The 142,192-nt window shown below is 41.8% G+C and overlaps 3 protein-coding genes and 1 long non-coding RNA gene across 10 annotated transcripts; all 4 read left to right on the top strand.

Moving 5' to 3' along the window:
- Window positions 1-1,981: 1,981 nt before the first annotated feature.
- On the top strand, window positions 1,982-13,240 carry LOC141418518 (uncharacterized). Of its 3 annotated transcripts, none has more exons than XR_012443147.1 (4): window positions 1,982-2,631; window positions 10,717-10,794; window positions 11,405-11,479; window positions 12,837-13,240. It is a non-coding gene; the product is annotated as an uncharacterized lncRNA (long non-coding RNA). The 3 variants fall into 3 exon arrangements; XR_012443149.1 differs by lacking the exon at window positions 12,837-13,240 and adding an exon at window positions 12,597-12,811; XR_012443148.1 differs by lacking the exon at window positions 1,982-2,631 and adding an exon at window positions 2,775-3,045.
- An 8,709-nt stretch (window positions 13,241-21,949) lies between these two features.
- Window positions 21,950-108,225, top strand: Smg1 (SMG1 nonsense mediated mRNA decay associated PI3K related kinase). 3 transcript variants are annotated; one of them, XM_074059970.1, is made up of 64 exons: window positions 22,222-22,359; window positions 39,935-39,992; window positions 43,070-43,233; window positions 43,721-43,876; window positions 45,612-45,748; window positions 47,064-47,122; window positions 48,056-48,269; window positions 50,522-50,647; window positions 51,065-51,137; window positions 52,231-52,328; window positions 53,991-54,164; window positions 56,179-56,403; window positions 57,636-57,737; window positions 58,383-58,652; window positions 60,502-60,632; window positions 60,742-60,903; window positions 61,193-61,311; window positions 61,741-61,828; window positions 61,916-62,017; window positions 62,597-62,737; window positions 63,263-63,462; window positions 64,165-64,361; window positions 64,531-64,692; window positions 66,033-66,187; window positions 68,034-68,176; window positions 68,332-68,533; window positions 69,956-70,065; window positions 70,791-70,938; window positions 71,237-71,396; window positions 72,039-72,159; window positions 74,909-75,157; window positions 75,478-75,762; window positions 76,821-76,965; window positions 77,080-77,218; window positions 78,331-78,561; window positions 78,654-78,831; window positions 79,326-79,487; window positions 80,028-80,245; window positions 80,546-80,700; window positions 81,770-81,992; window positions 84,659-84,905; window positions 85,249-85,478; window positions 86,516-86,764; window positions 87,233-87,371; window positions 87,459-87,568; window positions 87,696-87,914; window positions 88,634-88,824; window positions 89,468-89,640; window positions 89,783-90,062; window positions 90,564-90,836; window positions 91,024-91,258; window positions 91,653-91,879; window positions 93,806-93,956; window positions 94,054-94,243; window positions 94,444-94,913; window positions 95,125-95,262; window positions 97,987-98,139; window positions 99,401-99,580; window positions 100,198-100,425; window positions 100,944-101,155; window positions 101,309-101,415; window positions 102,280-102,459; window positions 102,538-102,644; window positions 103,727-108,225. In XM_074059970.1, exons 2-64 carry the CDS (start codon window positions 39,979-39,981, stop codon window positions 103,802-103,804), a joined length of 10,905 nt encoding a protein of 3,634 aa, XP_073916071.1. In that variant the 5' UTR covers window positions 22,222-22,359; window positions 39,935-39,978; the 3' UTR covers window positions 103,805-108,225. The 3 variants fall into 3 exon arrangements, with proteins under 3 accessions (XP_020016031.2, XP_020016032.2, XP_073916071.1); XM_020160442.2 differs by lacking the exon at window positions 39,935-39,992 and having other exon boundaries at window positions 21,950-22,359; XM_020160443.2 differs by lacking the exon at window positions 39,935-39,992 and having other exon boundaries at window positions 22,132-22,359; window positions 102,283-102,459.
- A 1,973-nt stretch (window positions 108,226-110,198) lies between these two features.
- Window positions 110,199-118,710, top strand: Arl6ip1 (ARL6 interacting reticulophagy regulator 1). Of its 2 annotated transcripts, none has more exons than XM_020160446.2 (6): window positions 110,199-110,355; window positions 112,337-112,470; window positions 112,907-113,026; window positions 115,761-115,878; window positions 116,563-116,647; window positions 117,059-118,710. In XM_020160446.2, exons 1-6 carry the CDS (start codon window positions 110,320-110,322, stop codon window positions 117,175-117,177), a joined length of 612 nt encoding a protein of 203 aa, XP_020016035.1. In that variant the 5' UTR covers window positions 110,199-110,319; the 3' UTR covers window positions 117,178-118,710. The 2 variants fall into 2 exon arrangements, with proteins under 2 accessions (XP_020016035.1, XP_020016034.1); XM_020160445.2 differs by having other exon boundaries at window positions 115,743-115,878.
- Window positions 118,711-122,726: 4,016 nt separating this feature from the next.
- Rps15a (ribosomal protein S15a) lies at window positions 122,727-128,441 on the top strand. Of its 2 annotated transcripts, none has more exons than XM_074059971.1 (5): window positions 122,727-122,852; window positions 123,789-123,926; window positions 124,636-124,715; window positions 127,133-127,218; window positions 127,473-127,671. In XM_074059971.1, exons 2-5 carry the CDS (start codon window positions 123,794-123,796, stop codon window positions 127,522-127,524), a joined length of 351 nt encoding a protein of 116 aa, XP_073916072.1. In that variant the 5' UTR covers window positions 122,727-122,852; window positions 123,789-123,793; the 3' UTR covers window positions 127,525-127,671. The 2 variants fall into 2 exon arrangements, with proteins under 2 accessions (XP_073916072.1, XP_020016036.1); XM_020160447.2 differs by lacking the exon at window positions 127,473-127,671 and adding an exon at window positions 128,313-128,441 and having other exon boundaries at window positions 122,729-122,852.
- Window positions 128,442-142,192: the final 13,751 nt, after the last annotated feature.

Genomic DNA, 142,192 nt, shown 5'->3' with positions numbered 1-142,192 from the left:
GTTTTTATCCTTAGCTGGAAAGTGATAACGTGGTTCACCCTGTGGAGTCTTTAAGCGCACACTTGCTCCTCTCTGTATGTACCATGACAACGATGGATTTTTTTGGATGCCTGGGTGTCCTGGGCAGTGGGGTGTGGAAAGAGGCTAGGGTTGGGGATGAGGACACCTGGGTCCCTCAGATCAAGTTCCTTTGAGTTGGTAGGTCTGTTTTCTCACTTCTAAAAGACGGGAGTACTGGGACTGGGATGGGACTCAAGTGGAGAGCGCTTGCCCAGCCTGTGCAAAGCCTGGGTTCAATCCCCAGTGCTGGAAATAAAGAAACAAATATAGGGGAGTATGACAGATGGAGGGTGCAAATTCAAATGCCAGCAGGTGCTGTGTGGAAACTCTATGGGCTGAGGGTAGCCCCTGCTCCACCCTATCCCATTGTGAACTTGTGGGGATGCAGATCCAGCCTTGCCAGTTCAAGGGAATCAAGAAAGAGGGAGGGACAAGGGAGGGAGGGAGGAGAGAAAAGAAAGAGCTGGCTCTGGCTTTTCACGTGCAGTTTCCCAACTTATGAATGCTGGAAACTAATACCACTCTTTTTATTTTTTATTTTTCTGCAGAATTTGGAAGCCACACCAGCGTCTCCTGAGGTCATAATCGTCTAAGGTCATCGGGTAACAACTGTTGGATTAACTGATATCCCAGGTCTTTTGAGAACCAGTTTGTGCATCTGCTATGTGTTTTGGGCAAGCGTATCTATGGCTCCAGTTTATTCCTTCACTAAGTATTTGAATATTCATTCTGAGCTGGAAACTCTAGTTGGCAGAAAAAGGAATGAGATGGTGAGCAAATGTGAGAGCCAGGTCACATGGCACAAGAAATAAGAAGGCTAGTGGAATAATTAGGCTTTCAGAATGGCAGGTTTGGCTTTTAGCAAGCTAAGCTATCCTTCTGACCTTTGCTGTGCTCTTCTGTAAAATGGACATAATAGTGTGGCTCCATCAAACCCATGGGAAGATGAGAACCGACCTGGCATGGCAGCGTAAACCTGTAATCCCAGCTACTTAGGAGGCAGAGGCAGGATGATCTAGAGTTCAAGGTTTGCCAGAACAAAGTTAGTGAGACTCTGTCTCAAAAGCAAAATACAAACAAAGGGGCTGGCGTGGTATAGCACTTACCTAGTATGCACTAGGACCTGGGTTCAAGCCTTAGCACAGCAAGAAAACAAAAGATAAAAAGATGAGAACCATACTTACCGATACACAAGTAGATGACTGCCTTAGTCTTTGTGGAATGCTGTGACACGTCATCATACGCTGGGTGTCTTTGAAACCACAAAGATTTATTTCTCACAGTTCTGGAGGCTGGAAGTCCAAGCTCAAGTCACCAGCAGGTTTGGTGTCAGAGGGAACCCACTTTGTAATTCCCAGCACAAGTTCCTACTGCAACCTCACATAGTAGAAGGGACAGGGTATCTCCTGGGGCCTCTTACAAGGCCACGAATCCACCTAGGCGTGCTCTGACCCCATGGCCTAATAATCACCTCCCAAAGGCCCACCTAAAACCGTCACCTTGGGGGTTAGGATTTCAACAAATGAGTCATGGGTGGTGGGCACATCCAGACCACAGCAATGTTCAATTCCTGTGGTCCAGCGTCACTACTGCTTTTGTTATTACCTCTGACTCCTTGGACGTAGGGGTTGGGTTTGCCTGGAATCACACAGTGGCAATTCTTAACTTGTAAGTTTGTTCTGAACATGTAGACTTCAGAGCGGGTTTCCTCATGGAGGCTGCATCAACCGGCTGTGTCCCCAAGGCAAATCTGGAAATGCCTATTTCAGTTACAGAGTGGCCTCAATCTTGCACAATCGCCAGTTAAAAACAGCTTGGTGTGATGCAAATACAGCAGAGGCCTGCAGCTCTCTTAACTCTCTTACAAACGGTGACAAAGGCTTTCTGCCTTCATGAATGGCCCTTGAGACTGGAAGGCAGGATTAGTTAGAAGATCAAGAGCAAGAGGTCACCCTCAAAGATTCTGCAGGGACTCTACAAATGAGGAAGGGCCTTGAAGATGGGTGACTTCCTTCCTTTCCTCCCTCCCTCCCTCCGCTCCTTCCTTCCTCTCTTTTTCTCCCCCTCTCTTCCTCCCTCTTTTCTTTTTTATTTGTGGGCCTGTGTTTTGAACTCAGGGCTTCGTGTTCACAGAGCAGGCGCTCTACCACTTGAGTCACATCTCTGCTCTATTTTGCTCTGGTTATTTTGGAGATGGGGGCTCACAAACTATTTGCCTGGGCTGGCCTCTTACTATGATCCTTCAGATCTTGGCCTCCCAAGTAGCTAGGATTACAGGTGTGAGCCACCCATCCAGGGGAGATCTTTTGAAAACTTAAGTGATGTCTCTTCCTTGCTTCAAACACTCAGGAGGTTTTCCCTTGCAAGTGGAATAAAACCCAGACTGTTTCTGTGCCCTGCAGGGCTCTGTGTGACCTTGCCTCTGCCTAATTTTCCTCTGTCAGACAGCAGTTCTGTCTAACATGTTGTCTTGCTGTGCTCCAGGCTCTTGCATGAGTTGATCTTCTACCAGGAGGATCATCTTGTGACCTCTGCCTCCTCATCAGTCATGGCTCAACTGGTTAAATCAATGTAAGTGAAAATTTAATGTGGCAAGTTCCAAGAAACATTCTATTTTTTGACCCTGGGGTTTGAACTCAGAGTTTCACGCTTGCTAGGCAGGCGCTCAACTGCTGGAGCCACGCCTCCAGTCCTTTTTTCTGAGATGAGTTTTTTTAGAGATAGGGTCTCAGGAACTGTTTGCTGGGGCTGGCTTTGAACTGTGATCCTCCTGATCTTTATCTCCTGAATACCTGGGATTATAGGTGTAACAGTGCCTAGCCTCAGGAAACATTCTTTTTTTTTGGAAACATTCTGAAAAGACCATTGGCACATACTTTTGTCTTCTTTATTTTCTTTTTCTTTTTTTTTTTAAACCTTTTTTCATTCTGCTGACTGGAATGTGACATGATGGCTGGAGCTGGAGGAGCCATCTCAGACCATGAGGTAACCTTGGAAATAGAAACTATGCACAGCAGAGCAACAAAATAGAAAGAGCTAGATTGGTGCTTTTGGCAGAGAGAAAGAGAGAGATTTTAATCTTCTTTACACTTCTCTTATTCTGTGTGTTTTGAAACAGTCTTAGTCTCACTATGTATCCCAGGCCGGCCTCCAACTCACGATCCTCAACCTCGTGAGTGCTGAGAATGTAGACGTGTGCTACCATACCCGGCTGCCACTGTTATTTTAGATTCAGTTAACAACTTAATTCCAGTGAGAGACTGCTCTGGGTGAGGCAGTCCCCTTTCATATCTGTTTGTATGTGTCTTTTTTATTCTTTTGGTGGTACTGGGGTTTGAATTCAGGGTCTTGCACTTACTAGGCAGGCGGTCTATCATTTGAGCCACTCCTCCCTTATTTGTCTTTTCTTCGTGCCTGAAATTACCTATATACTTTATATATCTATATATCTCTATATATAATTATATAATATTATACATATACATAAAATAAATATATCATCTATATATTTTTTTGGTGGGACTGGGGTTTGAATTCAGGATTTCACACTTGCAAAGCAGGCACGCTATCACTTGAGCCACACCTCCAGTCCATTTTGCTCTGGTTATTTTGGGGTCTTGAGGACTATTTGCCCAGGCTGGCCTCTAGCTTTGATCCTCCCAATCTCAGCCTCCCAAATAGCTAGGATGACAGGGGTAAGCCTCTGGCTCCCGGCTGTTATTGATATTTTTATGCATGCTTTTATGAGTCTTCTGCACTCTGGAAAGTGAACACCTGGAGGCCAGGAATTATCTGTTCTGCTCAGTCACTGTTGCGTCTACCCCTAGAGAGTGCCTGGTGCACAATAGGTGCTGAGCAAATATTTGTGACGATTTTTTTTTTTTTTTTGGCATTACTGGGGTTTGACCTTAGGGCCACACACTTGCCAGGCAGGCGCTTTACCACTTGAGCAACTTGACCAGCCCAGTGCTGAGAAAATATTCCTGGCATGAATTGATGAGTACACACCTCTGTGCCAGGGAGGGAGATACACAGATGATTTATACATACTTCCTGAGTGCCTTCCCTGGAAAACTAGCTGTCTAGTGAGAACCGACTATTCAGTTTAAAGTGACAATCATCCTCAATGTATTAATCCAGAACAGTGGCTCTCAACAGGGAGATAGTTTTGCCAATGTCTGGACATACTTTTGATTGTTACAAGTGGGAGGATGCCAAAGACACCAGGAGAGCACAGCCAAGGAGGCTTCTTTTCAACATCCTTCCATGCTGCCGGGTGTGGTGGCTCACGTCTATAATCCCAGTTACTTGGGAGGGAGCAATCAGGAGGATTGGTGTTCAAGGCCAGCCTGGGCAAAAAGTTAACTAGACTCCACCTCAACAACAACAAAAAGCTGAGCATGGTGGCTGGTACCTGTCATCCCAGCTGTATGGGTAACACAAGTAGGAAGATTGGGGTCCAGCCTGGGTCAAAAGTACAAGACGCTGTCCCCAAAAATAACTAAAGCAAAAAGGACTAGAGGCATGGCTCAACTGGTAGAGTGCCTGCCTGTCAAGTGCAAGGGCCCACGTTCAAACTCCAGTACCATCAAAACAAAACAAAATCCCCAAACCCCAACATCCTACAATGCACGTAACAGCCCACCACAGCAGAGAATTAGCTGGCCTTAAAAGTCAGACCAATGCTCAGAAACACTAACCTAGCCAATGAGACTTTCTAGGGAGAAACTTTTCTGAGCTGAACAAGAGTAGAAGCCATGGAGTGTGGGGACGTGTGGATGTGGTCTCCATAGCTTATGAGTGACAGTGTGAGACCAAGCCCCCAGGAGAGGTCAACTGCATTGTCACATCTTCTAAGTTCTCCACCAAGAGGCCAACCCCGGCCATCAACCTTACTTGTCACAAGGCACACACTTTGAGGACAAGTGAACCTAGAATGGGTCAAATCACATGCAGAACTCCAGAATCCAGGCCCAGGAAGCTCCTTGAATGTGTCATCCATACTAGAAAGATCTCTAGTGCTAATTTTCACTTGCCCGAGATTTTCCTCTGGCAGGTAGAGTGTCTGTAGAGCTCAGTGCCGTAGTAAACCTCCTCTCTAGTCCTGGTTTTGTGAAGGATGTATTATCTACACTCACGACCCTCCTGGAGAAAGCTATTTTCTCCTGCAGGTACAGGAATGATGGATGTCGGAGTCCAAATGACAGGACATAAGGAAGGTGGCAGTTTCTGGGCTACTTTGTGTTCCGTCATCTTCCACATTTATTAGACACCGAGGTGCTCAGTGACTTTGGGCAAGACACTTTCTGTCTCTGAACTTGAGTTTCCTCATCAGCAAACTCAAGAGCTTGGACCAGGCCATGGGTTAGCCGTGTCTTAGCTCTAAATAGCCATACTGATCCATCTAGCAGCTGCCGCCCTCAGATGACTCCCAATGGCAGGCGCCTGAGGTTGAAGACAGAAACTGGAAAATAAAAGAAAGTCTGCCTGATTCTTAATATTAGTGTTTCCACCCTCTGAATTCAAAAAGAAAATACCAGCATTAATCTTTGCAAAAGCATTTCCCAAAATGGGTTTCTTAGAAGACTTGGAAACGGGACTGCAGGCCAAAGAAGCCAGGAAGCCTGTTAGAACCCCTTCTCAGAGAGTAATTTTAATACTTTATAAACCCAATGCTTTAAGCCGGGCATGGTGGCACACACCTGTAATCCCAGCACCTCAGGAGGCTGAGGATTATGAATTTAAAGCTAGTCTGAGAGGTAGAGTAAGCCCTGGTCTCAAAAAAACAAAAATAAATTCAGGCACTATAATCCTAGCTACTTGGGAAGCTGAGATTGGGAGGATAGGGGTTCAAAGTCAACCCAGGCAAAAAAGTTTATGAGACCCCATCTCAACGGAAAAAAGCTGGGTATGGTGGTGTGCAGCTGTCATACTAACAATGGTAGGGATGCCAGGCCAACTGGGGCAAAAAGCAAGACCCTATCTCCAAAATAACCAGAGTGAAAAGGGCTAATGCAAGTCCTGAGTTCAAACCCCAGTTCCACCAAAAAAACAACAAAATAAGTCCAATGCTTTTCATTTATTTGATCTCGCTTTTGGAGGTTCTGCCTCAGCATGTAATGACATCACCCTTTGCTCTCTACCTACGTGGAGAGAAAATGATGGGAAGTGCTTAAAAAAACCCCAAAGCACATCTACAGAAACATAGGAATTCCCATCCACCTGATGTGAAGGAACCATCATACTTGGCACACTGTTCATAAAAATCCACTTGTCAGCCTCGTTTTATAGTTATATAGCCCATGATAAAAAAAGAGAAAAATGTAAACCTGGGCGTCTTTGCTGGATTTAGTTAATTCACTAGGAGCCTTGTTGTAGGGAAGGGCAAATAGGTTTTTCTCTCATGGAAACTTTGATCATTGGGTAGTGGCTGCTAGCTGTACTGTGTTGGAAAAGAGTCTAACTGACCCGAACATTGTACGCACGTATGAATAAAAGAAAAAAAAGAAGTAAAAGGAAACAGGCGATATTAAAATAATGTGTATAACCAAATAGATGCAAAATATTGTCACTTCATGTAATCAATATAAAAATATCTGTGAGCTCTTTTCAGTTTGCTTGTTTTGTAAGGCAGGGTTTCACTACATAGCCCAGGTTGGTTCAAAATGACTGATCCTCCTGCTTCTACCTCCCAAGTGCTGGGATTACAGGCATGCGTCACCACTATGCCCAGCTTCCCTCCTTCCTTTTTAAAGCTGAGGAATATTCCGGTGCATATGTCTCCACATTTCTGTTCATCTGGGTTGCCTCTACTTTTTGGCTGTCGTGAATAAGGCTGCCATGATCATAGTGTATAAATATCTGAGTCCCTCCTTTCCACTCTGAGATATATCTAGAAGTAGAACTGCTGGATCATTTGGGAATCCTGCTTTTGTGTTGGGGAACTACACCATTTTACATTCCAGCCAGCGATGCGCAGGGTTTCAGTTTGTCCACACTCTAGCTGATACTTGTCAGATTCTGCTTTTGTTTCTCATAGTCAAACTATATGATATGAAGTGGTATCACTCAGTATGTTGTTTGTTTTGGTTTGTAGCACTGGGATGGAGCCTAGGGCCCTGCGTATGTTAGGGAAATGCTCTACCACTGAGCTACATTCCAGCCCCTTCGTCATTTTGATTTGCATTTCCCTAATGACTAGTGACAAGCATGTTTTCATGTGCTTAGTAGCTATTCATATATCGTCTTTGTAGAAAAGTCTATTCAAGGCCTTTGGCCTATTTTAAAATTGATCATGCTAGTTTTGTTGAGTTGTAGGTATTCTTTCTATAGTCTGCATATTAACCCTTTAGGAAACATCTGACCTGGAAATATTTTCTATCATTGCATGGTGTGTCTTTTTCATTCTATTTAAAATATCTTTTAATGCTCAAAAGTTTAAAACTGTTGTAATCCCATGTATCTATTTTTTCTTTTATGACCTGTACTTTTTTTAACTCAGGGCCTCACACTTGCTAGGCAGGTGCTCTACTGCTTGAGCCACTCTGCCAGACCTTTTTTTGTGATGGGTATTTTTGAGATAGTGCCTCATGAACTATTTTCCCAGGCTGACTTTGAACCGAAATCCTCCTGAGTACCTAGGATTACAGGCGAGAGCCACGGCGCCACACACTTTCAATAGGCTAAAAGTGGCTAGTCTCTAGGTGGAGAGCGACCTTAAATTGAGTTCTTTTGATCAGTTCCTAAGGTTGGAGGTGTGCCTGAAGTGGCAGAGCACTGCCTAGCTAATGTGAAGCCCTGAGTTCAAATCCCAGTACAGCCAAAAAAAAAAAAAGAAAGAAAGACATCAATTCCTTCATAGTGAAAGAACTTGTCATACTGTAACCGCCGCTGGGGCTTCCAACATGTCAGGTCCAGCCACTCACCCAATATGGCAGTTAAGGAGATGAATAGTGGTGAAGGCCAGAGAAAGGTGTTTGGTTCAAGGCACTGACATGAGCTTTAGGCTGACACTGACATAGAGGAGGAACTGGGGAAGGGGAGAAGAGAATGCATAATTAAGCAGTCCCAGGTTGAGTGTGGCCCAGTGGCCCAGAGAAGTTATGTCATTGTTACCACTTGAGGGGAGCAATCTGGTCCCAATGAGATAATTCCTCCTGCTCCCGGGTGTAGCTGCACCATCACAGGTAACTGTCCTCATTGAGAGGTAGGAGTTCCTGTCCTGGGAGGCTCTGCTGTTCCCTTTCCTTGGGGGTGATTTCTGTCCCTTGTCATAAAGATGTCATCAATCAGCCCTATCCTTCCTATCCCATGGTGACTGCAAGAGAGACTCAAAGCAAAGGAGACAGAGGCAAAATGGAGGCAGGGAGGCCAAGCTTTTCTTCTGCTTTTAGTTCCCTGTGGGCTCAAGTAAGGAGGCAGAGCTTTTCAGCAAAAGCAGTTTCTAAGCACCTGTTATGACAGAGTCTAAAAGTTAAACCAACTGAGGGGTCCTTATTTCAAGCCACAGACCACTTTTATAGAATCTTAAGTATTTTATTCTGGGAAGCCCTGTGAGCTCTTTCTCTCTGCTTTTTTTTTTCTTTTCCCCAGTGCTGGGGAAGGAAGTGCTTCACTGAGCTGTGCTACCTGGCCCCTTTGTAGGCATGTTATCAACACTCCTTTCTTTTTTTTTTTTTTTCATTTTTCTTTTATTATTCATATGTGCACACAAGGCTTGGTTCATTTCTCCCCCCTGCCCCCACCCCCTCCCTTACCACCCACTCTGCCCCCTCCCGCTCCCCCCCCTCAATACCCAGCAGAAACTATTTTGCCCTTATCTCTAATTTTGTTGTAGAGAGAGTATAAGCAATAATAGGAAGGGACAAGGGGTTTTGCTGGTTGAGATAAGGATAGCTATATAGGGCATTGACTCACATTGATTTCCTGTGCGTGGGTGTTACCTTCTAGGTTAATTCTTTTTGATCTAACCTTTTCTCTAGTACCTGTTCCCCTTTTCCTATTGGCCTCAGTTGCTTTAAGGTATCTGCTTTAGTTTCTCTGCGTTAAGGGCAACAAATGCTAGCTAGTTTTTTTAGGTGTCTTACCTATCCTCACCCCTCCCTTGTGTGCTTTCGCTTTTATCATGTGCTCATAGTCCAATCCCCTTGTTGTGTTTGCCCTTGATCTAATGTCCACATATGAGGGAGAACATACGATTTTTGGTTTTTTGAGCCAGGCTAACCTCACTCAGAATGATGTTCTCCAATTCCATCCATTTACCAGCGAATGATAACATTTCGTTCTTCTTCATGGCTGCATAAAATTCCATTGTGTATAGATACCACATTTTCTTAATCCATTCGTCAGTGCTGGGGCATCTTGGCTGTTTCCATAACTTGGCTATTGTGAATAGTGCCGCAATAAACATGGATGTGCAGGTGCCTCTGGAGTAACAGTCTTTTGGGTATATCCCCAAGAGTCAACACTCCTTTCAAACATGGTTTCTGAAGTTTGCTAAGTTATTAGGACAATCCTCCCTTCCTGGGCTGGCCTGTTCACCTCAGAGTCATTCCTCCTGTCTCCCTGCTGTGCACAGATGTCCCTTGAAAGAGCCTATGTGAGCTGGCTCCTGGCTGGGTTGGGCAATGAAAGGCTTCCTCCCTGAGGCCACTTGAGGTTGATTTCATCTTCTACTGAAGGTCACAGTTCTGTCTCTTGCAGCTACCTAGCTAAGTTCCAGCCAGCACTTCTTGTCCCACTGGTCCTTGGGCCAGCCATTCATTGACATTGCCTATGGCTGCCTTAGCACTGCATGGCAGAGAAGTTGCCAGAGAGACTGTCGCCTTCAGAACTAAATGCATGTTCTCTCTGGCCTTGGACAGAGAATGTTGGCTGGCACCCGTGCTACACCCAATATGCCAGGTGTATAATTAGTGGGTCTCGGTACAAAATGGACAGGTGGACTTGCTCTAATGCAGTGAGCATTTCAGCAGCTGAACCAACCTTAAGGGCCTTGGAAAGGGACAAATGTGAACGCACAGGGCACCTATTCTTGATAATCCCTGGTGTCGGAAGTCTGCGAGACTGCACAGTGCACGAGCATGGATTCTGCATGGACAATCCAGGTAGCAGTCCAGTTCCTTGGTCTGCTTTTGTGAGTCTTCAAGCCAGTGACTGCTGGTCTACACTATGGATCTATTTCACTATGTATCTGTGATATGAGGGAAGTAGAGACCATTTCTTGCAACAGTAAATCTTCCTTTTTTTTTTTTTTGTGGTGCTGAGGATCAAACCCAGGGCTTCGTGCATCTCTCCTACTGAGCGACACGCCCAGCCCTCTTCCGTTTTTTCAAACATCCTTCTCTTGCCTATCTGCCTTACTGCAGGTGTGCAATAACTTCTTGACTTCTCTTAGAGTTCACGTATTTTCTTTTTAATACCCTCAAGCAGGTTTGACAAATAGTTCGAACACTCCCTTTTTTTTTTAGAGGTCAGAAAAGTTTTATTTGCAGAAAAGAGAAAGGAAAGGCCACATGGAGGATGTGCAACGGGACCAGGAAACTGGTAGTCCTTTTTTGTTTTTGTTTTTGTTTTTGGTACTGAGTTTGAACTCAGGGCCTCATGCTTGCTACTACTTAAGCCATGATCCTAGCCCTCTCTTTCATTACTTTACAGGTTTGAGACCTCATCTTCGCATCACCTTGACAAACGAAAGGGAAATGCTCAGCATTCCAAAATTGTGACTCTCCAGAGGTAAGCACAGGGGTTTTCACTGTAGGATGTTCTGTGAGTCCCCAACAAAACTCACATTCTTTAAAATCACATGTGCTCACAGGGTTGATGAAGGAAATATCAAAGCCCACCTGTTACTTCCTGTGCTCTGAGACCAGAGGGCTAATAAAAGTGCTACATCAAGTCTGGAGTAGTGGCTCAAGTGGTGGGGTACCTGCCTAGCAAGTGCAAGACTATGAGTTCAACCCCCAGTATTGCCAAAAAAAAAAGAGAGAGAGAGAGAGAGAGAGAGAGAGAGAGAGAGATAATTCAGGACTAGGTGTGTAGTTCAGTGCTTAGCATGTGCAAGGTCCTGTGGTCAGTCCCTAGCACCAAATAAGTAAAAGAATACTAATTCACACCCAGGGAGAACAATAGCCCAGGCAGGTTGTCATGTTTGTGGCTAGAGATTGTCTTCTAGGATGCTAAAAATACACAAAAACATGGTTGGGTCATGGCTGAAGTGGTAGATCACCTGCCTAGCAAGCATGAGTCCCTGAGTTCAAATCCCAGTACTGTAAAAGAAAGAAAGAAGGAAGGAAGGGAGAGAGAGAAAGCGAGAAAGACAAAAATGTGTAAACTCTGGTTTCAGGGCCTGAGACTTCATAGATGAAGTGGAACTTAACATCAACATCCACCTGCCAGAAACATGGTCCCGGGGACACTGGTATACACTCTTCTCCTTCCCTCCTCCCTTCCTTCCACAGTGCTGGAGATGGAGCCCAGAAGATGCTAAGCAAGCTCTCTACCACTGAGATATATCTCCAGTCTACCATGGATTTTTGCCTGTTTTTTTGAGACAGGAGGATCTTGCTATGCAGTGTTGGCTAGCTTAGAACTTGCCACGTAACCCAGGCTAGCCTCAAACTCACAGTCCTCCTGCCTCTGCCTCCCAAGGGCTGGAAAAGTGTATGTGTGTGTTTTCCACTGGTACAGTGTGTGCTTACCATATGCCCCAGTGCTCATCCTCCTCCTCCAAAGAAAAAGAATGTTCCTTCTAATAGGCCCCTCAGAAGGTTTTTTAGGTAGAAGGTGTCTTTGGTATCAGATAACCCAAGGTTCAAATCCAACTTCTGCCAGTTGCCGGCTATGTGAACTGGGCTAAAAGACTTGCTAAACTTTCTGGATACAATTTCTTCCTATGTAAAAATGGGGAGTTGATAGCATTTACCTCCCAGAATCTGAGAAGTGTTGCTGGTAAGAAGTAAATATAGTAGGCGGAGCGCTGGTGGCCCATGACTGTAATCCTAGCTACTTGAGAGACTGAGATTGGGAGGACTGCAGTTCGAGGCCAGTCCCAGCAAACAGTTCATGAGATCCCATCTCCAAAATAACCAGAGCAAAATGGACTAGAGGTGTGGCTCAAGTGGTAGACCACCTGTTTTTCAATAGCAAAGTTCTGAGTTTAAACCCCAGTTCTGCAAAAATACTTAAATAAATAATAATTCTTAGTAGGTGGCCATTGCTTTTTTTTTTTTTTTTTTGGCAGTACTGGGGTTTGAACTCAGGTCCTGATATTTGCTAGATAGGCACCCTACCACTTGAGCCACTCCACCAGCCTTTTTTTGTGTTGAGTATTTTCAATAGTTCGGGTCTCCCAAACAAAGCCTTGCTGGCTTTGAAGCTTGATCCTCCTGATCTCTGCCTCCTGAGTAGCTAGAATTAGAGGTATGAGCCAGTGGCAGCCAGCACCGTTGCTATTTTAACAAAATGGGGAGACACGTGGTGTCTGCTTTTAACCTGGGCAGCAAAAGCCAGGCTCTCATTAGTCTCCCTTCATTCAGGTCTTTGCCAGCCTGGCTCCTTGGCGCCTACCTGTAATCTCAGGTACTCAAGAGGTGGAGGCAGAAGGATCTCAAGTTTGAGCAAGCACTCCCCAAATGTCTGTTGGAGAATAAAGGATTCTTTTCCCTATTGTATTTCCTATTCCTGTCTCCCTTCCCAGAGTGACATAAGCTCAGCCATCTGTTTCTCCCTTTCTAAAAGCCACTGCAAGCCATGCTTTTTCTGAAAACCTCTTCCAGGGCCCTATGGGGAGATTCTCCTGAAGTGACATGCCTGGGGACCATCCAAACACCATGCCCAGCAATGTGACCTTCGAATCATTTGTGCACAAATGACCTCATGGAGCAAGCCCTGTCCTTGGCATGGAAGCAGGGATCATTTTATTGTTGACACATATAAAATCTATTAAAGAGATTAATGGGCCAGGTGCCAGTTGCTCACTCTTATAATCCTAGTTACTCAGGAGGCAGAGATCAGGAGGATCGAGGTTCAAAGCCAGCCTGGGCAAATAGTTGGTGAGACCCTCTCTCCAAAAACCCATCACAAAAAAGAGCTGGTGGAATGGCTGAAGGTGTATGCCTGAGTTCAAACCCCAGCATGGCAAAGAGAGAGACAGACAGAGAGAGAGAGAGAGAGAGAGAGAGAGAGAGATTGATTAATGGTCTAATTTCACCAAGAAGCTCTGAGGAAATCCTTATCCCTTCCTTTCTTGGTGGGCTCTTTAATTCTGTCAGTAAAGAGTTAAGCTGTGACATCTGATTTCTTTTAAGAAGACAGGCTACTCACATAATAGGCTAATTGTTGGTTAAAATAAATGATAGGGGACATAACAGGGACAAGCAACTGTATGTGTGCTGTCTCAGCCCACCTGTCACCTTCGGCGAGTCATGTCCTCTGTAACCGTCTGTTTTGTCAGCCATAAAATGGGACTAAAAAGAGCAACCGACTTTATGTGGTTATCTTGAGGCGTCAACAGGTGACGAGTTAGTTATGTAAAAGCATGAGTGCCTTGCCTGGCAAGTCTTAAGAGCTGGATAAACGTTAGCTATTGTTATTATGCACTGTATTATTACATCATCATTGTCATCGGATTTGGGTGACTTCCAAGCAGGACAGTAAATGCTGACAGTTGTGCTCTCCTTTACTTCCTGACCTTCCCAACACCACCATCACAATCCTGTGGGCCTGGTTCTTAGGTGAGCTACTTTAGAAGGCTGGGAAGAACTAGGGGAAAGACATCACTGGGAGCCACAAAGCACTGGGTGTGGTGACAAGGGCCTGTGCTCCCAGCAATTGGGAAGGATGAGGCAGGAGGATCGCTTGAGCCCAGGACTTCCACACTAGCCTGGGCAACATAAGGAGCCACTACCCGCCCACACGCCCCCCCCCCCCATCTCCTAATTAGAAGAGAAAAAAAAAAAAGCTGTGGTTGAAACACGAGGATAAAACCAACCGAACTCGAACGCTATGATGCTAGGAGCTCCTACTCAAAGGAAGATGTAATATTTCTGGCCAGACAGTACTAGTCAGTTAACATTTGAAGGAAAAGACTCCTTCCACAGAATCTAAGCCTTCAGAAATTCACCTACTGGGTACAGGAAGGAGATAGACACAGTATACCTGTTAAAATGTTAAATGACAACTATATAAACAATAGATGGCAGTGACTTGCTGCTGGAGAGTTCAGTTGCATAATTTGCATCTTATTTACATATATCCCTAGGACTGGTTTAAGCAAAAGAACAGGAGACAGCCGTGCCAACCCGGCTCTGTGGTGTTTGCCTGTAATCCCGGTTACTCAGGAGGTAGAGGCAGGAGGAGCTCAAGTTTGAGGCCAGCCTGGGCAGCTTAACCAGTCTGTCTAAATAAACAGAAGAGAAAGGAAAGAAAGGAAGGAGGGAGGGAGAGAGGGAAGAAGAAAAGGAAGGAGGAAAAGAAGGAAGGAAGGTTAAAAGAAAGAAAAGAACACTGTGCCAATTCTTAGGCAGCTCAGGCCAGCCAGGGGGACTGTCACCGTCCTATATTCTCTACTTTGTAAGTTACAGGTATCTTCCCATGAGTATCCCCTTGTGTTATTTATTGTCTGGGGTGCACACAGGCTGCTGGGCAGCACGTCTTGTGCCCTGATTCATTGAAGCCTTGGCCCCTGGGCACGCTGAGGCAGCTGAGTAGGGGTTTCAAATGTGGCCTGAGGTTTCCCTGCCAAATCCCTTCAGTACTAACTATAAAAATAGCCCTTACTGAGGGACTGACCTGTGACAAAGGTTTCCTAGCTGGGAGAAAGATCAAGAAGGCTGCCGGCTATTTTCTTCTTTTAAAAATCTGTTCTCATGTCTCTGTGATGTGGATTTCTTCTTAAGACTGTGTTTTTAAAATCACCCTTGGACTTGAGTCTCCTGTTGGAGAGTGAAATCCCTCAATCCTTCATGTCTAATTGGGGTTAATCCTGGGCCAGATATAGGATTTAAAGAAAACAAAAGAGAGACCTGTATCTTTTTGTTGACTGGGGAAACAAATTTGAGTGTCTCACTTGGGAATTTGGAGGATCTTTAGGAAAATCCTGGTGGTCAAGGGCTTTGGGGTTGGTTTGTACCCAGATCCTGACTCCAGAGTTTTTCAGGAGTTAAGAAAGGGTCACTCACAGGTGACTCATCATTTTTGAGGTCTTAAAACACATTTTTTTATTGTTTTATTATTCATATGTGCATACAACGCTTGGGTCATTTCTCCCCCTTGCTCCCACCCCCTCTCTTACCACCCACTCCGCCCCCTCTCTCTTCCCCCCACCCCCTCAATACCCGGCAGAAACTATTTTGCCCTTATCTCTAATTTTGTTGAAGAGAGTATAAGCAATAATAGGAAGGAACAAGGGTTTTTGCTAGTTGAGATAAGGATAGCTGTACAGGGAGTTGACTCACATTAATTTCCTGTGCGTGTAAAACACATTTGTTGACTGAAAAAATAAATAAGTAAATAAGGGCACCAGTGGCTCACGCCTGTAATCCTAGATACTCAGGAGGCAGAGATCAGGAGGATCACAGTTCGAAGCCAGCTCAGGCAAATAGTTTGTGAGACCCTATCTCAAAAAAAACCCATCACCAAAAAGGGCTGGTGGAGTGCCCCAAGGTTTAGGCCCTGAGTTCAAACCTCAGTACTGCAAAAATAAATAAATAAATACTAAAGGTAAAAATATAAGGGGTTGGGGATTAGAGTGTGTGCATAGCATACTTAGGCCCTGGGTTCGATTCCAGAACCCTAAATAAACAAAAATTTAAGAAACCCAAACAGTGTGTGTGTGTGTGTGTGTGTGTGTGTGTGTGTGTGTGGTGTGGGGATCAAACCCAGGGCCTCGTACATGTGAGGCAAGTGCTCTACCACTGAGCTCAGCCCCAGCTTCTGTGTTATGTCTTAAGTTTCTGCTTTATAATTGAATGCTTTTAACATAAAGGGTAAATTATAATGCAATTTAATTACCTATTCACTGGGCAATAATCTAGTTGATTATGCAGTATTAATGTAGCCCCTCCAGGTGCGTGGGCAGGCAATGAGATACATTTTAACATCCACACTTCCTTCCTTAGTGTGCCTCCAGGGCTCTGTGCATAACCTCCTTATGCAATTACATCAGTGCTGTAAATCTGAGGCCTTTGACGAATGTGGGGTTGGGGCCACATGTCTCTTCTGACCTTGCCTGGACCCGCCTCTTGGCACCAGAGTTCCCTTATGTAAAGTGCCTGTGTTGGTGCCTACCTCCTAGTGTGGTTTTGGAGGATTCCATGAAAGGCTGATCACTCGGCTCAGGTGGGCCATTGGTAAATAGTCAAAACATACTAGCTAAAGTCAGTCACTATTACTAGACAAGGTTTACTCACTGGGCCCGTGTGGATCACTGCCCCGCCTGGACAGCACTTAACTTGTACTTGCTGAAGGATTACTTTTAGGTTTTTTGAATTTTATTTTACAATCACTACTTCTTTATTCTAATTAGGTCACTAGCAAGAAGCACAATGGAAAAAAAATCACACATAATCAGCTTATCACAGCCCTTCAATATTAGGTAAGTGTAGCAAATTTTCTTCAGCACCCCCCCCCCCAAGTTTTTAACCAAGTTAAGGTTACAGCATTTGCTCACTTTTTTGGCTTTATTTGCTGCAACTAGTATTTGAATTCAGGGCCTTATACTTGTTAGGCAGGTGCGCTACCACTTGAACTGTGCTCCTAGACCCTTATGCTTTTTTTCAGATAGGGTCTCATGCTTTTGCCCAAGTGGTCCCAGACTGTGACCCTTCTACTGTCACCTCCTGAGTAGCTGAGATTACAGATGTAAACCATCACATCCAGTTTGTACTGTGAGATACAGTCTCCATAACTGAACTGGCATTAAACACAGATCCTCCTGCCTCAGCCTCCCAAGTGCTGGGATTATACTTGTGTACTGGCATGCCTATGTAGCTGTTTTGAAGAAGTTCATACTTTTTGTTTTTCTTTTTTCTCATTTCATTAACAATGCTTCATAAATAAAAATTAAAAATACATATGAGTACATATGTTTTGTGAGACAGGGTCTTGCTATGTTAGTTGGGCTGATCTCCAACTCCTGGGTTAACTGATCCTCCCACCTCAGCCTCCTGAATATCTAGGACTATAGGCCAGCACCACCACACCCCATTTACAAACATAATTTTTAATGGTTCCAGAAAAAAATTAATTCTATTCTTGGGCAGTGGGATAATTTCCTTTTTTTTTTTTCTTTTTTGCTATTAAGTCAAGCTGAGCCAGGCACTGGTGGCTGTAATCCTAGCTACTTGGGAGGCTGAGATCAGGAGGATCACAATTTGAGGCTAGCTAGGGCAAACAGTTTGAGAGACCCCCCATCTCCAAAATAAACAGAGCAAAATGGGCTGGTGGTGTGGCTCAAGCAGTAGAGTACCTGCTTTGCAAGTGTGAAGCCCTGAGTTCAAACTCCAGTCCCACCAAAAAAAATGAAGGCTGAGGACTGGAGATATGGTTCAAGTGGTAGAGTGACTGTCCAGCAAGCTTGAGGCTCTGAGTTCAATCCCTGGTACCACCACCAGAAAGAAAGGAAGGAAGGAAGTCAGAGCTTAGGGGTAAACCTCACTCTTAGCCTGCCCAAGGTCTAGTTCAATTCCTAGCATCACTTTAAAAAAAAAAAGGAAAAACAAGAAGAACTCAAACAGATACATACTTTAGTATCCATTATGCTGCATATTTTAGGTCATTTCCACTTCTTCCCTCTAACTTCTCCAGTCACTGTGGCTCAGATGCTGTGCTGTGTGCTGGGGACAGGTGTGACCTTGGCTCTCACAAAGCTAGGATGCCGAGGAGCAAGCAGAAGGTAAATGTATGGAGAAGGGCCTGCGGATGGTGACCATCTTACCAAGGAAAGAAAGGGAACGTGGCAGAGAGTCCCTGGAAGGCGCTCTGCTCGGCTTTTTGGGGTGGAGGTCAGAACAAACCTGTCTGAAAAGACCTGAGTCTTGGAAAACAGGACAGGGGCCAGGGTGAGGCCAAAGTACTAAGAGCCTAGGTTCAAGGACTGATCCACTCCCAGACCGGTGCAAGTGCAAGGCTTTGAAAGTGGATGTCTCCTTAAATTTTGTACCCTATGCCTCACAGTCACTTAACTGCCAGTCCCAACCATGGCAGGAACAAATGTGGGAAGGACATTCCAGGCAGAAGGAACACCAAGTTCGAAGGCCCAGAGATGGGACAAGCTTGTATTCCAGGAACGGAGTGCAGAAATGCTCTTGGAACCAGAGAGGCAGAACCACCAAGAAAAACGAGGAAAAACTTTCAAAGTCTTGAGCGTGTTTATATTCGACATAGATAGTTTAAAATAGCCAAGTAGTGGGGGAACTAGGCTCCCAATTTTGCCTTGCCTTTATTTATTTTTTATAATTGTATTTTTTTCTTGGCAGTACTGGGGTTTGAACTGAGGGCTTTGCACTTGTTAGGCAGGTGCTCTACTGCTTGAGCCACTTCCAGCCTCCCTCCCCACTTTTTAAGAAAAGTTGAAATCCTCCTGCCTCAGCTGGGATTACAGGTGTGTACCACCATACCATTTAGCATTGCTTTATAATCCACACTATTGACAGCTGGAGTTGAGGGGGTCCTGAGAACTGTTTCCGTGCTCAGGTGCTTTCAGATGGCAGTTTTCAATTTTCGCTTTCCATTAGAATGTCCCGGGGAGATCTAATAATTACTGATGCCTGGGCCTATACCAAGGGATTCTGACTTAGTGGGTCTGGAATGAGGGTTAGTTATAGGGATTCTGTCACCAAGAAAAAATTGAAAACCACTGTTAGGATCCTTCTCTGGGATATTTTCAATGTAGGAAAAATCTGATTTTTATCATGAAGTTTATTTACGTATTTTTGCAATGCTGGGGATCAAACTCAGGGCCTTACACGTGCTAGACTGGCACTCTACCACTAAGCCAAACCCCCACATCCAGAAGCCAGACTTCACAGGCTCTTTTAGGTTGTTTTTCTTTTGGCTTTCTAGGTTGGTTTTTTTCCTTTTTTTTTTTTTCCGGGGGGGGGGTGTTCTGGGTTTTGAACTCAGGGCTTCACACTTGCTCAGTAGGTTTTTTACCACTTGAGCCATGCCCCTGGCCCCTTGTTTTGGCCTTTTTTTGATTGTTTCTTTTAGAGACAGGGTCTTGCTGTGCAACCCAGGCTGACCTGAAACTCTTGCTTTTGTTCTGGGATTACAGAATATACAACCATGCTTAGCTCTTGTAGTTTTCTTGTAATGATAAATCTAGGTTTTATTACAATAGGAAACCACTGATTGGCTTTAAGTAGAATGGTGGCATGATTCAATTTTTATTTTAAGAAAATCACTTTGTGCATGTTTGTAATCCCAGCACTCTGGAGGCTAACATGGGAGGTCTGAGGCTTCCAGGCCAGCCTGGACTACATAGCAAGACCCTGTCTCTATGTGAAAACAAAAGGGCTGGGGGCATGCCTCAAGTGGTAGAGAGCTCCTGCCTAATAAGAGAAAGGCCCCCAGTTCAAACCCCAGGACCACACAAAAGAAAAAGGAAAAAAGAAAAAAAAAGAAAACCAAAACAAAAAAAGGGCTGGGGGTGTGGCTCAAGTGGTGGAATCTTTGCCTAGCATGCATGAGGCTGAGTTAAATCCCCAGTACCTCAATAAATAAATAAATATAAAAAGAAGGAGAAAAAAAGAAAATGTCTTCTAGTATGTGGCAGGTTTCCTTAGGACAGATTCCCAGAAGTGGGGTTACTGGGGAAAAGGGTGTTGGTGACTTTGGATGCACATCATTCACCTGCTTTGCTAGGTGACACTCTCCCACCTTGTCTGTTCTCATGCCACCCCTCTGTCAGCACTTTTTTGATGGTTATTTCTATGGGAAAAGTACAAAAAGAAAAAAACCCACCCAAAACAGATAAATAAAAAATCGAGCAACTGGACACAGCCTCTGCCAGCAATCTTTGTTTTTCTCTTTCGTTGGTCAAAATATCCACATAATCAAACACTTCAGAAAAATTGAAGATCTGATTTTTAGCACTTAGGGAGTCCTTAGTGTGTAATATACACTATGAAATCTTTCTGTTAGCTCTCTCAACATCCCTAAGAAGTTAGCGCAATTATACCTCCACTGTACTAAGAGAGTCAAGAGCTTGCCAACACTCTTCTCTTATAGATGGGAGTGTCAAAATTGGAACTTGGAACCTTTGAGTTACTTTGAATTACTCTGTTGTCCTTTTGTAATTTGAAAAGGTTAAAAAAGGACTTGGGAAGATTTCCCAAGAATGTAAGGTTCTAGTTGTTATGCTGCTAATCACTGGAGAATACTTTTTTTTTTGGAAAGTACTGGTAGTGACTTTTGAACTCAGGGCAGGGAGGTGCTCTACTGCTTAAGCCACACCTCCAGAACCTTCACTTTGAAATCTGAAAAACTGATCGAATTTGTTCATTGCAGTATTATTTTGATCAACGATTTAAGGAGGTAAAAATGACTAACATCAGCCACTTTCAGGAGGAAAAAGTATTAGTTCACCAGGAGCAGAAAAAGTAAAGAATTTGTGGAAACATCCAAAGATGGTCAGAATTTAGAACTAAGAAAAGGCTTTGAGGCCAAGCATGGTGGAGCAGGTCTGTAATCCCAGCACTCAGGAGGCAGAGGAAGATTGAGAGTTCAAGGTCAGCCTGGGTTACTAGTGAGATCCTGTCTCAAAAAAAAGCTTTGGGTATCTCTGGTTAGATTGAGAGACAGGTTTGTTGGTGGTATGGGGAAAGGGGAGACAGCAAATGTGCGTATTTCAGTCCCAGGCTGGCCTTAAATTGAAATCTTCCTGCCTCAGCTGGGATTACACCATACCGTTTAGCATTGCTTTATAATCCACACTATTGACAGCTGGGGTTGAGGGGGCGCTGAGAACCGTTTCAGTGCTTTTTTTTTTTTTTTAATGTATACAGGTTAAGGCACTTGTTTGATGTGCATCTGGCCCACCATTTCTTTCTTGCGGTGCTGGGGATTGAACCCAGGGCCTTGCTCATGCTAGGCAAGCACTGTATCACTTGAGTCCCCGGCCCCTTGGTCACCTTAAGAAAAAGCTATCGATATCCACATGATGTATCATGCTTTAGTGAATTCTGTGGGGGTGGGGATCAGGGTTCAGGCTTGCCTCCCCCAGGCAGATTGTCTTCTGGGGAAGGTGAGCAAGTGTTAGGACGAGGGGACTCCAAAGCACATTTTACGTGGTGCTTGTGGTTTTTACATTGCGAAGAGATAGGCAAGGTGTCAGGACTCCGTGAGCACACTTCGAGTGGGGGCTGGAAAGGCAGTTCTCCACTCCCTCTCGATCTTACCATTTTCACTTTCTGCGGCAGACGGCGAGCAGCTGGGCGCACGTGAACTCCATCGACCCGCCCGTGCGCGGCGCGCACGCCAGGGCACCAGCGCCCCTCACCGCACGTTCCTGATTGGACGCCTGCTTACACCGCCAGTCCGGCCCCCGGGGGTCAGGTGGTGCTTTCCAGGGAGTGTTGGGAAGCGTGTGTGTAGAGGCGGTGACGGAGATTCCCTCTCCCGTGATGCCCCGCGCTAGAGCCCGGACCTGGGCGCGGTACCCTGGACGTGGAACGAATCCCAGAGCTCCCAGGCCTGTTGGCTCGCGGCTACGCCCACTCGGAAGGCTCCGCCCCTTTGACTTGGGCACGCCCCCTTCCACCAGGTCCCCGCCCCTCTCCCCAAGCCCGGCGGGCGCCGGCGCCGCCCCTCGCTCCCAGCATGCCGTGCGGCAGCGGCGGCGCGGCGGGCGGAGCCGGGAGGCGGGGAAGCCGTGGCCATGTGAGCGTGAGGAGCCGCCGCCACCGCCTCCTCGCCGTCCTCGTCCTCCTGGGCCCCGGCGTCGCGGGCCGCGCACGGCTCTGGAAGAGACGTCGCCTCCCCTTCCTCCTCCTCCTCCTTCCTCTCACCGCGGCGCTCCCGCCTCCTCGTCCTGCGCTGCGGGCTCAGGCGGAACCCGGAACGGCCGTCCGCCTCCCCCGCCCTCCGCCGCCTCCTCTTCGGCTTCCTCCTCAGCCCCGGGCCGGAGCGGAGTGTCGGCGGCGGCCGGTTCGGGCGGCGACTCGCGCTTCTTCGGGCGGCGGCGCTTGGCCATGTCGTGTCGAGGAAGGTAATGAGCCGCAGAGCCCCGGGGTCTCGGCTGAGCAGCGGCGGCGGCGGCGGCACCAAGTACCCGCGGAGCTGGAATGACTGGCAACCCAGGTGGGTGAGCGCGGCCCGCCCGCCGCCCCGACCTCCCGGCCCCGCCCGGGGCTGGCCGAGGCCTAAAGGGCCGCGGGGCGGGGAGGCGCGGCCTAGGCCCTCCACCCCCGGGAACCGGGCGCGGCTTCCTGGGTCTCCTCCGGGTCGGCCGGGGAGGAAGGCCGCGGGGCGGCGAGGCCTCGGTGCTTCCCCCTCCCTGCATTTGAGCTCCGGGCTGCAGCCGGGTCCCCGGGCGCCTGCGGAGGTGCGGGTTCGGGCTTGGGTCCTGGAGGCTGGCTGGAGGAGGAGGAGGAGGCCCCACGGTGGTCGCGGTGGCGGTGGGGGACAAGTTCCAGTCCCACCTCCCTTCCCCAAGTTGGGGGTATCCTGAGCGTCCCGCATCTTCCCGGTTACACTTTCATTTCCTCGGTCCCGCGCCCTTCCAGCCCCCCACGTGAAGGACCTTAACTGTGACCCTTTCTGTGCTCCCACGTGTTCGTATGCATATTTTTAAAACCCCAGGACTACGACTAAGGCCTTTCTCTGGACCTGAGGCAGGAGCATGAGTTGGGCGTGAGATGAAGTTGTGTGGCTGGTAATGGGCTCGACCCGCTGTGGCCCTGGGAAATAGTGTCACCCCCCTCGCCCGCAGTGCAGGGCGGTTAGTTATCTGGCGAAGAGCAGTTCACCTGGACACTTGGCTGAACTCCTTGGGCACTCCCAGGAGCAGAGGGTTTGATCCAGGCGGCTGCGGGACCGAGGTGGATTTGAATGCGCTGAGTTCTTTTAAAATAGAGTGTTCTTTCTGATTAATCATGCAGCAATTGTGCTTACTGCAGGATTGATGTGTTTTTTCTTACTGAGTAAAGGCTTGTATGGTTCACACGATATTTGGGATTTAACTAAGCGCTTAAGAAGCCCCTCCCCCTAGTGTATACACATTTATTTTAGGGTTAGTTGATTCATGATAAACCGGGCATACTTTGGAGCATACTTACATTATAGTTGTCCAGAAACTAGCCAAAGAAATTCAAAACACACATGTTGTTGGGATGCCTTTAGCAGTGCTTGGAAGTGAAGTTTTGATTGTGAGATCTTAGATGTGACATTTTAAGAATTGGGGGAAAAATCGGAATAATCTTTGAGTAATATGTGGTGCACCTCTTCTGTTTAGCATGCCTTCCTAAATGCTGGGTCTATTAAGAACTGATGTTTGTAACTAGGTGATTTTAAAAGTGAGTGCCTGAGTCTAGAATTGATGTTAAGTAACTTTAAAAAATTGTTTGAAAAACATACCTTTGACCTGCCCTGTACAGGGTTTGTGAGTGCTTTAAGTAGATCACTTGACTTTTTTTTTTTTTTTTTGGCGGTACTGGGGTTTGAACTCAGGTCAGGGCCTCATGCTTGCTGGGCTGGCAGGCGCTCTACCACTTGAGGCATTCTGCCTGCCCTCTTTTTGTTTTTTTGGTGGGACTGAGGATTGAATTCAGGGCTTTGTGGTTTGTGTTGGTTTTTTTTTTTGGCAGTATGGGTTTGAACTCAGGGCCTCATGCTTGCTGGGCAGGTGCTCTTAACCGCTTGAGCTACTCCGACAGCTCCTTTTTGTGACAACCCCGCTCCCCCATGGGGTCTCTCAAACTGTTTGCCCCTGGGCTGGCTTTGAACCCTGATCCTCCTGATCTCTGCCTTCTGAGTAGCTAGGATTACAAGGATGAGCCTCTGGCTCACAGCTTCTCTGGTATTTTTGAGATAGGTGCTCAAGATTTATTTGTTCTGTGCTTGCTTCAAACTGCGATTCTCCAGATCTGTGCCTTCTGAGTAGCTAGAATTACAGGTGTGAGCCATAGGCGCTGGGCCAGTTGACTAATATTATCTGTAATTGACATACTTACTTGTTTTCACTTTTATTGGAAAAAGTGAGGTTGATTTTAGGCAGCTACTGTGTTAAATCATAAATGAACTTAAGTTTGACCTTTGATAGCTCTTCTATAACTATGGACTTGGTTTTCAGTATTGTGATCAGTATATTTAAGAAAATTTAGTAATCCTTTAGTGGGCTAAAATGTCCTTCCTAAATAGTTCTAGAGCTTTTGGGAAATAAAGTGTAGCTTATAGTTCTAAATAAAAGGAGTAGTAAGAGTTGCAGCCACATGTTGGGGGCACCTGACTTCATTGATGACAGATAGGAAGCAAAATGGCTTATATAGTGAAGACTATGTGCATAGATTATTTATAAATATCCTTGTTTCTTTCAAGTGCTTTATTTCTTGGCTGTGAGAGAGTACGTGGAAAAGAGGGTAGGAGAGGTACATGTAAGCTTTCTTTGGAGTTGTGCTTTCTAACAAAGTCTCAGGAGTTAATGCCCAGGTAGGTGGTACTCTGAGGTGCACTTGGTTACATGGAGTAACAGTTTAGGAAGTTGGAAATACTTGATTTTCTCCTGTTGAAAAGGGAACTGAGAAGTATGGACATACCCCATAATGTAACTTAATTTATTAGCAAGGTCACCAGAGTTGACTTGTTAAATAACCAATGCAAAATCTCAAATGCTTGCTAAGTCATAATTTTTATAAGTCCCTTTTATTCCAAAAGGTGAGAACTCCGGTTAACTGACAGAATGGAGATTGATTTTCCCACTTGTTTAAATGGGGGCTTACTTTATGTTTCATCTGAATCATTTTGACTTTTTAAACAAATCTTTGTCTTTTCTGTATCATTAGTTCTCTGATTTTTTTTTGGAGGGGGTGTTCTGTTTTCCTTGATTTGGGATTTTGAAAAAGTGGGATTTTAAAAAGCAATTTTTAGGCTGTTGGAGTGGTTAAAGTGGCAGAGCACCTGTCTAGCAAGTGTCAGACCCTGAATTCAAACCCCAGTAATAAACCCTATAGAAAGCAATCCTTGTCAGTTTCCTTTAGTATTAGTTTGCCAGTTAGTTAGGAAACTGACAGTTGAGTCAATCGTGGCCATATAGATACTTCATGGTATTTCAGGAAGTATTTTAGGTGGCTGAATAGACTGGTGTCAGAAGACATTGGAACAAGCCCCCTTCATTAGAAACAGGCCTATAAGAATAAGTATTCCCATAGAACTGGCTTGCAGTGTTTCTTTTTAACGTACTGTATTCTCAGTATTCAAGGATGGTTTGGCAAGGGAGGGGTGTTAGGTTAGTCAGCTTCCACTGGAATTCTGGAGGTCCTTCAGACATAGAATCGACAAGGCCTTGGGATCTTGTGTATGCCATGATTTTTCATGTGGAGAAACAGGAGTGATGGCTTTTTATCACTTAGTCCTGAACGTAGCTTGCCCTCTTTCCTCCTCTGAAAAGAAGCCTCTCGTTGCCATACCCAAAGTCTATTATTTTTCTGACTTTATTTTGGAAAATCCTGTGTACCAATCAGGATAAAGATCTGAATGATTTGTTTTAAAGTTAAGTGTATACATGATAATATACTAAGATGATTATTTGACACAGGAGTCAGTTCATCAAGAAAACGTATTCATTCAGGTCAGAGAAAACAAGATTTCACTTATACATGTAGAAGCCTTAGGATTTTGTTTAAAAGATTTATGTTGCATGCTTTGTGTGCAAGTTTATTTTTCTAGACTTTTTGGTGGGTCTGGGATTTGAACTTGGGACTTCATGCTTGCAAAGCAGTTAACTTTACTGCTTGAATCATACTTCAGTCCATTTTGCTCTGGTTAGTTTGGAGGTAGGGTCTTACTCCCCCACAAGCCTGGAAGCTGATCCTCCCGATCTCAGCTGCTCAAGTAGCTAGGTGCTTGTCCTAGACTCCCCCGCCCCCAGGCAGGATCTTGCTTTGTTGTCCACATTGGTCTCAGACTTGAGATTCTCCTGCCTCAGCCTTCTGAGTAGTCAGAATTATAGGTGTGCGCCACAGTGCCCAGCTATTTCTAGATTTCTAAATGGATGAAATTGCATATTAGAAATAGCTTCCATTTTTAGTAGAATGTAGACAGGTCAAAGTTCTGAGAAAATACAACTACTCCACAGGACAAACCAAAAGATGGAAGTGTTCTGAAATTAGAACTCAGATACTACTAGTATGTCTGATATGAGAAGCAGAATTATTTTATTTATTTTTTGTGACAGGTTATCACTATTTAGCTCAGGCTGGCCTTGAACTTAAGATCCTAGTCCCACAACCTCTGGAGTGCTGAGAGTACAGATGTGCACCACCACGTAGAACCCCAAGCTAGAGTTTTGAAACCAGAGTTGTCTATTTAGACTTCTATGAGTTTGTACAAGTCTGACAGGTACATAACATAGTGAAATACATAAAGGATAAAATTAAACTGGGTTACAAATTTTATTGCTATAAATTTAATTTTAGAATTTAATGATTACTTTGTTCATTCGTTTTTCTGAGCTGGCCCAGACAGGCCTCTTAACTTCTGGACTCAGGTGATCCTCATGCCTCAGCCTCCCAAATGCCTAAGACTGTGGGCATATGCAGCCATACCAACTGATTGTCAATTCTACCAATTCTGTACCACAGATTTCTAAGTATAATAAGGAGGTTTTTTAGTCAGTTGTGTCTGTGTTTAAGTTTTTGGAGGAAAGTTGGTATTTTCATTGTCAAACAAAACATTCTTTATGAAACACTTGGCAGTTATATCTTTAATTTGAATCCTGGTTTAGTTTCTTTTATAACGCATGCCTGTAATCCCAGCTACCTGGGAGGCAGAGATCAAGATCAGGAGGTTCCTGATTCCATGATGGCCTAGGCAAAAAGTCAGTGAGATCCCATCTCAACAAAACAAGCTGGGCCAAGTGTTGTGTGGGGAGGTCATAGGTAAGACGATGCAATCTGAGGCCAGCCTTAGTAAAGGTGAAAACCTAAAGCAAAGAGGGCTGGGGGTGTGGCTCAAGCGGTATAGTGCCGGCCTAGCAAGCCTGAGGCCCTGAGTTCAAAGCCCAGTACTTCCAAAATAAATAAACTGGGAATATAACTGAAAGTTTTCTTTTTTAAATAACAAGACATTATAAAATACTCTAATTCTGTGAAACTGTTCTGATCAGTATATATTGATCCTTTAGTGGTATTTATGACATTAAAAAAACCCATCATCCTTATGGAGGTTATAGGATAGTATGGGAAACCAGAAAGGACTTTAAAATGGCAAATCATATGGCTAGTTGGGACATTCTAGACAAGAGGATGCTAAGGACCTGGGCATTGTGTTCTTTATAGTTCACAACTGAAATCTAGACAAAAGGATTCAGCCCAATATGTGGAAATTTCCGTAGGCAAAAGACCTTCATTTGTTACCTGGTGTTGATGGAGGGTGAGCTCTTAAGTGAAACTTTTTATTTGCTCACTCTTCAAATTCCCCTTAAGAAACTTAAATGGAATGTCACAACATAAAAGGGAGTGTGATCCATGGTGTCTTTTAGGAATATTGAATTTTCATAACTCTTTATGATTTCCTGCTTTCACTGCCTGGCATATAATAGGTACTTTCTTTATCCTAATTACCTAAAATAAACCCCTGAGGTTCCTTTAATTGGACTTCTTTATGGATCCAACTATGCTGTTTGTTTCATGTCTTTTCATATTGTCATTACTTTGGTTATGTCTTTGGCTACTTTAGTTTTCTCAGAGCCCATTTTATTTTTGGAACTACAAAATAAAATGTACCTCCTCGTGTAGAGAGGCCTAATGTCAAAGATTGCAGAAATATTGTGGTTTAATTCCTCCATAAAGTAGTATGGCTTATATTTGTATATAAAATTGTTTTTTGCTTTTAAAGACAGAGTGCTCACATAGAGGTGTTTAATTTTATATTAGCTCTCCATTTTGTATTGACTATACCTATGGCCCTTTCTCTTAAACTCCCTTGTGATACTTGGTGAGACAGAAGTTACATATGTGGAGCTCTTAATTAGCTCAGTGAATTTTGACCAGTTTATACACCTTTGTAACCATGACTCCAGTCAAGAGACAGACTTTTCAGTTGGACCTCCCATCTGGCCTTGAAATCTCTTGTAGAATGGAGATCTTTGCATATTGTCTTAGGATTTATTACCAGTTTATAGCTAGTGAGGATTAATAATCATAATTTTTTTTTATTCTTCTTTTGCTATAAACGTTGCTAAATTACTTGGAGTATCTGAAGATGGTATAGACCTGCTGTGTTACCATTCATGCTTTTGAGTTCTGGAACTCCTACCTAGCTAGGTTTATTTCTGTGAGTTACAGGTTTGTTGACCTCTCTCCCACCTCTTGGTGTAGGTATCCACTGTGGCTTTTGTGCTCTCTGCATCTAAGTTTGTGCTTCTTTTGACCCCAACCCAGCCACCTCAGCCTTTTGTGATCTGTCTCTTCAGTTTTTGCTGTGGATCTACAATGAAAGAAAGCATTTGCTTTTCACTTTAGTTATATATTTTATTCCTTTATTTTGTCTCTGAGAGCTGAGGCTGAGTCATTTTTTTCCTCCTGCTTTTGTGTCTTACTTACAGCCCAAGTTCATTCCTGCCATTGGGCCTTTGCTTGTGCTGTTCTTGCTATATAATGGTGGCTGCAGCTACTGCAAAGATTGCCCTTTTCAGAATACCTGACCTGGTTTCTTTATGTTGTCTTGGGCTAAATGTCACCACCTCTGGGAGAAGCAGCCTTCTTTTAACACCTCATCCTGGATTGTTTTTCATAGTACCACTATCCCAAATTTTCATATTGTTTTCTCCAACAAAGCATAACTTTCATATTTGTGTGCATATTACATAATTCATGTTTTACTTCTATATCCCTTTTACCCTATTAGTACATCAGTAAATAATATACAGTCTATATTTTAGCGTTTGTCCTAAAGTAAATATAGTTGTCCCTTTTTATCTGCAGAGAGCTTGGTTCCAGACTTCTCTCAGATACCCAAATCCTTGGATGCTCAAGTCTCTTATATAACGTGGTGTAGTGCATGTAACCTACCCACATTCTCCTGTATATGTTAAATCATCTCTAGATTACTTAGATATCTAATGCATTGTAAATGTGAAAATAGTTTTCCTACCGTATTGTTTAGGGAATAATAACGAAACTGTACATACTCAGTTCATACACAATTTTTTTCACATATTTTTGGTCAGAGGTTGGTAGAATCAGGATAGTATATGCAAGTTCCTTTCTGTATTTACATTTAGCTCCAGAGGTTATGACACTGTTACAGTAGGAGGCATTTTGAGAAGAAATGTTCCTTTTGTAGCACGCCTGTTAAGACTGAGACAGGAACATAGACACAACTGATCAAGCACTTTCAAAGGGACGTTCTAACAGATTGAGGTGGACAGAGCTTTTGTAGAAGAAAAAATATGGTAATGTAAGATGCATAGGTTTTACCTATCTTGAAAAATACTCTGCTCACATATTTATAAGTTGTTTACACATATCTGTCTACCTACCTACCAATCAACCAACCAACCATTTAAACAGTCATCACTAAAAAGTTAAGTACTGAATTGAGGCCCCTGGTAGTCAGTTAGAATGCTTGGGGGAAACAAATTTGACAGATTTCAAGTATAGGTATTTTTCAAAGGGTATTAACTCTTTATACCCTTTGAAAAAAGAAAATGAATTCCTGTTACAAATTATCCCTTTGGAGGTTAGGGTTGCTGTTCATATTATTCATAGTATGTCTAAGACCTTGTTTTTTTCTAATTAGATGAGTAAAAATAGCCAAAGGTAGTTATTGGCATAATATAAAACTAATCCATATTCAGTTGAAAACATCCTGGAATTTCTCTCCTAAAAATACCCATTGCATTTCTTGCCTGTCCTTATTCTTCCTTGGTTAAATTAATGAGGTTTAAAGTTTAAAGGAATCTCACCCCCCTCCCCACTTCCTTCTTTGTTTTGTACTGGGGAATGAACCCAGGAGCGCTAGATAGAGCACTCTGCCACTAAACTACATCCCCAGTCCAGGAATTTATCTTTTAAAGGAATCACAGTTTGCATTGTTTTTGAAGGGCTTGAATTAGGGTTCTGATTATTAAAAAGGACTGGAAGCATTACTCAAGTGGTAGAGCATCTGCCTAACAAGCATGAGGACCTGGGTTCGGGTTCAAGTACCAGAACTGCAAAGAGAAAAAGGATTCTATTAAAAATGATTTTGCCATTGTTTAAAATAGCAATAGCATTTTAATGTGTATATATTACTCCTTTTTTGAAATTAGTGAAATTATAAATGAACTTATGGTTAGCACGCATATGTGTGTTTGTGTATGTGTAGTAATCAGTTCACTGACTTTAAAACAAAAATTTCAAAAGAAGCCTTTTCTTTAAAGTGGCCTATCTTTTGTACTTGCCATAATTGCTAGTATTCCTTTTGATTTTATTGTAATCTTTTTTTGTTTGTTTTTGTTGGTACTGGGGTTTGAACTGAGGGCCTCATGCTTGCTAGGCAGGCACTCTTACTGCTTGAACCAGTCTGCCAGCCCTTTTTTGTGATGGGATTTTTCCAGATAGGGTCTCTGGAACTATTTGCTCAGGGCTGACTTCGAATCTTGATCCTTCTGATCTCTGCTTCCTAAGTAGCTAGGATTACGGGTGCTTATTGTAATTTTGTTGAAGACACAAAAAGTACATCATTATTGCTCTTCCCCTCTTCTTTAAAGTTAATATTATTTTTAATTGACATAATTGTGCACATTTATGGGGTACAAAATGTAATGTTTGATGTATGTATATAATATGGAATATCAAATCAAGCTACTTAACATACCCATTACCTCTTTTAATTTGTGTGAGATATTTGAAGTGTACTCTTAGTTGTTTTGAAATACACAATACATTATATTGACAGTCATCCCACTGAGCAATGGATGTAGAAATTGATTTCCTCTGTGTGAAACTTCATACTCTTTGGCCAAAAACTTTCCACCCTCCCCAGCTTTAGTCCTCGTGAAAGTCTGCTTGCTGACTTAGCGTTGGTGAAGTTAGAAATTGAACCAAGCTGTTTTAATTCCTCTCTCAGGTGTATATTTTAAGGAATATATGCATGTTTTTGTATTGATCCTTCACAAATATTTGTCTTAGGAGAAGTTGGTGTCATGAAAGTAACAGTGAACTAGGAATGAGAAGGCAGGTCTTGTGCATTGCACCACCAGTACTTATGACTGGTCCGAGATGAAGAGTTAATGAGATTTATATTGGGCAAATTATTTTCAGAACTCTAATGGTACACATACGGTTTTTGAGTTTTTGCGTCTGAATCAGGACTTTTTTTTTTAAATTATTTTTTAAAATGCTAGAGAAACGTGTTTACCCAATAAATAGTACTGGAGTTTTAAGTGAAAATGAAATAATGCTCACTCCGTTCTTTCCTTGTTCCCTGATCCTTTCACCAGGTGATCAAGACTACCTGAAGGATTTTTAAATTTACTTAACACATTTTTGTGGTGCTGGGAGGTGGAACCCAGTGACCTGTGCATGATAGGCAGGCGCTCAACCACTAAGCTACATCTTTAGCCCCAAATTTGAATTTTTTAATTTTTTCTTAAAAACTTTTAGAAGTTCTCTCTCTAGATCAAATTTCATTCTTCTCAGTATGAGAATTTGTGTAAAATAACCGTAAAAATATCATAGAATTTGTGTCTTTTAGAGGATGTATGGAATGGAAACTCATATAATTGTTAAATTTCTAGTAAATAAGGTGTATGATAGTGCTTATGTTTTTTTTTTTTTTTATGGTAGGTATAGAACTGATTGTTCTGTGGCATATGGTGTTTTTCTTTCTGCATTTCCTAGTGAACTTCCATTGAGCTGGAAACCTAATTTCAAGTTGGTTAATGAGGAATTTTAGTATAGATCTGCATCATTTTGTTTTTCTTTCCCGTGTCTTATTAGTCACTATTTTAGAACTTGCTACCGGTTGAAATTATTAGCTAGCAAAAACAGTCTTTGGAAGTACTTGGATACTTTGGAAGGGCAGGTACAAATGGAATTAAATGAAGAAAGGGTAGGTTAAAAGGCAGTATATACCTTGCTTGATTTCAATTACGAAGTTAGAATTTAAGACCTAATTCTTTTAGAAACATCAGTTGAATGTTGAATTCTCCCCAATCATGTGTATGTGTCTATACGTATTTTAATTTTATTTTATTAAAGGAGTAGGGAGGATGCCAGAATCATGGAAAGGTGGTAATAATTTTAAGTACTTTGAGGGAAGAGGGGAAGATTTAATTGAGAATTCATATCACTATAAGAATGTGTGTATATACTAAGCAGTAAGATTTTGGTACTATTTTAAATTTGCTTGGTGAGTAAATGATTGCTGTCTCCTAAGAAACTTCGTATCTAGAAGCATTGGTTTTCCTCTTGTTATAAAAGGGAATTATAAAAGTTACTTACTTAAAACTTCTTAAATACTGTTAAAATGTGTTTAGTATAAAATGTAACAAAAAGATGGAGTTTGTATAGACTTTGTAGATTTAAACTGATTCAGTGAAGATTTCTGAACTTCCTTATCTTAAGGCCAATTTTAATGTCTAAGTGAATTCTGGCTGCTGCCCAGCGCAATCACTGTTCCCTGCTCATGTGCTATGATCATTTCCTCACAGTTTCTTGCTGTCCTTTTGTAGTCATTTCCTAGCCCTTGGTCGCCACTCATCTTCCCCTCTCCCATACTTTGGTACTTTCGAGAACATCAAAAATGAGGTTTTTGTATGTGTGGCAGAAGGTACAAAATTTACCGTTTCACAATTCATTGGTATCCAATACATTCCTGGTGTTGTGCAGCCATCACTACCATTCAGTTTGAGAACTTTTCCTTTTGCCTCAGAAGATCCTGTATCCATTAAGGAAGCACCCACTTCCCATTCTTTCTTATTTCCCCAGTCCTGGGCAACCACAGTTCTACTTTCTCATGTATTTGCCTGTTCATGTAAATGAAATCATCTAAATGTGGACTTTTGTGTCTGGCTTGTCATGTAGTGTGATGTTTCCAGGTTCATCCATGCCATAGCATGTGTTGGCATTTCATTCTTCACATAGCTAAGTAATACTCCGTTTGTTCATTAAATGTTCCTTTAATGAACATTTGAGTATTTGCCTTTGTCTAATGTGATGAGTGTCATGATGATTATGTACGAGTTTGCTTATTTATTTAATTTTTTTTTTCTCTACTATACTAAGAGAGGAGCAAGTGTGTTTGAACACCTGTTTTCAATTCGCTTGGTTGTATATCTAGAAGTAGATTTGTTGGGTTACATGGTAATTCCTTGTTAGACTTTTTGAAGGATGATCAAACTTACCTTCCTTCCTCCCACTGTTCTTTCCTTGTTTCCTACCTCTCTCCCTTCCTCCCTTTTTGCTGTGCTGGAGTGTGAACTCAGGGCCTCATGCTTGCTAGGCCAGCACTCCACCACTTGAGCCACACCCAAACTCCTAAACTGATTTTTGAAGTGGCTGTGCCATTTTACATACCCAGCAGCAGTGTATAAATGCTCTTAATTCTTGCACATTGTCACAAAAGCCTGTTAACTTTCTGATCTTTTCAATTGTGTTTTAAATTATGACTTACTGATTATGAAGTGGTTTCTTTTGGTGATTTTGATTTGCATTTTCCTAATCACTAATGAAAAATATTTTTTCATATGCTTGTTGGCCGTTTCCCTCTCACTCCCTCTTCCTCTTTTCCACCCTCCCTTTCTCTCTCTTTGGATAGTTTTACTGTGTAGCCCAGGCTGGCCTTGAATTCTCCGTTCCTCAGCAAAGTTGGGATTCTAGGTGTGCAGCACTACACCTGGCTTCAGAAAAGTAACTTTTATGATTATGTGGGACAGACTGAATTTTAGTTAGGGCATGGAAGCTTTAACTTCCATACCTAAACTAAATTAAACAATCCTAGTGGATTTTGAGTCACCATCTTTTGGTTCTCTCCCTTCCTCTCCATGCAGCAACCGCTATGTTGTTTTCTTTTCCTGAAAGGTGTGTAGTGTAAGATCCTCCTGCCTTCAATAATAACATCTCAAGCAAGGGAGCAAGTTGAAACTAGTATGTAACTACTTTAAAGTGTGGCCTAGTGTGGTACACACTTGGATGCTACAGAAGTTTGAAGAAGGAACTTATGATGGGATTTCTTCTGAAATTGTAGAACATTTGATAGCCCTTATTGAAACAAACTAACTTACAGTATTCCTAGATTTTAAGTACTTAGGGAATTGGAATTTAGTTTGTCCTTTGTCCTTTGGAGTCTTCAACTCTTAGCTAATGCTTCTGTAGTAAATGGTCAAGAAAATGATTTGTCTTGTTTTATTTTTTTAATTTTTGCAGTGCTGGGAATCAAACCCAGTGCCTCTTCCATCCTAAGCTAAGTGTTCTACCACTGAGTTATACCCCCAGTCTCCAAATTTTTTGGGGGGAGGGCAGTATTGGGGTTTGAACTCAGGGCTTCACACTCGTTAGGCAGGCGCTCTATTGTTGGAGCTGCTCTATCATCCTATTGTTGATTTTTAATAAGTTTTGGAGAGGAAGTATAGATTGCATGTTGAATCTTGTAGAAAACTTAGTGACTGGTTAGTTCAGGGGACTGAATTGTAGAGGCGAGAGAAAAGGCCTCAGTGATGGTAGGCAATCATTTAGTCAACAGGTAATTTTATGTGCCACCTAGGCAGTAGGGTATATTACTAACCAAAGCTAACAGGCCCTTGTCCTTCTGGTATTTACAGTCTCTTGGCAGAACACAGGTAAATAAGCATTCCACATGATGTAAGAACAAGGGCAACTTTGTAGGCTTTCTGGAATTGCATATGTAGAAAGAACTCCTAGCCAGCCTTGGGAATCTGAAACTCTGCAAAGTTGAAATTGGGGGATAAAGAGAAAGCTAAGTTTGGTAAGGGGTTAGGACAAGGCTGTTTGAGTTAGGCAGGAACCAAGCAAGTAATTCTTTCAAGGCATTGAAAAGTTAGTATGCGAGGGGCATAAAGTAGAAGAGGGGTGAGTGGTAGCAATTCAGCTGAAAGGGGAAGCAAAGAATGTAGGATGATAAGGGCAGTGGGAGTGGCGCATTACTTTTTTTTTTTTTTTTTTTGGCAGTACTGGGGTTTGGCAGTACTAGGGCCTTGTGCTTGCTAGGCAGGTGCTCTACCACTTGAGCCACTCTGCCAATCCTAGATTTATTTCTTATGAGAATTTTTCTGCAGTGTGGAGGAGAGGGGAGATAGAGATGAGGATTGGAGGTAGGAGACATATATAGTCTGACTAATTAGTGCCATGTAGTAGAAATACTTGATGCCAGTACCATTTGTTAAAATGAAGATACACGTTGCAAAGCAGCCAGTGTGTTTGAAGCACTAAAACATTGAGATCATTTTTCTTTTTTGTTTGAGTTCGGGTCTCTATTCTCAGACTGTCCCCCATCTCGTGAGCTTCAGAGATTGTCCTGCTTCAGTCTTCTGAGTGATTAGAACTGCAGGTGTGTGCCACCATGCTCGCTTGAGATCATTTTTTAAACAGGTGGGCCATGGGCCCTTAAGTCTAGACCTTAGACTGGGCATCTATGGATGGAGGCCCACCTGTAGAAATCACTGCCATACCTGTGGTAAACAGTGCTGCCAGAATGGATTGGGGAGGGAGGGCATAAGACTAGGCTCTGAGGAATAGCAGGGTTTGGCGGGTTGATAGAGCAGCCTATGACAAGGGCCTGAAAAAATAGGGGCAAGAAGGGAAGAATCGAATTCTTTCATGTTCTCAGGATCTGAGCATGAGGGTTTTTGCAAGAATTTTTAAGAGGGTTTTTCACTCAATTCACCTATTCCTCTGCAGTTCACTTTTTGCAGGGCAGAACTGCTCACCCTCACTCCGCAGCCCTTTTAAAGTTGCAGAGAAGATAAGCAGATCGAGGCCTGAAATACACCTTGGATTTAGCAACCTTGAGGTCATGGAGGAACAGGTGCCAGAGTGGTGGAGTGGAAGGTGAATCAGTGTGGGTTGAGGAGCTGAAAGAGATAAGGGAACGGGAGTGGGTAGTATAGGCAAGTTTTCTTAGTTTGGCCACAAAGAATAAAGACAGATTGTTTGGTGGAGGGGCATGTTGGCTTGTGGAGTTTTTCTGCTTGCTTTTTATATATTTTTGTATTTTTTAATGGGAGACATTAGAAGAGTGTTCAAGGGGAGGACTTAGCTCCATGGGAGAGATAGACTTTGCAGGAGCAAAGTAGCTTGCAGCCTAATCAAGGCTTCGAATTGTGTGGGGAAGATGGATGTGTGAGGGTGGTATTTTGGGATCTGAAGAGTGTTGTGCTTATCATTGGTTAGGTGATCATTGTGCTTATCCAAGAATGGGGCTTTGCCACATTGGTGTGAGGAATTTCTAAACCAGATCAAAGCAATTGACAAGAGTGTTAGTGAAATGATAGACTGTAAAATCTAAGCTGGTTAAAGGAGGAAGTGAAGAAGGAAAGGAATATGTGAATTGAGCAAAAGTACAGAGAATCATTGGGATTAAAGTTACTGGAAAAAAAAAAATCAGCAACTCCATCCAGATCCCTATTGAGAAAGTGTGAGTGAGGTGAACTGGGAAAAACTCCTGGGGTTTTAAGGACAAGAAGGCCAGAGACGCAGCCTCTCCCTTGACAGAAACAGCTGGGGTGGAGTTTTGAGGGTCGGACCCAGATTGCAGTGATTGAAAGTTCAGCGAAGGTCAGGAAAATAGATTGTTTAAGAGACTTGGTGCTGAAGAGTCTGGACAGTTAGATTTATAGAAGAAAAAAAGGAGTTAAGATTTGAGAGCACTCATTTTGATGTGATGTGCACCAGTAAAGTGGGAGATTTTGCAGCTTACAGAAGAGGTGGAGGTTTACCTTTGGAAAAGGGCGGGATATTTGGATCCAGATGATTTCTGTGCATAGGAGACTGTTCCATTCTGGAAGGATAATAGGAAGAAGGGCAGTATGTGTAGATACTGGTGAATCTGTGGATTTATTGGAAGGAAGTGCAGTCAGTGGTGAAGTTGGCAACCTTAGGTGAGTTACGGAATTTCATTTACCTTGCCTGTAAAATGGAAACTGATATGACTGTGTTAAAGGTGGAATAAGTGTCAGCAGTTGGTAGGAGCTTAAATGTTTAGCTTTTATTGAGAGTGCTGTTGAATGGCTTCCATTTTGTTGGAAGCAGGAAGGTGTAATTTGTAAGGTCACACATTAGGAGTGGTAGAAGGAGGAGGGTACAGAAAGTTTGACAGGTGCTTTGGAAAGGAAAGAACCCTGGCTGGCTAGGGAAATATGAGCAGCATCTAAGGCTCATTGGAGGGCAGAGAAAAAGAGTATGAGCAAGAGGGAGACACTTGTACATGTGAAGCAAAGGTTGAAATGTTCTAATTGCTTTGTTTGATTAGAGGCCCATTACAGGGAGTATTTGAGGCTACTTGAAAGGGAAGTAAGCTGTACTGAAGTCACAACTGTACTATCTATGTGTGCTGAAGATGTTATTAAAAACAATTTATAGTTCCTAAATTTTGGGTTAGAGTACATTCAGTGAATTTAAATAGAGGTGGAGAATTAGAGGGAGTATAGGGGTGGTCCATAAGACACCTTGCTCCTGACATTAGTTGCAAGTTTAGGGGTTCTCAAAGTCAGTCTTAGGTTGTATAATTCACAGCATCACTAAAAGAATTCATTGAAAACTGTCATCTTCCTGGTGAATAGTTTATTGCCACTAAGAGATTCAGATTAACGTCAGCCAAGGGTAAAAAGCACACAGGGGGGAGAGTCCAGGAAAGTTCCAGGTATGGAGCTTGAAATTGTGCTTTCCCTGTAGAATCATAAACAGCACTACTTTCCTGTTAGCCCTGATGGGTGACAGTACCCATGGGTATTGCTAACTGGAATGCTGACTCAAACCTTTGTGTCAGAGTTTTTATTGAGGCTCCATGGCCGACTGCCTACAGTGCTGCCCACAGACCTTAGTGTGCAGCCCTCCAGAGTTTGAGTTGATCCATGTAACTCAAAGTACTGACCATAGTCAAATTTTTAGGCTTTCTGGTGTGGCCCAAAGCCCCCTTATGAACAAGGACAACCTTGCTAGGCATGACATTCTAAGAGTTTGAGATAACTGTTGAAGCCTCAGGTAAAAATCCGTAACTCTTTCAATAATAGAAATTCTTTATAGTTTTACAATAGTTAAATATATTTTCCTTTTTCATCAGTCTACAATGTTTAATTCAGAGTTTGATTTATAATTAAAAGTTGGTAACAAAGAACCAATAAATGGATACTTGAGATTTAGTATTAGAATCACTTAATATGTAGATAGCTAAGGAAATTTCACCAAGAAATTATATTAGCTTATTATTTTAATACTGCAGAAGTGATGCAGACTCATTTATAACTTTGATGAAATGACTCAATTCTGTTTTATTAAATTTGAACTTAAATTTTTCAGTGAGAAGAATTTTATGTAATAAGATCTCTGAGCTTTCCAAATGAATGTTTCACCCTAGACTCATACTTAGGGCAGTTTCTAATGTAAAAGTGATGCATGCAGTACTCATGTATAGTTTCCCTTCTCTCTGTCCTCATGAGAGCATGTCTGAATCCAGGTGAGTAAGAGAAATTATAGGGATAACAGTGGGCTTATTTTTAAAAGGTAAATCATTTTTAATCATTTTTTCAAGCAGTATAAACTGTTAATACAAAAACTTCCCAGTTTAACCTACAGCTGCTCTGTGACAGTGACACTGCCTTTGAGTACTATTGCTTTAGAAAGTAAACATTCCTCCCTCTCTGGCTTTCGTGAAAATCCCATTTCCTGATTTATATAATTTACAAATTAGATCTCAGCACCAGAGTGCAATCCCTTAGTGAGCCTAGCCAGAAATAATTCAGAGCACTGTGATGCTCATTGGAGTGGCACTACTAGGTGTGGTGTTTGCATCAAGTCATTTTGGGTTGCTTTATGGGAGACACTTCCGTTGTTTTTTTGTTTTGTGTTTTTGAGGCAGGGTCTCAGTATATAGCTCAGGCTGGTCTTGAACTCACTATGTACCCTAGCCTGCCCTCAAGCCCATGGTCCTCCTACCTCAGCTTCCTGAGTGTTGGGATTACAGGCATGCATCACTATGCCTGGCTGGAATTGCTTTCTAATAGAGAATTCCGTGACTTCACGCTTCCCAGAGGTGGCTTTATTTATTTATTTTGGGGGTGGGTGGTGGGGGAAGGTTGCTCTTCCCAATGCTTATAAGAAAGAACTGGGCCATAAGACTGTTTAAGCAGGAGATAATATCCCTAACACATGGTGGATTGTTGATGGTGAGGTCTTAAGGTTGTGGGTCTTTCAAAATGGATGACTGCCTAGGTTTATTACATTTTCTGTATCTTGACTATAGGTAACTAAAATGAATGGTACTGTATTTGCATGCAATTTGTATGTTACGGTTATGTGCCTCACATTTTTTGGTTGCTACTTTAAGCTTCTTTGTCTTCTAAGATAGTGTCTTTTCATCTTAATTTTGCTTCAACATGGGAACCCAAGGGTACCATAGTTCAACTAAAAGCACCTAACCCATGAATGATATTTGCTTCGTGTTTGAACAACAAATGTTTTAACCCACTGTCTTCACTAATATTGTAACTACTGTCTTACAGATTGACTTGATGCAAAACATCACAAAGGCTCCATATTATACAGTATGCGATTTTTGAGGTATGAGCTTTAGAAACTTACCTCTCATGTGGCATGTACATCAGGCTTTGACTTCAGTTTGATCACTTTGGGGAAATTTGTGCATTTCTTTTTTTTTTTTTCCCTCTTCATAATATTTTTAGAGTATTAAAGGGCTGTGGAGGTATTTTTAGATCCTTGGATTCTTAGCTTTCTTCAGATACATTTTCTTTTCCCACTAAATTAAAACTATTTCTGGCAGATGATACCTTTTTCAGCCCTTAAAACTTACTAGTTTAACATCGATGCCTGCCTCTAGGAGTTCATATCTGCATTTTCTATTTGGTGCCTTTGATTGCCTCATGTTAAGTGCTCATTTCCGTTCTTTAAGTTTTCTGTTTATTGGACTGGTGTGGTGATGTTAGTGCTAACAGCCTGACATTAATAGTTTTTGAGACCTAAGTAATCTAGATATTATAGACAGGGAGATTTCATATAAATGCTGAGCCATTTTGTGCTTTTGGGTTTGGAACGTAACCCGAATTCTTGGTGGAAGTGCTGTGACCAATTTGTATTAATAGAACTTGACAACTACAGTGCTTTTAGGCAGCTCTGAGATAGTAATTCCTCCTAATGAATTTGTTATATTTTTGAAAACCCAAATTTTTGGGGGGAAAAATATCTGTGTTCATAACTCTTTGGTATTTAAAAACCTATATTTCTAACAAATTGGAAAGTCACTCTGGGTTTTGTAAGTTTAGTTGGAAATCAAATGCATCCTAGGTAGAAATTTGTTGGTAGCAGTAAATTACTTCATTTCTTTAATGAAGAATTTAAAACAAACTGCTATATATTGAGTGTAAAAATTTGACTGTGTTTATATGTTCATGAACTGCTTGTATATTGTCTATTAAATTGGAAACCTTGAGTTTATTTTGTATTATGGTTATATTGACTCATAATGTATCCTGCAAGCTAAGAAGTTCTTAAGAATTATCGTATTTAAGCCTCACAGCAGCCTTGAGGTATGAAATAGATAGGAAAACCCTCCCCTCACTTTACACGAGAGAAACCCGAGGCCTGCAGATGAAGTAATTTATCCAAAGGCACACGTACCTTTTCAGGGCTGGAGCTGGGATTTGAGCCCAGATCTTTTTTTAATCTGTATTCTCTGTTGCCTTATGTTACTACTTTGTCACCAGAAAAATGATACAAGTATTTAACTCTTTAATAGTAAAGATAGTATAGGTGATGCATAAGCACTATGAAAACAGGAAATGAAGGCATGTTTAAATATTGGTAGACATCATCTGTCTTTGTGTATCATAATTAGCCCTGTGTTTATTTGTTCGTTTCTAGTAGCTCACTTTTCTAGGTTGTTTTAGGTGCCATTATGTAGACAACTTCAAAACCTGCCAGAAAAGCTCATGATCTTTATTCTTCAGTCTACTTTCAGAAGGTCATGATGTGTCATGTTTTATCATAGATGCACATTTAATATGCTATTTTTAGAAACATTGGTAATAACTTTCCATTACTTAAAAAAAAAGTTCTTGTGCTCCATTGAATGTTAATGCCTGCTTACGTAGTATACTTGGAAGGTATCCTACTACATAGTTTTTGAAATTGCATAGATTTTATTTTTTCATGTTAGAAATACCTAGCTTTATCTATGAATAAGTAAACTCTGAAGAAGATGCTCCATTGTGGACCCTTAGCTATTTTACTGTAGTAGTTATGGAATTTTAATAAGTTTCAGATTACAGCCTTTATAAGTAATTTAACTTGTGCCACTTAGGTATCCAAGTTTAATGGGAATTGTTGTCATTGTGTATTAATAGTGATTGCAAGTAGGTACAGACCAAGGTGTCTGAACCTTTTGAGCCTATGGAATGGATTGAGCCTATGGAATGGTTTGTGTTGAGTACTTTTGTGAGTGGGGAAAGGACAGGGTGATAAATTCTAAATGAAATATGTATACAAACTCTACTGCCAGTTTTACAAATGGGAGGGGCATGAGGGTTGAGGAGTAGGTTACTTTCTGCCCTTGCTAGTGTCCTAAACTTTCTAAAATGATTATGGGTTCAGAAGATGTTTTCAGTAAGTATAGACGTGATTACTTTTTTTTTTTTTTAAAGGTGTTTCTCTCAGGAGAGCAACTACTTATTTGTATTTTTCATATGCTGTAATAGAATATTTTCTTTCTTGACAATTTATGATTGGTGGTTGGAAGAATAAGATTCATGGGAAATCTTGCAGTTCAGTTCTGTTTTACTGATGAGGAAATGGAGGCATAGAGCAGATAAGAGCTGATACTTGGTAAGAATGCTTATTTTACTCTGGGCTCTATCACTTGTTTCTTAATGTCCAAGTATTGGGTATTCTAAAGAGTACTTAAATACAGATTGTGAGCCTCAGCCTTCAGATTCAGCTTTATTGTATGCCTTATGCCTTCTATTTTCTTTAGGCTTTGTTTCCTCACTTTTTAAGTGGTTTTAATTGATCTTTTTTACAGTTAAAGCATCTTCATTGAGCTCCTTTTGTATTGCAGTGCATAAACAGACTCTTGCTTTGCAGCTCAAGTGTTCTTTCTGTACATTCTGTTGGGCTTACTTTCAAATATCATTCTATATTTTCCCACAAATAATTAAGTCAGTTCAGAGTTTAGGACACACTGCCTCTTGACATGCTTTTTTTTTTTTTTTTTAATGACTAGGAAGTCTGAAAATTTTTGATTAACCTTCTCCTGTGGGGAGAGTTTAGGAAGAATTACTTTTTAAAATTACATCATGGGGACCAGAGTGACAAATAGTCCAGTTTTGCCTGGGACAGGGGACTGTAAAGTCCTGAACAAACTAGAATGAGTCACCCTCATCCTGGAGGTTATTCCTATTTCTGAATGGTCTTTAGTACGAGAAACAAAATAGCTGGCGAATGATCCATTGACAATTCTTCCAAGTTGAAGGGTTTGTTATTAGACAATGGAGTGCCTATACGTAATAGTAGCGACTGGGTATGAAAGTTAGAAGAGGAAAGGCTGTATAAAAGAAAGACTTAAGATGTTGACCATTAAAATGTTTGCTTAAAGTTCTAATCTGACATTTTTTCTGTCTTTACAGAACTGATAGTGCATCAGCCGACCCAGATAATTTAAAATATTCCTCATCAAGAGATAGGGGTGGTTCTTCCTCTTATGGACTGCAACCTTCAAATTCAGCTGTGGTGTCTCGGCAAAGGCATGATGATACCAGAGTCCATGCTGACATACAGAATGACGAAAAGGGTATGTTTATTTTCTTACAGCATGCTGGAGGCATGGTTTGTGTTTGTCTTTTTAACCTACCTACCTGTCATTTCCTCCCTCCCACCGTCTTCCTCCCAGCTCTCTTGTCCAGTAGGTAACAGATAAGCAGCATTATTTCTGAAAACTTTATAAGTTTACCCAGACTTTAAAATTTTAAATGCTTTTTAATTCACATAAATGCATTGTATATTTGCCAAAGGTACACAATATTGCAATATTGTCTGATGTTCCTCCTGAGTGTCCTCTGTACTTGTAAAAAGTGTGCAAACTGTAAAATTTGACTTAATTTAGTGTTAATTTCTCTGCTTATCTTCTGATGACATCAAAGTGATTTCAAGGCAGGCAGCCCAGGGAAGAGGTTGGAGAAGCAAAGGCTGGGCAAGTTGTGCATGGCAATAATCTTGAACTACCGGGAATTGATTGGGTGAAACGAAAGATACTGTTGAAGTAAATTTTCTGTTTCTAGGTGGCTACAGTGTCAATGGAGGATCTGGGGAAAATACTTATGGTCGGAAGTCGTTGGGGCAAGAGCTGAGGGTTAACAATGTGACCAGCCCTGAGTTCACCAGTGTTCAGCATGGCAGTCGTGCGTTAGCCACCAAAGACATGAGGAAATCACAGGGTAAGGCCGGAAAGCCGGTATCCACTGCATACTTCTCAACCAGAACTTGTGCCTCCTCTTAGCCCCCGATACCTCCTTTCTTACTAATGCCTGGTACAGGTGGGAGCTGAGTGGTTTGCTGTGGCTTACAAGACATATGCATTCTTTTCCTGGGAACTGTTAACTTCTCACGAGAAAGGCTTAGACAACTGGTAAGGTCTTAACATGAGTGCTAAATAGGTAGTGAAAACAGCAAGTCTTGTATACACGGGAACGTGACCTTTTTAAATACATCCCTGCCTCTGTCTGCCTTATAATTTGAGCTTTACTATATAGGTAAAGCACCTTTAAAATTCAGAGAATTAGAGATAATGTGCATTTTTTTTTCCTTAAAGGGGAATTTGTTTCATTGGTAAAGCTGAGTATGGCATTGAGATTTCTGATTTTATATGCTTTGTTGGATGTTTTACTTGGTGGCCACGTAGTATACGAGGACTCCTCCCATCCCCATCCGTGTATGTGTGCCTGTGAATGTGTGCATTGTATCTTGGTGAGCATTTATGTGCACTTCTTTTTTTTTGTCTGTTTTATGGTATATAACTTGTACAAAGCCAGTTTTGTTTTTTGATGGGAGTTCAGTATAGAATGAGTAAGTTGAAGGCTATGCTATTTCTTAATATAGTGTTTGAAGTAGTACACTACAGCAGCCAGATAGTGACTCTGAAGTTATCGTAGTCCAGCTCCTCTTCTTGACAGCAGCTGTACAGTTTGCTAGTGGCAGAATTGTAAATGGCATAAATCCCTCAGCTGGTAACCTAATGATATTGTCATATCCATCCTTATTGATTGGGGTTGATAGAAATCCTGTATCTTCCCTCAGATGTTGTGGTTTCTCTTACTAGTTTTCTTTTCATGCTTTAGAAGTGAAACTGTCATACCCTTTGCTGTGGTTTGTTGTTGATGTTCGTATTGGCAGTCATGCATTTTTATTAACAGGGTTCACTGAGCATTTGTGTATGTTTTTGCAATGAGAAAATGGAAGAAAGGTTTGGATTTGCTACTTTTCTCTTGGTGGCATACTTTGCTCACGGTGGTAACTAGACATTTTCAAACTGACTGTATGGTTGCAGTTTGCCAGAACTTTGTCATAGAGAAGTGATGCTAAACAGGAAGCTCCTCTCCAGAGCGAGGTATACCTAGACAAGACATAGAAGCATGTATCCTTTTTCTAAGTGTGAAACTTCATCCCTCACCTATACAAGTCATTTACTTAAGCCCTTTCTTTTTGTTGTTGTTGTTTTGTTTTGTCTTTGCCTTTGTTTTTGAGATGGTCTTGCAGTTTTACCTAGGCTGGTCTCGAATGCAAGGACTCAGGATTCCCTCCCAAGTCTCCCGAGAAGCTGGTTATGCAGGCATGCACACAGCTCCTGGCTACCCATTCTTTTTACCTGGATATTGAAAACAGCTTGGAATGGACCTGAAGAAAATTATTTCTAAATCTTTTTTTCTCTCATTGCTGGTCTTCTGGAATGAGTTCTTCCCTTTGTAATTTTTCATTCATTCTTTCTTTTCAGTGTGTGTGGGGGTGGGGAGGGGGTGTTGTCTGTGGACACTGCTGTGCTGAGTCTTTTTATAGAGAGATGAGCAAGAGTATTAGGGCCTGTGTTCCATGTCCAGTGAACTTCAGAACATTTATGTGGTAAGCTTCCTATGCTTATTTATAGTCAACTACAACACACTGTTTATGTATTTATAGAGCGATCCATGTCTTATTCTGATGAGTCTCGACTGTCGAACCTTCTTCGGAGGATCACCCGGGAGGACGACAGAGACCGAAGACTGGCTACTGTAAAGCAGCTGAAAGAATTTATTCAGCAACCAGAGAATAAGCTGGTGAGGATAGTAGGTTTTGAATATAGTCAGTTGTTTCTGTGTTTCCATACTATCCAAGATAATGCTATCTTGAGTGTTTTAAGAAGGGAAAAAGAATTTGGGAGGCAGAGCTAGGAGGGTTTTGGTTTCAAGTCCAACATAGGCAAAAGTGCCTGCAAGACTCTATCTGAAAAATGAACTACAGCAAAAAAGCTGGGGGTGTAGATCAAGTGCTGGAGCACTTGCCAAGCAAGCGTGGGGCCCTGAGTGCAAACCCTGATATAAAAAAAATAACTGTGTGCGTGTGTTTCTTATTTTCTACTTTGTTGGACTATGCTATGATGATCTAGGACCCATGTGCTACTTACACACCCCGGTCCTTCCCATTGCATCCACATTGGCATCTACTGCAATGAAGTGCTTTTAATTTTTAACACATTTTAGCCAGAAGATAATTCTCTGTCTGCAGAAGTTTTCTCCTAGTGTTCCAGGACAGAGTACTTTTTCTTATGTGAAATAGAGGTATGGGGCACCTGTTTTGTTCATGTAAAGTTTGTTCTGGAGACCAGAGCTAAGGAAGTAGAAAAGCCCTATAATAAACCAAGTTCAGAAGCATTTAAAAATTTTCCTCCACTCCAAGAAATTTTCCTAATGTTTAATTAAGAGCTTGACATGAGGCAGGAAAATTACTAGGAACGGTAGAGTGAGGTAAATAACATTTGGTTTGAAGCAAAGCTCCTCCCCCTCAAATTTTATTATGAAAAATTGTATGTTTTTATTTTGTGGTGGTACTGGGGTTTGAACTCAGTACCTCATGCTTGCTAGGCAGGTACTCAATCACTTGAGCCATGCCTGTGCCCCAGCCCTATGCAAAGTTTTAAATATTCAGTAAGTTGATAGAATTGTACAGTGAATCTCGTGCCTTCATGCCTACCATTTAAATTTTGTCATAGCCATTTTACCATATTGCTTTAGTCTCTGTCCCTCCATCTTCTCCATTTTTAAATGCTTTCAGAGCATTTCAAGTAAAATATATATGTACTACTTTTCTTTTTGGTGGCACTTGGTTTGAACTCAGGGCCTCACGCTTGCTAGGCAGGCACTCTACCACTTGAGCCACTCTGCCAGCCTGTAAAATGTTTTTTGAGTCTGTCTTATTGATGTTGATGACTGTTGCCTGTGGATAAATATCTTTCATAGTCTGATAAGAAACATGACATTTCTGATATATTTGTGCCCTAGATGCTAAGGGGCATCTAATTAAGGAAGACAGTTACACAGTATCATTCTTAAAAGTGTAGGAATTTGAGGTTTTGACAGATGTGTTTTTTTTAAGGTACTAGTTAAACAATTGGATAATATCTTGGCTGCTGTACATGATGTGCTTAATGAAAGGTAAGTAACTAATAGCCAACCTTTAATAACTGTACAAGTAGTTTTAGAATTATAAAATAATTTCTCATTAGCCTTGTTTATGAACATCATTTTTTACTGAGTCATGTCATTTTTATCTGTTATTTATACATTAATTACTATTGAATACAAATAGAATCTACTTGAAAGGGAATTTTTTTTTTTTTTGCTAGAGACTGAATAAATAAGCATTGACTGGTAGAATGACCTAGACTCTTGATGCTGGCAGCAGTGAATGTGATTAGTTCTTCTAGAAACTAGGAGATGTTGAAAACGCTCAGTGAGTGGGGATAGCAGGGAACTTCCTTCCTTGAGCAAGAGTGGTGCTAAACCTTTGCTGGAGTCTCCAGGGTATGCAGTGATGCACAAAGGGAGGCAGTGTTGGAAAGCACCCCAAACTCAGCAGGCCACAGGCCTTACTGTTGTCTGGTGCTTGTATTTTACATGGTTACTTGTTAATATTATGCTTATGTTCTTACTGCTATCCCTTTAAGTTTGTTTATATACATAACTACTTTACACTACTGATACATTGAATATTATTTAGAATGTACGTGTAGTGTGTTTTATCTAATCATTTCTTGCTGCCTTTTTCTGTGAATCATTTAGTTTGAAATGGAATTTGAAGCCTGAATTTTATTTCCAAGACTTTACTTACCATTTGCTAATAACTGATTTTGTAACAGCAAATCTAATTAATGTCTGACAAAGATACTTTTGAACACTGCAAAATAGAAGATAGTATTTAGAGTGGGTAAAATTTTAATCTTTTATGTAATTTGAACTTTACAAAAATCATTTGAAAACCTGAAAAACATCTGAGACATTTTCTTTTGTGAGATGTGTCATTCTTGCCATCTTTGAAAGCTTATGCCTTTTGTATGTGTTTTGTTCCATTTGCATTAAAATACACAGTAGCAAATTGCTTCAGGAGTTGAGGCAAGAGGGAGCTTGCTGTCTTGGCCTTCTTTGTGCTTCTCTGAGCTATGAGGCTGAGAAGATCTTCAAGTGGATTTTTAGCAAATTTGGCTCATCTGCAAAAGATGAAGTTAAACTTCTCTACTTGTGTGCCACCTACAAAGCGCTGGAGACTGTGGGAGAGAAGAAAGCATTTTCATCCATAATGCAGGTGAGTGGTTAGTATTTTTAATTTCGGAGTTGAAAATAGGACCTCCACCAGGAGTTCTGTTGCCACAGGAAGGCTTCACATTCTTTGAGGAAGACAGATACCACAACTCAATTCTAAGCCTTTGCTTGATGGCGTGTCAAAAATTTTTCATCCAAGTGATGTAAAGTAATTATTTATAAATGAACACCAGCTTTACTTAGTTTTATTTCACTTTTGTTTGTCTGACCGTAATAAAAAAGCTCAATCCCAATTTTTGAGTAAGATCTTAAATAATAAAGTTTTTATTGCGACAGTGTTTTTAAAAATTAGGTATTTGTGTTTGGTGTATCTGATGCTTTTTTGGTTTAGTTTTTACAATTCATGTTATGTTTTCATTTTGGATATTTTAAAAACATGTTAAGAACTAATTACGCATTTCTGAAAAATGCATTTCCCCCCTGATTATAGAGGTTCTTAGAAAAACATTTGGAAAGTTTCAGTATAAACAGTATAATATCAGATTGGGCTTATTTTGCATACTTTTTTTTCCCCTTCAGTACTAGGGTTTGAACGTGAGGCCTTGTACTTGAGCCATGCCCATTTTGGTACTGCTTTTTGCCTGGGCCAGCCTGAGAACTGGGATCCTTCCACCTAACTAGGATTGCATGTGTGTTACCACCATGCTTGGCTCGTTGGTTAAAATGGGGTCAGACTGACTTTTACCTGGACTAGCCTTAAGCTATGGCCCTAATGATCTTTACCTGCAGAGTATCTGGGAGTACAGGCGTGAGCTACTGTGGCTGGCCTAGATACAGTTTCCATATCATGAGCATTTCCTAACTATTTTGAAAACACTCAGGCATAGGAAAACATGCAGCCCAGTATAATAAATACTCATATATTTTTCACCTAGATTTATTTTGGGGAAGGGTGCTGAAGATTGAGCCTAAGACCTTGGGTACACTTCACCCCTGGGCCCCTACTCATTAGCATTTTGCTAAGGTTATTTTATTTCCACATACAGGCTTTCTTTTAACCATTTGAAGATAAATCACACACATCATGATAATTTACCCCATTAGAATTGTCTCCTAAGAGTAAGCCTGTTTTCCTATATAACAACAGTATTCCCATCACACATGAGAAAATCAAGTTTATTAGAAACACAGTCCATACTCAAATTTCTGCATTTGCCCTTAAGATGCTTTTTTTAGTGATATCTCCCCCAAAGCAGGATCCCCTCAAGGCTGAAGCATTGTCTTAGGGACTGTGCCTTTCTAATCTCTCTTCGTTTAGAACAGTTCTCCACATCTTTTTGTGAAGAACTTTTGTAGTCTGCTTTGCTTTCTGGCTTTGCTTTATCATACCTCCCTAATCAGAATCAGCTTAAACATTTTGAGAATGAGTAACTCATGGATTCATTCTTACGGTTGCATCACAGGCCAGCATATAGATAGGCTGTTCCTTTGTCAGCCAGAGTTTGATCACCTGGTGAGTATGACCACCAGATCTTCCATTAGGAAGGCTTATTTTTCTCTCTCAGAGTAAGTAGTCTGGATGTGGTGCCCTGAGATCGTTGGTATATCTTGCGTTTTAGACTATTTCACTTAACAGTATTCTGTGTGCCTATTTTAAAATGGTGCTTTTCTTATTCTAGCGGTTCTTAAATATTTGACATTCTTTTGTAAAGAAGAGCTTTCTTCTTTGGAGGAAAATTGTTTTTAACAGCTGCAAAAATACTCAGTGTTATGCTCTATATTTATTTTAATAATACATATTATATATGTTAACAGGAGCCTGCATGTCTTTTATGTGTGGTGCCATGCTTTTCCTCTCTAAGTTATTTTGATTTGAAGCAAATTGTCTAAACTTTGCTCTAAAGCATTAATTACATAACATTTGCTGTACATTTTAAGTTGGAAAGTAATTGGTGCTTTGAAGGAAAGAATTTCCCAAGTACATCTTTTTGTATTTGAAATTTAGTTGAAAGGTATTAAAGTGAGCGCTGTGCATAACAAACAAAGATCTTACTTAGGACTGAAGTTAGTCAACATTAAAGGAACAATGTTAGTAGATGTTAAAGCAGAGAGCAGTATTTGTTTTAGTGGAGGGAATGAAATGTTTTCAGTTTTGTTTTTCTTTTTAACTCAATAGAATTTATATTCTTTGGTATCATAATTAACTTTTAGATAGAGTTACTAATAAACAGCCTAATTTTCTTGTTTTCTCCCTATTTTGTTAAATGTTAATGGTTTGTAACTTTTATTTTTAAGCTTGTAATGACCAGTCTACAGTCCATCCTTGAAAATGTGGATACACCAGAACTACTTTGCAAGTGCGTTAAGTGCATTCTTTTGGTGGCTCGATGTTACCCTCATATTTTCAGCACCAACTTTAGGGTGAGTTCCCCGCTTCTGTTCTCCAGTGATGGTGTAGGAGGCTGGTTTGTTCGTGAGGAACTGGGGAGACAGAGAAAATAGTATTTCTGCTCCTTTAAATATAGTTAGTGATGTTTGAGGGTCCAGGTCTGAATCATTCACTAATACTGTTTTTATCAAAAATACCAAGTGTTTTTCTTTCTGACATGTATACCTTAAGATTTTTGATAAAAAATATATAAAGCATTCCATCAAGGTCATGAGCAAAGTTTCTTTGTTCTCCTGTCCCTCATCTCCCCATTACTAAGTTTCTGTAATTTCTGTCAAGTAGCTGTAACAGAAACGCTCTCCCAGAATCTGTTACTGAAATGGTTCACAAGTGGAATGGCAGTTAAGACTTAAAATGAATGGTCTCCTTTTTTTTTTGTCTCCATCTAGGATACAGTTGATATATTAGTTGGATGGCACATAGATCATACTCAGAAACCTTCACTCACACAGCAGGTGTCTGGTAAGGTTTTTAGCATGTAACATTCATTTAAATACACTGGGAAGAAGTGCTGGTTCCCCCAAAGACCAGCTGTTAATATTATTTCTTCAGTAATCCAAGAAAACTAATTGGTTCAGGGGAAAATGGTGGCTATATAAATGAGTATCACTGTTAGCTAAATTGGTCTGTTCAATGCAGATCATGTTGTTAACACTAGGTAGGGAGGCAGATTGTAATGCTTCACCTGTGAGGACATTTGAAGTCATTTTTGTAGCATGGACTGGTAGGAGAGGGAAAGGTGGTCACTGCTCTGACATTCAAAAATGTAAGGTCCTAATGCATTTGTGATTTTTCTGTTTGATAATGTTTGGTTTTGTTCTCTGAGTTAAGCGAATAATAGCACAGCTCATCTTCACGTACCCGCTTGCTCCAGGTGCTACAGCTTCTCTTAGTTTACTTAGTGCCATAAACCAAACATAGGGTGTGTCAGTGCATACCTTTGATAGCTACATGGAGCCCTGGGTTAGAGAGCCTGGCTGATGGTAGGTGTGGCAGTTTAGTCCAGGTCACGTGAACAATAAATCTGCTTTAAAAAAAAAAATAAGGACACGAGATTTGCAGTTCATTTTCTGAAGAATATTCATTTCTACAGCATTAAAAAGATGCTTTTAATCATGTTATTACTTATTAGCTGTCCCAGTGTTATATAAGGGATATTTTAAGGGTAGACAACTTGAAAGCCAGATACCTTTCAAAGTTCTTAAACCAGCCCAAGCAAAAAGTTAGTGAGACCCCATTGCAGCCAATAAGCTGGCTATATTGATGTGTGCCTACAATGTCAGCTACATGTGTGGGAGGCTGTAGGTAGGAGGATCATGGTTGGAGGATAGCTGAAAGATAAATAAAGCAAAAAAGATTTGGATGTGGCTCAAGTGGTAATTGGGCCTGCCTAGCTAGAGAATTCAAACATTGGTATCACTAAAAATAGATAAATAAATGAAATAAAGTTGTTAGAATGAAACCTGTAATTTTGTATAATAAAAGTGTATTGAATATTTTTTAACTTTTGGTTTTTGTTCTTTTCCTACTCTTTAAAAATTTTTGTGATTCCAAGGGTGGCTGCAGAGTCTGGAACCATTTTGGGTAGCTGATCTTGCGTTTTCTACTACTCTGCTCGGTCAGTTTCTAGAAGACATGGAGGCATATGCTGAGGTAAGCTTGTAGCATCTCAGTCTTTGAAGTTCCAGTTCAGAAAAATACAAGAATCTTAAAACAGTGCTAGACATACATTAAAGTAGTTCAGACCACCTGACATTTAAAACCAGAAATTATATGGTCATTGCAATATTTTTTTCACATGTTTTACATTACCCAAAAGGGTATAAGAAAAATTAGTGGTGAAATATTTTGCAGAGCTGGAAATAATATACTCTTGGTAGCTTATACTTTGCTGAAGACATTTTCTGTAGTTCACTCTTATTTTTTCTTACTAAAATGATCTCAAAAAATGAGGCAAATTGAGCCAGGCACTGAAGTCCTGTGTCTCTGCTACTCAGGAGGCAGAGGTCAGGCGGGTTGAGATTCAAGGCCAACTCAGGCAAATAGTTCATGAGATTCTATCTCAAAAATACCCAATACTAAAAAGGCCTGGCAGAGTGGCTCAAGTGGTAGAGTACCTGCCTAGCAAGTGTGAGGCTGAGTTCAAACCCCAGTGTCGCCAAAAGGAAAAGAAAAAGAGCTTCTGAAGAATATGCTCTCATATGCTCAGGGCATCTTAAATCATGCATTGGAAGACAAGCCTGGCCTCATCCAGCTTGGACAGCTGTTCGCATGCTGCATTGCAGCTTTGATGGTGCTGCTGAGCCCTGTGGACTTTCCTAGGGTTAAGCCTGTGCCATCTCCTGTCAGAATCCTTGCTTGTTCATGTGTGCTAGGATTCTTTTCAGTGTTCAACGCTCCCCTCACAGTTTAGCCTCATCTTTTCTTTACTGGTTTTTACTTCTGGCCAACATGGTTTCAGTGCTTTTAACTGTGCTTATGTGTTTGTTTTCTTTCAGGAAAAAGCACTGGAATATTTTGCTTTCACATTTTTTTCTTTGTCCTCACACATGGGATGTCTTTTCCTCACCCACCATTATCCTGACTGTCTTTCAGAGGCCACCCATTCTAGTTCATAGAGACACTTCTCTTGCTTCCATAGTACCTAGTTGTCTTGTGTTATCTTGATGCCTAATATCTCATGTTTTCCTGATCTTTTCCTTCAAGTATAAGTCTGAAGAGTAGGTCTTAAAGTTTTTTTTTTTTTTTTTTTTTAACACCCTCTGCTTTTTGTGTGCCTAATATTGGTGCAGACTACTTACTTTTTAATTTAGTTACTGGAAGAATGCCTAGATGAGATTTTCACAAAAACCAACTTAGTAATGGCAAAAATTTATGGCTCCATATACACCTATATATAGCTAAAGTGTTTGTAGTAGATTTATTTTGCCCCAACACCCATCTCTGTTGGTGCAGGGGCTTATTTCCTTTATCTATTGGGTTTCAAGTGGGCTGATTAAAAAGAAAAAAATCCATTTATGTATTTGTAGTCATATGCTTCCTCTTCTCTTTGGCCAAAATTCCTCTTAATTTGCAGAAATGTATTCTCAAGTTCATTGACTTAATAATCTGGGTATCATAGTGCAGCCTGTAGTCTCAGAGTGCTGAGGCAGGAGACTCAATTAGGCCCAGTAGTTCAACACCAGCCTGAGCATCATAGTGAGACTTTATCTCAAGAGTGGGGGAGGGGTTCAAGATTAAAGCCTGGGTTCTATCCCCAGCACTACAGAAGCAAAACAATGTACTATTTAAATAATGCTGTGCATTCACATCTAGGACCTCAGCCATGTGGCCTCTGGGGAGTCAGTGGATGAAGATGTTCCTCCTCCATCAGTGTCATTACCAAAGCTGGCAGCGCTTCTCCGGGTATTCAGTACTGTGGTGAGGAGCATAGGGGAACGCTTCAGCCCAGTTCGGGGTCCTCCAATTACTGAGGCGTATGTGACAGATGTAAGTGTCATTAGGAGTTTCGAGTGTTGCTCCAAAACGATTTTGTTTTGTATTGTGCATTCTTACATCTAGTGTACCTATGTTATTAATCCTTTATTTGTTAATCTGCATACATGTCTGGTTACTTTCCTAGCCAGAAAAATAAGGAAGCCTGTGTGCTTCCTTCCTCCCAGCACCATGAAAAAAGGGCCACTCTGAATTTTTAAATGTTTGTGAAATTTTGTCTTAGATCCTTCACAGATCCATTTATTCTTTTTTAAATACAAGTTTTAGCATCTTTTTTTTTCCTTTTTGGTGGAACTGGGGTTTGAACATCAGGGTTTTCTGCTTGAAAGCAGGCACTGCACCACTTGAGCCATACCTCCAGTTCATTTTGCTTTGGTTATTTTGGAGATGGAGTCCCCTGAAATGTTTAGCTTGACTGGCATCAAACCTTGATCCTCCCAGTCTTAGCCTCTTAAGAAGCCGGGATTACAGATGTGAGCTGCCAGCACCTGGCAGTCATTTTAAAATCTTACGGTTTTGTTTTTCAATATTAATTGTAGTTTTTATTTTAAGTTACTAAGCCTCCTTTTAGTTTTTCAACATATTTCTCTGTAGAGAAAGCCTAAGAAAGTAATTTTCTTGTTGCGGGTATAGCTCATGGCAGAGCACTTGGCTAGCATTCCATCCCTAGCACTACAACAAAAATAGTCATTTTCTTTGAGCATGACAGAATGAAACTCATCATTCTGTATATCTTTGTATGTTGAGCTATCAAAGAATATAGAAATACCCCAATTTAAAATACATACTAGTCTGAGACCAGTTGTAGGTGGTAACCAGGTTACCATAGTTTTTGTGACCCCAGGCTGTAGTAGTGCTATCTGGTCTAGGGAGTGGTTCCATTTAACAGGAGAAATGAGTTCCAGGCCTTGTGCTGTGTTTGGATCAGAATACAGACACATGACGATATAGTCAAGAAGACGTAAATTATTAAAAGTTACTGTTCAGACACAGTGCTAGCTTTTAGGAGCATTTACTTTTGAGGAACACATTGTTGACACAGTGCCAGACAAAAGAGAATATTCATTATATATAAAGTTCTTGGCAAGTTAATTGTGTATCAGAGCAGAAATATCAGATCCTAGTGATAATTAAACTGCATGTTGATGATTTAAATCTGATCCAGGTGATTTAATATCTTTGTTTCCTTTTTGCTGCTTTAAAAAGATGGTTATTTGAAGACTGTTGGAGTTGAAATAAAGGCATTTAACTCATAAGTTAAACAAAAGGAGAGACATTGACTGTTTTGGTTTAGTGGCATGTGTATGTGTTAGAAATTACCTAGTATTTGTAATCATTGATGGGTATTATGTAGCAAGCTTGGGGATGTTTCTCACGGGTAGGGGTGAGCGCTTGTCCAGCATTATGGTCATTGTTCAATTTAATACCAGCCTAAGGTGACTTGAGTGCTTAGTTTTAAGAGTATCAAAAGCCCAGGAGCCAAAGTTAAGTAAGTGTGACCAGGTTGCTCCCATGCTGCTAACATCGTTAGTGTTTTAGGTTCTGGTGCATTTCATGATTGGAGAAATTCTGAGCTTCGATTATCCAGTGACTTTGGGGAGAGAGGAAGTGGGCATATGGGAATAGAAGTTGGTAAAATTCCATTTCTTATCACAATAGTACTTGGAAAATTTTTAACCAAGATGATTTTTACATATTGTATTAAAAATGCCCTTATTATTCAGCTATTGTGAACTAAAATATTAAGAGACTGCTGACAGCTAGCTCTGTGTGCTGGTACATGCCTATAATCCCGACACAGAGGCAGGATTGTGAGTTCCAGGCAGCTTGGGCAACATAGCAAGAATCCATCTCCAAAAACAAAAACAACAAAACAACACAACAAGATTACTGGCCCGCCATGCAGTTAATTTTCAGTTGAAGCTGCATTAAATAGAAAATGTTTTCTTGTCACATGGAGTTAATGTTGAATTTTTTTTAAAAAGCTGCTTGTTTTCCCCATTTGCAGGTTCTGTACAGAGTAATGAGATGTGTGACGGCTGCAAACCAAGTGTTTTTTTCTGAGGCTGTGCTGACAGCTGCTAATGAGTGTGTTGGTGTTTTGCTCGGCAGCTTGGACCCTAGCATGACTATACATTGTGACATGGTTATTACGTATGGATTAGACCAGCTGGAGAATTGCCAGGCTTGTGCTACCGATTACGTCATCTCAGTCTTGAATTTACTCACATTGGTATGTCAGTCACTCTTTGTTGCTGTTGCTTTTTAATTTGTTGGTTTATTTAGACCTTTAGATAAGAAAATTAAGAACTTTGCTTTGTGGTTGTTAAATTAAGGGCTTTACCTTTTTGTTTCTTTTGAGTGCATTGATAAATTTTGTTTTTATAATCTGCTTTTGCCCTAGTAGCTACTTACTTCTCACGGCTGGTAGCTCGTCTCGTGAACTTTTACTCATTTTTCTGAGCGGACTATCACCCTTCACCTCAGACTCTGGTACCCCTGGTAATACTGTATGAGAGAGAATACTTGATAGTTATTTTGAAAGACTCTTTATATTTTATTTCCCAAATAAAACTTCTTATATAGTTTTTATTCCTTTAATTTCTTAACTGTAAACAACTCCCCTCTTATTATGGACATTGTAAAGCACATTTGAAGTAGACTAGTACAGCGGATCTCTGCATGCATCACACTGGCTTCTGTAATTAGAAGCGCATGGTCCATCTGGTTTCATCTAGGCTGCCAACTCTCTTGACTCCTCCTCCATGTTCCTTCATCTCCAAACTGTGTTACTTTAAAGAGAATTCATGTTCTGCTGAACATTTCTGCCGAAGTTACACCTTTTTTTGCCAATGTTTAAAAAAGCCAATGTTTAAGGGTAAAATGTGTATATCTTATTTAGATCTCACTTTAATACCACAGCATACTGGGTTTAAAATACAGCTTAGATATGTTACTCTTTTCTAAATTAATAGACTGCATTTTTTTTTAGAACAGTTTTTATGTCCACAGAAAAGTTGAGCAGAAAGTGCAGACTTCTTATGCCCCGCTACAACAGTTTCAAGTGTTCTTAATAAAAACTTGTGTTAGTATGTTACACTTGCAAAAATTGCTGAGCACATATTGCTACATTATTACCAGCTACTGATCATAGTTGAGTTTAGGGTTCACTCTGTTGTACATTTTATGGGGTTTGACAAATGTGTAATGGCAAGTATTTATTTGCTATTACAATATCATGCAGGATAGTTTCACTACTCGGGTTCCACCTCTGCATCCTTCCTTCCTTCCAAGCTTCAGACCCCTGGCAACCTCTGATGTTTTTATTATCTCCATACTGTGTCTTTTCTCAGAAAAGGTACAGTCTTGGAATTAGAGTATGTAGCCTTTCTAGATTGGCTTGTTTGACTTAGCATATGTACTTAAAGTTCTATGCCTTCTTCTAAAAAAATGTTATGTTTTTAGATTGTTGAACAGATAAATACCAAACTGCCATCATCATTTGTCGAAAAGTTGTTTGTACCATCATCTAAGCTACTATTCTTGCGTTATCATAAAGAAAAAGAGGTATGTGATGCGTTGATACTGGCTTCTGGTAACTTCTGTCATTAAAGAGCTGGACTTAGCTACATTCGTGAAGCTCAGTTAGGTGGGATTTGATTGAGAGTGCAGTGGCCGTAACGACTTGCCTTAGCATGTAGGTTATTATACTCAGTTGAATGTGCCGGGTAACTTTGCAGAATATACAGCAAATGTTCATAAAGATAAAAGGCAGATACATTTAAAGAATCACAAATTCAGAAGTACTGAGTATAATCAGTAAAAATTACTAGCTTCTCAGCCAACCCCCAAATCCACTGTAGATTTTTCAAACAGATGTAGGAAGACCAGTCTTAAACTGCTGTTTGCATACGTTTTGATATTCGCTGTTTATAAAAAATGGTCATTGAGGAAGTTTCATATTGGCAGCTTTCATTTAGAGTACTTCTTTTGTGATAAAGCTTTAGAACTTTAAAAAAATTCACTAAAATTTTTAGGTTCCCCAAGGTTGGGTTTTAAAAAAATTAAGATTCTTAGGTACTTTGGATTCTGAGTACATTAGTTCTAACTTGATTTGTTTCCTAGCACCATGCAGATAGTGATTTGGTGCACCATGTAATTTTAGATTTATTTTCCAATGACCATCACTTGATGAAGTTTTCTTTTTTTCAGGTTGTTGCTGTAGCCCATGCTGTTTATCAAGCAGTGCTCAGCTTGAAGAATATTCCTGTTTTGGAGACTGCCTATAAGTTAATTTTAGGAGAAATGACTTGTGCCCTAAATAACTTGCTACACAGTCTACAACTTCCTGATGCCTGTTCCGAAATAAAACATGAGGCTTTTAAGAATCATGTATTCAATGTAGACAATGCAAAGTTTGTAGTTATATTTGACCTCAGTGCCCTGACAACAGTTGGAAATGCCAAAAACTCACTAATTGGGGTGCGTCTCTTTATATATATCATTTAATATCATGTCAGTGTCTGTACAGTCAGTCTCATGGCCATATTTAGGATCTGCAGGAATAATACCTCATCATTATATTTAACTTTTTTTCCCTTGATAAGAAAAGGTCTTTTGTGACTTTTTCCTGTGAACTCTAACTCAGAAAATTTTGTCAGGATTTTCCACACCTCAGATCTGTATAGATCTTTAATATGCAGTTCCTTCCTTCCTCTGATACTTTCATCTTCTCTTCACTACAGTTAGTGCTTACACACACAGTCTTATATTTTGATTGCCTACTGTTTTCTCTAGGAACGTTCATATATTTCTAACTTTCCTTTTAAGACACTGTCTCACCATGTAGCCCAGGATCCTCCTGCCTCAGTGCTGGGATTTTAAGCATGAGCCGTCACACCTGGCTCATACATTCAGAGAAGATTAAAGATACCATTTTTAAAGAAGTTTCAAAAATTTGTTAGTTTCACCTTTTTTTTTTTTTTCCCCCAGTACTGGGGCTTGAACTCAGGGCGTACACCTTGAGACAGTTCTCCAACAGCCCTTTTTTTGTAAAAGAATTTTTTTGAGATAGGTTCTCAGCAGACTATTTGCCTGAGTAGCTGTGATTACAGGCATGAACCACTGGCACCTGGCTTAGTTTCACCTTATATTTGAAGACTGCAGTAAATGCTTACCTTCTTTACATACTAATGGTTTTCAGGGAACTCACATGGTACACAGTTTGGAGGAGATTTATGTCCTGTACTCTGGAAACAGGAAAAGGGTGGGAAGGGACAGTCAGGCAGAATAGCATGTCATAGCAATAAAGGAAAAGGGAAAGACCAGGTATGTTGGTGCACATAATCCCATCTACTCAGTAGGCACAAGTAGACTCATGTTCGAAGGCTGACCTGGACAAAAGTGTGAGACCATATTTGAAAAATAAGCTAAGAGACAAAGGACTGGGGACATGACTCAAGTGGTACAGTGCTTACCTAGCAAGTGTGTGCCCCTGAGTTCAATACAATTCCCAGCATTGCCCCCAAAAGAAGAGAAATCTGGAAAAGCATGAGTGATTCAATGTGCCTTTTATCTTTATTGGGCAGGCACCTTGCCATTTTCAGTATATCAGAAATTGAAGCTGGATGCTGGTGGCTCATGTCTGTAATCCCTCTACTTGGGAGGCAGACAGAAATCAGTAGGATTGCTGTTTGAAGCCAACCTGGACAAATAGTTTGAGAGATACTATCTCGAGAATACCAAACACAAAAAGGCTGGTACAATGCTGAAGTGGTAAGAGTGCCTGCCTAGCAAGTGTGAGGTTCTGAGTTCAAACCCCAGTGCTGCTTCCCCCCCCCAAAAAAAAAATTTAGAAAGTAATGGTGGTTATACCAAAGGGTACAAAGAACTTTGCTTAGACTACAAATCAGCCATCTGTCTCCTGGGGCAAATGCAGTCCAGTGCCTGGTTTTGCATCTAAAGTGTGCAAGTTCAGTGATTTTTTTTTTTTTAAAACATTCAGAATTGTTTTGACCATTATCAGTCTGTACTGTTTCTGTAATGAGAGTTGCACCCAGCCACACTCATTCTTGTCCTGCCTGTGGCCGTTTTTCCGCCATAGCACCAGAGCTAAAGGGTTTGGTACGTTACAACAGAGACTGTGTGCCTGCCTGTAGCGCCCAAGAATTACTGTCTTACCTTCAGAAGTGTTTGTGAAGATCCAGGTTTATGTGCTAGATTATTTCCAAATCAGGCCTGTCATTTTAAAAGATGTTTAAACACACTTATTTTGAAGGATAAACTCTGTTTTGGAGAAGTCATAAATACACTTTCTTTTGTACATTGCCAGATGTGGGCACTGTCTCCAACAGTCTTTGCACTTCTGAGCAAGAATCTGATGATCGTGCATGGTGACCTGGCTGTTCACTTCCCGGCTATTCAGTATGCAGTGCTTTATACCTTATATTCTCATTGTACCAGGTACTGTGCTTACAAATCCTCCATAGCAACAATAAACAGATCATTTTATTTCTCCAGCTTGCTTTGTTTTGACCAAAAGTGAAAAGATGATCCATACTTTGTCTTTTAGGCATGATCACTTTATATCTAGCAGTCTCAGTTCTTCATCCCCTTCCTTGTTTGACGGTGCTGTGATTAGTACTGTAACTACAGCTACAAAGAAACATTTCTCCATTATATTAAATCTTCTAGGAATACTGCTGAAGAAAGATAACCTTAACCAGGACACGAGGTACCTAAGTAATACTTCATATTACTAACTCTTCCTCTTTATAATTTGAGACTAAGAAGTGTGGATCACGGAGGTGGGATAGACTAGCTTCTTCATTGTAAAACACTTTATAATTTAGTTTTGTTACTTAGTATCCTTGTTGCAGCGGTTTTTGTGGAGCTTTACTTAAAAGGCACAGTATCATTTTAGCAAAGAAATTTGAGAAGTTTAGAAAACTGATGTAGAAAGAAAAAAGTTCTAAGTTTTTTTGTTTTTAAATGTTAAGTCAAATGTTTATTCTGTGTTTCAGGAAACTGTTAATGACATGGGCTTTGGAAGTGGCCATTTTAATGAAGAAGTCTGAGACATACGCACCTTTGTTCTCTCTTCCATCTTTTCATAAATTTTCCAAAGGCCTTTTAGCCAATAGTAAGATTGATGTTTTAATTTTGGTCATCGCCCTTTAAAAAGAGTAATGGGAGGAGGTAGTTATTTCAGCATGTTTTCAATCTGAAGTTGTAAAGCCCCATTTTAGTGCCAGATAAGACAATCAAGCCTGAATTTTTCTTCATTTTTAGTATTTGAAATCTAAGTTTTAAGTGATTTTAAGACATTTTAGAGCTTAGGTGAATGTATAAGTCCATACACTTCTGAATTTTCCCTCAGAAAAAAAAGATTTCGTGTGAAGACTAGTTATCTTAAATGAGTTTCATTGAATGTGTTATCTTCCCAGATGTTACTGGCAGGACTCTAGGCAGGAACTCTGCCTAGGCCATAATAGGTACTCCTTGTTTGTTGAGTGAAGGAATGGGTTCAGAATAGTGAGATAAGCTGAAAGTAATTTGTATTTTTTCATAGCTCTTGTGGAAGATGTGAATATCTGTCTGCAAGCGTGCAGCAGTCTCCACGCTCTGTCCTCGTCTCTGCCAGATGATCTGTTACAGAGGTATGGACTAGAGACCATGTCTTTTGACTCTGGCCCTAATGACATGGGATGTTATTATACCAGATTTGTCCATTCCGTTTTTCATAGGTGTGTTGATGTTTGTCGTGTTCAGCTAGTCCATAGTGGAACTCGCATTCGACAAGCCTTTGGAAAGCTGTTGAAGTCAATTCCTTTAGATGTTGTCCTGAGGTATAAAAATTGCTTGGAGGACTTTTTTTGTTTGTTTGTTCCATTTTGTTCGTTGAGATAGTCTCATTATGTAGCCCAGGCTGGCCTTGAACATTTGATCTCTTCTGCCTCCCATATACAGGGATTATAGGAATCACCACTTGGCCCTACTAGGGCACTTTGTTTTTATACCTAATAATATTCCAGACAAACCACCATATTAATACATTTCTGTCATCTCTTGCATGGTGATCGTCCTAGTATTGAAATATCAAAGGATCAAATTTTGTAGGAAGTTAGAAGAGCGTAACAGCTTTTATGAGCTTTAGAAGTTCACAGTAATTAGAATAATTCATGTAGTGCCAAAATGTGTTCTTTATAGTTCATATTTTTAAGCTGTAACCTTTTATTGTTTTTGATTAAGTTGATTTGGGAGCTTTGGAACCTAAAATTATGATGTTATAATAACATCGCCTCATCCATTTTAAAGTCTCAGTTTTATATTTCTAACTTCAAATTTAGTTAATAAGAAAATACTCATTTACAGTGTTGCTAACCTTGTAACATTTGCCTAACAATAACTTTGTTTTCTGTTTACAGCAATAATAATCACACAGAAATTCAAGAAATTTCTTTAGCTTTAAGAAGCCACATGAGCAAAGCACCAAGTAACACATTCCATCCACAGGATTTCTCTGATGTCATCAGTTTCATTTTGTACGGAAACTCCCATAGAACAGGGTAAGTTGCTTCTTGCTTTCCCTCAGAAAAATAATTTTACACATAACTTTCCCTTACACCCAGTTTTGGGGAGAATATAGTTAAGGGGGCAGAGTAGAAAATACCAGTCCTAAGTGGGTCATTTTAGGTTCCATCATAGTACTGTTGCTTTGAGCATAGCACCTGTGGAAACAAAAGTGGGCTGTGGAATTCAGTGCTGAACTTGACAGTTACCTGATCTCACTGTCAGCAACACTTTGGGGAGGGGCTTGAAATAAAGATGCTGTGGGATGCTTAGTTGCAGTGAACAAAGTTTATCCTGGCAGCCAAATTGTCATGAGCCATTTTCCCTAATAATTGTCCACTCCATACCCCGACCTGTTTTAACTATGAAAAGATCTCAAAATAAAGAAATGCTCCTTGATTTTGTGAGTTTGACCTCCTTTTGGTAGGAAAAATTGTCCCTTCCTTCCATTCCCTTTATTTTATTTTGATTATTAAAATGAAGTTGTCATTGTCTGTTAAATATGAAACTACTTTTCCCAGGAAGGACAATTGGTTAGAAAGATTGTTCTATAGCTGCCAGAGACTGGATAAACGTGACCAATCAACAATTCCCCGCAATCTTCTAAAGACAGATGCCGTTCTTTGGCAGTGGGCTATATGGGAAGCAGCACAGTTCACTGTCCTTTCTAAGTTGAGAACACCACTGGGCAGAGCTCAAGATACTTTCCAGACAATTGAAGGTAATCACCTCTTTATCCTTCTTCAAAATTCTTGATGCACATAATGTTCAAAGCCTTTTAAATTCAGAAGTAAAAGTTTTTTTCGAATATTGTATGAGCGATTTTTAGGTAGGCTTGTTATAATAAGGTTTCATTGAAAATCTCCTTGGCCATGACAGCTGTTTTCTTTTTTTTCTTTGGCAATACTTTTGGAGTATAAACTTGGGACCTTGCACTTGCTAGTCAGGTACTCTACCACTTGAGCCATGCTGCCAGCCCTTTTTGACTTTGGTTATTTTTGAGACAGGTACTGGCTTTATGACCAAGCTGGTCTCAATTACTGTCCTCCTATTTGTGTCTAATGGCAGGTGGGCATATGCCACTGCGCCTGTCCATTCATTGAGGGGGTACTTAGGAACTTTTTGTATGGTTTGGTTTAAACTGATCCTCCTAATGTCCACTTTCAAGTGCCTAGGATAACAGATTGAGCCACTGTGCCCAGTCTAACTGTTTTTGTTCAGAAGCTTAGGGATGAGTTTTTGTGGAGAAAACACCCTTTTTCCTGTAAAATGAAAGATGTTCTGTGGTGGAATTTTTTTGTTTTTAAATGTTGCATAGAAAAAAAGGATACTTGATAAGTGTGAATGTGTGAAATAACTTAAGATTTATTTATAGAATCTTTAAAGATTTGCTTTTAATTTAGAATGCTGTCTTTGCTTCTAGGTATCATTAGAAGTCTCGCAGCTCACACGTTAAACCCTGATCAAGATGTTAGTCAGTGGACAACAGCAGACAATGATGAGGGCCATGGTAGCAACCAACTTAGACTTGTTCTCCTTCTGCAGTATCTGGAAAATCTGGAGAAATTAATGTACAATGCATATGAGGGCTGTGCTAATGCATTAACATCGCCTCCCAAGGTGGGTTTTACAGGGATATTGGTGCCTTGTAACAGTTTCATCATCAAGCCTGGTGGTATGTGTGGTACTGGAATTATAATAGACTTGTGTAATTGATTTCTTTGTGTTCGAGACATCCATACCTATAATTTGAACCAATCCTGAGCTTCTCTTTCCCCTTTTTCTAAAGGTCATTAGAACTTTTTTCTATACCAATCGCCAAACTTGTCAAGACTGGTTAACTCGCATCCGCCTCTCCATCATGAGGGTCGGCCTATTGGCGGGCCAGCCAGCCGTTACTGTAAGACACGGCTTTGACCTGCTCACAGAGATGAAGGCCAGTGCTCCTCAGGTACAGGATTTTGTTTGCAATTAATTCATTTTTACTTGCCTTATAGATACCAGGCAAGTGTGCTACCTCTCAGTTAATAAACTCAGTCCAAATTGACTCACCTTAAGTCTGTAAATTAAAGAAATGGGTTACACATTTCTTTGGTGTGATTTAGTCAGATAAAATAAGTTAAAACTTCTGTTCATTTTCAAAGCTTTTTGATCCAATATTTTCTAAAACCAGTAACTCCCCAAGTTACCTATTTTAAGTTTTCTACATAGCACAAACACATGTTAAAAATGTTTACTTCTTGAAGTGGACATGTGGCTCAAGTGGTAGAGAGCTTGCCTATCAAGTGCAGGGCCCTGAGTTCAAACCCCAGCACCACCACCAAAGAAAAAAACAACAAAAATACTTCTTATGCTTAAGGGTTGGAACTTCAAGGGCAATTGTAAGAAATTTGTCTGTGAAAGTTACTTCTTTTTGAAGATGAGGTCTTGCTATGTGGTCCAGACTGGCCTCAAACTCAAAATCCTCTTGCCTCTGCCTCCCAATACTTGGAATTACAGGCATGGGCCACCATGTCTGATCTGAAGAAATTATTTTGGGTGGATAAAAGAGTGTGGTGGAGTGGGTGAATCTTATTAAGATGTCTTGTAAGCACTTTTATAAATGTCATAATGTATCCCTCCCCATGGGTAAATAGCATGCTAATAAAGAGAAGGTACTTTGATAATACCTGGTAAAGTACTCGAACATTGGCTTTTAAATGTTCTCACAATAAACAAGTGGAACTATTAAAAATAAAAATGTTAGGGCTGGTGGAATGGCTCAAGTGGTAGAGCACCTGCCTCGTAAATGCAAAGGCCTGAGTTCAAATCCCAGTGCTACCAAAGAAAAATTAAAATGTTTACTCATTGAGGTACCATCAATAAGCAATATTCAAAAGCATGAAGGTGATCATTGTTTAATTCATATTTATGTTTAACTTTTGCTTTACGTTTAGTGCAAGTGTTATTCCTACAGAGGTCATAGGTTAAGTATTTGGGTAACTTTCTGAGGGGAGGAGATAAACACCTGTGCTGCTGTTAACATTCTGTTATTCACCTTTTTTTTATTGCAGCCTGGAGCTTGAACTCGGGGCTTCACCTTAAGCCACTCTGCCAGTCCTTTTTGTGAAGGGGTTTTTCTAGATGGGTCTCCTCAACTAGTTGCCTGGGGTGATAATTATTTGCCTGGGCTTGTTAAATGCTTTTGACTTTTCAGTAGGCTTAGGTTGTGATCAGTGGTTGTAAATTTAGTAGGGATTTGAATTTTAATGGTGTTGGAGTCTAACTAAGTTTTCTGAGTGCCGTTTCCAGGGGACTGAATTGGAAGTGACAATCATGATGGTGGTGGAAGCTCTGTGTGAACTTCATTGTCCTGAAGCTATCCAGGGGATTGCTGTCTGGTCATCTTCTGTTGTTGGTAAAAACCTCCTCTGGATTAACCCAGTGGCTCAGCAGGCTGAAGGGAGGTAAGTTAGGAGGACAGACGTAGATGATAGGATTGCTTTATGTGTGAATTCTTTGCATTGCTGGTCACCATTGTATTGAATCTTAAAACTGCTTTGTTGAGCTTCAGCAGTTGAAATTGCTATAAATCTCTTCACTAGGAGGCATGTTCAGTGTATTCTTTAATTAGTAGTGAAACTTTAGTGCCTTCCTTACTAAGGAGTTAATGAGGAATCATATTGGAAAACAAGATCTGTCAGTTGTTTATAAACGCTTTGACCTTGACGCTTAGTTAAGAGCCCTCTCCGTCAGATTCTGGTACAATTTAGTGTATATTGCTGGAGTATTTGCTCTTAGTCCTGGAACTCTACATTCAAACTCCTTTGATTTCTTAGGAGCATGTACCATGACAGTCTGGGTCCATTTGTGTTACTTTAACCAGTCTTAAAAGATTTAGGAAAATAAAGAAATTAACTGCTTATAATCCTTTTTCCTGTTGGTAACTATTAGTTCTGCTGTGTGTGCCTTTCTAGTTCTTTTTTTTGTACATGGTTTTCTCCTCATTTCATAGTAACAGCAGTACGTACTTAGGTGCAAGGTTTTATGACCTGCCTTTTTCACTCAACAGTATTTTGAAAGAATATCCTGTAATCTGATTTTTAATGGGCAGTTTTTATTTATTTGTGCGTATACTATAATTTAACATTCCTTATTGAACATTCAGGTTTTTTTTCAGTATTTTTTTTTTTAACTAATGTTACTGTATAATATTTTTATTACTTCCTTTGAATCCATTCTTGCAGGTTGATTTACTGTAATAAAGGCTGTAGACTAGAAGGCTCATGAAACAAAATATTGCCAAGTTAAAGATGGCCCCAATTTATGCCCTAATGATAGAGAACACCTTCCCTTCACCTTTATGAATACTAAGGGTTACTTTAAGAACTCTGGCACGAGACCCTGCATTCAAAACCCAGTACCGCTAGAAAAGAACTCAGTCACAAACATCAATGAAAATACTTGTTATTTGCATTTCCTTATTAATGTGGAATAGTAGAGCCTTTCCCATTGACCATTTGTGACTTTTATTTTTCAAATCATGGATCATGGCCCCTTATTTTTTTCTTTATTAGTCTATGATACTAGCATTATTGATGCTATTAGATTTCTTGATTTATCATCTTTTAACATGTTTATGTTCTGTCTTAGAAACCTAGAAGTGTCATTATGCAGTTAGATCTGTTACTTTATGGATTCTTTTCTTGAGATAGGGGTCTCAGTATGTAGCTCAGGCTAGTCTTACACTTGACCCTACCTCAGCCTTCTGAGTGCTGGATTCACAGGCAGGGACTACCATATTTTGCTTACAGATTCTTTTCTTGTATTTATCCTTCCATACAGGTTTTCTATATACAGACATCAGTTACTTGTCTTGTCTCCACTAGTTACTTTATACTCTAATATTCGTTAACATCAACTATTTTTTTGTTTGTTTGGGGGCGGTACTGGTAACTGAACTCGGGGTTTTAAATTTGCCAGATAAGTGCTCTACCACTAGAGCTATAGTCCTTTCTGTGTTTTGGTTTGTTTTTCAGATAGGGTCTTATACTTTTGGACTGTGACCCTCCTATCTCTGCCTCCTGAGTAGCTGGGACTCTAGACTTGCGCCATGGTGCTCAGCTATATGTTAACTGTCTTTAATTTATTTTCATTTGTTGTGAGGAAGAGATCTAATTCCTGCTGCTGTGTTCCCCCCCCGCCCCAAAAAAAACTTGATGTCTAAACTCAATTCATTGAGTGATCCATTGAGTGATCCATTCTTTCACCGTTAGTTTTTTGGAAATAAGATTGCTTCAATTTACATTTAAGGTTTGAAAAGGCCTCTGTGGAGTACCAGGAGCACCTGTGTGCCATGACAGGTGTAGATTGCTGCATTTCCAGCTTTGACAAGTCTGTTCTCACTTTGGCCAATGCGGGACGCAACAGTGCCAGCCCCAAACATTCTCTGAACGGTGAGCATTCAGTGTTTACTCAAAACAATACAAAAATTGGAGTCAAATGTTTTGTGTTATTGACTTCACTGTATGTTTTCAGGTTTCTGAGCTCTTTGAAGTTTTTACAGTTGCTCTGGTTCTTTCTTCTCATTTTATAAAATGTTTTCATTCAGGTGAATCCAGAAAAACTTTGCTGTCCAAACCGATGGACTCTTCCCCCGAGGTCATAAACTACTTAGGAAATAAAGCATGTGAGTGCTATGTTTCCATTGCTGACTGGGCTGCTGTCCAGGAGTGGCAGAACGCTGTGCATGAGCTGAAGAAGGGCACCAGCAGCACATCCCTCAACCTGAAAGCTGACTTCAACTACATAAAGTAAGGCTATATGCACCCAGTAAGATGGGCACTCAGTGACTAGAAGGGTATCTCTAATAATACTATCATAACACCTACAACAGGAAGCCAACACTAGAAGTGAGATGGTGCTCATGCAGTGGGAAAACAGACTCATTATTTGTAAGGAAAAGAATATTGCTGCTTTAGAAAGGACCACACATGACAGCTGTGGTTCTAAATTAGGTATGAATATATAAAAACATTTGTTTTAACAAGGACAGTTTGTGAACATTTATAAATTGTCTCTTTTCTCATTTCACTAAGCATTTATTATGTAAATTAGTCAAAATTAGTACTCAGCGTATTCTAGACATGGGGCCAGGAAGACGCAGGTCATTAGACTTGGTGTGCTAACCTTGCTTTCAACTGCTGAATTATTGGGTAGCTTATTCATTGAGCATGTACTGTGTGCCTGGCAATGGGACACAGCAGTACAGAAATGAGACATGAATTTTTACCTTTTAACAAAAAGAACATTGATAAAAGGATTAAGTACAACTGACCTTTTTTAAACATGAAGGAAAGCAGTTAAAGTTGGGCGCAGAGGTGAGGGTAGAGGAATGCAAAAAGTATGTGTTGATATTCTGGGGAGTTGTCATCAATTGACAGTGCAGAACTGGGGCGCTCAGTGCATATGAGGTACCTGCTGCTCACAAGGGCCAAACAGTTCATTGGTGCCTAGTACCCAGGCTCACTGAAGAAGCCTTGGCTCCTCTGATCTAGGTAGATAATAGGCACAGAGTGAGTTAAGTGATGAGCATTTCCAGAGCTGGCTTAAGGCTAAGTGCAAGAGAAGAGACACAGAGGGCAGGCAAAGGTGGAAAACAGATGGAGAAATCTTCGTTCTGCTTTGGGAGCAGCTGTGGTAGAAATGGGGATGGAGTGAGGGATTTGAAAAGCAGCCCAGGGAGCTAGGAGGATGAGGTCTCTTGTCCCAACGTTGGTGCTAGAGGACTGTAAAAAGAGTTTCAGAGGTGTCATTAGTTTTCAGATAAATCAAGACAATTGAAAGGGATTCTTTCAGAGAAGGTAAATGTCTTCCATGAAAAGAGTGGTGTTGCCACAGATGGTTGGAGTCTTATAGGGGTGAAGAAATAGTGCAGAGAAGGAAGTGCTGGGGTCATCTGTGGAGCTGGACAGCCCCCAGCCAACAGGTTGCAGCACAGAGAAAGGGGAAGGAGACACTCAGGGCTGAGTGACACTCCTATTGGACAATCCAGTTTTAGTGCTAATGAAGAATGCTGCACCTCTTCAAAATAAAAATGGCGTCATACTCCATTTCTGAACGTTTCTTCGGAAGAAAGCTGTGTACTGCGCTTCTTTGCAGAACTCATTTCTGTTTTGAATAGTTCCACAGGCTGAATAAGGCAGAACATGAGCTGAACAATGCTATAATTACAGGTCACTAAGCAGTTTTGAGTCTGGAGAATTTGTCGAATGCACTGAGCAACTGGAACTGTTACCAGGAGAAAATATTAATCTACTTGCTGCAGGATCAAAAGAAAAAATAGGTACTTGAGAAAGTAATTGTAGTTTTTTTTTTCCCTCCATGGGTATGTGGGTGGGATTTGTTTGAGACAGAGACTTGCTATGTTGCCAGGCTGACCTTGAACTTGCTATAAGTAGCCCATGCTGGTCTCCAACGATTGACTAAGTGGAAAAGGCTACATTAGTAATTTGACATTTATTTAGACATTTTCTTTGAAAAAGTACAAAGTTGTGTTTAAGCTAAAGATTTAGGGCATTTGTGGCTTATTAAGATTTTTGACACGTTTTGTAAAATATTATACTAAGTATTAGGAGTATTCTGTGTGTTACCGTTGATTTGGTCGATCATTCACATTTGCTGGTGTTAATCAAGCCTTACCCCTTTAAGAAGAATTTTTTTTTTTTTTTTTTTGGCAGTACTAGGCTTTGAACTCTGGGCCTTGTGCTTGCTAGGCAGGCGCTGTACCACTTGAGCCACACCTCTAACCCTTGGATTTGTCTCTTTAAATAGTTTGACTTACTGATTTTTGAATCTTTAAAATCTAGTGATTTTTAGGGACATGAGATATAATTTTATATGAAGTTTTGATGTTTGTGTAGCTATCAGAAATGTTTAATTATAGTGCCTAGCCACTCAAAGATAAAAGCAGGTATTCATGAATGATCATTTTAGCACTGTGAAGATAACAGTCTCAGTTTTGTACATTAAAAGCATATTAATGTAATGAAATTTATCTAATTTCTATAGACATGAAAAAACTACTTCCTAACATGTTAAGTCCAGATCCCAGGGAACTTCAGAAATCCATCGAAGTTCAGTTGTTGAGAAGTTCTGTTTGTTTGGCAACTGCTTTAAACCATGCAGAACAGGATCAGAAGTGGCAGTCTATAACTGAGTAAGTTCATTGTCAAGGAGGTAAGGTGCATTGTGCATACGCAGTGTATGTGTTAGGATGGGAGGCAGCTGCTGGATCTACTAAGAACTCACCCCAATAGCTTTGGTTTTGTTGTACAAGTGAAAAGATGTCAGCACATACTGTGGTTAAAACTAAACAAAGTGTGAAAATCCTTCCAAGCAAATGTCCTGACTACATCTTTTTACTACAGGGTAGGCATCTTAAAAGAAACTATTCCTTCAGTGGTTACAGGATGAAGAAGCTCAATAATTAATTGGTAACAACTATTTTCTTTCAGAAACGTTGTAAAATACTTGAAGCAGACTTCCCGCATAGCAATTGGGCCACTGAGACTGTCCACGTTAACGGTTTCCCAGTCCTTGCCAGTTTTGAGTACCTTACAGCTGTATTGCTCATCTGCTTTGGAGAACACAGTTTCTAACAGGCTTTCAACAGAGGTGTGTAGAAGCAGATTTTAAAAGCATATTCTTATGTGTATTAGTAGGTATTGCCATAGAGAAAGAACCTTATTTTTTGAGCTTTTAAAATAGCATTTATAATTGAACAAGCTAATAAACCCAGAAATCAAAAGTCATTTTCCTACAGATTTTCATTTGAGGAGTATTTCACGGATGGCTAATTTGTTGATTTTTCTCCTTTTCCTTTCTTGGAGGTGGGGGAGTAGTGTATATAAAGGTATTTCCTTTAGACGGATTGTGTAAATTTTGGATTTGACTCAGAGGTACCCCTTCTCTTCCCAAATAGGGCAAAGTGCAGCCAAAATGGGGCTTTCCTTCCCATGGGAGTGACCATCACTGATAATCTGGGATGGCGCAGTGACCTTAACGTTCTTCTGTTATAAAAACTCTTGCTTTATTGCTAAGTATATGGATAAATTTGATTTAATCTGGTTTTATTTTGCAAAACAGGTTTTCTCTTGAGTGCACTTGCCTCTTGTGATTGGAAGATTCTTGATGGAAGGGGATAATAGAGCTGGAATAGATCGGAAGTTGTCAGTACTGTAGACTTGAACTTACTAGCAGTGTGTCTGCAAATGTATAAGGAGCCTGTGTCACATTAACCTTTGCTTTCTCTGGCAGGACTGCCTCATTCCACTGTTCAGTGAGGCTTTGCGTTCATGTAAACAGCATGACGTGAGGCCATGGATGCAGGCACTTAGATACACCATGTACCAGAATCAGTTGTTGGAGAAAATTAAAGGTATAAAGTTCTGTTTTTTTTTTTCCTTTCTCTTGAAATTAGCTTTATTGATACATAAACTACAAGTTTAAAGTGTACAGTTTGAGGATTTTGGCCCATCTTTGCCTGGGTGACCACCAGGACAAATAAGATTGGGAGCATTTCTTTCATCCTGGAAAGCTCCTTGCACCTTCCAGTCATGTCCCCCATGTACCCTAGCCAGGCAGTTACTGATGTCCTGTCTGTCACTAGAAATTAGATTTGTTTGCTGATGTTTCCTGTAAGTGGAATTCTGCAGTGTGCTTTCATGTCTGGCTTCTTTTGCTTAGGCATGTGTTCCATTGTATGGGTATACCAGCATTTGTTTATCTCTCCATCCTTTGATGAACAGTTGTTTTTATTTTCCTAGTTGGACATTTAAGTATGAGACTGCTTTGAGCATTCTTGTACAAGGCTTTGGGATTTGTTTCTCTTGAGTAAATGCTCAGGAAGGAGATTATTGGGTCACATGGCTAAAGTTTCTAAACAGCTTAGCAGTTTTTATGAAGTGGTTATATGTGGTGGACTCTTGCTTGTAATCCTAGCTACTTAGGAGGCTGGAATTGGAAGGATTGCAGTTAGAGGTCAGCTTGAGCAAAAAGCTCACCAAATAAGCCGGGTGTGGGGCACCTGTCACCCTAACTACTTGGGGCATAGGTAGGAGGATCATGATCTGAGACCAGCCCTATCTGGAAAATAATTAGAGCAAAAAAGGCTGGAGTGTGACCCAAGTGGCAGGGCGCCTGCTTGGCAGGTGCGAGAATGCAGGCCTGAGCCCAAATGGCAAAAGGGCAACTTATGAAAGTTCCAGTCATTCCCCACGCTTGGTGGCATCGACCTTTTAATTGTGATGTCTTGAGTGAGTGTAATCCCGCCTCATGACGTTATTTGCGTCTTCCTGATGGTGAACGCATTTGCCTGATGGTTTCATTTACACTGTGGCCATCACATATGTTATTTTTCAAATATCTGCTTCACATCTTTTGCACATACACATACACACACACACACACACACACACACACACACACCCCGCTTTTTTAAAAATTTTTTAAATTTTAGCAGTACTGGGGTTTGAACTCAGGTCCCTATGCTTTGAGCCACTCCACCTGCCCTTTTTTGTGATGGGTTCTTTTCAAGATAGAGTCTGATGAACTATTTGTCCAGGCTGGCTTTTGAACCATGATCCTCCTGAGCTTTGTCTCCTGGGTAGCTAGGATTACAGGTGTGAGCCACCGGTGCCCGGCTTCTTTTGTCCATTTTTGATGAAGTGATAAGACTTGTTTATGTGTTCTGAGAACAAATACTTTGGCAAATAAAATGATTGTAAATGTTAGGTTTTAAAATGCTCCAAAATGAATAGCTAGCAACTTTTGCTTATGTAAGTATTTATCTTTGTTTCATTTTTAAGAAAGGTCTGTCATGTTAAGGGTGTGTTAGCAATTAATTTTATTGCTAAAAAACAGTACTGTTCCAGAATTGTGTAGCATTTTAGTGGGAAGCATGTAGCTGGGGTCACTGAGTAAAGTGGGAATGAAATGTCAGGCAAGCTTGCTTCCAAGGTAAGGGCTCCCTGTAGGCAGGTGGTCACTGGAAACGCTCTGGTTGCCTCTCAGCTCCAAACAGGGCCAAGTTGGCAAATCGAGTGCTCATAGGGCAAATCATGAAACTTCTGAAGTACTTTCCTTTTTACTACTGTGGGGATCACCCCACATGTGATACTGTTGTAAGGAGTATATGCACAGAATACATAAAAGCCCGAGCACAGGTCACGGCATATAACAGGGCTGCGAATACTGCTGCCTTCTTTCCCACCCTTCCCATGTGAAGTGGAGCTTAAAACTGGGAAGAAAAATGCGTTCAGGGACAGAACACCATCCTCCTCACTTTTATATCATTTTTAGACAAGTCTTGATCAAATGTGCTTTGTGCCAGGTATGGATGTTGATACATAGTGTTGCATAAGACAAACCTGTTTTCTTCATTAGACTTGAGGGCCTCTAGAGTCCAGCAAGGAAAACTGTCATCAAACAAGGAACAGTGCCACTATATGTTGAATGGAAATAAAAATCCAGGCTGCTAAGTGAACATATATATATGTACATCAAGGACCCCTGATGTAATCCTAGGAATTAGAAGATGACTTGGGAAGGCTAGTAACATTTAAACAAGATTTGAGGATGGTAGAGATGAGAGGGATGACTGATTTGGTGAGAAAGCTAGAGAAGATGATGCAAGATTTCTTAGAGGGTTCCTTTGCCTGAGGGAGAGTAGGAAGGGATGAGCTGGGTAAGATTGGGATTGGAGGGAGTGCAAGGCATCAGTGCCTTGCAAACCAAACCTAGAGTTTGCACTTTGCCAGAAGGGCAGTGGGAAGCCATGGAAGGGTTTTAAGTAAGGGAGTTGATTTACTTTGTAAATCACTTCAGTTGCAGGTTATAGAATGGATTAGAAGGGGGCGAGGCTTATTTAACAGTAACCCTTTGGCAGAGGCTCTTTTCTAAAGATTGAGAAATTAAAAGGCTGACTTCTTATAGTGAGTGATTCTTACTTTTCTCTTCTTCATTGTATGCATTTAATTAAACATTGTGGTTTGTATACCAAACACTGTGCTAGTGTAGGGATTTGGGGATGAATTATCTTTGGGGAGGTTGTGAGGAAGGGACTAGTTAGAAAAAGCAGCCTGGAGTTAGGTGAACTGGGGACTAATGAAACATTTTCTTCTCTCCAGAACAAACAGTCCCAATTAGAAGCCACCTCATGGAATTAGGCCTGACGGCAGCAAAATTTGCTAGAAAACGGGGGAATGTGTCACTTGCAACAAGACTGCTGGCACAGTGTAGTAAGGTTCAGCTGGGAAAGACGACCACTGCCCAGGATTTAGTCCATCATTTTAAAAAACTGTCAACTCAAGGCCAAGTGGATGAAAAATGGGGGCCTGAACTTGATATTGAAAAAACCAAGTTGTTATATACAGCAGGTTAGTAAAGTGAATTACGGTTAGTACAAGAGTATAATAAAAATCATGTGTGTGAATGTCACTACGGGTGGCATTAAGGCGGTGATTGGAAAGCTGATGGTTTCCAGCTGCTGCAGAATACTTCTACTCAAGTTATTTTGTAACTGATTTACCTAAACACTTTTCAAAATAAATTTGTTATAATGTATTCAAGTAAGAAATGTTCCAGAAGTCATTATCACTGAATTTACATGTTTTTAAAAGTCAAAAATTATTTTACCCCAAAATAATTTTAGTCATTTGATTTTTTTAAGGATAGTCTTGTTTGTTGTTTTCTATAGGCCAGTCAACTCATGCAATGGAAATGTTGAGTTCTTGTGCCCTGTCCTTCTGCAAGTCTTCAAAAGCTGAATATGCAGTTGCTAAGTCAATTCTGACATTGGCTAAGTGGATCCAGGCAGAATGGAAAGAGATTTCAGGACAGCTGAAACAAGTTTACAGAGCCCAACAACAAAAGAACTTCTCAGGCCTTTCTACTTTGTCTAAAAACATACTCACTTTAATAGAACTGCCGTCTGTTAACACAATGGAGGAAGAGTACCCTCGGATTGAGAGTGAGTCTACAGGTAGGATTTCATTCTTTTCTTCACTTGAAAAATACTAATTTTGTAAGTTTAAAGTTCACAGGACTAGGAAAATATATATTATGTTGCCTGAAAGTAATTAATACACTCTTTAAGTTCTAATGTCGTACTTACAACTTGCCAGGTTCAGGCTGCTTTTATGTCTTAGACATTTGTGCTACCAATAGGGTCTTGCACCTACTTCCTCAGTTTTACCTCACACCAGAAGGAGCAACAAAGATAGAAAGGAATAGTAGTGATACAAAGACCCAAGCTTCTCATTTTGACATTAGCACTAGGTAACGAAAAGTTAGCTGATAAATATGTAGTTGATTCATTCATTCAAAATTTTTTGTTTTTGGCTGTGTTAAGTAAAGATTGGCCTTAGGGCCCAGTTCCAGGCAAGTGCTCTACCACTGAGCTACATTTTCAGCCTCAAGCAGTGTTTTTAGTGTCCTGTGTTTATAACTTGGGTGGTAACTAACCTCTTTGCAGAAACATTTGTTGTTCTCAAGTATAAGAGTAGGATGACTTTAACAGTTCTTATAAAAGAATGCTAATATATGTATTATGAGGTCTTGATATTCATGAAGGATATGTCTTATGATCATTAGAAATCGTGACAAATGCATTGTAGCAGGCAATTTCTTCCCCTCTAAAATGAAAATTAAAATCTCTGCCTCATGTGTTCTGTGATTGAATGAGCTGTATGTTCGTCACCTATGCATAATTCTTGCCAAAATGAATCCAGTCATGGGAAAATAGCCACTCAAATTTACAGTGCAAGACTTTGTACAGCATGGCTGAGGAACTGAACTGTCTGTAAAGTTCATTGTCACGAAAGATATTGATGTGTTCCACAGGTGCTAATCCAAGCTTGGGAAGCTAAGTGACTGACTTTAGAAGAGCACAGTCCAAATTTAGGCCTTATCAAATTATGTACAATAATACTGTGTACAGTAATATTATAATAATATTCACAGATAACATGCTAATGGAAATGCCAGAAAATTACAGATGTAGTGACAAATTCTTTCATTGTCATTTCCCCATCATTGCAGTACATATTGGAGTTGGAGAACCTGACTTCATTTTGGGACAGTTGTATCACCTGTCTTCAGTGCAGGCACCTGACGTAGCCAAATCTTGGGCAGCATTGGCTAGTTGGGCTTATAGGTGGGGTAGAAAAGTGGTTGACAATGCCAGGTATGTATGCTTCAATGTGTAATTTCATATGTTGCAAAAGAGAGACTTGAAATGTCTGACGATTTGATAAAGTTCTGATAGCTGAAATATTTATTGACTTGTTTATTTTTATAGTCAGGGAGAAGGTGTTCGTCTGCTGCCTAGAGAAAAGTCTGAAGTTCAAAATCTGCTTCCAGACACTATCACTGAAGAAGAAAAAGAGAGAATATATGGTATTCTTGGACAGGCTGTATGTCGGCCAGCAGGAATCCAGGCAAGGAGAATATGATAAACTGTGTTAGGTAGTGACAAGATTACTGTTCCAACTCACTGATTTTTGAGGCAATTGGTCACATACACTAAGTGCTGAACAAGGTTTAGGCAATCATTACAAATATTATTGAGTTTTGAAGTGACAGTGAGTTGTATTTTTCAAAGAACATAATTTCTGGAGAAACCAATTTCCTTATGTTCCTGAGGAAACAATAAAAAAAAGTAGGTAAAGTTAATTTTGTGTAAATTCAATTTCTCTTTTGATCAGAAATTGAGTTCTTGGGTTAGCAGTATAGGTCAGTGGTAGATTGCATGCATGCTTAGAATCTGTTAGGCCCTGGGTTCAGTGCTGAGCACCAGAAAGGGGAACAGTTAGATTCTTTATTCTTAGTTGAGAGCCTTATATGCCCATGCATGAACCCTAAGCTCAGAGATTCTGAATGGTCCCTATGCATGTGTTCAAGCTTACCATGTGTTTTCTAATAACAGCCAGAGTGGAAACAGTAGACTTAGGTGACTTGTAGTGTGTTCACTTCCTCCCTGATCAATGGCCTGTCAATTCTAGAATTCTGTAGCTATTGAGTGTTCAGGTGTGGTCTTGAAAGGCATGGGTTTTATTTGCCAGGCTAAAGTCTGTTCACTGAGCTGTGCTGTAAACAATGGCTTCTATAACTCTGCCAAAGTTGGTGTTAGAATAAAGAGAGTACCGTCTGTTGTGCATACTCATATCTTTAGCCTCAGACTGTGGGCTGAATATTACATTGTAATTTTGAATAATTTAAAGTACTAAAACCTCAAAAGCCTCTCTTTTTGGCCATGTTGGGATTGAACACAGGGCCTGTTGTGCCTGCTAGGCAACTGCTTTACCACTTGAGCTATGCCTCCAGCCCTTCAAAAGTCTTCAATCTTTGCTTACATCCTTTTTCATTGGCTGCATTAATAAATATAACAAGAAATGTTTTGACATTGATTTAGTTTTTATAGCACTAGTGATGGAATAATTTAGTTTTTCATAAATGAAGAAATGTTTTTCTATGACAGTTAACGCATGTTCCTTTCTCCTTTGTCACCTGGTGTTGAAAAATAGCCATTTTATGTCCAAATTTTCTCTAGGACGAGGATATAACACTACAGATAACAGAAAATGAAGATAACGAGGAAGATGACATGGTTGATGTTATCTGGCGCCAGTTAATATCAAGCTGCCCGTGGCTTTCTGAGCTTGATGAGAGTGTGACTGAAGGTGTTATTGAAGTGTGGAGGAGAGTCGTGGACAGGATCTTCAGCCTGTACAAACTGTCCTGCAGCGCGTATTTCACTTTCCTTAAGCTCAACGCTGGCCAGGTACTCACTTGCAGTTTCTTTCTAGTAAACAAAAGCAATAGCATGGAAAAGAAATTGTTTTCTTATTTCTTCCTTTAACCTTTCACTTTCAGATTCCTTTAGATGAGGATGACCCTAGGCTACATTTGAGTCACAGAACAGAACAGAGCACTGATGATGTGATTGTGATGGCCACCTTACGCTTGCTCAGATTGCTCGTGAAGCATGCTGGGGAGCTCCGGCAGTATCTGGAACACGGCTTGGAGACAACACCCACTGCTCCCTGGAGAGGTGATGGCCTGAATAAAATATGTCAGTAAATATTACGGTACAGGAAAAAAGAGAGGAGCCTGTGTTTAATATTGAAATGTGTTAAAGAATAGCTGTGTTAGTTCATAGGACATCCTGGACACCATGAAGGCCATCACTATTACCTCTAAATGGGAGGCTGGGAGGCAGGAGCTTTCTCTATGCAAAGTGAATTTTGGAGAGGGTGGTGAAATAAGTTTCAAAAGATTTCATACACCCTTTGTAAAAATGATTTGTGTCTGCCTTCTTTGTAGGCATGCATCAAAAATACATTTCTCTAGAACGTTTTTTACTTGCTCTGAACATTGATTACAGCTCTGTAATCTAACCAGACTTGCAAATCAAGAGTTACCATGTGTGGTTCTTTATCACAGTGAGAACGTTGAAACTCATAAAACTTGTTCTGATGCAGACATCTTTGGTACCTGGTGTGTTGACAGGTTTTATCGACTTTGTTTCTTTTTTTTATCCTAAAGGAATTATTCCACAGCTTTTCTCACGCTTAAACCACCCTGAAGTGTATGTGCGCCAAAGTATTTGTAACCTCCTCTGCCGAGTGGCTCAAGATTCCCCACATCTCATACTGTATCCTGCAATAGTGGGAACCATATCACTTAGTAGTGAATCCCAGGCTTCGGGTATGTAATCTTAAAATAGTTCTACTTCAAGTATGCGTTATCTGACCAATAATTTTTACGTCAAGTGTTTTGAGCTTTGTTCTAGAGTTGGTAATTTGTAGTCTTTTCAGTAGTAACAATTATCATTTATTGAGGGAGTAACTACTGTGTATCTGGCACTCGGGTATGTGTTTTGCATGGTAGCTTCAGTCCTTAAAATAACCTTTGAAGGCAGGGAGAGATGAAGCAATGCAGGTTCATGAAGCTGTAACTGGCAGATATGGCTTAGGTCAAGTTTTAAACTGTGGCTGGGAGTGCACCTTATTTGTTAAGAGATTCTCTTTTATCACCAGACTTTTTTTTTTTTATACTAGGTTTTAATATTTATAAATGTGAACAATCAACTTGTAAAAAAAAATTATCTTTAGCCAGCTTAATGCTCAGAAGGAAAGTTAGTTAAATGTGTTATGGAGTTCACTAGCTTATCTGTGTTTTCCATAACTGAGTATCTGTACATAGAAGAAACAGTCAAAATATTCCTATTCTCCCATTTCACTATAGGTAATAAATTTTCCTCTGCAATTCCAACTTTACTTGGAAATATTCAAGGAGAAGAATTATTGGTTTCTGAATGTGAGGGAGGAAGTCCTCCTGCATCTCAGGATAGCAATAAGGATGAACTCAAGAGTGGATTAAACGAAGACCAAGCCATGATGCAGGATTGCTACAGCAAAATTGTAGACAAATTGTCCTCTGCAAACCCAACTATGGTGTTACAGGTATGAAGAAAGCCAGCTGCTAGGTTTTAAATAGCTGTATTAATTACCCCCGCACCCCCCCCCCCCAAAAAAAAAAGAAAAAAAAAAAAAGCCCTAAACTACTCACAGAGATTGTCAGGGCACTGATGTTTGAGAACCAGACCTTTAAGGATAATCAAAATTGGTTTTGCTGTTGTACAGCAATTGAATCACTAATTGGGGTTCTCTGATTGCATAATGAACATTTAACTGTGGAGCCTGTGTGGGGAAACCTATGCTGTGCAGCTCAGTGTGCGAGCTGTGGATGTGCTGTGTGTGCAGGTCCAGATGCTGGTGGCAGAGCTGCGCAGAGTCACTGTGCTCTGGGATGAGCTGTGGCTGGGAGTTCTGTTACAGCAGCACATGTACGTCCTAAGACGAATCCAGCAGCTTGAAGATGAGGTGAAGAGAGTCCAGAACAATAATACCTTACGCAAGTATGTTTCCGTTCACTTTAGCTCAAGAAAATGAAGCCGTTGCTTTTTTTCTTAAATGTGTTAATCAACATAAAATTTACCATCTTAACTCAGTGGCACTAAGTACACTCATGATACTGTGCAGCCATCGCCACATCCACTTCTAGAAAACGCATGTGTTACCCCATGCAGACTTTGTGCTCATTAAGTACTAATTCTCCTTTCCGGACCAGCCTCAATCCCGGTTAGCTCTAGTTCTGACTGTTGATTTTCTGGGTGTTTTGATAATAACCATCCTGATGTGTGTGATGTGGTATTGATTGAAGTGGTTTTGATTTGTGTTTCCCTAATGAAGTAGCGTATCTGCTTGTGTGTATGCTGTTCTTTGGTGTATCTTCTCTGGAGAAGTGTCAGTTGAAGTCCTTTTCCTATTTTTGAATTGGGTTGTCTTTGAGTTGTAGTTCTTTTTATATTCTGGATATTAACTCTTATCAGAGACATGATTTGAAAATATTTTTCACCAATCTCTGGCCTGTCTTTTTGCTCTCTTGCTACACAAAAGATTTAAATTTTAATTTAATCTTTCTTTCCTTTTGGTGCTATATTTAAGGAGTCTACTAAGTCTGGTATCAAGGAGCCTTTTCCCTTCTAAGAGTGTTTGTTTTGTTTTGGTGGCTTGGCAATATTGAGGTTTGAACTCAGTGCCTTGTGCTTGGTGTGCAAGTACTGTGGCACTTGAGCCACACCCAAGCCCTTCTAAGAGTTTTACAGTCCTAACTCTTACAGTTCAGCTGTTTGATCCATTTCACATTATTACTGATTGTGGTGTAAGGTAATGCTCCAACTTCAGATACTTTGCCTGTCAATATCCTGCTTCCCCAATATTATTGAGAAGAGAGGCTGCCTCTTTTATGTGCTGCATTTATTTTTACAATGCTGTCTTAATAAGTTGTTTTGCCAATGTTTTATTGCTCCATTTAGATGTATGCTTTGATACTATTGCTTACATGGAATACATTTAAAGTGTCCCATGGTTGTATAAAACTTCAGTAAACAGTAAATTCTTTAATGAAAATGTCTCCTTGCTCAGAGAAGAGAAAATCGCCATAATGAGGGAAAAGCACACTGCCTTGATGAAGCCCATTGTGTTTGCTCTGGAGCACGTGAGGAGCATCACAGCAGCTCCTGCGGAGACGCCTCACGAAAAGTGGTTCCAGGAGAGCTATGGCGATGCCATTGAAAATGCCCTTGAAAAGCTCAAGACCCCCTCTAACCCTGCAAAGCCCGGAAGCAGCTGGATTCCATTTAAAGAGGTACACAGTAGCTTCAAAAATGCCACTTACATGGTGAATCCCCTAAGAGATACAAAATTTAAATATGTGGGCTCTCTTTACTTAAGAGGAAATTTTCGTAAGCCCGGGGAAGTCAGCCTGTGACTGTTTGCTTATAAGGAACATTCATAAAAGAGGATTGTTTTGTTCATGTTGAGAGTTTAGGGACTGGCAGGCACGGGGTGGCAAAGGCGCCCACTCTGAATATGATGGGCTCACACCAGGGAAGAATGTACTGTACATGACTAGCCAAGAGGTGCTGTGGCCTTCAGCTGTCTGTTGCTTCTCTGCTGTATTATCATTGGAGGTAAAGAAATTGAATCTGTGTCTAGTTTTTCTGGGGTGGAATAGTCAGGGGGTTTTTTTTGTTGTTTTTTGGTTTTTTTTTTTTTTTTAGCAAGTTCAGGTTGAGCATCACTAACCAAAAATCTGAAAAGCTCCAAAATAAACTTTTTCAATAGTGCTCAAATTTTTGGATTTGGGATGCACAGTAGGCAAAATTAATGCAAATATTCCCAAATCTGAAGAACTCTGAAATACTTTTGGTACCAAGTATTTGGATGAGGGATATTCTAGCTATAACTGTTTTTAACTGAATTCTGTATGTGTAATTGCTTGGGAGGAGTAGTGTATTTATAGGTTTGAGAATCCTTGTCGTTTATATTTTGGTCCCCTTAAATTCTGTGTTCTCTTTTGTCATTATCTTTTATAGCAATGCACCATTAGTTTAGAGAGGCTTTTCTTCATAGCATTGTGCTTTTATCTGGTTTTCCTCACCACTCCTTTCTCTATTACCTTTATGGCTTTTATTAATTGGTTTGAGAGAAAAATTAAAAGATACATGTCAATCCAAGCATAAAAATACAAAGCATAGCCATCTTTATTAGATGCAAATTATTAAATCCAGAAGAAGTAGCTAGAAGCACGAGACAACAAAACTAACGTGAAGGGTAAAGTTCATTAGGTGTGGCCTAGCCGAAGCATCACTGTCCTGTGGGCTCAGATTGGTTTCCTTCTTTTTTGTGTCCCTCTCAGTGAAGCAAGTAAGAAACCCATATGGGAGAGGGGAATACTTTGTGTGTGTGTGTGTGTGTGTGTGTGTGTGTGTGTGTGTGTGTGTGTGTGTAATCATTGAGAACATTTTTTATGATTGTGTACTGTAGCTGGATTTTGAAATGGTCTCATATGTAGCCCAGTGTGGCCTTGAACTTGTAATCATCTGGTCTCATCCTCCTGAGTGCTGGGGTTATAGGAATGCACAGCTGATTGTCTGAATTTTAAAGAAAAATATTAAAAATACAGAAAGAATGCTTAGGTCCTCATTGCCTTTTAGCTATGCACAGCTAAAAAATATACAAATAGCTAAAGAAATACAACTTAAATCTTATCTCTTCCCTATTATCTCCTGCCCTACATCCACTGTTCTGAATTTTTATTTTGCCATGAGTGTAAAAAATAGTTTTTGTTTACAGATGTATTTCTAAATGCTGTATTGTTCCAATCTATTGAGCTTTATTGTGTGTAATTTTTTTAACTGCTTCTATCAATTTACTGATAAATCTTTGATGATTAGCTCCCCTGCCTTGCCTCCCCCCCACACCCCTTTCTTTTTTTCCTTTTACTGGGGATGGAACCCAGGACCTTGCGCATCCTAGGTAAGCACTCTACCATTGAGCCCTTTCATCCAGTGTTTTGTGTGGAACTGAACGGTGACCCACTGTGTGGAAATACCAGTTTTTCTATTCTCTGTCAGTTGATATTTGGGTGATTACCAATTTTTTTTTTTTTTTAAAAAGTTCGCTAATGTTGCTTTCAAAATTTTCATGAGAGTAGAGCCCGTGATTTGTTAATTCAGGTACAGATTACTGAAATTAGCTTCAAGTAAGGACACAGTTGTACATGAGATCTGTTTTTCCCTGTGACCATTAGAAGGGATTGTGGGGTTGTTTTGCGTACTTAAGTGGTCAGAGCTCTAAACACTTCTCTGTTAAATGCTTTTACTTGAGGACACATGCCTGTAATCCCAGCACTCAACTCAGCAGGTGGAGCCTGGAGGATTGTGAGTTTGAGGCCATCTTGGACTATATAAGGAGTTCATATCTCAAAAAACAAATAGATGTCTTTATGTTTTGTCCTTCTTCAGTTTTATTAAGTCTGTTAGGAATCCATGTAATTTCCTTTCCTCCAATGCAGTAAGAAAGAGTAGATTGAACCTCATTGTTTCTCTTCCAGTTTAATGTGTATAACTTTCCAAGTACTTCCTAAGCATGTGCCTTCCTGACAACCAACTGCTAGCCATATCTTTTGCTTCATTGCAAAGACTGCATTGATTTTTGGCAGCTTTCAGGCATAGCTCAACACTAGGGAAATAATACCCTAATTTGGTATCCACAGCAATGTAGTTGTGTCCTGTGATTCCATTGGCTATTTGGGCTGAGGAGATGAAAGGGTCTTACCAAAGTGGGAATCATGCAGAGCATGGTGGGACACCATTGTTTCACCTCCCCAGGTGGTCCACAGTCCAATATCAAATTAAATGTAGGAATTAGAAGAGCGGGTGTTTGCATTTACTTTTATGACAAATTCAGTGTGGAAGAAAATGTGTTATAATCATAACGTAGACGTGTTTTTCCCATCTGTGATTATAGATAATGCTGAGTTTGCAACAGAGAGCACAGAAACGTGCAAGTTACATACTGCGTCTTGAAGAAATCAGTCCGTGGTTGGCTGCCATGACTAACACAGAAATTGCTCTTCCTGGGGAAGTCTCAGCCAGAGACACTGTCACGATCCACAGTGTGGGCGGAACTATCACAATCTTACCGACTAAAACCAAACCTAAGAAACTTCTCTTTCTAGGATCAGATGGGAAGAACTACCCATACCTTTTCAAAGGTAGGCCTTAAAAAGCATTCCATTTTCAAGCCAAGTGTTAGTTTTATTAATATGGGATGTTAGGACAGGCTGCTCTAGGTGAATTTCTGTGTATCACATAACTACCTGGGGTAGTTGAAAATGTCATGTTATTGGAATGGCAGTGGTTGGATGCATGTAGCAAGGTTTCCCTTTCCCATCAAGTGTGAATTTGTGCAAGCAGAACAACTGAGGTACAGCTCATAATGCTAGCATTCTCTAATGTTGTCCAGTGTGTCTCCCTGTACTATTGCTAGCTGAAAAGTGGTATGCTTCTAACCTTATTTGGTCACCTATTTTTGGAACTTTAATTTTGTTTTCATAGGACTGGAGGATTTACATCTGGATGAGAGAATAATGCAGTTCTTATCTATTGTAAATACCATGTTTGCTACAATAAATCGCCAAGAAACACCCCGCTTCCACGCGCGACACTATTCTGTAACACCGCTAGGAACAAGATCGGGACTGATCCAGTGGGTGGATGGAGCGACACCCTTATTTGGTCTTTATAAGCGATGGCAGCAGCGGGAAGCTGCCTTACAGGCACAAAAGGTTGAGTAAATGAAATATTTGTGCATTTTTATTTGAATACTCATGAACAAGTATATTTATCAGGATATGCTACGTGAAATATTTCTAGGCTTACTATATCTGAGTATGTTTACATGCTTATTAAAGGTTAAATTAGGAAAAGACTTGAGGTCGTTAAGAAAGTGTTCTTTGGGAAACATTTTGTAAAAAATAAAGTTTAATTGGGGAAATGTATTGTTAATTACTCAGTAATTAGATCGTTCACATCTTACTGCTCTTCCTGGGTTTACTGAGGTCTTTTTAAATAGGATTTGTAAGTAATAGAAAATTTTGAAGCCTTGATTCTTAAGTATGAATAAGAGACACATCAAATGTAGAGTTAATCACTGTGGCATCCTTTTCTGTAGCTGTTGATTTTAGACTTTGATTTAAGACTAGGGCTTTAATTCAGAATTTATTTTAGCCAAGTACCTGTGTAATTAATATATACCAGCAACCAGTACTAAGTGCTAAGGATATTAAGATAAATTCTGTACTGTGCCAACCTCAGAACCTAAAATCCAGCTAAAGAAAATGCTACTAATGGAAGGTAGATATAGGAAGAAGGAAGAATTTGAAAGGAGTCAAGTTTTGTTTTTCTGATGTTTTTGTGGTGCTGTGGATCTAAACCAGGACCTCACTCATGCTAAAAATGCAACCCTTGAGCTGCACCCCGAGTGCCAGGAGTTATTTTAGATAGGGGCACAGGAGTCTGCAGAACAATTAGTATCTGGTGTTAATTTTATATAAATGATTGTCATAAATGAAGAGTGAAATGTGTATATAAGTGAGTTCTAAATTATAATTTTAAAACAATTAGATGTTACAAAGAAGAATATAACTGTTGAGCTTTCAATTAAACCTCAAATAGATTAACATTAATTAGTTAAAGGCCTACCTGGGCCATATAGCTAAACTCTGCCACAAAAAAACCCAAAAACTACTTTACCTTCTGAATAATCTTTGTCCTTATTTAAATAAAGTTAATCTTTTCTTTCTTAAAAAAATATTTTTTGAAGGCCCAAGATTCCTACCAAACTCCTCAGAATCCTGGCATTGTACCCCGTCCTAGTGAACTTTACTATAGTAAAATTGGCCCTGCTTTGAAAACAGTTGGCCTTAGCCTGGATGTGTCACGTCGGGATTGGCCCCTACATGTGATGAAGGCGGTGTTAGAGGAGTTAATGGAGGCCACACCCCCAAATCTCTTGGCAAAAGAGCTCTGGTCATCCTGCACCACCCCTGATGAGTGGTGGAGAGTCACGCAGGTATGAGGGTTTGGGCTGTGTCTGGTATTACTGCAAGGCCCTTCTTTTCTGCTTGCCTGCCTGTTTTGTTCTTCTGCTTCCTCTGTCCCTGTAGACATGGGAGCTTGAGACCTGCATTTGAATTTTAGTTTATAGCCAACAAAGTCGGACCATGATTTTGTCTTGAGGGTGGGATTTGGGTGTGGGGGTGTGAATGAAATGGAAAAGAATAAAAAATTGAGAAAGGGAAAACCAAAGTAGGCTGATGGAAAGTTTGTTTTAAAATCCAGTATTTTGATGATTATCTAGGACACGCAAAATGACAGCTGCATTGGGTCTGCGTGAACGTAGGCATCCATCCTGAGGAGTGCTTTTTTTTTAATCTGCTTTAAGATAAGGGAGTTGGATTGTGGGCTTCTGTCAGCTTCAGAGCACGTTGGAGGGAGAGTGGCTAATGATGCTAACCTTGCTCCCTCCCCTCCTCTTTAGTCCTATGCAAGATCTACTGCCGTCATGTCTATGGTTGGCTACATTATTGGCCTTGGAGATAGACACCTGGACAATGTCCTCATCGATATGACGACTGGAGAAGTGGTTCACATAGATTACAATGTGTGCTTTGAAAAAGGTAACATCAAAGTGGACTTGTACATTTAGAGGAGGGTCAAATGTTTTCTGGTGGAAGGGCAAAAATACACGAATTTATCTTTTCAAGGTAAAAGCCTTAGAGTGCCTGAAAAAGTACCTTTTCGAATGACCCAGAACATTGAAACAGCACTTGGTGTGACTGGAGTAGAAGGTGTTTTTAGGCTTTCCTGTGAGCAGGTATGCTATTTTCCCTTCTACCCTCAGTGTACCTATTAAGTGAATGAAACCTATGGAATGAAAATTGTATAAAGCATTTTATCAAGGAAACTTGTGGCAAACTTATTTGAAACTCTTTTGAAAATAGGTTCTACATATTATGCGGCGTGGCCGGGAGACTCTACTGACACTCCTGGAGGCCTTTGTGTACGACCCCCTGGTGGACTGGACGGCTGGGGGTGAAGCTGGGTTTGCTGGTGCTGTCTATGGCGGAGGTGGCCAGCAGGCGGAGAGCAAGCAGAGCAAGCGAGAGATGGAGCGAGAGATCACCCGCAGCCTTTTTTCTTCCCGAGTAGCTGAAATTAAGGTGAAGCCCAGCAATATAAAAAGTCACTGTCATCTTTTTGTCAGTGAGCATGACCATAAAAAAATTGACTAAACTGAGAGAGTGTCACAACTGGTAGAGCACTTTCCTAGCAAGCACAAGGCCCTGGGACCAATCCCTGATACCACCAAAGACAATAAAAAAGGAGGAATTTTAATTAGCCAATCACCCAATTGGTAATTGCAGTTAAAAAAGAATGTTTACTGGGCTGGAGGCATGGCTCAAATGGTAGGTGCAGCAAAGCTGTAAGTTCAAACTCCAGTACCATCCATTTCCCTCCCTTCCCCATCCTCCTGAACCAAAAAAAAAAAGGGGGAAGGTTTTTTTTTTTTTTGCAAGACTAATGTATGATGTTGAAATGGCAATAAAGGATGGAAATTTGATGTCATCTTATTAGGCAGTGCTCCCACACAGACACCCACAGTTACACTTTTACTCCTAGCAGAGGGAGGTTATTGATTTGAAAAACTTGTAACTTTTAAGATATATTGAAATGTGTTTTACCAATGACAATTTTAAGTGCTGTTTAAAAAGCATCTCCATAGCCAGAGATGCCAGTCTTGTTCTTTGTTGCATGGCACTGGGAAACTGAGTCTGTAAAATGGGGCAGTGTCTTGGTTCTGCTGAGATTTAGGTAGGGTAATACCCTCCTGCTCTTTTGACTCTGTGAGACTTTCCCTAATCACAGTACCTTTTTACAGGTGAACTGGTTTAAGAACAGGGATGAGATGCTGGTTGTGCTTCCCAAGTTGGACAGCAGCTTAGATGAATACCTAAGCCTACAAGAGCAACTGACAGATGTGGAAAAGTTGCAGGGCAAGCTGTTGGAGGAAATAGAGTTTCTAGAAGGAGCTGAAGGCGTGGATCACCCCTCTCATACGCTGCAGCACAGGTTTAAAGAGTGTTGGGTTCCTATTTGTCAATATGTGCCCTTGGGAAACATTTTCATATTTGTGTATACATTGTCAACTTGAGATAGAATTGTTACAGTAGCTCCCAAACTGATAAAATTTCAACACCTTAGTTTCAAAGTGTTCATGAACAGTTTACTTAAATTGTAGCCAGTAATGGGAGATTTGAACACACTTGGTTTCAGAAAACTTGGAACTTGATTTCCTCATGTAGTTGTGTCTGAGTCCTTACTTATTTGTGCAGTAGTAGTTATTTCATGTGCTTGGCTGAGTTTTTCAGAAATCAGTGGTCAGGGGAATAGACCTTACCCAGCAGGTGCTCAGTAAAGTGGAGTTGAATGTGCAGGAGCCAAGCATAGTAGGAGAATCTCCGACTACAAAGCTCAAAATCTTCAAGGAGCTTGAAACCTGCTAGATGTGACAGACTTCTTTAAAAATGTTGGGAGCATAGTTGAAGGAATTGCAGGGTCAGGAAAAACTAGAGGAGTTAAAAGACATTTGAACAGGGCCCTCATGATGGAAAAGGAGCTAGCTAGGTGGTCCAAGCCTGAGCCAAGTCCACATTCTTAAAGTAGGCAGAAGAAAGAACAGCAAGTGATCTTTGGGTTTGTCTCTCCTGACTAGGTATTCTGAACACACTCAACTACAGACTCAGCAAAGAGCTGTTCAAGAAGCAATCCAGGTGAAGCTGAACGAATTTGAGCAGTGGATAACACATTATCAAGCTGCATTCAATAATTTAGAAGCAACACAGCTGGCAAGTTTGCTTCAGGAGATAAGCACACAAATGGACCTTGGTATGGGTTGGCTTCTTTTACATACACATGGAGCATGTGGGTTCTGTAGTTGTGTGTTTGTACATAGGTTTTTGATTTGTCCTCCCTTTCAATGACTGTTACCTTGAAATGGTCTCTCTGTGATTTTATCTTTTACCAAAAGGTCCCCCAAGCTATGTTCCTGCGACAGCCTTTCTGCAGAATGCTGGCCAAGCCCACTTGATCAGCCAGTGTGAACAGCTGGAGGGCGAGGTTAGCGCTCTCCTGCAGCAGAGACGTTCAGTGCTCCGTGGCTGTCTGGAACAGCTCCATCACTATGCAACCGTTGCTCTGCAGTATCCAAAAGCCATATTTCAGAAACACCGGATTGAACAGTGGAAGACCTGGATGGAAGAGCTCATCTGTAACACCACGGTGGAACGCTGTCAAGAGCTCTACAGGAAGTGAGTGAACAGCATTGAATTTTCTCTCCAGTGCTCATTTGGGGGGTGGGTGGGGGGAGGATGGAAGCAGGGTGGTGTTCAAGTTTCAAATTAGCGTTAGATTTGGCCCTCTTTTTTTTTTTTTTGAGGCAGGATCTATCCTCCTACACCAGCTTCCCAAGTTACTAGGGTTGTAGGCTTCTGTCCTGGTTTTAAGAGGATATATGCTCATGATTTCCCTTATAAGACAGTATGGTTTTTCCAACTAATTAAATACATCCTGCGTAATCACCATGGGATTGGTTTAGGGAGAGCTAGGCTCAAACCTTAATCACATCATTCAACAAGTCCTTCTAGAACAGTTGCTTAAGTTCTTCATACTTTATCTGTGAAATGGAAATCATGACCCTTCTGGTTGAGGTAGAATGCAAGTTTCCCTTGTACAGTATTTTGTAAAGCTTGAATTTTCATTACAAGCAGTGGTGTTAATGTTGTAACCAAGCATCTCTTTTGTTTCTATAGATATGAAATTCAATATGCTCCCCAGCCTCCCCCAACTGTGTGTCAGTTCATCACAGCCACTGAGATGACCCTGCAGCGCTATGCAGCAGACATCAACAGCAGGCTCATTAGACAGGTGGAGCGCCTGAAGCAAGAAGCTGTCACTGTGCCGGTTTGTGAAGATCAGTTGAAAGAAATTGAACGTTGCATTAAGGTTTTCCTTCATGAGAATGGAGAAGAAGGGTCTTTGAGTCTAGCAAGTGTCATTATTTCTGCCCTTTGTACCCTTACAAGGTGAGCTAGCTAACTGCATCTGGGCCATTTCACATGTCTTAGTTTTAACCCCACAGTTAAAAGTGCTGTTGTGCATTCCTTAGGCTGGCCCTGTGCTGAACTCGCCCACTTTCTTTCACATTTTGAGGTCTCCTTTTGGGTGAGCACCACCCAATGCAGTTACTGTGCACATGCTTACCCCATTTAGACGCAACTTGATGATGGAGGGTGCAGCCTCCAGTGCTGGGGAGCAGCTGGTGGACCTGACGTCTCGGGATGGAGCCTGGTTCTTGGAGGAGTTGTGCAGTATGAGTGGGAATGTCACCTGCTTGGTGCAGTTACTGGAGCAATGCCACCTGGGGCCACAGGACTTGGACACCCCAAACCCCATGGAAGCATCTGAGGCAGTTCACTTAGCCAATGGAGTATATACCTCACTGCAAGTGAGCACATTTTTCTGAAGTTTTACAAGTTTATATAATACATTGAACATCATCTTTCTCAAATCTTTGATCCAGAGCAACTGTTTCACTTCCCCCCTTTGAAGGTTGCTTAAGTAGTCATTTAAAATAAAGATCAAAGCTGAGAATGGTGGTTCACATCTGTAATCCCAGCACTAAAGAGACTGAGGCAGGAGGATTGCAAGTTGGAGGCTAGGGTGGGCTACATTGCAAGATCCTGTGTCAAACAAATCCATAGAGAGATCATTGTGGGGTTTGTAGCCATAAATCAGCTATAATTGCGTAAGCTGAGTTTTAGTTTATGGCACTAAGTCTCCAAATACGTCATTTGTCTAAAGTTAGAAAACATTAAAATATGTTTTTCATGTGTTTATAGGAATTGAATTCAAATTTCCGGCAAATCATATTTCCAGAAGCACTTAGATGCTTAATGAAAGGAGAATACACCTTAGAAAATATGCTCCATGAGCTGGACAGCCTCATTGAGCAGACAGCTGATGGCGCCCCTTTGCAGACTCTGGTTGACTCTCTTCAAGCCTATTTAAGAAATGCAGCTATGGGGCTTGAAGAAGAAACACATGCTCATTACATCGATGTTGCCAGGCAAGTGAATGCTAGCTGTGCCCTGTTGCTGCTCCATGAAAGAGATGGGGCAGCCAGGTAAAGGGATTCTGAGCTCTAACTTTACTGTAATTTTATTATTATTATTGTTACGTTGTTTTTGGTTTGAACTCAGGGCTTCACACTTGTAAAGCAAGGGTTCTCCCACTTGAGCCATGCCTCCAGTCTACTGTAAATTTAGTTCTAATTTTCAGAGATGCATAATTACAGATGATCACACTTGTACCTTTTTAAAGAAATCTTTAATTGTAGATTCCCTGGAAATTGTCTTTAAAAAGTATAGAAAGGTTTTGTACACTCTTTATCTCTCCTGCCTTTATCCAGTGTTGGCGCCTTCCATACTTCCACTGTGAAGTAGACAATGGTACAGTCACAGAACATGCTCCGGTTTCACGAGGTATACATGCACTCATTTTTGCATGTGTACTCATGTATAGTTGCCTGCAGTTCTGTCACCACTGTATTCCTACATGTGTGCACACACAAAGTTTAGTGTGCAATTGTTAAAGCCAGTCCTGGGAACTCCATGGAGGCATCTGAGGTGTCTTACTCAGCTGGTGGAACATGCACCCCACTTTGGGTGGACACTTTAAAATTAGTCCTCCACTCTCATCCAGAAAAGCAGTTTGACTTTGGAAACCGCAGAGGTTCAGTAGTTCCCCATACTCACGATTGTCCCCATAGTGCAGACCTCTTTCTGTGCCATTCACCTCAGAATTTCCCAGCAGAAATTGCAGGATAAAGTTAGTTGTTTTAGCCACTTTAGTGAGAAAAGGTATAATTAATGGTTAACACATACCAGCTAAGTACTGATTCCAATGGTCTCCATAACAGCATAATTTCTAGCAGCCCTTAGATGCTAAATCTGTTGCATCCCTTTCTTTTCTTCTGCCCCTGCTGTCATAACCACCTCCCCTGCCCTCATGAGAATTGTGCGCTTTGGGTGACAAGTTTCACACTGCTTCTGTGGTGGGCTGTCTGTGCCTCATTTGGATAAATCTCAAGGAAAGTTTCATACCATCTTGCGGCTCTTTTTCTAGCATAAATTTTTCTGGTAGCTTACCATTTTAATTCTCTCTTAAAACTTTAATAGTTCCATTTATTTGGAATGGTTTTTCTAGTCAAAAGTAGTTAATCTTCATTTTATTGATAGTAAAATGAATTGTATTTTTGCTTTTTATATAGTGCCTGGACACATAAGCACTATGTAAGTCTTAAATAATAATGGGAGGGATAAACTTGAACTTGTGAAGAACTCACATTAAAAATAATGCATAATTGGGGCTAGTGGAGTGATTCCAGCAGTAGAGCACGTGCCTAGCAAGCGTGAGGCCCAAGTTCATACCCCACAGTTCAAAACTAAACATACTGTTTATACTTGGTTTTACTGTGTATGTGGCTATTGTTTCAACATACCTAACAATTTGTTAAAGTATTAGAATTTTTTTTTTTTTTTTTTTTGCTTTTTGGCAATATTGGGGGCTTGAACTCAGGGCATTGTGCCTCCTAGGCAGGTGTTTTACCACATGAGCCATGCATCCAGAAATTTTGTTCTGGTTATTTTGGAGACAGGGTCTCTTTATGCCCAGGCCACCCTGGACTACAGTACTCCCATTTTAGGCTTCCTGTTGTTGCTGGGATGACGGGTTCATACCACTGTACCCAGCTTTTTTCCATTGAGATAGAGTCTTGTGAACTGTTTGCTCTGGCTGGCCTGGAACCTCGATCCTCCTGATCTCAGCCTCTTGAGTAGCTAGGATTAAAGGTATAAGCCACTGGCCCCTGACTGTCAATACCAGAAGGGTTTGTAGACTTTGCACACTAGCTCTCAGACTTTCTACAACCTTCAGTGTTCCTCTAAATACATTTCTCATCAGTGAGGGTTTTAAACTCCTTCTTTTTCTCTAGAATACTGCATGCTCAGTATGGTGAATTAATCCAACCAAGAAATGGTTCAGTTGATGAAACACCAAAAATGTCAGCTGGCCAGATGCTTTTAGTAGCATTTGATGGCATGTTTGCCCAAGTTGAAACTGCTTTTGGCTTACTGGTTGAAAAGGTAAGCATTGATTTGATTTTATGAATTGTGTAAGTACATTGCACTAGTCATTAAGTAAGAGAATAGTGGAGAAAAGAACTTTATTTTCTTGACGTAGTTAAACAAGATGGAAATTCCTGTAGCTTGGCGGAAGATCGACATCATACGGGAAGCCAGAAGTACCCAAGTTAATTTTTTTGACGATGACAATCACCGTCAAGTGCTAGAAGAGATTTTCTTTCTCAAAAGACTGCAGACAATTAAGGAGTTCTTCAGACTCTGTGGTACTTTTTCCAAAACATTGTCAGGTAATATTTTATCTTTAAACGTTAAGTTGGGATTAGTTCGGTAGTACTTTGGCTTTAGTGGAAATAGGCTTAATTTGATTGCACATTCATAAAACTTAATAGCTTTACATAAGCCGCATTATTGCCTTATTTTTATTTTGTGCTTTACTATCTTCTTAACTGTCTTGTAATTTTATTAAAAACTTTTTTCCTTATTTTAGGATCAAGTTCACTTGAAGATCAGAATACTGTAAATGGACCTGTGCAGATCGTCAATGTGAAAACCCTTTTCAGAAACTCTTGTTTCAGTGAAGACCAAATGGCCAAGCCCATCAAGGCGTTCACAGCTGACTTCGTGAGGCAGCTCTTGATAGGACTCCCGAACCAGGCCTTGGGTCTCACACTTTGCAGCTTTATCAGTGCCCTGGGGGTGGACATCATTGCCCAGGTGGAGGCCAAGGACTTTGGCGCTGAAAGCAAAGTCTCTGTAGATGACCTGTGTAAGAAAGCAGTGGAGCACAACATCCAGGTGGGGAGGTTCTCTCAGTTGGTGATGAACAGGGCAACTGTGTTAGCCAGCTCCTATGACACTGCATGGAAAAAGCATGACCTGGTGCGCAGGCTGGAAACCAGCATTTCTTCCTGTAAGACAAGCCTGCAGCGGGTTCAGCTCCACATCGCCATGTTCCAGGTAAACAGTTTGCCTTGTAATGTGTTTTCTACCTTGGGAAAGTTTGCCTAGCTGTGATTCTTTTCAAATGCTTCTCTTATACCCTATTTGTGCCCCACCCCATCGTATAGGGCCTGCTGGGTTTTTCCTCTTCCCCCAGTTCTAACTCATGTCTCCCTCCCTTTTTTATCTAAATATTTTTTCTCCTGCTGTTATTTTTTTATTTGAATAGTGGCAACATGAAGATCTGCTTATAAACAGACCTCAAGCCATGTCAGTCACACCACCCCCTCGGTCTGCAATCCTGACCAGCATGAAGAAGAAGCTGCACACTCTGAGTCAGATCGAAACCTCCATTGCCACTGCCCAGGTGTGTCTGCCAGGTCTCCTTCCCAGCACATTAGCTTCTGAGAGTCGCTTAACCCTAGCACTGCAGTGTGTCTGTGCTGTCCTTGGCCTCTAAGCCAAAGGACCATTTGCCTTTTCACTTTTATTTTTTTTTTTGGTGGGACTAGAGTTTGAACTCAGGGCCTTGCACTTGCATAGCAGTTGCTGTACTGCTTGAGGCACTCCTCCAGTCCATCCTGCTCTGGCTATTTTGTAGATGGGGTCTTGCAGTTTGCCCAGGCTGTCCTTGAATTTTGATCCTCTTGTTCTCAGCCTCCCATATAGCTAGGATTGCACACATGAGGTCCCTTTTCACTTGCATGTTAATTTGCATCTTTTATTTCTTACCCTGCAAGATAAATGGAGGCTACTATTCCACTGGGTTTTTTTTTTTTGGTGGGGGGTGCAGTATTGGGATTTGAACCTAGGTCTTCCTGCTTGCTAGGTAGGTACTCTACCATTTGAGCCATTTGCCAGCCTGATAAAGTGGGAGTTTTTGTTTTGTTGTATGTATTACTGGGGCTTAAACTCAGAGCCTCATGCTTGCTAGGCAAGCACTCTACCATTTGAGCCATACTGCCAGGGTATTCCAGGTTTTTAATGAATTTGACAATTGCTGTGCTTATACACTAAGGGAACCTTGGTGATTAGAAAGAACCTTGAGTTCTCCTGAAATGTGTACAAGTGATACTGTCTGTGCATTGCACAGATTGGGCACTGATTCTGCAGTGCACATAGTGGAGTTATGGGATGTCTAAAACAGCATGTCGTTCTAAGTGATTATTGTTGACTATTGATTTCAGCTAAATATCATTTTTAAAATAAATAAAAGAGTCTTGATAAAGATTGTATATATCTTCACGTTGTGTGTCCTTTGTACCTCATCTATTCAGTAGTAAGTGGCATTGTTTTCTGTTTTTATAAATGGCAGTGTAAACTTGAGTATAATTACTACTGTAGTATTTAGAAGTTTTGTGATGAAACTCTTGGAGTTCAATTTTTTGACAACTGAAACACCCTGCAGCATGTTAGAACACACTCTCAAGTTAGGAGAATGAATTTGCCTCCCACCCCTTTCTGGTAAGACTGAGGTTTAACCCAGGGCCTCATGCTCTGTCTCTCTACCACTGAATCACACCCCTAACCCTTTTTTCTTTAGTTGTTTTTCAGGTAGGGTCTCAAGATTTTGCCAGGGCCTGACCTTAGACTGCTGCTGTCTTTCTATTTCTGCTCTCAAATAGCTAGGTAGCTGGGATTATAGGTATATAACATCATCCCCAGCTTGTTTTTTGAGATAGAGTCTTAATTTTTTCTTGGCCCATGCTGGCCTGAGAAATTTATCTTCCCATGTAGCTAAGATTATAGGCGTGCACTACCATACGTTGTCCTCTTTTAGATATTACAGGTATTGGTGGAGGGCAAATGCCTCCACCTGAAATAGTGAATACATAATGAATAGCTTTGTTATATAAAACTTGCCTTGTCATAGTAAATTGGATCTTTTATTTGGTTGGACTGGGGTTTGAACTTGGTGCCATGCACTTGCAGAGTAGGCACTTTCTACTGCTTGAGCCCCACCTCCAATCCAGCTGGATGGATTTTTTTTTTTGGGGGGGGCCCTGGGGTTTGAACTCAGGGCCTACACCTTGAGTCACTCCTCCAGCCCTTTTTTGTGAAGGGTTTTTTCAAGATAGGTTCTCATGAACTATTTGCCTGAGCTGTCTTTGAACCATGATGCTCCTAATCTCTGCCTCCTGAGTTGCTAGGATTACAGATGTGAGCCACTAGTGCATGGCTCTTTTGGATAGATTTTTACCATTACTCACTTAAGAATTTCACAGCCAAAATTATAAATGGTGTAGCAGGCTTTTTCTTTCTTTCTTTCTTTCTTTCTTTTTTTTTTTTTTTTTTTTTTAATAATCTAGGGCCTCCTGTGGACTAAGTATGCACTCTCACCACTGAACTGCACCCTCAGCCTCTGTGTTGGTCTTTTAAGTTTTTAATTTTATTTATTGTGGTGCTGGAGATCAAACCCAAGGTGTCATGCATGATAGGCAACATTCCCAAACCTGTTCTGATTTTTCAAAGACTGTTCTATTTTTAAATGAAAATGACAATTCCCAATGCTGCAAAAAGAAAAAAAGGAGAGGCAGGTGCCAATGGCTCATGTGTGTAATCCTAGCAACTCAGGAGGATCATGATTTAAAGTCAGCCTGGAAATTTAGTATTTGAGACCCTATCTCAGAAAAAAAAAAAAAACAAAAAAAACAAAAGAGAACGAGACTGAAGAACAAAGGGAGCTTCTGCCAGTCAGGCGAGGAGGCATTCTGGAGACTGAAGCAGGATGATCACAAGTTCAAGGCCAGCTTGAGCTATATAGTGAGACCTTATTTCAAAAAACTAAGGGCTGGGGATGTAGCTCATTGATAGAGTGCTTGCATATGGAAGGTCCTGGGTTCAGTCCCCAGTATCATAATGAGTCTGTCTATCTGGAAGCCAGTTCTTCCCTCCCTTCCCAGACTTGTTTGGTCTTAAATACACAAATGGAAACAGGAATTCCAAAGGGAAGCCATTACAAATGTTTTCTAAAGCATTCTTGCCCCACCTCTGCTTCTTTGGAATCTCTCTTGTATCATATGAAGTGCTTGACAAATAGGAAGTGGAGAAAGTTGAAACATTGTGAGGGGGTTTCTGCTGTGTTTTACAGGAGAAGCTAGCAGCACTCGAAGCAAGTATTGAGCAGCGGCTCAAGTGGGCAGGTGGTGCTAACCCTGCATTGGCACCTGTGCTACAAGATTTTGAAGCAACAATAGCTGAAAGAAGGAATCTTGTCCTCAAAGAGAGCCAAAGAGCAAGTCAGGTATGCACCATGAGCTCCCTCATTGTGTCACTTTCAAGGCTGTAGAACTAATGGAAATCAAGAATGGAGTACCCCAGGAGGATGGGCAGGTGAGAGCCCTGCTCTAATCAGCAGGCTAGACCGACAGGGCTTCCCTGCTCTTTGCGCTGGGGCTCAAAGCCAGTTATTTCCCTAGGCCTTTATTGTCTTCTGTTCAAATATTAAGGAAATGGATTCAGCCTCTGTTGCAGATAAATGTGATTTAAATCCTGTATTTTCCTAAGGTTTTTTTATATGCATTTAAAGTGATACAAATATTTGAAATTTTTTCCACATAACAGTAAAACGTTTTATGTGGCAGGACTTTGTACTCTGGCAAAAGTTGTGGATTAACTTTGTGGTGATTTGGGAGTTGGGAAGGAATGCCATAAACCTCAAAAACCTACTGTGGAAAGTTTCAATCAGTTCAAAATAATACCTCTTGTACCCATCACCGAAATTTGATAATTACCAATTTATATATCTTATCTACATTCCCTAATCCTCCCCCAACTCCATATTTAATATAAATACTATTATACATGTATAACTTTATAAATATTTCAGTATATGTCTTATAAGAATCACTTCCAACATAAGACAGTGCTTTTAATCATATAATCATAGCTTTGCTTTTCTTTTTTTTTTTTTGGCAGTACTGGGGTTTGAACTCAGGGTCTATTCCTTGAGCCACTCTACCAGCCCTTTTTTTGGTAATGGGTGTTAACTACTTGCCTGGGCTGGCTTTGAACCTTGGTCCTCCTAATCTCTGCCTCCTGAGTACCTAGGATTGCAGGCATGAGCCACCGGGATCCAGCTTAGTATAGCTTTTTTAAAAATGTGCTTTGTATAGCCAAAAAAAATCAAGTTGTTACTGTGAAGATAGGCAGGAGTAGAAGCAAAAGAGGATACACTGACAGAAATGTTTCCTGAAATTGTACCTAAGTGTAATACCAGTTTTATTGTGGAATATGTTTAGACAGTCATGTAGTAGCTAGCTGCTTTGGGTTACCTAAGTGTTCTTAGGTGCTTTGGCCATCTCAGACTTTACAGTATTGACAGAAATTAAAATGTGCATTTATCGGTAGCTTTTGTAAAGATAATGGTCTTTTTTTCTAAAAGAGCCATCCATTTTCATGATCACTTGTCTGGATTCTGGAAATCAGTAGGTAGTGTTTCTTCATGTCTTTAATTCCCTCCTCCTGCAATACCCTTTGTGATGGCTCCATCTTTCTCTTCATAGGTCACTTTCCTGTGTAGCAATATCATTCACTTTGAAAGTCTGCGAACAAGAACTGCAGAAGCCTTAAACCTGGATGCTGCGTTATTTGAACTAATCAAACGGTGTCAGCAAATGTGTTCATTTGCCTCACAGTTTAATAGTTCAGTGTCTGAGTTAGAGCTTCGTTTGTTACAGAGAGTGGTGAGTCTTGGTGGGAGTGAAGAAACCTGGTAATTAAAATTGTAAGGCCTGTGTCAATCCATCTGATAATGAGTTTACACTCATTGAGCATGTGCTGTATATAAGATGTTATGAAAGTATAGTGATGATTAAATTTTGGTCTTAGCTCTTGAGGAACTTACCATTTATTTATACTATTTACAATAGTATAATGAACGAAAAAGTGAAAAAGATTCTTAGAGTTACAACCAAAGAACTATAGAAGTCTCAAAGGGTGGAGAAAGCATGTATAGTAATGATGCAGATGCACTGGAAATAGAGTAATAGAAAAAGAGCTAGTGGAAGATGAGTGCTGGAAAGATGAGCTGAGTCCACAATACCAAATTGATATGGTTGGATCCAGATCATATTTGTCATTCCAGATGACAAACTCAGGTCTTATACTTTAAGTATGGTTGTGCAGAAAAGTGTGTGTTTCATAGACTGTTGAAATTAAGTACTGTTTTGTAGGTAATTAATTCAAGACCCAGCAACTGAGGATCTCTCTGTGTCAGCTTGAGTTCTGACATGAATGTCTTGTGGTGATGGTAATAGGAGTCATTATTCTAGCTGAGTACTCAAATGCTTGTTCTGTGCAGGACACAACCCTTGAACATCCTATTGGCAGCTCTGAGTGGCTTCTGTCAGCACACAGACAACTGACTCAGGACATGTCTACTCAGAGGGCAATTCAGACAGAGAAGGAGCAACAGATAGAAACTGTCTGTGAAACCATCCAAAGTCTGGTTGATAATATAAAGACTGTGCTCACTGGTCATAACCGACAGCTGGGAGATGTCAAACATCTACTGAAAGCAATGGCTAAGGTAAAATGAATATCACTGACACAATCTACTCTTTTATGAAATTACAAGTCATTTTTTTGTTCATGGAAAGACAATGACATTTTGCAAACAACTTGTTTCAGCGTTAATTTGTGTTTTCTTCAACTACTTTTTAAAAGCAAGTAATAGTATTTTGATTTTTGTATACAGAGCAACTGAGGCTTAAGTTAATTTACTCAGTCATATAACAAATATTTCAGTTTTCATGCTCTCTTCCCCACCTGTACATATAGTTTAGTTAGTGAAGAAACTGAACCCACAGAAAAGGCTAAATTACTCTATCATTACAAAACAGTAAGTAATTTAATTTTAAGATTTTTTTTTTTTGCCTTGAATTCTTATTGGTGCTAGAAACAAAGATCCTGTACAAAAGAAATTAACCTGTCATAAGCAGATTAAACATACTGGATTTGGAACATTTACACTTCTTGACCAGGGGCTGCTTTAAGAGTAATTGCCCAGACAAAGCCACTTTTCCTAGTCACTGCTATTGATTATAGGATGAAGAAGCTGCTCTGGCAGACGGTGAAGATGTTCCTTATGAGAACAGTGTGCGGCAATTCCTGGGTGAATATAAATCCTGGCAAGACAATATCCAGACAGTTCTGTTTACACTCGTCCAGGCTATGGGTCAGGTTCGAAGTCAGGAACATGTTGAGATGCTCCAGGAAATCACGCCTACCTTAAAGGAGCTGAAAACACAAAGTCAGAGGTAAGAATGCCTTCTGACCAAAATTTATAAATGTAAGCAAAACATCTGGTCTAGTAACTTTCTCTCAGTTTTTTCAGTTTTGCTCATATTTTTGTAAGTAGTTACCTTCTAAAATATTTCATAAATAAACATTTCATACATTTTGTATTTCAGTATCTATAATAATTTAGTGAGTTTTGCATCACCCTTAGTCACCGATGCAACAAATGAGTGCTCAAGTCCAACGTCATCTGCTACTTACCAGCCATCCTTTGCTGCAGGTAGGAGAAGATCTTGGTTTGTTGACAGTGCATGTGTCAATGCTAAGATGCTGTAACTATACATGATGTCTAATAGGTATTCTTATAGTCACTGCAACTTCAAAGGGGTTCCTTAAGCCCTGTCATACATTAAACACAATTGGTTTTTGGCTTATCTTTAAAATTACTCATGCATGTTCTTCAAAAAATGCATTGTACGTGTCAGACATGGTGATGCACTTCTGAAATTTCCACACTTGGGAGGCTGAGGCAGGAGGATCTCGTCTGAGGCCAGCCTTGGGTGCATGGTGGGACTTATCTCAAAAAAGTTTTTTTTATAATTCTAAAATGCCATAAAAAAGGTATCATGCCTCTTGGAAAATTCAGAAAAATACTTAATAGAAAAAAATTAAAGTTCTGTTCCAACTAGAGGTAAAAAACACTGTTGATTACTCACTCCTCTGTGTCCATGTGCATACATTCACGCAAGTGGGATCATTTCACAAATGCACTTCCACTTGTACTTCCTGCCATCACATCTTTTCAAAATGACTCATTGGCCAAATTTAATATGCCATTCTGTGTCTGTACCATATTAATCTTCCTGTATCTCATACAGGAAAAACATTCATGGTTTTTGATGAAACAAAAGCGTCATTGTACGGGTTCATATATGAATGTCCTCCTGTCTAGGCTATTTAAGGTAAAGATAATTGCTATGTCAAGGGGTAAGGATAGTAAAATCATAGAAATAGCAACTTATTTTCAAGGCCATGGTTGAGTATTTAATTTGGGGCATTTACCACCAGCCATCCCCTGCTTTCCTCCTGTCCCTCTCCATTCTCTGTTCACATGTAAATTGAGCCACCAACTCTTTTTCTGTAGCAGTCCGGAGCAACACTGGCCAGAAGACTCAGCCTGAGGTCATGTCACAAAATGCTAAAAAGCTCATTCAGAAAAACCTTGCTACATCAGCAGACACTCCACCAAGCACTGTCCCAGGAACTGGCAAGAGTGTTGCCTGTAGTCCAAAGAAGGCCGTCAGAGACCCTAAAACTGGGAAAGGTAATTAGTCAGAATGAGGGTGTCTTAAAATTTACACGAGACTGTTGTTTTGACTGACATGTTTTCATTGCTTCATAGCCGTGCAAGAGAGAAACTCCTATGCAGTCAGTGTGTGGAAGAGAGTGAAAGCCAAGCTAGAGGGCCGGGATGTTGATCCCAACAGGAGGATGTCAGTTGCTGAGCAGGTGACTAGTTTTAAAACCTGAGCTACACATTTTAATGCTGCTCCAAAAGTGTAGGTTTAAGAATCCTCTCCCCCATTTCCTTGGTGGTTCATCAAGAAGAAAGGAATGTAAACCTATTTTTAAGATACAGAAGAATTTGAGTGGCACACCTCTGGAGTTGTCACATACCCACCACTTTACCCAGGCCCTCCCTGTTGGTGCTGTCCTTCACCCACAACCTTTAACCCACACTAGTCCTACATTGGACTCCAGTTAGGTTTCATTTTAAAGAGTAATATCTGGAGGCTTGATTCAAATGATGGTATTTTGGGTGCTGGAGTAGTATTTGTTAAGCCTCCCTAAGTATGTGAGGTTTTGTCTAAAGTCATTACTCTTTTTGTTTTTTTAAATCTTTGAGGATGATTTCTTTAATCTCCAGTGCATGTTGTGCTCCCCTTCCCCACACCTCACCCCCAGTAACTGGGGCTTGAACTTGGGCTCATGCTTCATGCTTGCTTGTGGTAGGCACACCCCCTTTTCTTGCCTTTTTAGTTATTTTTCAGGTGGGGCCTTATGTTTTTGTCTGGACCACCCTTTGGACCATGATCCCCCTACCTTTGCATCCTGCATAGCTAGGATGACAAGCATGTATCACCCTGCCCAGCTTGTTGGTTGAGAATGGGGTCTCACTTTTTTTCCCCCGAGCTGCCTCAAACCTCGATCTTCTGATTAGCTGAGCTACTGTGCCTGGCTGTCCCCTAGCTGTTGTAGGAATGCTCATATACTTCTTAACCTAGGCTCACTGGTTCTTAACATATACCCACATTTGTTTCATCATCTGTGTAACATTTCCTGGGTGTAAATCCAAGAGCAGGTGTAGGGTGGGTGGGGCTCTCTTCATCTCTGGATCCTAAGGCTCAAGGTTATTGTGACTTTCCCAAGACAAATCTTTTTAATCTGTGGTCATGAGAGAATGTCACCTCTCCTTCCACCTTAGCAGCCACCAGCCCTATGGGTAGTTTGGGTGATTAGAAACTTGAGGTCAGTACCATGCCCTGTCAAATTCTCAGGGGCTTTAAATACCGTCCTGCTTATTTTTCCAGGTTGACTATGTCATTAAGGAAGCAACTAATCTAGATAACTTGGCTCAGCTGTATGAAGGTTGGACAGCCTGGGTGTGAATGGCAAGACAGTAGATGAGTCTGGTTAAGCGAGGTCAGACATCCACCAGAATCAACTCAGCCTCAGGCATCCAAAGCCACACCACAGTCGGTGGTGATGCGACTGGGGGCTTACTCTGAGGAAACCTAGGAAATCTCGGTGCACTAGGAAGTGAATCCTGCAGGACAGCTGCACTCAGGGAATACGCCCAACACCATGGCCTGCAACCCCAGGGTCAAGGGTGAAGAAAAAGAAAGCGAGCTCACCGCCTGCACACGGAGATTGTCTTTCTGCCACAGAGCAGCTGCAAACGTGTCAGGAGGTTAGCTGAGAAAGAAAGACATCAGGATGCCGCGGAGCACAGAGTGATTTGGAACTCCATTCCACCTGACCCTGTGTGTGCAATCCAGGAAAACAAACCCCGCTCGGAAACAGAAAACTGGGGCCGCGAAGAAATCACAACCAAGGAAGATTTGATGCATTCAGATTCTTGAGAAACACTTGTTGCTTGGCAACAGTACTGGTTGGGTTGACCAGTGAGTAAAAAAAGGCTATGCGATATGAATTTCAGAAATGGACTGAAAATAGAGAGTTATGTGGCAGATACACTACATTGGAAGAACTGACTTCTGAAATGAAGGGAAAAACCACCCATTCATCCCCATCCCACCACCTCTTACCTCTTACCTGTTCCCGTTTACCTAATCTAGTAGACTAGCCACCTTCCAGATTCACTTTTATTTCAATCCTTATATTTCATACACTTCCATCTTGATGCTGTTAGCTTACATTTGGAGACACAAATTTCTCCCAAACCACTGATAATAAGGAAAATTCAAGGATTGTTTAAAGGTCTGATGTAATTCTGGTTATTTAAGTCATTTCTGTGATTCTATCATGTGCAGTTTCCAGAATTGTCACTGTGCATTCAAAAGTAATGAATCTAACAGACATTTGATTTAATGTACACTCCCCTTTGCTTATGGTGTACATTTTTTGGAGGTCATTAAACTTTTCCCTCTTCTGTGATTGCTGTAGTTTCTTTCATAGAAAGTAGCTAATCTGATGTAATCTTTTACCTTTTACAAAACCAGGATAGAGGACTTATCAGAATTTTACATTGTTGATGGCAGCTTAATAATAAAGTGATGTTCTGGTGGAGGTAGAGTGAGATGTTTTTAATTCAGTTTTCTCATTTGGTACTTTTAATTTACAAAGTGTAAACTCTTTACACGTTAAAGTGTAAATTAAAAGTGCTTTAGTTTACCTGGCATTTTAGGACATGTACATAAAACACCAGCAAAAGTGGGAATCACTACCGTCCTTTTAAGTTCAGTTATTAGTCTGTGAGGTACTTTCCTTTTTGCATTATTTTAATAGCTTGCTGTTCAGTGATAGAATGTAGACAATTCATGGTCAAGGTTTCCTTAATTTTAGCATCTCATCTCAGTACTGACTGTGTGAGCTAAATTGTTAAAAACTCAAGACTAGAATAGGATTATTAGTATTAGGTATCAACAAAAAATAGAACACAATGGAAATCTTAATTATGTGCACACCTTTTCCTCGAATTGTAGAGATTAGGACAGTGCTTTTTCTACTTGCCAATCTTCACAAATTTAGGTACTAAGGAAAAATCCCGGATAGCGCTGGGCCTTTTCTGAATTCTGGTTGCCACATTAATCTCCATCTTCACCCATGAGGGAATGAGTTTCAGTATCAGTGCTTTAAGACTTTAACAAGTATTGCAAGAAAGGTAGTATTTTGGGATCCCCCTTTGTCCAATGGCAAGTTAAGGAACCTAATGCATCAAATGTTATTTTCTTCATTGATTTTGAACCTTATTTTCACAATCAAAACAACCTAGCTGGAATAATGATGCCATATTGTATTTTGCACACTGCTTTATTTCCTGGAGGCTTTGGAGGCTAGTGCACAGTGCATCACTTAGTTACCTCTGCTCTCTCAAGGTCAGTCTTCAACATTCTTTGTCACCAGGAGAAACTTTATTACAGTGATCAAACCAGTTCATACTTTTTTGTCTTTATAGGTAACACTCAGAAATTGCTTCTACTTTGGACAAGAAGATAAATAGGTGAATTTTACTGCCTGTGAGTTTCAGGCAGCAGAGGTACCTGGCACTGAAAAGCAAAAACAAGACAGCTTTATTTCAAAAAAAACATGTGCCTCTGGTAAATTATCCATCACTTTTCTTTTAAAATGGTCCCTCAGAGAATAGTATGGCATATACAATGTGTGCTTCGTTGTAGGGCAGATGTAAATAGCTGAGGACTTCAAAGCCTGCTCTTTACTGCACTCTGGATAAGACCCTAGTCTGTGGTTTGGCTTCCTCTGCAATGTCACTCTGCAAGTAGCCCTGCCAGTTTGAATTTAGAGGCCTCATCAGTTAGATTGAAAAGACCAGGGCTGTGTTTTGGGGATTATCATGTAAAAATGTGAAGTTAGAGTGCTGCAGTTTGAAGTCTATACACTTTTTGATGACAAAATACCTGTGGAAAACCAGGGTATGTCTTCTCTCTCTCTCTCTTCCTTTCTCCTCCTCCCTCTCTCCCTCCCTCCCTCCCTTTTCCTCATCCTCCCCCTTTCTCCTCCCATTCCCTCCCCTCCTCTTTTCTAAGATTCAGGGGGTACAGAATAACCTACAACCTCTATTCAAAGTACCCTTGGAAATTAAAGTTTATCTTAAATGTTTTGTTGTCTTTAATTAGCTAGAATTGCCTGATTTTTAGTGGCTTTCTCTAGATAGCTCTGGAGGCTTAGTAGTTTATGGGCTGTTTCTCTTTTCCTGTTTCTTTGGTGTGTTTTGTGATTTTTTTTTTTCTGTTTCTGGTCATGGTTGGTAAGTAGGATTTTTTTGTGTTTGAGTTGTTTTTTGAGATACACGAGATTCTGTGTGAGAACTGCTAATCAGGCTCTTGATCTGCTTCCCTGAATTTCTTTTGGAGCTCAGACTCCAGGTGAGGGTGAGAGCTTACAGTACAAAGAAAAATTTGCATCACTTCTGCCCTCAACACTTGCCTCTGTTCCCTAAGCTTAGCAAGTAGTTTTGTTACTATTGTCCAGTGTTTGGTGTGATTGGCATTGTTTTTTGTTCTGTTTTTAACTGTGGTTGTTCTGATGTGTGAAACTTAGGAAAGAGCCATTTAAAAAATGCCGAGCAGGGCAATGCAAGTACAGCCAAATACTAGAGTTGATGTGCAATCTTAGGTTCTTTTTAATCTGAGGTATTATAGGCAGTACTTTAAATCAAAAAGTCTTCCTGGCCTATTTTCCTCCACTTTTTTGTAATTACTCTTGGGGGCTTACTTGTTTGGCAGTACAAGGAGCTGGTTCTTCTTTTCTCCCAATTCTTTTCGTATTAATCAAAGCGCCTACAACTAGCCTCTTCTATTCATACACAACAAATATCAGTGAATGTGTTACTCTTAGCACATTGAAGCATCTTTTTCGTAGGTTTAGATGAGCATGAAGACCAATGTCCCATTTTATATCTTGTTGACCTTACAAAATGCCAGTAATTTAGAATTAGGATCTCCCATCCCCCCCCCCCTTAAATCAGGGAGGTTGAACTATTAATGCCAGGGTCACTTAAAGGAGGTAGATTCTGTTTTCAGTTTTTTGGGTAGTAGTAGTAGGATTCCTCCTGTGGGGAGGTTAATACTGACAAAAGTTTTTCAAATGTCGAGGAGGGGTATCTCCCTGTATTCAAAACCCTGAGGGTTTTCTGCACTTCTCCTGTTTTTTGGCCTGGATAATATCACTATCTTTATTTACAAAGGGGCAAACTGAGAGAAGCTTTTGGGTTCGAAGGTTAAGTTGTAAAGCAACCACTTATGGTCCCTTCCTTTCTATGGGAATTTGGCAGGGCTTACTAGAAAAAATTGTTGTGCTATGTAAACACTGTCACAATTAGCTGAATTTTTGAAGATGGTAAACTTTAAAAATTGCATGTTCTGAAATGTAGACTTTTAGAATGTTTTTCTTTCAAAAAAGGCTGGTTATATATTTTTTTCTTTTCCTGACAGTTGAAGTTGCAGCTCTTGTTTCAAGTTACTGTGTCACTTACTTTTCTGATTTAAGTTTCCCTTGTATTTCCACCTGTAATGTCAGTGGCTGTGACATCACACTTCATCTGTTTAAGTTTTTACCCTTAGAAGAGCAAGTTGAGTTGAACTGACTCTTCCTGTCCTACTAACTAACATTGTAGAAATAGTGGCTTTGTACAAAAGTTGTCATGCCTCCTGATGAATATAATTTTGTGATTGTATTTAAGATTAAAAATTGAATAAATCCCACCAGCTTCCTGAAAATGTTCATAATGCAGCTTTTGGAAAACAAAAACATGCCTACTTTGCATAAACATGATAAAGATTGTACAAAATATCTGTTTTTCAAAAAATAAAGGTTCAGTCTTAAAAGATGTAGCATTTAAGCTCTGAATTTATTGATCAAAGTAGATTCCAGGGAACTTGGGCAGCTTTTTTTTTTTTTAAGCACTAATTAACTCTGAAAACATTACCTTAATTTTCAAAAAAGTAATTACTCTCAATGTTCTACTTTTGAACAGCGGTAAAAATTTTGCTTTAGTGGGAAAGTTCTCAATTCTAAGGACCAATTTATTAAGCTTAATTTTTGCAATAGACAGCTGTGCATTCCTGGAGTGTGAAAGCCCTGGAGGAAAAGAGTGACCGCATAATCCCATGTGGAAAATAACACTTGTTACTGGTAGCTTTTGTTAGAAGGATTTGGTCAAATGCTTAAATCATCTGGCACATTTCAAAACATTACTTCCTTTCTGGTACCGAAAGCTCTGCGAGGAGCTGGTTTTAATAATTGGGCCACTTACAAGTTTAAGTGAGAGGCCCTCTAGAAGTCGTACAGCAGTGGGTCTGGGAGCACATTCTCCAACTGTGCTCTAGAGAAACTGGAGTCGCTTCTGTTGCTTCACCGACCTAATTTTCACAAGCTAGTGTTTAAAAGTCTTCTTAAGTTGTAGGAACTTGTGCAAAAAGCAGAAGCATTCTGCAGTAACAGCTGAGTTCCTTAAGTAAAAAAGTCTCAGTGATGCAGCAATCCTGTGGATTGGGTTCTTTTGCCCTTCTAATTTTCTTTTGAGGAGGTGAAAGAGGGCTTGCATCTCAGGTTCCACAGCTCTAAAGGCTCCTCAAATGGGATCTCTATAGTTGCATTTTAACTACACAAACTTTTCTGCCCCGACATTCCCCAAAGTGGCACTCTCCAGAGGTCTCCTTCCTTTAAAGCAAAGGCTTCCAGTAAATGTTTCTGACTGATATGCTACACCTCACCTCCAAAGACCCAAGGCAAGTTCACACCCTTTGTGAAATTCACGATGCTCCTGCCCTTGCCCACTTAACTTGGAGGCACTGCGCACACTGTAACTACCTTCTCACATTTCTCCTTGATTTCCCTGGCAGTTAAGGAAAGCTTTCCAAAACGTCTAAATTCAATCCCACGATACAGGTGAGTGTACAGTAAAAGGATAAAGGATTGGCTAAAAATGATGGTTGTATCTCAAGCGTGAAGAGGCTGGTGGGCGGAATTTTGCATTGAATAATTTAAGCAGTCGTCAGTGCGTTTTGAAATCCTGGACAGAAGTACAGAAGTGTCTCAGCATACTCATCTAACTCCGAAACTGCATATGGATTCCACTGCTTCCATCTTTGCTCAGCATGAACTCTAATATAAGAAGGTCCTGCCAAAATCAGCTCCCTTTTTTTGGAGAGGGAGCTTGTAGTTTAACAGAAATGCCCTATAGACTCCATGCCAATAGCCACTTTTAAAGTCAAGTACATTTTCCCGCGTCCTCAACCTGTGCGTTTCCGGTCCCTCCTAGCGCCGCCCAAAAGCTAAGACCTTATTCCTTTTGGGTAGGAGAGAAACAGCAAAATCCACATAAACAGGTCTTTTCCGTGCCCCCGAAACATCACGAGGTGTGCACGAGTCTTCAAATCTGGGCTGAACTGCTCAGGCTAACGCTCGGGAGCGGCTTAGCTGCCACATGTCCATCTCCCTCTCCGCCTGACCCCGCGTGGCGCATTTCGTTTCTTCGACTACTCAGTTTTACAGAGGCTCCTCTGCTGCTCTGCGATCCAGCGGGACAGGGACCGAGCGCAGCAGCGGAGACCAGCCCTGGAGACTGCGGTCAGACCGCGCCCCCGGCAGCGGCAGTTGAACGGCTTCCGGCATCCAGGGGCGCGGCACGCCCCTATGGATGCTGATTGGTCAGAGTGACTCGGCCCGGTTCGGCCCTTCTCCCCTCTGACCTCTATTTCAAGTCATGCGCTGGGCAGCGGTTGGGTTGGCTCGCTTTAAAGCTGAACTCGACTTGTCCAATCAGGATTGAGCTTCGCTAGGCCTGTCGGGAAAGGCGGCCGGCATATATAAGCCGTCTACGGGGCGTTCCCTCGCGTTCCGGTCGCCTTGCGGGCGGGTATCGGGTGAGAAGTGAGGTTGGGAAGCGACTTGCGCTCGCCGAGACTGCATCTCAGGGACGATGGCGGAGGGAGATAATCGCAGCACAAACCTGCTGGTGAGTCGTGACAGCCTGTCGCGAGGATAGGAGCTGGGCCTCCAGACTTCCATGGGCTAAACGGGGCGGCCCCCACGCGGGGCCCGACCGGCCTGTCCCGGGGCTTCTTCGGTATCTCCGAGGTGGCTGTCACTAGTCTTGTCGAACCCCAACGTCCCATGGGGATCATGCATGACCCGGCGAGGAGGGCGCGTGATTACTGACCACAAACAGGGTGAGGAGGTGGAGGGGGGCTGTGGCAGAAAGAAACCTGGGGTGCAGACTGGGGCCTTTGGGTCCAGGTCGCGTCGGTCTCCGGGTCCCCCTTCTTTGATGTTAACCTGAAGCGCCCTCGTTCTGTTTTCCCCTAAAACATGGGCCAGGGTGGAAGGTCAAAGGACTGCTGCCGAGAATTTGTAAGAGCTGGCGCAACCTAGAATGGCAGGGAGGCTGCGAGCTCCCCGTAGGGAACGGAGGTGGGGCTCGGCCAAGAGGATGAGGTTGGGGGGGGGGTTGTCTTATCGTTTGTCTGGAGTTTGGAAGCCGGGCGGGGTCACAGGACGACTGCAGACCTCAGGGAAGTGCATGAGGTAGCACCATAGGCGGACACATTTAATATTGCGAATTCCACTGCACCATCTACGCAAAAACACAAGAGACGGTTGCGTTTTCAACGTTGCCCTCCCTAAGAAAAGGCAGGCTACACACTACAAATGAAAAGAGGAACCAGACTTGCATTTACAAGAGCCCAAATGCAGACAAGTTAAGTGACTTTACAGGGCAGTTTTGACTGCATGATTTTCATTGGTTTTTACAAATGTGTGACCTTTCCCCTTACACACACACACACGCACTACAGTGAGCCACTAGCATGGTTCCCTTTCTTTTTTTGGCATGGTTTCTTTTAAGAGGATTGAGACACAAGAAATTGCCCAGGTTCTGTTGAGATGACAGATCCTGACACAGAGATCCTGATCCGCAGCCCAACTATTCTCTCCAGAGTAACTTTGGGGAGAACAAGGCCTTGGTCTTGGGTTTCTTGGATTCAAATCTGTTAACCTTTGTGTGTCTCAATGTCCTCATCTGTAGAATAGAGATCGCAACACCTTTCTTTTTGAGTTTTTGGGAGGATTAATTGAAGTATAGGCATGTAAAGTACTTGGTTTCCAGCACTTAGTATATCCGTATTTAACTAGTACTAAGCCTGGGATATAAATCAGAAGTACAGAGGTCACTAGTGATAAATTTACACGGACACTTGGTCTTGTTCTAAGTTTTACTTCTCCAAATCAGCTTTAGGGGGATTTTGCTGCATTAGCTCAACCTAAAGGTGTGCTTTCTGCAGCTATGCAGGGAAGTTTGAAGTCAGCCATACTCCCTCGTGAGTGAGTGATAGGGACACAGTCCTAATGACAGAATTCAGTTCTCCTTAGTTCTACTCTGAATGTCAACATCTAAGTAACTGCATTACACAAGAGCCGTTTTAGAGATTGAATATGCTGTTCCAGGAAAGCTTTTCTAATGGATTTAGAAGGGTTTAAATCAATGAAATGACAAAAACAAGAGGTCACTTCTAACCACCTAAAATGCACAAACTTATGAGATCTCATGCTATCAATACTCCTGATGTGCCCCATGACTCCGTGCATGACTTCGGGGGAAAATTTGTTAACCATTCAGAGCTCATCTTCTTTTCATTTCAAATGAGTAATTATCCTTGTGTTGTGGAAATGTGTAAGGGTTATTTTCACAGCATGGCTGCAAAAGACTAGCCCAGTGCATAGCTTGGAAGGTGACCATTAAAGGATAGGGTTCTCCCCTCTATTGCTTTCTGTCTTTGGTACCAAAATTGCAGAGGTTTTAAGAAACTAGCTTGTTTGAGATAGTGACTTGGTTAAGAAGTGTTTTATGCATTTGGTGCCTTAGAATAATTTTTACTCTCTACAAGCCGCCAAAGTGTTGAGAGTGGGAAATGATGACTTTAAATGTTGATGGTGTGTAGGCTGCAGAAACTGCAAGTCTGGAAGAGCAGCTGCAAGGATGGGGAGAGGTGATGCTGATGGCGGATAAAGTCCTCCGATGGGAAAGAGCCTGGTTTCCACCTGCCATCATGGGCGTGGTTTCTCTGGTGTTTCTGTAAGTCAGCTATTACATTACTAACACTCAGTACATACCCTCTGTTTACGGAAGTCTTTGTAATGCATAATCCCTAAAGAATACCTTTCCTTGTAAGCAATTCCCTAGTTTCCAGAATTGTAGTACTTACATAAACTTGCAACCTAATGCAGTTGAGTAAGTCAGTGACTGGAACTTTTTTGCCTCAGCACCCTTCCTTTACACTCTCAAAAAGCATTGAGGGCCCCAAAGAGCTTTTATATTTCCATTAACCATTGCAGCTCTTATAGCCTGTTAGAAAGCCTCTGAAAAACGACTTATGCAAAAAGGAGAAGGAAAACAGCAAATGCCAACTTTGAGAACTATGGACTGAGTAGATATTTAACCATTTTCCGTGAGGAATAATAATGGCTCTGTTTTTCTAACCTTGGTTAATTTTTTTTCTTTTTTAAAACAGGATTATCTATTACCTAGATCCATCTGTGCTGTCCGGTGTTTCCTGTTTTGTTATGTTTCTGTGCTTGGCTGACTACCTTGTTCCCATTCTAGCGCCTAGAATTTTTGGCTCCAATAAATGGTAGGTGGCATAATGATTTGGCAGCCTAATTTCTGAGAAGTTACTAAACTTGGTGACTGTGATTTGAGTGCTGTAATTAAGTGCAGACAATTCTGTAACCGTCAGGCACCTTGGGGTTAGATTTATTGCTTTTATGTGAAGAATTTCTTGACTGATTTCAGATATAAATCGTGAACTTCCATAGTTCTTTTATGGTCAACCATTTATTTTGACTTTTTTTTCACATTTTTTTCCTTTAGGCTTTTTATTGAAGTCAGGTTTTTGAAAGGTAATGTTTTAATAAGGATTATAGAACTCATAGTGAGCTTTGTATAAAAGTTATGGTTGAAGTGGTAGAGTCTGCCCAGCAAGTGTGAGACCTTGAGTTCAAACTCCAGTACTACCAAAAAAAATTGTATATTTACATTTGCATTGATATTTAAGGTAACATTAATTTTGCACATAATTGTTGAATGAATATGAAGACAATAACTGGTGGATTTTTTTCTACATTCATTTAACACCTTTTTATTGAATGTCTACTATGGTAGCACTGTTCTAGGTGTTAGGAAAATATTTTGACTTTTTTTAAAGTTATGATTTTATTAGCATGTAATAGTTCTGCAGGGGGATACATTGTGATATTTACATATGTGCTTAAAATATATCTTAGTTGGATTTACCCCCTCCATTATTCTCTCCCTCCTTTCCCTCCATTTTGACTTTTAAGATTGATCTTGTGATGGAGGCTGAGTTGTTGGTTTGTTGAGGCAGTGCAGTGCTCATTAGCTAAATGCATACCAATATTTTAGAAGACATTCAAGCCATGTATACAAGTGGGTTGTTAATTTCTTTGCATGATGGCTTATGAGTTCCTAAGATTATAGTTTAGTGATTAAGGCTTATATTAAAACTATTTTGACTTCCCTCTAGAGTGCTGAATTTCTCATCTTTGAGCCAAATAATGGCCATGGGTCTGCAGGTGTAGCCCAATGTTGTAGAACCCTTACCCAGCATGTACACAAGCCCTGGCTTTGATCCCTGGCACCAGGGGAGTAAAGGTGTAAATAATGAGCAAAACTAGATGCTAGGATAGATTTTTATTTTAAATTGGCTAGTATTCCATTTGTACCTTTAGTTTTTTGCTTCCAGATGATAGAAGATTATAAAATTTGGAAAAAATAAGAATCTTAAATGTGTCACTTGTCGATCTGTGGCCATAAATTCACATATTTGGAAGAGTCTGTGTAAATTATGGGCTCTGTAAGGATGCTTCTTTAAAGATTCTTTCCTCACAGAATGGATTAGTGTTAGGACCTGTCCTTCAAATTGTTTTTCACTTGCAGTAATGAATTGGTACTGTTGGGTTTTTTTGGCAAGTTTGTGACCATTCAGTGTTACAAATTTAAGGAAGGGAGTTAACCACTGACCTTGATGGTACTAGCCAGATAACATTCAACTCTGCTAATTCCTAACTCCTGATGAAAGATTTCAGAAATAAAACAGGTAAGTTCCTGGTATTCAGTAAGTAACTCGGTAATCAATAAAGCACATCTTTTTTTTTTTTTTCTTTTTTGCCGTGCTGGGGATCAAACCCAGGGCCTTGCACACACTAGGCAAGTGCTCTACCACTGAGTTCTGCTCCCAGTCCTGATAGAGCAAATTTCATCTTTTGCATTTATGGAATGATATTAACACTGTGTTGCATAGCCATGATCTAGCCTTGACCCTGGGCCATGAGTGAGGTCTAATTGTTTAGAAGTTCCAGACTCCACAGAAATCAGACTTCATCTTTTGCCATGGTCCACCAGGCTGAGGACTAGAGGAGAGATGGCCACCGGTTCCTCAGCATGTATTTCCTTAACAGCAGCCTTGTATCTGTGCAGCAACCAGAACAGATGCTATTTGCTTTTGATCAGAAGATAGGAAAACAGCTTTCTTGGAGGGTCTTGTTGGATTTTCACTGCTGTTTTATTTTCCTGTGCTAGAACTAAATTTCTAAAGACTTGGAGTTGGCTAATTGTGGCTGTCTCGGCATCAAATGTATGAAGCCCAGTTGAAGTTATTATGCTACTCAGGAGGCAGAGATCAGGAGGATTTCTGTTCAAAGCCAGACCTGGGCAAATAGTTCTTGAGACCCTATCTCAAAAAACAAAAACAAAAAAGGGCTGGTAGAGTGGCTTAAATGGTAGAGAACCACAAACAGGGTTGGAGGTGTGGTTCAAATGGCAAAGCATCTGCCTAGAAAGCACAGAGTTCAAATGCCTTAACATCACCGCCCCCCCACCCACCCAACCGCCACCCAAATAAAAATTCTTGGGCTGGGGATATAAGTCAGTGACAAGAGCATTTAGCCTGTTCAAACCCCAGTGCTGCCAAAAAAAGAAAAAATCAAATTTGCACTGATTTCTGCATGGCCCTGAGTCTTTGTTACTATTATTGTTAGCCAAGTGTAGTTTTAGAGCTACGATTACCATTAATCTACTTGAAATGATCTATGCATGCTGTAAACTGTGTCTTAAAGGTATAAGTGCTTTTACCTGCATAGATAATGGTGAACCATTATTTTTCATTTTGAGTCTTTTTAGAAAATAGCTCTTTTAGGGCTGGGGTTGTAGCTCAGTAGTAATGTGCTTGCCTGGCATCACCAGACCAAAGAAAAGATGGCTTTTTAAAATTAAGAGGGGTTTATTTCTGTTTACTCTTATATTTCTATTTACTCTCCTTATAACAAAAGGGGAAATTCTTTGTCTAGGACCACTGAACAACAGCAAAGATTCCATGAAATCTGCAGCAATCTAGTGAAAACCCGGCGCAGAGCTGTGGGCTGGTGGAAACGCCTCTTTACACTGAAGGAGGAAAAACCAAAAATGGTATTTTTTTGCTAAGATTGGGTTTGACAGTTACAGTTTGCTGTTTTTTACTACCCACTGCTGTAGCCCCTAAGTACATTCATAAATAGTTAGCTGCATGGAGTGGCTAAAACCCATACTCAGGAGGCTGAGGCAGGAAGAATTTGAGGCCAGCCTGGCTAAATAGAAAGATCATGTCTTTTCCTGTAGTAGATAGAATCATTGAAAGTTAAAAAATATACTTTACATTAAATTTCTTAGAGAAGTTTTTGTTTCTTTTTCTTCCTAAAGTAAAAGATGTATGTTTAAAAAATGCTTATTATCTTCAAAACATGATGTTCTGAAATTATTACTTGGAAAAGTAGCACAGTCAACATTGTAAAACATTTGGACTCGACAGTACTTCTAAGAGGAAATGGATCCAAATTCTATAAAATAGACTTGATATGGAAACTTTTTTTAAAATAGCTTTTGTAAAACAGGTAGATTTTTAAATCGAGTATTTTTAAAGAAAAGTCATAATACAAGCCAAATTATTTTCCAGCATTTGAAGCAGTTTTTCTTTTTTTAATTGACAAAAGGTGTTTGTGTTTATGACTTACCACACGAGGTTTTGCTGTCTGTCCTCATTGTAGAATGGTGGAAGTCTTAGTCCCCTCGTTAGCCTGTTTCTAGGAGCTGACCAGTCCTTGTGTTCATTGTTAGTACTTCATGACCATGATCGTCTCTCTTGCTGCGGTTGCCTGGGTGGGACAGCAAGTCCACAACCTCCTCCTGACCTACCTGATCGGTAAGTCTTTGGGGAAAACTACAGCCTGTCCTCGCCATCCTGGCCAGTGAAGTTGAACTGTAGCCTGGTCAAAAAACATTCAAATACCCAGGAAGTATAAGGTGCTTATGAAGGAACTTGGGAAGGACAGAAAGGGGATGAGGCTTGGGACCTGGCTGTCAGGGAGTTAATGTCTGACCAGAAGTGAAGACCAAGAGCCCAGTGACCAAGGCAGAAAGTAGTGTGTGACAGGCTAAAGGAAGCAGTGATTTGTGTGAGGTGGGGTGGGGTGCAGGATAGCAGGAGTTTCTGGGGATAAATTCCAATGGAAGTAATGATTTCCTCTTGCCTTCTTCCTGTTAGAGACTAATAAATAGTCTGGAAGTTCATCGCTGCCTCCTTAATTCTGTTTGTTTGTTTATTTATTTTAAGTGACTTTTTCTCTGTTGCTTCCTGGACTAAACCAACATGGCATCATTTCGAAGTACATTGGAATGGCCAAGAGGGAGATCAACAAACTTCTCAAACAAAAAGAGAAGAAAAATGAATAATGCACCTGCTTTGTTCAGTGAGGGTAATGGAGCCTGCATTGCCCAGAACAGTTTCTACTGTGCTGTCTGGATACTGAAGTGGCATGCATAGCTCCTTGCTTTCCCTCACTCTGTCTGCCCTTAGGTAATAGTATTTTTCACTTGCCAGGTATGGCTTTGTGCATAGCGTCTTCAAGTCAAGTGTAGCTGGGTGCATTCTCTTAAATGGACAACTTATTAGTGAGTATGACTTGTTTTGATTTTTCTCACCCAGGGTTAATTGAAATTTTATTTTTAACAGCTTTCTTTAAAATAATCCAGTGGAGAACTTTATTCTTTAGTACAGTTAACAGTGACTTTGGATAATCCTTTGAGTTGATATTTGCTTTAGCTGCATACAAGGTAGTGGTCTATGGCTACAGGAAGCTGGTTCTACCATCTGCTTCCATAAAACCGGCTTCAAAAACTATCTGAAATAGAAGCCAAGTTTACTACTTCTGATGGAGAGACCAGTTGAAATCCATTCCTCATTGTTTCTTGACCATGGGAGGGATTTCCCATGGAATAAAATGAAACTAATTCCATGCTGTAGTGTGTGTAGGTTTCTCTCTTGTGCAAAACTTAGCAATTTCTAGGAAGCATGAGTCCCTTGTCCCACTTGGGGAATCTGACAGGCTTAGAGCTCTTGTTCCCTGACATTACTTCAAGTTAGTAAGTCCTTAAGGGCGTTTGAATAGCATACTTCCAAAAAATCATAGGGAGGACTTTTAGCATATTTCTCATTTCAGATTTCCAGCTGACTTCAAGTACACAATAGGTTCAAACACACATGACCTTTACTCCAAGACCAACGAGTAAGGGGCAGAAGTCTTCTATGCCTAGTCAAGACTCATTGCAGCAGAAAATAAAATAACCTTTTTCTCAAGTTTTAAGACCAGAAAAAGCCTCCAGGAATAAGCCTGAGAAAATCCCCCTTTTGGGGTAACACCGGCTACATTTCAGTTTGCATTGGAGACTGTACTTCCCCTTGATGTTTCTCAGAAAAAAAATGCAAGGGCTGCTGGTCGGAGCAGACTTGGGCTAGTTGGCCTCTGGTCTGCATGGGTTTTGTAACTCTTTGGAAAGCTGCTTATCACTCTTTTTCCCTCTTTGTAGCTAGAAACTTAAGAGTAGTTGAAATTTGTAGGATTAAACCTCCAAGGGCCAAAAATGTGATGTACTTGGGAGCAGTTGTTAAACTGACCGGCTGTAAGATAGTTCTGTGGATTTACTGCACTGGCGCTTAGACCCTGTACCTAGTGAGTGTTTCCTGCCCTTCCGTATTGCTGTAAACAGTGGCGCCCATTGCACTTGTGTTTGATTTGTTTTTTTAATGTTTCCTATGATAACTACCTTAATTTTACATGTTTCCTCATTGTAAATAAGCCTGTCTTCCTATCTGGGTTTTTTTGTGAATACTTGTTCTACCAATTAACTACTTTGGCAGTTTTAAACCTGTATTTCTTCTATTTTGTTTTGTGTAAAAGGGGAAAAATTAAAAAAAGCTGGAATCTATCCTTGTGTCTCACTTTTTTGTGATTTAGCCAATCTAATGTTTATCTGATTAGATTCACGGAGGCAATTACTAGCTGCCCTCTGTGACATTGCACCCCTCTAAGGTACTCTTAAGAACAAACAGAAGCTAGGCACCAGTGGCTCACGCCTGTAATCCTAGCTACTCAGGAGGCAGGGATCAGAAGGATCAAGGTTTGAAGCCAGCCTGGGAAAATAGTTCTTGAGACCCTATTTTGAAAATACCCAACAAAAAAAAGGCTAGCAGAATGGCTCAAGATATAGGCCCTGAGTTCAAACCCCAATAGCGCCAAAAAAAGGACAAATGGAAATAAATTGTTTACATTTATTCACTCAGGAAACACCCAGGCACAATACTAGAAGGAAGAGGAAAAAGTGAGTAAGGGGGCCAAAATACAGTGTGGCCAGCTGGAAGGACAGGCAGGAACAGTGGAGGCCTGACAGCATGAACAGGGCACCTGTTCCCTAGGGCTTTGCTCTGGGTGCCTTTTGGCTGCCCTTTACTTTTCTTGAACTCAAATTGGATGTGTTATCATTGGGTCTCGGTGGGAACAGATCCCATAGCAAATGAAACCCCAAAGAGCTCCTCCCCCACAAAGACTGGATCCTCCTCTGGAGAATCTGGAGTTGGGTGACTCGCTCAGCACAGGGTCATCCCAAGCCTCTTCGTGGTGCCTAAGGCTTAGAAACCCTGGGCTTTACCATGCAGCCGTGACTACTGCTCAGGGCAGCCTCACCTGACTGGCTTCCTGGACCAGCTCAGCTCCTGCAAGGCCAGACTCTGGCAGGGCTACCCTGTGCCAGCTCTGGCCACAGCAAAAGTCACTTTTCCAGATTTGCCCTGATCTGCCTCTAGCAATGTCCTGCCTTTCAGTGTGCATACAGGACCCCACTGATGAGCGCCCCTCTGCCCCATGGGATTTGGGAGTTTTTTAGGGGATTTAATGCCAACACCTTACCTTCATATGTTACTATTTTCTTTTGGTGATGCTGGGATTTGAACTCAGGGCCTCATGCTCGCTGTGTGCCATCTTTGTTTTGTATTGGTATTTTCGAGATAGGGTCTCATGAACTGTTTGCCTAAGATGGCTTCAACCTGAGATCCTCCTGATAATCTGCCTCCTGAGTAGCTAGGATTACAGGCATGAGCCACCTGCGCCCCATTTGTTACAATTTCTTTTCACTCAGGTCATGGTCAAATCCACTTTCAGGACCTCTCAGCAGGTTCCAGTTTGCCTACGACAAAACTCACACACTTGTGGGATGGTTCTTTGCTTGCTTGTTTGGTTGTGGGACTTGGCTTCACTCTTGCAAAGCAGGCACTCTACAGCTTGAGCCACACCTTCAGTTCATTTTGCTGTGGTTACTTTGGAGACAGGGGTCTCATAAACTTTTTGCCTGGGCTGGCCTTGAACTGTGATCATCTCGATTTCAGCCTCCCAGGTAGCTAGGATTACAGGCATGAGCCACCGTTCCTGGCATGGATGGTTTCTTGAATAGGACTCTGCTCCATTTCCATTCCGGCCATTCTGAATTCCCTATCCAGCTCTCCAGTTCCAGGCCCCCTAGCTCTTTTTTTGTTAAGAGTACAGTTGCAATAAGTTTAGAATATTTACTATCCCCACACATGCTTTGAGATCATGTGGATTTACAAGCTCCAAATCCCCACCAGGTAATTTAGTAATTTAGACAAATTCAGTAACTTACTTTTTCTTAGCAATACTGGGGTTTGTACTCAGGGCTTCCCACTGCTTGAGCCACTCCCCAGCCCTTTTGGCTTATTTTTCAGATAGGGTCTCCTGTTTTTGCCCAGTGATAGCCTTACACTGATCCTCCTACCTATGTAGCTGGGACTATATATGTGTGCTCCACCATACCTGGCTTACTGATTGAGATGATTGTTTTTTTTTTTTTTTCCTAGGGCTGGTCAGCCTCACCTGACTGGCTTGAATCTCAATCCTCCCAATCTACCTCCTCAGAAGTTGGGATTACAGGTGTGAACCACCAACACCAGCCCTTTGCTTTGACTTTTAGAGCAAAAATTTAAGATTGGTTCAATTCAATTTAAGATAGTACTCATTGGGAGGAAGAAGCAGGATTGCTCCTTAGGCAAAAGTAAGCAAGACTCTTATCTCAAAAACAAACTGGGTATGATGGCAAAGGCTTGTAATCTCAGCTACTTGGGAGGAAGAGGCTGGAGGACAGTGGTTTAAGGCCAGCCTGGGCAAAAACATGAGACCCTACCTGAAAAACAAACTGAATCCACAATGATGGGTGGTGAGGACTGTGACTCAAATGCAGGCCCTGAGTTCAATTTCCAGTACTGCAAAATAAAATTTAAAACCAAATGGTAGCTGGACACTGGTGGCTCATGCCTGTAATCCTAGCTACTGAAGGTGTAGGCCCTGAGTTCAAACCCCAGTACTGCTAAATAAATAAACACAAAACGATTTTTTTAATTAAATTTTTTCAGTAACTACAACTGGCTGTAAGCGTACAGGAAGCCAGTATTCAAGAGAACGTTCATTAAAAAAAGCAATGTGCTGGGTATGGCAGTGCACACTATAATCCCAGCAGGAGTTGGAAGCTCTGCTTTTGTGAAGGTTCACCTGTGATGTCAGAGCAGTGAGAATGGATGTGGTAGGCTGAGATGGTACACTAACAACCACATTGAGCACTCACCTCTGGGGTTTGTGTTCATCTCTCACCCTCACAGAAGCTGCCTTGGAGAGACTACTGCAAATAATTCAGAGGATAAGTAACTTGTTCCAGGTCACTCAGTGCCAGAGAAGGAGGAGCCAGAATTCCCTTCCCTCCAGGTGACCAGACTTTGGGTCCCAGGCTGTACCCACAGCCCCCAACTCCATGCTCCTTCTAGAACCTTTTTTTTAAGCAGCACTGGGGTTTGAACTCAGGGCCTCACACTTGCTAGGCAGGCGCTCTACCACTTGAGCCACTCCTCCCTCCTTTTTTTTTGTGTTGGGTATTTTCAAGATAGGGTCTTGCAAACTATTTGTCCGGGCTGGCTTGGAACCACAAATCCGCCTGATCTCTGCCTCCTGAATAGCTAAGATTACAGGCGTGAGCCGCTGGCAGTTCACAGTCAAGTTATAGTGAGTATCTACTATGTGTGTGCCAGAGGTCATGCAAGCCCTTTGTCACCATTGCCTCATCTGATCCTCACCACACATTTAAGAGACAGGTGCTACCATTGTCCTTGCTACTGTTATTACTACTATTATTTTACCCCAGCTATATCTGGGGAAGGTTCAGAGGAAGATAACTAGCCCAAACAGGTCCCTGTCCAATGCAAATTAATTCTGAGAAATTAATTTAGAGAAATGCCACTAGCTCAGAATCCTGTGTGTGTGCTCAGAAACATTTATGGCTTTCTAACAAATCGTGTACCCTGGAACTGGGGGGAAAAATTTAAAAACCCGTCTGGACCCCCAATAAATAATTTCTAAGAATGGGGAGAGTGAAAAAGAAGTTATCAATTAAAAACACATATTTAAATGCTTTGATAAGGTAATATATACACATCTCTCAAAAAACCAAAGCCAGGAGCCAGCGGCTAACACCTGTAATCCTAGGTACTTGGGAGGCTGAGGTCGGTCGGATCGCGGTTCGAATCCAGCCTGGGCAATAGTTCGCGAGACCCTCCCCTGCCCCCCAATCTCCAAAATAACCAGAGCAAAATGGACTGGAGTTGTAGCTTAAGTGATAGAGCTTCCCATTCCAGTTTCTAACGCCCTCCCCGGAAGCAATGACCAGCTTCTGCAGAAATACCTATGTATCAAAATTAATTCTGAATGGTGAATGGTGAACTGTGATCGCAATAAAACTTAGCAGAATTTGTTATCTTTTAAAATTTTTAGATATTAAGTGCTAAAAGGTAGCGGAATTTCCAACTAATCCCTCACTTTAAGCCCCGCCCCCTGGCTTTACCTGGGGCCAGGGGTACCGATGCCATCGATGCTCAACTGCCAATCCTGGAGAAGCTCCGCCCCTACATTCCTTTCCCTTCCCCAGTGTTACATTGAAAGTCTCGCGATAGCCCGGCCGCTTCCCATAACTCCGTGCGCTCGCCCTCCCCTTCCCTTTTCCGCCATCTTTCCTTGCCGGTGAGTGACTCTCTCAGAGGGTTCCAACTTTATCCGTCGGCTATCCGCGCCATCCTTAGGTCTCAGGTCCGGCTTTTGTGTCCTGCGAGGATGCCGGGACTTCTCCAGGCCGGGGGTCCTGGACTTTCGGGGACTTGGGCAGTCGTAGGGAGGCGCCATGCCCGGGTGCTCCACGCTCTGCACCCAGGGGATCCCGGCCCGAGGGCTGTAGGCCGCAGCGCTGGCGGGAGGCGGTGGCGGCGGCCTGGCCCCGGCGGGCGGGAAGCTTGGGGGACGGTGGCCCGGCAGGGTCCTTGTTGCCGCGGCCGCGCTGGGAGCCGGGGAGCCTGGGGTCTGACCTGGGACCTTCTGGGCTTTGGTGTTTCTATCAGACTCTAGGTGAGACTGAGCAGGGTGAGTCTTCGGCTTGGTCTCCATCCTTCTGAGTTCGAGGAACTTTGTTAGTGTGTCTTGGAGCTGGTGGCCATTGGAAAAGCCCAGTCTGTGGCCATGTGAGATATGGTGCATATGTCATTGGAGTGTGCACACTTCGGGATGATACAAGGACGGACGGCTTAGCTGGAAGTGGAGTCTTCGGGATGTTAGAGCAGGGCGGGAAAGGAATTCACTTCCAGGGCAGTGTCAGCAGTCCGGATACTGCTGATTTTTAAAGACCTGGGTGACATTGCTGGCGATTCTCAATAACTGATGTTTTCGTATGGGTAGCAGTCGATGCTGAAGCATTGCGCCTAGTGGATTTTGTCACCTCCGGTATTCCTGTGCTGCGGGATTTGTGGCCCATGATTGATAAATGAGTTCTAGATCCAGGCTGACGGGACGACCGCATGATTTCAGGAGCGATGGCGTCTTGGGTGGGTGCTGGGAAGAGAAAGATTACAATGGAAAGATTGGGTCTTGTCGATGTTGACCATAACCGGTCTTGTGTTTCCTGAACAGCCATCATGGTGCGCATGAACGTCCTGGCAGATGCTCTCAAGAGCATCAACAATGCTGAGAAGAGAGGCAAACGCCAGGTCCTCATTAGGCCATGCTCCAAAGTCATTGTCCGCTTTCTGACGGTGATGATGAAGCATGGTAAGTGTATAATTGTGCCTTTTTGCTCTGGTGGGACTGAGGTTTGAACTCAGGCTTTGCTCCACTGCTTAAGCCACATTTTGCTCTGGTTATTTTGGAGATGGGGGTCTTGAGAACTTTTTGCCCTGGCTGCCCTCAACCTCTGATCCTCCTGCCTCCCAAGTCGCTAGAATTACAGGCATGAGGCACCTGGCTTATAATTGTGGTTTGATTTCATGTCAGGCTGTAGAAACTAATAGGGGGTACAAAGTGTCATACATGGGAACAAGTGTACTTGATTTGTGGGTCTCTGGAGGAGAGGGTAGTTTCTACAAATGGAACTGCTGAAGAATGACTTAGTAGGACTGTTAAGATCGAGCTGGGAGCTAAATAACACAAATCATTGCAAGGCAGGGCTCCTGAGCTCCTTTAAAAAGAGGTTCTGGTTGGCAAAGAAGAGTGTTGGTTTGTCTTTGATACAAGCTAGCCTTTGGGAATGGGCAGCTGTGAAGAGGCAAGGAGAAAGTAATCCCTTTTAGGTGTTGATCCCAATATTTTACCTAATGCAGGGATGTGAAATTAGTTCTGCTAACAACTGTGTTTCCCCAAACCACTTACTTAGTGTGATGTAGAGAAGAATCCAGTAGGCAAAAGCAGGGGTATGGGAGAGGCAGCAAGACTCTGGTCTTACGTTGAAGTCCTTCATGTCACAGTCACTTATGTTCTGTAGGTTATATTGGCGAATTTGAGATCATTGATGATCACAGAGCTGGGAAGATTGTGGTGAACCTCACAGGCAGGTTGAACAAGGTAAGAGTTGATGCTTCTCTAACATGGAAGTTTTTTGCAAGTCCTGAATAGTGCTGCTTTAGAGACGGGAATTTGTTTTAAGTCATTTCTCATACCACATTTAATTTGTTCTCTGGGATTGTTTGCTCCAGGCTTGTCAGTTTTGTGTGGGGAATAAGCTGTATGAAAAGTGGTGGTACTGGAATTGGATTCTTGGATGTCTTCTACCCACTTGTGGCTTGAACTTGACTGGCTTAGCTGCTAAGCCTCTCAATCAATATACCTTGTCAGATACCTTGTCTTTGTTCTTTTGATGATGTGTTGGGTTTTTTTGAATGGGATCTTTTTATCTTAAATGGGGTTCTCTAAATACCAATCTCAGTAATTGATCTGCTTTTGTTGCCATAGGATTTAGCTGTGTTTTTGAGGTATGATCTGTCTTGGTGGAAAGGGGGTGTTATTGTTGAGGCAGGGTCTTAAAGCCCTGGGTGGCCTTGAACTCAGCCTCCAGAGTGCTGAGATAACAGGTGTATATCACCACACTTGGCTGGGCTGCCTTCTGATTTGCCATCAACATAACCACATAGACGTATTTTAATTCTGACCTTTGTGGTTTTACTGATTCCTTGTGTGGAGGCAGGATGCTATGTGTGCTTTCCTTGTTGAGGCCTCTAGCTTTCAGATTTGGAGGGAGTTTGAGATGGGGAAAACACCCAGAAAGTAAGTGACTAGTGGCAGTGGCTGGATTGATAAAGTGATTTCCTTGGCCATCAGTTTCCACTTTACAAAGTTGCTTCCCTGTATAGCAACCTCACTGAACCTGAAGTCTTTGTGAAGAGTTAGGAGAAATTGCAAGGCTAATTTTGAGTCTATCCTGTTGTAGTTGTAGGCATTAGAACCCAGCCGACTGACTGCAAAGCACACTTTAGGTTTGCCAACCATTCTTACCCTGATCCTCACAGTGTGTTTTCAAAGTGGAAGTGGGGGGGGGGGGCTGGAAATGTAGCACAGTAGTAGAGTCGTTGTCTGGCATGTGCAGGCCCTGAGTTCCAAAGAACAAAGTGGGAGAGGGTGACTGAGTTTTGAGGAGTTTTCCCCTTGTTTTAGGAACTTGGAAGCTCAGGTTTTTAGTAAACTAGGGCACTGGAGCAGTACTGCTCTGCAGAAGATTGAGTTGATGTATGACTTTGAGCAAAACAAGCTTCTTGAATTTTTCAGTTTTTCTCAACTTGGCTTTCCCTTTTATAAGAGGGTTCCTCTATGTCCCTTGAGTAAGAGATGGTCCTATGTATCCATGCTATGGAAATAGTTATGGAGTCAGGGAGTGGGGAAATGTTTAGACTAGATTTGGGGCTGGGGACATGGTTCAGGTGGTGGGTCCTGAGTTCAAACCCAAATACTGCCAGAAAAAAAAATTTGTTAAAACCTTGCCCGTCGTCCCACCCTCTTTAGAATTGCTATGGGTCAGGAGAGGGTTTGCTGATTGAGTTCTCTCTAGATGAGTTTTCACAGCTGTGAAAGAGGCCTGGGTGCTGAGTGTAATGAGGAATTTAGAAAGGTCTTTGTGGTATGTTTGGAGTAAGCTGATTGTCCCTTTAGCCCTATCCTGTATTCCTTCCGTTGGGCTTGTTCTTGGCTGTATTCAGTGACAGCATAGCTGACAGGATGGGTAACAGTAGATGCACAGGGACCTGAGTAGGTTCACGGAGCAGTTGGATGAATGGGTCACAAAGGCATGGCCATTTTTAGGTTCTTTGGATTCAGATCTCTGCCTGAGGGAGTGCAGTAACCTAGAACTGCTTCAGGAAGTTCAGGAAGTTCTAGCTTCATAGTCCCTTCTGTAATGTGGGTACTGGCTGGCATGGATGTGCACTCAACAGCATTCTACCAGCTACCTCAGCTCTCTGGAGTTTGCACTGGTGTGGGAAGGTAGTAATTAGTCTTCTTTTGGTGGCCTGGGGCTGGCTTTGAACCATAATCCCGATCTCTGCCTCCCGAGTGGCTAGTTTTATAGGCGTGAGCTACTGGCTCACAATTTCTCGTGGATCAACAGTAGGGGACCTTTCTGCAATGAGTTCATAAGTGTAACAGTGATTTGTAGAGCAGGTTTTGTGGGTGTTGGAACATAGAGTGTTATAAAATTTGTATATGTGAGTGAGTTTCTTGAAGAGTGCTTATTGTGGAAGATGGTTGTTGCTGTGTCCTAGTAGCAAAGAGGTGGGATAATTGTAAGAACTGTGCTCTTCCTGCCTTACATGTTCTTCCAGATTAGTTTGGGAGCTACAAGTTTGACTCCAGTCTTATAAGTGAGTTGGTCTCAGCTCTGGGACAGCTCTCCACCTCTGATAGGCTATTGAGTTGAGTGCCATCTTGTGTTCCTTAGTGGTTTTTGTTTTTGGTGAAATGTGAACAATTTAATCTTTTTAATTTCCTTTTAGTGTGGAGTGATCAGCCCCAGATTTGATGTGCAACTCAAAGATCTAGAAAAATGGCAGAATAATCTGCTTCCGTCTCGTCAGTTTGGGTGAGTTGGCTTTCCTCAAATAAAAAAGGCTAATACAGTGAATTGCTGTCATGTAATTTGACTTCAACTGAGATTTCGTTGCTTTTTTTGCAGTAGTAGTTACCTGTTTCCAGTCAGCTTGACTTGGAAATTAGCTCAAGTATTAGACTTCAGGTTCTGAGAAGCACATGAGAGTGAGACAGTAGCAGAATTTTGTCTGCCTTCATGTCTGCTCACTGCATCCAGCATAGTTCCCATTGTGTGTTCTCTGACAGATTCGATTACTGGACCCCACACTTTGGAGGAAACAGTGCTGGAAAATTTTGAGTTCAAATTCTTGTTTTCCCACATGAGAGCAATGAGACCTTGAGGAAGTCATAGCCTTGATTTCTTTCCTCATCGGTGAAATCCCCTGCTTACTTCTGTAAAGCTCTCTAGACCTCAGATGGTGAATAAATGCTCATCATTGAGGTTAGGAACTGTGTCCCCAGTGTGCTTGGTGAGTGGTTGAATATGTTCTTATCTCATAGTTACTGTACTGCAGGTACAGTATTCTCTTAGGGAAATCAGTTGTGCTTGTGATTACAATGCTGATTTTAGTGCCCCACAGTTGTATATGCCACCTAACACGTTATCCTGTCCCCAGCCACGGGGCAGCCAGATTGTATCCACTAATGACTAGTAGTTCCCTGTCATTTTATATATTTATATATATATATATATATAGTAAGTGGTAGTGGTAGAATCATAGTTCAGACTCAGATTACCTGAATACTTGGTACTTGAGTGTTTTAAACTCCATATCTCCTTAACTGAGAGCTGACAGTGACATGTTGAAGTTAAAAGAGATTCCCTTGCCTTCGATTTCAGGTAAGCTTAACTTCCCAGTGTTAGAGGTCAGGCTTGTCAGTGTGTGTGGCTGGAGTCTGGACATGGGTCTTTTGTTCTGGGAATTGTGCCCTTGCACAGCCAGCTCATGTAGGCAGTGTCAGTCCTTGTGTGCCTTACAGGAGGGGAAGGTGAGCTTCAGCACTAGGGAGGAGGTGGTTTTCAGCAGAAAGCAGCTGTTTGCTGAATTGTTAAACTCATCAGTATGTTTCTTTTCCACTCCATAGTTTCATTGTATTGACAACCTCAGCTGGCATCATGGACCATGAAGAAGCAAGACGAAAACACACAGGAGGGAAAATCCTGGGATTCTTTTTCTAGGGATGTAAAGTATACAAATAAAATGCCTCAATGGACTCTGGCTTCCGCTTGGTTGTTGTGAGCCTTTGCCGCAGTACAGCAAGAGTGTTTGGCAGTGCACAGCCATTGTGTTAATGGGTGATTCTGTTTCCCTGTATAAGACCACACTACCCATGTGTCTCCGCAGAGGATGGCGCCTGGCCTAGGGATGTGGATCTGGGTTATAGTCCAGGTTCTGGAGCCTGTGTAGCTTGACAAGACATGCCATGCACTGTTGTAAATATTCCTAGAACATGTTACAGTTCCTTGCTGTGAAAGTGCTCATGAGGAAGCAGGTAGCTAGGCCCACAACTCAACAGGCTCTTCTCATAGTAGACTTGGATGCATGTCAGTAACATTCTAGTGGTATGTTTGTAAAATGGTCACTTTTTTAAACCTCTTGACTTACTGTAAACCTGTCACACGATGGGGAATGTGACTCATTTAGTTCTGCCTGCAACTAGTAAACAGGGTCATCAGTGATAACTGTCTTTGCACTTGATCAGTTTTAGAACTGCAGGAGTAAAACTTATTTTCAGTTTGTCAGAAATGGTAAAGATTTCAGGTGTTGATATAAAAAGTGGGGCTTTGTATTTGTAGGAAGTATTTGAAATTTATGTCTTTGCACTAATTTACACTTGGACATCTTTTTGGGCATTGGTCACTGTCTCGTGTTAGTCATTGCTGGCTGGACTTGTGCCTGTGGATCTGCCAAGGTGAAGCACCTGCACAGCTGCATTTGCCATGCCTGGGAGAGAGCAGGGCAGTTCACAGCCTAGCTTTAGAACAGTGGCAGTGACAACTTCCTCAGTGGTCCCCTGGTCTGTGGGCCACAAGGGGTAGGGCTGGGCTTGCTGCTGGATTGCAGTGGACAGGCAGGTGTCAAGAACTCTTGCCAAGATTTGAATTTTCAGAAAGAGAAGTTTCACTTCATTTTGCTTTTTTTTTTGTCTTGTACTGGGACTTGAATTTGGTCTACCACTTGAGCCACAACCCCAGCCCCTTTTTGTGTTGAGTATTTTCAAGATAGGGTCTCAAAGCTATTTGCCCAGGCTTCAAATTATCCTCCTGATACCAGCCTCGTGAGTAGCTAGGATTACAGGCATGAGCCACAAGCATCTGGGTCCGTTAGGCTTCTTTAAAGGCTATACCTCTGGTGGGTCAAGTAGTCCCTCCTGCTGCCCTCCCTTTGTTTAGAAAGGGGTTCAATATTCAAGTTGCCTGATAACACAGGTGTGTGTTAACCCTAGCAGGATGGCTGTGTGAGGGGCCAGGAGAAGAGGTTCTGGGGAAATGAGTGTTTTCTAGTTCTGACAAATCTACGTGTAAACAAGATTTAAGTATAAGTTGGCAAAGTTGTTTCTCTTGTTCTGTAAGTGTCTGAATTTCCATTGCAAGCTTTCCTCTGAAGACCTTTCTGTGTTTCAGCTGGCTTACTTGGAATCGGGAAGAGTTTGCAGGACTCACCAGAGCATACAGTGTGGACAGAAGTATTTGCTGAGGAGCAGCACAAGGACCTCAGTCTTGCTTTTTTCCAGATTTGCCAAGAGGATGAAATGTACTTTATTTGAGTCATGTGTGTTTAAACTGGTATCACAAGGCTCAGTCTATTACCAGTGATGTAAAGAAAGCTGGAACAACCCATACGAGGTTTTGCTAAGGCTTAAGAGAACTCGGGCAAGCTTGGGAAACTGCCATGTGTTGGCTATTTACAGAGAGCCCATCTAACTGTAAAACGTCCATATTACGGTGCACAGAGGGTGAGTTTTGAGACCGGCTTGGGCTGCAAAGCCGTAAGTTCAAACACCAGTAACATTAAAGAAAAATGGCCTGGATGTGGTGGCTAGTGCTGTAATTCCTGTCACGTGGGAGGCACAGGTAGGAGGATTGTGGTCTGAGGCCAACCTGAGCAAGAGGTTGAGACCCTGTCTGAAAAATAACCTAAAAACAACAAAGGATTGTGAGGCCCAGAGTTCAAACCCCAGTACTGCCAAAAGAAAAAAGCAACCCTGCTCTCCACCAAAACCCACTTAGCATTTTGGATAAGTGCAGTATTTTGGTTAAAAATGCAGGTTGGGGAGTCCAACAGACCAGAATTCAGGTGTGTTCTGTATTCTTCACTTAATAGCCTCAGTTTCCTTATCTGCATTGAGAATCCTGGAAAGGCTTCCTCATGCCTAGGGTGGAAATTGTGTGGAGCATGCTCCCTGAGCACTTGACCATCCATGGTATCAGTTTTTGTTGGGCACAGGTGAAGGGGGAGTCCAGGAGAATCTGCAATGAGTTACAGGTTTCTCTTCACAGCCAAGCTTGTAAATTGTAGGATAAAACAGGTGGTGCTTGTTTTATTGCATTTCTGGTCCTTAGTCTGGTGCCTGGGACAGAGGGATGTTGACTGTACTGTCAAACTTCTTTCTGGGCTTGACTTTATTTTACCCAGCTGGGGAAATGAAAATGGTAGGCACATTGACCACTACCATTTTGTGGGGGTTCTGTGTCCTTTGAAGTGGTTGGGAGAGGGAAGCTGAGTAGGAAGAAAGTGACCACTTGATGGGTTTAACAACACTTTCTTGACAAGGAAGAAGATGGCCTGAGCCCATGGTTTTGCCATGGGCAAGGCTTGAAGGTCAGGAGAGTGGATGCCTGCACAAAATGACTGCTCAGATGATCCATAGAATCCAGGCCCAGGAGGGCACTTTTGAGTCATTGTATTAAGAGGGGACCCAGCACCTACCTTGTCCAGGGGTTCTCAGCATGGGCCCCACAGACAAGAGATGCAGTGCTCTTCATGAGTACATGAAAATTCAGTACTTGTGCACAGAGGCTTTTTCATCAGCCCCATACAGTGGGTGCTAAGTGTTTGAGAGGCTGTTCAGCCAACCTCAGGGTGACGAGACAGCTAGAGGAGTTGTAGACCTGAAAGTTGGCTTTTGGCTCCTAGCATGGGAGACCTACTCAATCTCACCTGGCTTTTCTGATCCAGCTTCCAAAAACACACCTCCCCATCCTCCATTTTCTACTCACCCACGCTTGTACCACTTAGCTTTTGCACACGGTTCCCTTCACCTGAGAGATGTTACCTGAGAGCCCTCAAACTCTGCTCTCAAGAGTTACCTCTGCTACAAGTCGGCTTCCAAAAGGAACGTGTGTTTTTAGACTTTATCTTATCTCCTAAAAATGTGATGCCCGAAGACCAGTGACAGTTTGCAGTGTTTATGTCCTGTGCTGCTATAATACAATACCAGACCAGATAATGACAGAAGGGAGTTGACCTTTCACTGCCCTGGAGGGCTCCCAGAGGCTTGGTGTCTGTCTCCTACTTTCTGAGCTTTGCATCCTCCCCAGGGAAGGAGTGCTGTCCTCAAGAGATGAAAGTGGAGTTCCCACTACAGAGCAAGAGCCCAGACTTGCTCTTTAATGGAGGTGCCTGCTAAAGGTTGCAGCCCTGGTGGCCTAATCGTAATCTTAATTGTATTAAGAAGTCCCACCTCTTCAATTTCAACAGATGCTTTGGAGGGAAAAATCATTCAGACCATAGCACCAGACATGGAGCCGTCACGGATACCATACCCTGCTCTGGCTTTGAGAAAATGAAGTGCAGATTTTTGAAGTTACTTGTCTAAGATGCTAGGAAGTGGGAGAGCCAGAATTTAAAGGCTTTTAGGGACTGGAGGCACAGATAAGGGGTAGAGTGCCTGCCCAGCAAGCACAAATCCTGACCTCCAACCCCAGTACCACAGAAAGAAAAAAGAATAGAAAAATGTTTCATCAGATTTAAAGACTAAGCCATTGCCTACTCTACCTCTGGCTGTCATCATCATGGTTTATCAGACATTTTTGCCTTTAGCACTGTTTATTTGATGTTTCCTTTGGCCAGGCACAGGGCACCATGCCTGGGCACACAAAGATCCCTGGGCATTCCATCTGCCTATGTTGGATCCTGTTCATCCTCAGCGGACAGCTCTCCACAACAGAAACCTTGTCACTCATCTGTACCCCCAGCATCTAGCCTGTAACATCCCATGAACCCAAACAATGAGATATGGACAGGATTCTAGTTCAATCAAGGTCGCTGTCTTGGCACCCAGATTCCCCCCTTCTCGTTTCTGGTGATACAAGGAACAATGGAAACTGGGAAGACCACACAGAAAATAAATTGAGGTAATAATAGACTGTGGTACAGAGAATGGGCTTTGGAATCCACTGGCCCCATCAGTTGCTTGCTGTGTGATTAGGGGCCACTTGCTTTGCCTTTCCGAGCATTAGTTTCCTCCTTTTCAACATGGGAAGAATAGTACAACTTTTCGTGGTGGTTGTGAGATAAAATACAAGGAGGTGGAAAGTGCTGGGAGGAAATTCGAGCTGTTTCCCCCATATTCAGGCTCTCCCCCAGCCCTGTTCATGGGAGGAGTGCAATTGGCCTGTGGTTAGTTCTGCCCAGTGAGCTGTGTGTGAGCAGAGGGAATGTGCTACTTCCAGGCTGGAGCACTTAGTGGTTGGTGTGCTCCAGTGCTCCTCTTTTCTTCCTGCCACAGTGAAGGGCCAGGGAGCAGCTGCCCCATTAGCCTGGCCCAGGACTGAGGTGACAATGCAGAGATCCAGTGGCCCGAAAATAGATGTGTAGCAAGAACAAAAACTGACTCTGATGTGTTGAGCCCCGAAATTTGGGTTGGCTTCCAAGCTGGTCTATCCTGAGCAATAAAAGAAGGAACAGGGAGGGCTGGGTGTATAGCTCAGTGGTAGAACATACGCCATGCGTGTAAGGCCCTGGGTTCCATCGCAGGACCATAAAAGAAAGGAAAAGATTAAGATGAATAATAAAAGGGACTAGTGTTCTCTGGGTGTCAGGAGATTCCCTGTATCCCTGCTATTCTCAACATGGCTTCTCCCATGACCTATTTCTGTCCCCTTTCCAGCCACATGGTTCCAAGTACTTGCCACCCCCCCCCAGCCCTCTGGCACACATAGATGCTCAGCCTGTAGATGGGGCACCAGCTCACACCAGGCTGAAGATCTCAGGACATCGTGAGCCTGGGAGATGAAGAGTTGCCTTTAAAGTGGTGGAAACTGTAAGATAACTCTGGGTGCTCCTGGTCATCATAATTTCCGCCATGTGAAAATAGCCATTTCACAGGGAGCCACACTAAGAGCACTGACTATGATGGCTTGGGATGGACCAGGTTTTCATGATGCCTGAATGTGACCTTCAGGCATCCTGAGATGATGCTGCTCCCCTCCCCTCCCTACATGTAAGGAGTGACACTTCTTTTGTCAGTTGCATTAGTTTCTGTCACTATGAAAAAGTGCGTAAGAAAATCAACTAAATAAGGGAAGGTTTACTTTGGATGGTGGTTTCAGGTTTCAGTCCAGGGTCTGTTGCTTAGGACTGTGGTTCAGAGTGTGTGGTGGAGCAAAGCTGCTTGCCTCATAGTGACCAGGAAGCAGAGAGAGAGAGAGCCAGGGTTGCCCTTTGAGTGGTTCCAATACCCTTTCAAGGGCTTGGCCTTGATGATCTAACTTTCTCCCAACAGGCCCCACCTTCTAAAGTGTCCACACTTTCCAGTAGGACCACAGGCTGGGGCCCAAGTCTTTAATACACAGGCCATTTGAAATCCAAATCATATCGTCACTTAAAGTGGCTTGAGCTTCAGTCTGAATGGTTGTAAGCAAGCTAACAATTTAACTTGCGTTTCAGCCATCTGCTGTGCACCTTCTTGGGGCTTGGTATCCTCATCAGTCCGGTGAGTTACTGGGCCAGCTTGCTTGTGGCTATGTTCTCACAGCTGCAAGCAGTAGGAAGCATATGGGCTCGTCTAAGTTACTGAGGATCTAAGGTAACTCAAGGAATTTGACCTCCTCCTGGGCCAGCACTATGTGGCATGGTACCATGTCACTACGTGGCTCTCGGCGGTGAAGGTGAACCGTAGCTCTCAGGCAGCCCCTCGATCTCGAGGGAAGCAGCCATGCTTGGCAGTGTGCTGTGTCACTGAGCTATTGTGTCCATTTTCTACTTAAGGTGGGTTTATCAGGATGTAGCTCCATCGTGAGTGGAAGAGCATTTGTAAATGAAAATAATTTTTAAAGTTCTAAAATATCTTACAATGAAACTGTCTTTTAACACATTGCATTTATAAAATTTGCAGGATGTGTTGGGCGCTGGTGACTCACACCTGTAATCCTAGCTACTCATGAGGCTGAAATTGGGAAGATCATGGTTTGAGGCCAGCCCAGGCACGTAGTTTGTGAGACCCCCCCCGCCATCTCCAAAATAATCAGAGCAAAATGACTTGGAAGCTATTTCAAGCAGTAGAGCGCCTGCTTTGTACGTGTGAAGCCCTAAATTCAAACCCTGGTTCTGCCAAAGAAAAAAAATTAGCAGGGTACAATTCACATTACACAAATAATATCAAAGTTTTATATGAAAATTACTTAGTGAAATTTTAAAATTTAATATTTAAAAACTTAAATCTCATTAAATATTTTTACTGAAGGATGTTTTGAAATCCTAGTGTATGGTTGTCAGCCTAATTGCTAAGGAATAGCTATCACTTCACGTGTATTTTTGGTTTTGGTTTTTGGTGGTACTCGGGGTTGAACTCATGCACTTGCCATGCAGGTAGTTTATCATTTGAGCTACATCCCCAGCCCTTTCTGCTTTAGTTTTTCAGGTAGGGCCTTGCCCTTTCTGCCCAGGGCTAGCCTTGAACTGTGATCCTCCTGTCTCTGTCTCCTGCCTAGCTGGGATTTCTGGTGTGAGCCACTGCACCAGCCTTTGCTTGGTGATTTTAAGGCAATGAGAGTGTTCTTTGGGGCCTAAACAGTGTCAGACATGAAATGAGACCATGCTGAGCCAGTGCCAAACATCAGATCCAAGTGACAGGAGCAACTTTGTGTTCCTGTCACAGGAACACAGGCGCTCGCCGGCCACCTGGCTCTGTGAAAGTAGGACGTGAGGGCTAAGGCAGAGTCTAAATGGCCTGGCTAAGTATTGAAAGAGTGCCCTCAAGTGCATCCAGTTTGCAGAGACTAGGATAGTCTTTTTTTTGTTTTCTTTATGTTGTTATTGTTCTTTATTTTATTTTTGTTAATTCCTTGCTAACTCAGGTAACTGTCAAAAATGCCAGTTGAGCTGGGCATGATGATACACAATTGTAATCCCAGCACTTGGGATTATGAGTTCTAGGTCAGACTAGGCTACATAGCAAGACCCTATCCCAATCCCTGTGCTCCCAAACAACCAAACCCCAAACACAAAGCCAGCTGATAGGGCTGGTGGAGTGGCTCAAGTGGTAGAATGTCTGCCTAGCAGGCACGAGGCCCTGAGTTCAAGCCCCAGTGCTACAAAAAACAAAAACAAGACAAAATAAAAACTCAGATGAAAAATGAACTAAATGAACACAGACTTTAGTGACAAAAGAAACAACAAAACAAACAGACTATAAAAATAGTTTATGAAATACAGTAAACCAGCAAACAATAGCAACCCCACAGGCAACAATAGGTGGGAGGGAATCAGATTTCCAGGGTTGCCATATATCGAAATTGTCCAGTCTTTAAGAAAAATCACAAGGTGTGTAAAGGGACAGGAAAGTATGGTTCCTTTGCAGGAAATAGAAGCCTCTGCAAGGTAACCCAGAACCACAGACAAATAACAAAAGATGTAGACTGCTGGGCATCAGGTTACTTCAGTTTGCCTAGAGGACAGATCCTCAGACACCGACAGGACTTTGTGGTAAGTGTCACAAGGTCTGTTTTATAGGGGGTGGAATCCATTCCTATCAGCATAGACAGAATCCTGAATGTGGCAGTGATTGGTACATACTAGGTCCTCAGGAAACATTTTGTAGGTATATTGAAGCATCTGCAATGCTTATGTCAGGTCTTTCTAGTTGTCAAAATTTCATTTTTTCCCCCTCCAGCACTGAGGAAAAGCAGAGCAAATAGTCTCATATTCACAGACGTCTTCCTCCTGTCTCCTTTCTTCCCTAAACATAAGGGTCTTGTCTCTGGGCTGTGAGGTTGCACATGTGTTTAGAGCAGATGTATGCAGATGGGTGAAGGACACCCCGCAGCCACCACTGCGGACAGTGTGGACAGTGAAGACTGGGGAGAGCCCCTGGGAGTGCCATGTGCCAGGTAGAGACTGTTCTGTCACTGTGACAGAACACCTGAGAAAAACAACCTAAACGAGTGAAGGTTTGTGGAGGATCAAGGTCTCAGAGGTTTCACTCCACAGCCGCTGGCTCTGTGGCTTAGACTGTCACCAGTCACCCCACAGAGGTGGGGTCTGTGTTCAGTGTCGAGTACTGGCTTGTGCTGTGGGAAAGGTAAAATGTACCCAGGCTTCCCAGACTCTGCCTCAGCCTTCCCCACCCCCGCTTGGCTGGCCAGGTCACGACCAGTCTCTCCTGCCAGCCCTCTGGGATCCATCCAAGTGGTTCCTGGGCCAGAACAAGGGGCCCTGGGGTAGAGAGAGGAGGAGACTGGGAAATGCAGCAGTTCCCTCCCCATCCCGGTCTGGCAGTTGCTGGTTAGGGAAAAGTCCAGATGTCAGGGCATTGGACTTTGTTTCTTTCCTGTGAAAGATTGCTTGGGGCTGGGTTGGGGGAAGAATAGGGTGATCTGGTTTCTACTGATTTACTTCCCAGCTAAATGGGACTTTGCATTACTTAGTGTCTGGATCTTCCCTGGGGAATCCAAATAAGTTTCCTAGTCTATTATTGAGCAAATTTCATAGCCACATAATCCTCTTATCTTTACAAGTGGGATTTTCCTTGGTGGAGGGTGTCTGGATTCTGAGGCATTGAGCCCTTTCATGGCTTCTTCCCCGTCCTTGTCTGGGGAGGAAGTTAAACTGCCTCATTTGCGAATTAGGGGCTTCTAAAAGACAGTTGGGAGACTTTGACCTTGCAAGCCACAGGTGAATCAATTTCTCCCCCCTTCCTCCCTCCCTCCCTCCCTCCCTCCCTCCCTTCCTTCCTTCCTTCTTTCCTCCCATCCATCCATCCACCACCCATCTAAAATTTGTTAGGCACCTACTCCATGCCCATTTGGCCCTGTGTATTCTTTTTTTGTTTTTTCCTTGTGGTACTGGGGTTTGAACTCAGAGCCTATACCTTGAGCCACTCCACCAGCCCTTTTTTTTTTTTGGTAAAGGGTTTTTTTGAGATAGGATCTAAAGAACTATTTGCCTGGGCTGGCTCAGAGATCCTCCTGATCTCTGCCTCCTGAGTAGCTAAGATTACAGGCGTGAGCCACTGGTGCCTGGCTGGCCCTGTGTATTTGATCCTCCCTGTTTCCCAAAGATCCCAACACAGTGCCCAGTCTATACTGTTGGGAAGGCCTCAAAAAGGATGACATGCACATAGAATTGGGCTCAGAAATTCTGGACATGAAACCAAAAGGTTAGAGGTCAGCAGGTAGAAGAGATTTGAAACTCGCCTTCATGGGCATTTCTCTTACCACCATCCCATATTGTCTCCTATCTTGGAGCATCTACAATCCCTTGATTTAATGGCACAAGCCAATGGGGGCAGGGGTGTCAGAGCTCAAGTGACACCAGGTTATTCAGGGTGTATGCCTTACTGATGGTGCAGGACGTCCCAGGCACTGACAAGTTTGAGGAACGTCGTTGGTGCTGAGCAGTCAAGAGGCTCTGACCCACTGGTTGCTTCCAACACAGATTAGCCCGTGCCTCCTTCCTCCTTCCTTCCACAGCAATAAAAAGAAATGAAACAGGGTACAGTGGTGCACACCTATAATCCCAGCACTATGGAGGTGGAGGAAGGAGGAACTCAAGTTCAAGACCAGCCTGGGCTACAGAGAAAGACCCTGTCTGAAAACAGCAACAACAAAAGAAATTAAGCCCTAATGCATGCTACAACACGGATGAAACTGAAATCATTTTGCTAAGTGAATTGAGCCAGACTTGACAGGCTGCCTCAGCGTGAGTGCACTGTTTTGAGCGTTGGGAGTGGGAAAACCCCTAGAGACAGAGGGTGAGTTAGTAATGGCCGAGGGCTGGGATGAAGAGAGAGGGAGCTAAATGGGATCCACTGATCTCCTAGGTGCTTCTCAATCCAACCAAGTTGATGATCAAGGTTGACCATCACAGGGACATGCAAACACTCTCAGCCTCTTTAACCAGTGAGGTCAAAGCCACAAGAGGTCACCCCATTCCACTAAGAATGCTGTCATAAGAAGCCGAAAGGTAACAAGTGTTGGTGAGATGGTGGAGAAACTGGAGCCCTCGAGCATGGCGAGAATGTAAATGAGGACAGCCTTTATGGAAATAGTACAGAGATTCCTCAAAAATCAAGAATAGGCCTGCTACTATACAACCCAGCAATATAACCTAAGGAATGAAATTGGGATCTGGAGATGCCTGTCCTGGTGTTCATTGTGGCACCACTCACAATAGCCAAGTTATGCAGTCAACCTAAGTGTCCATCAGCAGATGAATGGATTAAGAATCTGTGGTATGCACACACAACAGAGTACTATTCAGCCTTGAAAAAGAAGGAGATCTTGTCATTCATGACAACATGGATGAACCTGATGACATTGTGTTCTGACCCGGCACACAGCTGCTCAAACAGGAGCGGATGCCCCAGCTAAGGGCAGGTAACACGGAGGAAGCCACGTGAGAAATCCAGCCACCAGTGTCACTGGAGACCACTGGAACCATTCGATCCTGTATTCTGGAGAATGTGACTGTAGACATGGCGGGAGGATCAGCAGTTCACATCAGGGGCTGAAGCAGAGATGCAGAGGCAGAAGAAAAGTTGTAAGTAGAAGCTTTGAGTCAGCAGAATTGGAGCCAAGAACTGACCGGAGTCCTGAGTCAGCAGAAACGAGAGAGGCCAGGAGAAGGGCTGAGTCACCATCATGGTGGCCAGGGCAGAGCCAGGCTGGGCCCTGGGAGGGCTGGAGGGGAGGGAGCCCAGCACTGGACTCCCACGAGGGACACTGCCACCTCACTGTAAGTGTCACCACTGGTGGCTGGACTGGCACAGGACACCATGACCTCTGTGAGGTTTGTAGAGCTGTAAACATCTCATGCCTTGTTCAGCTCCCAGACCCACTATCTACCCCTGTGTAACCCACACCAGCCTCTAGCAACATTGGCTGTGTCTTTTTGGGGTACTGGGGGTTGAACTCAGGGCTTTACACCACAATCTACTTCCTTTCCCTCCCCTCCTTTCCCCTCCCCTCCATTGCTCCCTTTCTTTCTTTTTTGCTTTTAGTTTGTTTTTCAGATAGGGTGTCAGGCCTTTGCCAGGGCTGGCTTCAGACTGATCCTCCTATCTCGGTCTCCTGTGCACCTGGGATTTGGGGTACTAGCTACCACTCCTAGCTTGTTTTTGAGATAGGGTCTTGTTTACTTTTGCTGGGCTGGGCTAGAACTGTGATCCTCCTATCTCTACCTCCCAAGTAATTGGGATTACAGGCATGCACCACCACACCTGTGTAACATGGATTTTATGACAAGAATCCTCTGTCTTGCTGGGCATGGTGGCTTTGTCCTAAAATTCTAGCTACTCAGGAGCCAGTGATCTGGAGGATCAAGGTTTAAGGCTAGCTCATGCAAAAAATTTGAAAGGCTCCATCTGAACCAATAAATTTTGCAGGGTATGTGGTGCATACCTGTCACCCTAGATACGTGGGAAGTGTAAACAGGATTGAGATCTAGGCTGGCCTGGCAAAAAACGTGAGACCATCTCCCCAAAATAAGGACAGCAAGGGCTGTGGGCGTGGCTCGAGTGGCAGAGTGCCTGCCTAGCAAGCACAAGGCCCTGAGTTCAAACCTCAGAACTGTATAAAAAAAAAAAAGAAAGAAAAAAGAGTCCCTCTTATTTTTTTATTGTTCAGCTGGCTTTTCAAGTGAGGTCACCTTCCCTGCCTCAACACTGGCTCCTTGACATAATTGGCCTGCTGTGTGGTAAGCGGCTGGACCTGGTCTTCCAGATCCCTTGATGGACGCTGAGAATGTCTTTTCTCCTTGCAGTCTGGCATGCCAGCCATGTCACAGCTCCTGTGTGCCTCAGTTTCTCAGCCTATGAAATGGGGTTGCCTGTTACTTAGCACTGCTCATCAGAGACCCCCATCTTAGGGGGGTCACGTCATGTAGGCTGGGCCCATTGTCAGACCCTTCCTGGCAGGAATGTGCCTTTGAGGCAGGAGTTGGGAACCTTGAGAGAGTCCCTGGTCCTTTGCTGGGGTTCTTCTGAGCTTTCTAATTCAGTGTTTTCCAAACTGGTTTATCTTTTAGATTTCTCTCTCTCTCTCCTCTCTTCGCTCTCTCTTCTCTCTCTAGCTCTGTGCACTTGAATTAGCCCACTGTTTTCATCCTTTGAAAGATTTCAAACCAGTTCCCAATTCATCATGGGATTCCTGTGTCCTTCCCAGGACCCCTGGGGTTCTCCTTGTGAGTATATGAAGTCAGGTAACTATTGCGCCCTAGAAATTAGAAACTCCTTGTGCAGTGCCACAGTGCCTCCTGTAGATGGCAGCACAGGACAGCAAATGTCCCGCAGTCTCACTCACCTGGGCTCCCCTCTGGTGTGGAAAGAGCTGTGAGATCTGCCTTAGAGAATTCACTAACCATGAGGGAGAGGAGCATGCAGTGAAGGTGGGTGAGTTACTGACCTTGAGGCAAAGGACAGGTGTCTTGAGGGCTGGAGGACAGGCGTACTTGTGCATCTATCTGCTCCATCCATCCATCCATCCATCCACTCACCCACCAACCCACCCATCCATCCATCCATCCACTCACCCACCAACCCACCCATCCATCCATCCACCCACTCACCCACCCACCCACCCATCCATCCATCCACCCACCCACCCATCCATCCATCCACCCAGCCCCCCATCCACCCATCCACCCATCCACCCATCCACCCATCCACGCATCCACCAATCCATCCACCCATCCACCAACCCATCCACCCACACACCCACCCATCCACCCACCCACCAATCCACCCACCCACCCATCCACCCACCCACCCATCCACCCACCCATCCACCCACCCACCCACCCACCCATCCACACATCCATCCACTCACCCACCCACCCACCCATCCATTCACCCATCCATCCACCCACCCACACATCCATCCACCCACCCACCCACCCACCCATCCATCCACACATCACATATACTGACATACATATGCACACGCAGACACACCCTGATGTCTGTCATATGTATTGTGTACACAGACGTACAGAACATAACCGCTTGAGCCACTCCACCAGCCCAATACAGAACATAAAGCTGATGCTAGCTTTTCTTTCTCTTTTTTCGGGGGTGGGTGGGACTGGGGTTTGAACTAAGGGCTTCCCACTTACAAAACAGGTGCTCTCCCACTTGACCATGCCTCTGATCCATTTTTCTCTGGTTATGTTGGGGATGGAGTCTCGTGAGCTATCTGCCCAGGCTGGCCTTGAACTGCAATCCTCCTGATCTTAGCCTCTCAAGAGCTAGGATTACAGGCATGAGCCACTGGTACCCAGCTTTCTTTCTCTTTTTAAATTCTTCTTTTTTTGGTGGTACTGGGTTTGAACTCAGGGCCCCACGCTTATAAGGCAGGTGTTCTTTTAAGCCTTTCCACCAACCCTCTCTTTCTCTTTTTGACACAGAGTCTTGCTATGTAGCCCAGGCTAGCCTTGAACTCACGCTTATCCTGCCTCTGCTTCCTGAGTGCTGGGATTATAGGTATGTCGCACCATGCCCAGTTCTGATGTTGTCTCTTATTGTAT

This window comes from Castor canadensis, chromosome 17 (genome assembly GCF_047511655.1).
Source record: "Castor canadensis chromosome 17, mCasCan1.hap1v2, whole genome shotgun sequence".
Taxonomy (NCBI): Eukaryota; Metazoa; Chordata; class Mammalia; order Rodentia; family Castoridae; genus Castor; species Castor canadensis.
Note: the sequence above shows the minus strand (reverse complement) of the source record. Positions and strands in the feature narration are given on the sequence as shown.

Coding starts and splice junctions, on each gene's coding strand:
- Smg1 (XM_020160442.2), top strand. CDS start 22,271: ATGAGCCGCAGAGCCCCGGGGTCTCGGCTGAGCAGCGGCGGCGGCGGC. Junction 51,138..52,230: donor ACTCACACAGCAGGTGTCTG/GTAAGGTTTTTA, acceptor TGTGATTCCAAG/GGTGGCTGCAGAGTCTGGAA. Junction 102,645..103,726: donor GGATGTCAGTTGCTGAGCAG/GTGACTAGTTTT, acceptor TTATTTTTCCAG/GTTGACTATGTCATTAAGGA.
- Arl6ip1 (XM_020160445.2), top strand. CDS start 110,320: ATGGCGGAGGGAGATAATCGCAGCACAAACCTGCTG. Junction 110,356..112,336: donor ATCGCAGCACAAACCTGCTG/GTGAGTCGTGAC, acceptor GATGGTGTGTAG/GCTGCAGAAACTGCAAGTCT. Junction 112,471..112,906: donor GTGGTTTCTCTGGTGTTTCT/GTAAGTCAGCTA, acceptor TTTTTAAAACAG/GATTATCTATTACCTAGATC.
- Rps15a (XM_020160447.2), top strand. CDS start 123,794: ATGGTGCGCATGAACGTCCTGGCAGATGCTCTCAAGAGCATCAACAAT. Junction 123,927..124,635: donor GACGGTGATGATGAAGCATG/GTAAGTGTATAA, acceptor TATGTTCTGTAG/GTTATATTGGCGAATTTGAG. Junction 124,716..127,132: donor TCACAGGCAGGTTGAACAAG/GTAAGAGTTGAT, acceptor ATTTCCTTTTAG/TGTGGAGTGATCAGCCCCAG.